General features: G+C 40.6%; 2 protein-coding genes across 11 annotated transcripts; one reads left to right on the forward strand and one right to left on the reverse strand.

Annotated features, from left to right (window-relative positions):
* Window positions 1-36434: 36434 nt before the first annotated feature.
* RIOK1 (RIO kinase 1) lies at window positions 36435-66410 on the reverse strand. The gene is made up of 17 exons (XM_019419813.2): window positions 66101-66410; window positions 62828-63041; window positions 60993-61083; window positions 59735-59804; window positions 58403-58445; window positions 55396-55488; window positions 54520-54632; window positions 54332-54412; window positions 51970-52056; window positions 51429-51566; window positions 50958-51061; window positions 50645-50751; window positions 48272-48337; window positions 45751-45870; window positions 44871-44924; window positions 43485-43637; window positions 36435-41928 (listed from the first exon to the last, which is right to left on the reverse strand). The coding sequence occupies exons 1-17, from the start codon at window positions 66169-66171 to the stop codon at window positions 41818-41820; spliced, it is 1716 nt and encodes a 571-aa protein (XP_019275358.2). The 5' UTR covers window positions 66172-66410; the 3' UTR covers window positions 36435-41817.
* A 34-nt stretch (window positions 66411-66444) lies between these two features.
* On the forward strand, window positions 66445-121439 carry CAGE1 (cancer antigen 1). Of its 10 annotated transcripts, none has more exons than XM_019419803.2 (15): window positions 66445-66695; window positions 68386-68603; window positions 71782-71869; window positions 74848-75371; window positions 78187-79242; window positions 82686-82835; window positions 84690-84800; window positions 87196-87276; window positions 87505-87612; window positions 101613-101648; window positions 102076-102180; window positions 102805-102875; window positions 117185-117253; window positions 119685-119724; window positions 120973-121439. In XM_019419803.2, exons 1-15 carry the CDS (start codon window positions 66683-66685, stop codon window positions 121066-121068), a joined length of 2766 nt encoding a protein of 921 aa, XP_019275348.2. In that variant the 5' UTR covers window positions 66445-66682; the 3' UTR covers window positions 121069-121439. The 10 variants fall into 10 exon arrangements, with proteins under 10 accessions (XP_019275348.2, XP_019275350.2, XP_019275351.2 ...); XM_019419805.2 differs by having other exon boundaries at window positions 121271-121439; XM_019419806.2 differs by having other exon boundaries at window positions 68449-68603.
* The last annotated feature ends 9424 nt before the right edge of the window (window positions 121440-130863 follow it).

The raw sequence follows: 130863 nt of genomic DNA on the forward strand, positions 1-130863 counted from the left end.
GAACTTCGGCCCCTCTTAGCCATCACCCCTGTTCCTAGCCCCTCCCCCTCTCTCCACCCCCACCCCAAACAACTGCTGATCTCCTTCTGTCCCTCCAAATTTGCTTGTCCATTCTGGACATTTCCTATAAGCTGAATCCTGCTTCTGTTCTTTTATAACCTGACAACATAACACTTTGTGTTGTGTCTTTAATTTTGAAATATTTAAATATGTGGTTGGTGCCCATTTTAATTTGAATTCCCCTAATTATCAGTAAGTCTCATTAGGTTTTCATATGTTTACTGGCCAATTGGAATTCTTCCTCTGGAAACTGCCAGTTTACATTCTTTTATCCATTTCTTAATAGGATTGCTTGTCTTTTCCTTCTTTGGTTGTAGGAGTTAGTTAAGAATTCTGTATATGAATCCCTTTTTGGCTCCATATGGTATGGATATTGCTGGAAGGCAATCCTCCCTGGATTTCTCAGTGTTCCTGGACTGTCCAGACCTTTCTGAGAAACAGATATTGACATGCTACCAAGACAGAGAATGCCCCCTTTCTCCCCAGACCCATTTTCTCCTCATTTTCTAAAGGTGATAAACCCAGAGCTGGTTGTTTACATTCCAAATGGTTGTAAAACCCCAGAAACCTTCCTCTCCTCTCCCAGAGTGGATTTGTTTACACTGGAGAACAAAGGGCTCCCCCTTCCACAACCAGGGCGATGTGCCAGCAGGATCCACTCATGCTCTGAGACCCGTAATTGTAGAGTTCTTCTCTGTGTTACAAGCCCCTGTACATGCAGGCTGCATCCAGGCCTCATCGCATTGCCTGTTGGGAGCTGGCTCAAAGACCAATATGGGAGCAAATAATCAGTCCATTCTCTGATCCAGAAACTCCACCTTTCTAGTCAGTATAAATAAATGTCTATAGATATAAAAACTTAACAGATATTTTCTCCTAGTCTTTTCCCTTTGTGTATGCTGTCTTTTTTTTTTCACTGTGGTAAAATATACATACATAAAATTGATCATTTTAGCCATTTTTTAGTATACAATTCAATGACATTAATATAGTCACAATGTTATGCAACCATCAACATTATCCATTTCCAGAAATTTTTCATCTTCCAAAACTGAAACTCTATATACATGAAACACTAACTTCCCATCCCTCTCCCCCCCAGTCCCAGTCCCTTTGCCTACTCTAGGAACCTCATGTAAGTGGAATCAGAGAGTATTTGTCTCTTTGTGACAGGCCTAGTGCACTGAGCATCACGTCTTCAAGGTTCATCCATGTTGTAGCCTGTGTCAGAATTTTCTTCCTGTGTTTTAATTGTAAAATACATATAACATAAAATTTAGCACCTTAGCCATTTTTAAATGCATGATTGACCAGAACTAAGTAGATTTGCACTGCTGTGCAACTGACACCAGCATCCGTTCCCAGAACTCTCTTCATCTTGCAAATATGAAACTCTGTTCCCATTGTTTAATGGTACTTAATCCCCACTCCCTCTGTCCTCCAGCTCATTCCTTTTTTAAAAAATATCTTTTTTTCTTAAGAGAGAGAGAGAGACAGTGCATAAGCAGGGGAGGAGCAGAAAGACAGAGAATCCCAAGCAGGCTCCTCACTGTCAGCACAGAGTCCATCACGGGGCTTGGTCCCACAAACTGGAAGATCATGACCTGAGCTGAAATCAAGAGTCAGACACTTAACTGACTGAACCACCAGGCACTTCTGGTCCGTGTTTTTTTATATTTCATGAAACACCATTTTAAAAGCATACCATGCTTAAAAAAATACGTGTGTGTGTGTGTGTGTGTGTGTGTGTGTGTGTGTGTGTGTGTACTATGCTTGCTATAATGGCCTGCCTGGTTCTGGCTCCCATTGCTCTGTAATTATAATGCTGAGGCTCTTTATCTCCAACTCAGGCTCTAGGCCAAACCTGCCCAAATCAGGGCAGAGAGCTTGTTGGCTGGTTCTACTCAAACCTTCTGCCCTGGGCCCTCCTGTCATCACTTCTCAGGCCCATCCCCAGTCTCAGGACTCTGCCCTCTTTTCGGACTCCTCTTGGCTGAGCCCTGTGTACTCTTTCCGGTACTTCTAATGAATGGAGTCTTGTGTCTGAACTCAGTTTCAGGGTCCAGGTCCTTGCTGTGTCCTCTGCCTGGACTGCCAGTACCTCCTCAGATCAGCTGATTGCCTGAATCCTGCTCACCTGCCACGACTTTCTCCAGCTGCTTGCTCTAGAGATCTTTCGTAAGCCCCTCCTCAGTTCAATGAGGTTTTAGACGACCATGGTTGGGGTCACTGCCTCCTCCCCAACACTGTTTAGACTACATCCAGAGGTGCCTACATTCCTCATGTAAACAAACTGATCATCACTCGTTCTACTTTTTTTTTTTTTAAGTAGTCTTCCTGCCCAGTGTGGAGTCCAATGTGGGGCTTGAACTCCCTATCTTGAGATCAAGACCTGAGCTGAGATCAAGAGTCGAATGCTTAACCAACTGAACCCCCCAGGTGCCCCATATTCTACCTTTTTTAACATCACCTACTACGTGCCAAACACTGCATGGATACAGACAGACAAGGCCCATATCCTCATGGTGCTTACAGAGAGAAGACCATAAATGGAGAAGAGACAATAAATAAACATGTGAACAAATGAAACAAGTGTAACATATACTAGGATTCTAAAGGTTATGAATAGGGTGTTATGCTAGAGAGTTAGGTGGCCATGAGGATGCTGCTTCGGTGGTTCGGGAAGGCCTCTTGGAGGAGGAGATAAGGGATCTCAGACATAAAGCAGGTGAAAGAGCCAGAGAAGGAGCGTGTGGACAGAGGCCCACTGTATCCACAGGTTTCAGAGACCATCAAAGGATCAACATGCTGCTGCCTGGGACTGCGCCCTGGCTGAGGAGCCCTCCCTCTCCAGCTGGGCCCCTCAGCTCAGCGACCAGCTCCGTTACCTCCAGGGTACTGACTGTGTGGTCACCTTGGACCTCTGGGAATCTCCCCACTGTGTGCCTTGGCCGATGTGCTATGGTCGTTCCCACTGCCAAGAAATTCATTCAATAAGATTTTTGACAAGCATTTATCAAGGAGCTAAAAGGGGGCCAGCCCTGCAGATGCAAAAGGGAATAATCAAAATAAATGAAGGCAGGGTCTTGAAGCAGTATTTGTATACCTCCACGTTCATAGCAACACCAATCACAAAAGCAAAATGGCAGAAGTAAACTAAATGTCCATCAGTGGACGAGTGGATAAACAAAATGTGCTATACACATACAAGGGCATGAAATATGATTCAGCCTTAGACAGAAGGAAATTCTGATACAGGCTACAACCTGGATGAGTCTTGGAGGACACAGTGTTAGCCAGTCACAAAAAGACAAATACTGTATGATTCCAGGTGTCTCTAGAGTCAACAAGTGTACAGAGACAGAAAGCTGAAGGGTGGGTGCCGGGGAGGCAGGAATGGGGAGTTAGTGTTTAATGGGGACAGAATTTCAATTTTGCAAAATGAAAAATGCTCCGGGGACGGACGGTGGTGATGGTTGCACAACAGTGTGAATGTACTTACTGCCAATGAACTGTGAGAACCTCATAAACTCTCCACAGGAAAGAATCCATTCAAACACCAGCACTAAGACACTTGACCAAACCATGACATGGCTTCTAACAGCCAAGGCCCTCAACTCTGGGCCAACCTAGCCCCCACCTTGAGCTCTCTGTCTGGAAAAACTCAACCTTGCCAAGCCAAGAGAATTCACCCTTTGTGTCTGCTAACACCTAATTAATAACTCCCTTTCTTAGAGTATGTACTAAAAAAAGGAGATTCAAATTGTAAGTCTATCCTCCTTTGAGATGTATGTTTCTGCTACAGCCCAGAAGTCTCTTTCTCCAGTCATTCCTTTTAAAAGTAATCATCAAAAAGGATAAGGCCTTGGGGCGCCTGGGTGGCTCAGTGGGTTAAGCATCAGGTACTGATCAGCTCAGGTACTGATCTCACGGTTCGGTTCATGAATTCAAGCCCGGAATCTGGCTCTCTACTGTCAGTGCGGAGTCCACTTCGGATCCTCTGTCCCCCTCTCTGCCCCTCCCCTACTTGTGCTCTCTCTTGCAAAAATAAATAAACATTAAAAAAAAAAAAAAAAAAAAAGGATACGGCCTCTGGTTCCCAGTCTCTAGAGGAGAGTAGAAAGATGCCTAACTTTGATACATGCAGTTAGAGGGCACAGCTGGCCTAACTGTAAGTTAGACCAACCCTCTTTTTTTTTTTTATTTTGTTTAATGTTTATTGATCTATTTTATTTATTTTTTGAGAGAGAACGAGAGACAGAGCACAAGTGGGGGGGGGGGGGCAGAGAGAGGGAGACACAGAATCTGAAGCAGGCTCCGCGTTCTGAGCTGTCAGCACAGTGTCTGACACGGGGCTCAAACTCACGGACTGGGAGGCCATGACCTGAGCCGAAGTTGGACGCTTAACCCACTGAGTCACCCAGGTGTCCCTAAACCAACCTTCTTAACAGCTTTTTGTAATGTTTCATTTCCCTGTCCCTGCTTGAGCCCTGCTGGCTTCTCTTCCCCACCCCCTCACTCTCCCTTATTTTTATTTTAATTCCAGTATAGTTAACATACAGTGTTCTACTAGTTGTATAATCAGGAGTACAATATAGTGGTCCAATGATTCCATATATTATTCAGTGCTTATCTAGGTAAGTGTACTCTTGACTCTCCCTTTATTTTTTTTTAAATGTTTATTTTTGAGAGTATGAGAGGGGTGAGAGGAAAGAGAGAGACAGAGATAGAGACAATCCCAAGCAGGCTCTGCGCTGTCAGCATAGAGCCGAAGGCCTACCACCCTCAATTGCGGACCCCCAACAAGAAGAGAAGGCAGCAGGAGGAAGAGAAGTTTCCTCCTCCTCCAGCAACAGCCCAGCTCATGGGATGTGGGCATACTCAGCCAATGAGAAGCCACTACACTTGGAACTCCTGGTTTACTCCTATGGGCCTTTAGTTTATAACAACTTCCAACTCCCCCACTCCAATAAAAGAGGGGTCCTCTCCGTTGTTGAAGGACTTGCTTATGGTTTTGCCATAGCTTGTTCTTATCAATTTTAATTTTCTTTGAATTAATTTTTCTTTTCAATTAATTTTAATTTCCAAATAAACTCGTTTTTCCTGGTAAAAAACTTACTATTTCATTTTGTTACTTTTTTGAAGTTTATTTATTTATTTTGAGAGATAGAAAGTGCAAGTTGTGGAGGGGCAGAAAGAGAGAAAGAATCCTAAGCAGGCTCCATGCAGTGAGCACAGAGCCCGATGTAGGGCTTGAACTCACAAACCTTGAGATCATGACCTGAGCAGAAACTGGACACCTAATCCAGTGAGCCACCAGGCAACCCTACTGTTTCATTTTGAAGGATAACAGAAGAAAGTCTGAGAACTAACACCATTGCCCAGGTGAGTTGGTAGTGGAAGGAAGAACAGTGAGAACCACCATGGCCAAACCCTAACAAGTAGCTGATGTGAGAGATCCAGAAGGAAGGTGGAGCCAAAAGAAATGCCCAGGTTGAGGGCAGGGCAGTGACAGTTCCAACAGGGAGATGAAATCCAAGAAAAGGAATATATCTCAGGGGAGCTGAGCAGTTCAAATTTAAACTGGTTGAGTTAGAGAAGCCAATGGGAAACGCATTAATTTATAATATAAGGCTAGTTAAATAAATTTGTTAAATAAGTTAAATATGATTTATTTCTTTATATTTTTTAAATGTTTATTTATTTTTGAGAGAGAGAGAGAGATCGCACACTAGCAGGGGAGGGGCAAAGAAAGAAGAAGACAGAGAATCTAAAGCAGTGCTATCAGCACAAAGCCCGACTCAGGGCTTGAACCCATGAACTATGAGATCATGACCCAAGCTGAAGTTGGACACAACCAACTGAGCTACCCAGGCACCCCTGTTTGTTTATTTTCTTAAGTTTATTTAAAGAGAGAGAGAATGAGCAGGAGAAGGGCAGAGAGAGGGAGAAAGAGAATCCCTATCAGGCTCCACACATTGTCAGCTCAGAGCCCAACTTGGGGCTCAAACTCACGAACCGTGAGATCATGACCTGAGCTGAAATCAAGAACCAGACGCTTAACAGACTGAGCCACCCAGGTGCCCGCTTCTTTATTTCTTAAACTGGAAGGGAGAAGTCCATGGTAGACTCAATAGGGTTAATGATTTGATAACTCCTGCCCCACCCCACTCCCTCTACTGAAACCAGATCCTTTGTAAATTGGGTTCATACTGTAGATTGAGACACCCCTCTCCAAAAGATAGAAACTACACAATAGAGGCCTAGCTATCTCAGTCAGTAGAGCATGCAACTTTTGATCTTGGGTTGTGAGTTCAAACCCTACACTAGGTGTAGAGATATCTTAAAAAGAAAAAAATCTGTAAAAAAAAAATTAAAGGGGCACCGGGGTTGCTCAGTCAGTTAAGCTCCCAACTCTTGATTTCGGCTCAGGTCATGATCTCACAGTGGTGAGATGGAGCCTCGTGTCACACTGTGAGCTAGGTGTGGAGCCTGCTCAAGATTCTGTCCTTCCTCTTCCCTCTGCTCTTCCCCCACTTTGTGTGTGTGTGTGTGTGTGTGTGTGTGTGTGCACAAGCATGCATGCTTTCTCTCTCTCTCTCAAAAAATAAAAATATATATAAAAATATTAAAAAAGAAGGGCATTTGGGTGGTTCAGTCAGTTAAGTATCCAACTTCAGCTCAGGTCATGATCTCACAGTTCATGGGTCCAGGCCCCATGTTGGGCTCTTTGCTGACAGCTCGAAGCCTGGAGCCTGCTTCTGATTCTGTCTCCTTCTCATTCTCTCTCTCTCTCTCTTCTCCTCTCCCGCTTGTGCATGCTCTCTCTCTCTCTCTCTCTCTCAAAAGTAAATAAATAAACTTTTTTTTTTTAAGGCAGATTCTGCTTGTGCAGGTGGGTGGGGCTTGAAGTTCTGCCCTCTAACAAGCTCCCTCCCTGGTGATGTGGATGCTGCTGGTCTAGGAAGCATTCTTGAGTAGCAAGAGGCTGGAACACAGTGCTGCGATGTTGAGAAGGCAGGAGGGGAAGAGAAAGGAAAGAGAAGGAAAACTACCTTCTCAGCCTCAGAAATCACCTGCGTAACCTCCATCCTGCAATGCATCTGAGTTTGAGAATGCCTCCAAGGGCACGTGGACAAGTGATGGGAAGAAGTCTCAGGACAGACAGATCTGGTTTGGGATCCCAGGCTCTGAAACCTATTAGCTATGTAACCTGTGGCAAATTACTTCTGTCTCTAAAATGCCTCAATCTGTAAGTGATGCAGTAATGGCTACTTCCCAGGATGGGAAGTGTACAAGGAAATAAGCGTCAAGCCCAGCTCCTGGCATGCGTTAGGGATTCTGCCAGAGCTAAACGTGTTTTTCTTTTGAAATCTAAGAGAAGCCTATTGTACGTAACCCTCATGGACTTGTTAATAGACTATGAACAAGGACAGGGAGATGGGGGACAGGGGACAGATTAGATGTTGGCTAAGCTGGTGAGCTCTGGAGCCAGGCTGTCTGGGTTCAAATTCAGAGCTCTGTCGTTTATTCACTGTGTAAAGTGCTCAGGCTTCAGAGCTAAGTGGAGATGGTAAGAATGCACATCCCTCACAGACTTCTAATGAGCATGAAATGTGTAATGCCCTTCCACTTAGAAAACCCTCAATACAAGATAGCAGTGGTTAAATTGTGTCAAATTAGCAAAAGTGATCTTTCATAAGGAAGTAGTCAAAGACGGACTTTGTGTCCCTTGGCCGAACACCATCTGCAAGGTTGAAGACTCCACTCAGCTGCCCTTTCCCTCTGTGCTTTCCAGGCAAGCTCCCTGCCCGACACGCCTTTCTTCCTCTACCTCTTCCTTTACCATTCATTTTCTATTCCCCTTCTGTTTGCCAACAAGCATAGTCATGGTTGCCAAATTAATTCATCCTGGGAAAAATTTAAAAGCTGGCACGCCCGAGCTTTCTTAGAATAGTCATTTTTCCATGAGCTCTTTGCCTGCAGGCCAGCAGGTTTGTTGAAACCCGCCCCGTCCTTCTCCCCTCTTCTCCCAGGAGTGTGGACCTGGGGTATTTTTCAAGCCCAGGTTTACTGACCCCCTGAGACTCTCTTAACAGAGTTTAGGATCAGGAGCAACTGGACAGTGTTTTGCTCCAGATAAGATCTGAAGGACGAGGGAAGCCACACCCACAGCATAGGCGCCTGTGTGCGTACACACACACACACACACACACACACACACACACACACACACATTCCCTCCAGAAAAACCTCTTTGTCAGGAGTTTCCTGAGGGACAAAAGATAGGAGCTCACTCTTCACTGCCATCCCTGTTTGTCCAGACCCTGGAGAGTCTCCCATCCAAATATGGAGAACAGACCTTGTTTACAAGGGTTACATCCTTAGGAGTCAAAGATCAGAGTTGCAGATCAATCCCACTCAGAGACTGAGGTCATTCTGTTATGGCCTGAATGAAACTTGTTTGTATTTTAAATTATAAAAGTCACTGTCCTATCAGTGGCTAAAATACTCTTTAATGGGAGGTAGACACATTATTTTTTTTTTTTTAACTGTATCTTTGCTTGTATATTTCCACTCCGAGAATGGCCAGCATCATGTCTTGCCTAAACTCTCGCCAGCCCCATCATCCCACAGTAACCCAGGTTCAAGTTCCTCCAGCATTTCCCTGTCAGCTCCCTGTTCCAAACCACTCCGTGTCTCCCTGTACCTGCAGCATAAAGCCCTGATCCCCAATCTGCCACGTGGACATATAAGATGTCCCACAATTGGTCCTCATCTGTCTTTCACTGTTCTCTCCCACACACCCTCCACTCCACCCAAACAGGTTGATTCACTGTTCTCCCAATAACCCAAGCACATTCCAGCCTTAGCTCAGACCAGACTTCTAACCTCTGTTGATAAAGCTCTTTGTTCCCTGATTCAACACATTTTCACAAAGTCCCCACTATGTGCCAAGAGGAGAGACTTCACAGTGACAAGGCTTGTGAGGGTGGCAGACAAGGAATCGGACCGTCCCTTGACAGTGTGAGAAGTGGTATGGGGGTGGAGAGCAGGGTTCTGGGGGAGAGCAAACCAGTATGGGGGCAGGGCAGTGCATGGGAAGGAGGGGAAGAATAGCATCAGCCATCCTTACTGAGTACTTTTTTTTTTTTAACTTTATTTTGAGAGAGAGAGAGAGAGAGAGAAAGCACAAATCAGGGTGGGGCAGAGAGAGGGAGAGAGGGAGAGAATCCCCTCCACACTGGCGGTGCCCAGACCAACAACTCAGGGCTTGAACCCACGTACGATGAGATCATGACCTGAGCCCAAGTTGGACATTCAACCAACTGAGCCACCCAAGCGTTCCCTTACTGAGTGCTTTCAATAACTGCTGGATAGCTATAGTTATCCCCATTCTGGAGAGGAGGAGGCTGAGAGCTTGAAAATGGCAGGGGTCTGGGTGCTGCTGGCCACCCTGCTGCATGTCACTGGGAGGCCCACCTCCACCGCCAGCGCCCCCATATCAGACAGACCTAAGGGACCACCCCTGGCAAACAGAAGCTCTTGCCTTCTGCATTTCACTTGGCGAGCAAGGGCACGGACCCTTGTTCTTTGCGGTGTTTTTAAACGTCGCGTGCATGTCGTATCTTGTCGTCCTAGCTGGCTGTGTCTCCGTGGGCAGGGCATGGTTTCACACACACTATTTTGCAGAGAGTAGGCAGCCCATAAATGCCTGCTGAATGAATAAGTGAATGAATGTACTCATAGCACCTGGTTATCAATCCGAATCATCTATCCTCAAAATTGCTCTACAAAAGAGAGAAAATTGTTCTTTCCTACTTCACAGGGAGTGCTGAATAGATCAGTTCACTCGTGTCCCTGATGAGACTTGAGATCTTCAGATGAAAAACACTAAATCCTGCTGGATGGAAAAAAAAGAAAAGCTTGTAAATTAAATAAAATATATTTCACTTCACAACTGGGGCCTCTATGAAGCATAACATCTCATTTAAACTCAAATTGAAACAAAGAGAGTGGAGAGCAGAGGGGAAAATTAAGTTTTCTTCTTTAATGTCCTTTCTCGTTTTTGCAGCATCTAGGAAGGTTTCTGGGCGCTGGGCTTGTGCTGCCAAAATGAGAAGAAAAGTACAAAGGGACGCTCTGCTCAGAATTGGCCTCGTCCTGAAGAGTGGGTGGCCCGCCTCCCCCAAGGCTGGGTCGCCAAAGCTCTGGAGGAGCTTCTCACTCAGCAATTATGGCTGCTGGAGCCACACCCAGGCCCCAAGCACCCTCCAGCTTTCGTCTCTGGGAGAAAACGCTGCTGAGCACTGAGGGAATCTGCAAGGAGATTAAAAATAATTGAGGGAGGTCTCCAGCTTTGTGCTCCTCGCCTTCCCCTCGGGGTGTGTGTCTTCCACTCCCAGGTGCCTCTGCTGGGTGGGAGGGGGCCTTCTGGGGAGGAACCATGTTCGGCTGACCACACCCTTCTTCAAGGCTGTCCTCCCCGTGTGGAGGACTCCTTGCCTTCATTTTCTTCTCTCTCTCTGATCCTTCTGGCCACTTTTGCTGTCTCCCCTGCCTTCTCCTACCCTGTGCTGTCTTACCTGCCTTCAAGGTTGAAAGAAAAATTGTCTTCCCTTGTCTACTCATGTAACAGAACCCTAGTTTGTCGTCCGGCTGCACAGGAAAGCCCATCGCTGAGGAAGAAGTTTATTTGAAAGGCCACCAAAGGAGGGGACAGGAGCAAGGGCCTCAAATCAGCCTCCAGAAAGGGAAAAGTTGGGGTTTTTTAAAGGCAGGTCGAAGAGGGTCTACATGAGACAGGAGCTAGTGACTCAAAATCAGATAAAGGAAGTTACCAAGTAAAGGAGGGTTAGTCTCATTTTGTTGGTCTCAAAGAAGAGGTGAGTGGTCCCAACTGGTTCCAGCCAGCTTCTTGATGAAACCTTGAGTTCCCGCAAAACAACTAAATTAATACTTGGCTATCGTGGGCATCTTCAAGCAAGAATATTATCTTACGGGAACATGGTGGCAGACGGCGTTCTGAGAAGAGGCAGAAGTGAGGAAAGAGCTCCAGCTTCCCTTATCTGCCCAGTCAACTCCTTGGTTACTGGTTTCACTCACACTCTGTCTGGGCAACTCGCTTATTCATACAGTCAAGTACCACCCCACACCCAGTAGGAACATCCATTTATACACTCGCCCTCCCAAAGTACCAACTCATTGTGCCCCCAAAGTATCTCATTCTGTCTCCCCAAACCTGGTCATCTCCTGATTTCCATCTTGATGGAAACAGTCGGGCCACTGTCTAGCCTGCTACTCCGGGACGAAGAAACCCAGGAATCACTGAGACACCCCACCCCCACTCCTTTCCCTCTAGCCACATGGCTGTTATGTACTGCCATGTCTAATCTGTTCCATCTCAACTGCCACTGCCTTGGTGCAGGTGCCACTTTCTGTCTCCAGAATGGCTACTCTGTCTCCAGTTTCTCCTTCAGTCCAACTTCCATTTGTGGCCAAGGGGATATTTCTAAAATGACAATCTGATTATGTTCTCACCCTACCTAAATCCCTTCAGTGGGATTGTGCTGCCTAAAGCAATAGTTTCTTAGAGATTTTGAAAGATCGAGATTGAGAGGACCCAAGAAAGGCTGAGTCAGGATCTCTAGGGACTCATAGGCAGTTAGCCTGGCATGGACCTGATACTGAAAATCACTTGCCTAAAGAATAAACTTCAAATTCCTTCAAAAGACCTTGGCCCCAATACTCATCCATTCTTCAGCCATCTTGATTTCATTTCCCCAAAGATACACCCATTCTCTGCCCTGCTATTCTGCTACCCAGATGCCCTCCCCAACACAAGGCTTTCTTATGCCCTGGACAAAATCAATCGCATCCTCCTTTGGGCCTCCTCTGGACCTTGTAGTCAAGAAAACCCCTACTATATTACTTGTCATGTTTTACCTATACTGCATTTTTTAAAACATGTCTCTCCCTCCAGTTAGACTACAGACTAACCCCTTGAGGAAAGTCTTAACTAGTTTTGCACCCCTCAGCTCTTAGCACAGGGCTGGAACATCACTGGTTCTCAATAAATGTGTAAGAAAGGCATGACTAAGTGAAGATAAATATAGAAGATACCTTCTTTCCACATATGGAATTTTAGAGAAATGGAATGATATGAAGAGCTACAAAAAAATTTTGCAGTTATGTAGCTTTTAAACCTTCTGAGACTCCAGAATCTTTCCATTTTTCTGCCTTGAGGTTTAAAATCTCCACATGATCAAGGGCACCTGGTTGGCTCAGTTGGTTAAACGTCTGACTCTTGGTTTTGGCTCAGGTCATGATCTCACGGTTCGTGAGTTCGAGCCTCACCCAAATCGGGCTCTGCGTTGACAACGCGGAACCTGCTTGGGATCCTCTCTCTTCCTCTCTCTCTGCCCCTTCCCTGCTTGCTTGCTATCTCTCCAAATAAATAAGAAAACTTTAAGAAATAAAATAAAATCTCCACATGATCACTACAAGTTTCTTTTTCCCAGGATCCTCAACTAAAACCACCAAGCAGTGATGCACTAAGGTGAGAGTGCCATCAGCTCAGGTGCAGACATAAGGGATGGCTTTGTCTGTGAAGATTCCAAAGACAGTAATGAACCAATCAACATTCCTTCTGCTTTTATGGTCACCATGTGCTGGCAATTCTAAGCAGTGTGAGTCTGGAGAATCCTATGCCCTTCATTTTCTTCTGGCCTCTCTGACTGCTTCTTGCCTGTCTCCTCTACCTTCTCTCTATCCTTCCAGTCCTACCCGCCAAGTAATCTTGTGGTTCTTCTTCCTTTCACCGTCATAAGTGAAGAGATATATGATGTTTAAAGCTTTCTCAATTAAAAAGAGAGAGAGAGGGGCGCCTGGGTGGCTCAGTCGGTTGAGCGTCCGACTTTGGCTCAGGTCACGATCTCGCCGTTCGTGAGTTCGAGCCCCGCATCGGGCTCTGGGCTGATGGCTCAGAGCCTGGAGCCTGCTTCCGATTCTGTGTCTCCCTCTCTCTCTGCCCCTCCCCCGTTCATGCTCTGTCTCTCTCTGTCCCAAAAATAAATAAACGTTAAAAAAAAAAAATTTTAAATAAATAAATAAATAAATAAATAAATAAATAAAGAGAGAGAGAGAGAGAGGGGCGCCTGGGTGGCTCAGTCGGTTTAAGCGGCCGACTTCGGCTCACGTCATGATCTCGCAGTCCGTGAGTTCAAGCCCCGCGTCGGGCTCTGTGCTGACAGCTCAGAGCCTGGAGCCTGTTTCAGATTCTGTGTCTCCCTCTCTCTGACCCTCCCCAGTTCATGCTCTGTCTCTCCCTGTCTCAAAAATAAATAAACGTTAAAAAAAATTTTTTTTTTAAAGAGAAAGAGAGAGAGAGCAGAAAAAGCTTTTGACTGATGATTCAGTTCATCAATGATTGCCTTCCTTGGCCTGCTTGAAAAGATTCTTAAGAGGTCATGAAGATAAAAGAACTAGGCATTCATGTAAATATAATATTTTTAATTTTCTTTTCTTAGGTGCTCACACCAATGAAATAAAAAATTTCTGGGCCATTTCTGCAGTGTTTGTATATCCTTAACTAAACAATTCTTTTAGAATTTGCGACATAGTTCTGGGTAAAGATATGTGATGAGCACACACACACACACGTGCATCTAATTTCGTTCCCCTGAAATGTTAAAACCACAGAGAACAAAACCTGCACAGGGACAGGGAGAATGAGACAGGAGACAAAATAAAATTTTGGAAGCTGGAAATGGACCTGTGGTAAATGACTTTAGCTAACTTGAAAAGCTGAACACTGAGAAAATGGGGAAAACTGAGAACAACTTGATTTAACCCCAGAATCCTTAAAACACTCAGGAAATGGCAGCACCATTTCTGAGGTATCTCAGAAACCAGGGGTAAAGGAGATGTGACTCCCATCCTAGGGAGGATGAGGTGAAAGCTGTTTATGAAGCAGTTAATTAAATCCATAGATTCCCTCCCGCATTCCACGACTGCCTCTCCCCCACCGCAGTGTGAGGTGGGAGATCTGTTCTCAGGGGAAGGCAAAGAGAGGTTCTCTGATCTGGGAGACACCAGGTACAGTTAGGGGTGAGGAGACTCTCCTGAAAGGGGAAGATGACATGAATGTTTACACACTGAGGAATAAGGCAGTTAAAGCCTCTACCTGTGCTAGGCTGGTTAACCAGGCTCTTGCCTCCCAGCAGGATGCTGGACTATCTATCCTCTGTGTGTGTGTGTGTGTGTGTGTGTGTGTGTGTGTGTGTGTGTGTGTATGTGTGTGAGCACCAAGGCCACAAAACTGGGTCAAGACAGAATTTTTTTGTAAACTGTATTGCAGAGATATGGAAGAAAGTATATTCATAAAAGAAGAATGGGATAATATGAAAAAGCTGCATTGAGAGGATTTTTAAAAAGATATTGGAAATTAAGACTTTTCAAAAATGCAAATTCAAGATAAAACTGGAAATCTCCCAGAGAAAAAAGACAAAAAGATGACAAATAAAACACAGAATTGGAGATCCAAGGCAGAAGAGAGGTGAGGGGAACCTCATGAGACAATGAAGAGAGACCCCAGAATGACAGGTGTGCACCTGCACAGGGGTAACCGGCCCAGGGAGCTTTTGTGAAGATGAAGTTGATAGGATGTTTGATGGAAAGGAACATTTTGGGAAGGGATCTGGACAATTAGCAGAGAGTTTGGGATTGAATTAGTCATAGCCACACAGAAAAGGAGGCAATTTTTTTTTTTTTTTTTTTAAGGAAGAAGGGCACCTGGGTGGCTCCGTCGGTTAATGTCCGACTTCAGCTCAGGTTGTGATCTCGCAGTTTGTGGGCTCCAGCCCCACATTAGGCTCTGTGCTGACAGTTCAGAGCCTGGGGCCTGCTTTGGATTCTGTGTCTCCCTCTCACTCTGCCCCTCCCCCACTCATGCTCTGCCTGTCTCTGTCTCAAAAATAAACATTAAAAAATTAAAAAAAAAAAAAAGAAGATAGTTGTTAATATTGGGGAGGAAGATTTTTCCTATACCTTTTTAGATTCTTTTGGTTGGTCAAAGAATTACATTGGCATGAGATTAACCAGAGAAAATCAAATGTAATTACACATATATGGTGAATCCATATAAACACTACAGATTCCAAAGACAGGCAAAATGAGGTATATGTCATCCTGAACTAAGGAGAGGGGGCAGGAGTCTGGGATGAAAGAGTAAATGATAAGCAAATGTTTGCAGGGCCACTCAGAAACACTGGAACATAAGGAGGAGTTTTAACAAACAGACTTTGCTAAGTTCCTTCCTTGTCTACTACACCTATTTTATGTTATACTGTAGATATCTATGGTGATACTTCCCTTTCTGGAGCAGGTCCTCTATCTAAATTCTTCTAGACAGGGGAAAGGTCAAGGTTTTTCCTGAGCCTTCTGTTTCTTCAAAATACTGAGGCTAAAAGAATCTGCATGCCAAGAAGACACATTTGAGGGTGGCAAATTTTGCTCCTCTACATTAATTTGGGGAAGAACTCATAGCTATAATGGTTCAGGATCTGCTCTGAACAGCAGAAGTCCCACTGGCATAAATACTGAAACTGATGTGAAATACAACTAACTGACCTGGAGACAGGGGAGAACAAAGGAAGTGTAAGTGTGTGGGCTGGGGCTAAGGGAGGATTAGACCTAATTCTCGTCTTTCATAGAAGAAAAATAACTAATGCCATAGTCTGGAAATGAAGCAATGGTAATACAATCTTGCTAATTGGAGATATAGAGGCAAATACGAAAGAACCAACTAAGAAACAACTAAAATAACATAGCTGACACCAAAGGAGGAATAATTGGGGAGGGGGGAAGCATGGGGAAAGTGGTCTAAGACTATTTTCTGTGTAACTTGGTGACTTGACTTTTCAAAATAAATAATACATACACTTGACAATAAGGAAAACAATGAAATATGGGGATCTATTTGCAAGAGCAAAAAATGTTTACTCTAAACTGAAGCAACTTATTAATATAAAGTTTAGAATTTTTTAAGTAAAGAAAGAATCCACTGGCTAACACCAAAGTGAGTCAAATTTCTCACCTTAAGCAGGTGGAATTATTCAATTTCTGTAAGCAATTCATGACACATTTTTGAAAGAATGGTAATAATGACATGAACTATCTGTAGGAAATGCAAGTTGTGCACACAGAAAGCATACTTTCTACCAGTGCTTTTTACAGAACTAAAAGACATCTTTGTAAAGGCCAATTTTCATATTTCAGTATATACATAAAATATGATAGCTTTTAGAAGGTTTCAACCTTGGGGGCACCTGGGTGGCTTAGTCACTTGAGCATTCTACTTCAGCTCAGGTCATGATCTCACGGTTTGTGAGTTTGAGCCCCACATCAGCTCGCTGCTGTCAGCACAGAGCCTGCTTTGGATCCTCTGTCCCCCTCTCTCTGCCCCTCTTCCACTTGTGCTCTCCCAAAAATAGAAAATAAATTTAATAAATAAAGAAGTTTCCAACCTTGAAAGAAAACTTCTCCCAGTCGAGGTAAAAACTGATTTCAGGCTTTCAGAGTTAGAAGGGCCAGACCATTTGAACCATGAGTCTCCCAGTCAGGATTTGGGAATCTTATGTCTTTGACCAAACTTTCTTTGAAGAACCTCAGAGCAAGCATGGTATACCAGTCATGCTCCAGAGCAGATGAAACTAAAGCTTTTCTTTTTTCCCTTTGGATACAGGTATTCTCAAGACTTACATGTTTTTTTTTTGTTTGTTTGTTTTAAATTTTTTTTTAACATTTATTTATTTTTGAGACAGGGAGAGACAGAGCATGAACAGGGGAGGGTCAGAGAGAGGGAGACACAGAATCTGAAACAGGCTCCTGGCTCTGAGCTGTCAGCACAGAGCCCGACGCGGGGCTCGAACTCACGGACCGTGAGATCGTGACCTGAGCTGAAGTCGGCCGCTTAACCGACTGAGCCACCCAGGCGCCCCAAGACTTACATGTTAAACTGGGTTTTGGATTGATGGTCTTCCCTCCTCACACCCTACATTCATTGCCTTTAGTTCAGAGATGTCCAGTCTACCCCCACCAGCCATATTGTTACCACCTGTCTTTTCTGAGCGCAGCCCGTCACTCTCTGAATGGCCTCTTCCTTTCCCGTCCCCATGCTGCTCCCCACCCCCACACCCTGCAGACACGCACCTAGCATCTGGGACTATTTCTCAGACAAGTTGCTCATGGAACAAGATTGAGAAACTCTTTAAGATGATCTCCTTCTTTCTCCCTTAAACCTGAGACTTCTTCCAGAACCGTAAGAATACAGTGCCAGTTCTGGGCTTTGTCTGCTTCCTCATATCCAGACCTGATAACTTTCTAATTCCTTAAGACTTAAAGCTCTCTCCACAAATTCGTAAGGGCTACTTGAAAGTCTCTGAACATCAGCATTCCATGTATGAGCCCAAGGGCCAAGCGCTCTTGTGTTTTCAGGGAGGTTTCATCATTTGGGAAGAAGATCTATGTTCCCTGCATGCCTATGTAAGTGATACATTCTTAAGGAATACCCAAGAGATACAGGGGAAAAAAATAACCAAAGAACTCCATTTCTTTACAATAGAAAATGTTTGAAGAAAGGATGGCCACAGCGTGGGGAAAGCGACCATGCCTGTTTCTTGAGGAGTTTGCACTTTGGAAATGAGACTAGAGATAACATGGAAGGCAGAGGGGAGAGATAGAGGTTGCTCTTAGTCCAAACACACTGGAGTCCTGGAAATGCATTCCTTCCTGGCTGTGGGAGTGAAGATGAGGGTAAGATGGCTGTCCTCTGAGTCAGCTCACAGGGGCTTGGCTGGCTTCCACTGTGTTCTAGAGTGGATTAATTGTGGACTCTGCTAAACCAAGGCAGCTCCAAGCATTCGAGGGGGGTAGGGTGAGGTAAAATCCCCTACTTGACTGCATTGACCAGCTTGGAGGTTTCTTAGCAATGCTGAGTTCAATGTGTTCCTAAAGGCAACCCAAAGCTTTTCCTTCCCCAAGTGACTAAGGTACACACTGACCAACATGTCACGTGATAAGAACACAGAAACGGTTTTATCCAGGAACTGAATACTAACTGAACAACGACATTCTCCATCCTAGAATCCTGCTGGGCTGAACTGGGTCATCTGCAAATTTTGAAGTATCCCACCAAGGCTTGCTCACCTCCTCAAGCCCGATGTAGGCACTGATTCCACAGCCACCTCTCCAGGTGGCTGCCAGCTCAGGACAGGAACACCTTCGGAGTGCAGAGAAGTACATTCCTCCCCGCATAAATGGGTGCAGAGCGGATAACACAGTGTAGGACGGCAGAAGAGCTGACAGTTGTTTTTAGCATTGCTCATCCATCAAAAACTCTCTTGAAACCTCACACTCAGTTCCTACCTTTCCTCTTCTTCCTGTCCCAAATGACTAACAATAGGAAGTGAGGCAAAACTTTTAGTGTAGGAATAAATGGGATTTTATTTTTAATGGAATATAAAATGGTTATAATCCCTGTAAACTTTTAAAGTCATCCCATCAGGAGGAAATGGTAAATTATATTACCCTCACTTTAAAATAATATGTCAAATAATTCCCAACCCTAATAGCTACCTGTCTTAGTCTGTTTGGACTGCTCTAACAGAATACCATAGACAGGGTGTGGTTTATAGGCAATAGACGTTTCTCACTGTTCTGGAGGCTGGGAAGTCCAAGATCTAGGTGCCAGCAGATTCAATGTCTGTCCATGGACCGCCATGTTCTCACATGGTGGAAGGGGGCAGGAAGCTCTCTTTTGTAAGGGGACTAATCCCACACATGAGGGCTCTGTGACCTAATCACCTCCCAAAGCCTCCACCTTGTAATATCATCACAATGGGAGTTTGATATTGACATATGAATTTGGGGGGGACACAAACGTTCAGTCTATGGAACGTTCTTAGAAGAGTCTTACAAGGATTGATTAATTAACTGAGATACTATTAGTTTCTTCCTCTCAGTAGTCCAAAAGAACAGAAACATTTCCTTCAGCAAACCACTGGCATAGCTTTCTATGAAGACTGAATAAGAAGGGACCACTATCCTAACATGGTACTGATATTTGGGATAATCATTTTGTGATAATCTTTTATTGTTTTGCCATAGTGAAAAAAATAATATATTAGAGTTGTTCATGATTTTAGACTTCATACCACTGTACTGTCTGTGTGATAATCCATCTGTGTGTATTCTTGTACCTCTTTCTTCATTTTTTTTTCTTTTTTTTAAGTTTATTTATTTTGAGAGAGAGCACAGAGAAAGGCAGAGAAAGAGGGAAAGAGAGAGAATCCCAAGCCGGCTCTGTGCTGTCAGTGCAGGCCTGACACGGGGCTTGATCTCACAAACCATGAGATCATGACCTGAGCCAAAACCAAGACTTAGACGCCTAACCAACAGAGCCACCCAGGAACCCCATCTCTTCGTTCACTTTCATGAGCGTCATATTGCATCATATGTGTAAGCCACTTTCCCCATCTATTGCAGGAAGACACGAAGCTGCTTCTAGTTTAGGGTCATTACAAGCAATGGGTCAGGAACATTCTTATATATGGCTCCAGGAGCACAAGTTTCTCTAGGGCAATGCTCTTTGGTAGAACTTTCTGCAATGATGGAAATGTTCTACATCTGCGTTGGCCAATTCAGTGGCCACCAGCCACATGTGGCTATTGGACACTGAAGTATGACCAGTGCCACTGAAGAACTTAATTTTTATTTATTTCATTTTACTTAATTTAAACTTAAATAGTCACCTGCAGCCTAGAGGCAACTATTGGACGGCACAAGTCTAAGAGATATACACAGTAGTGGCATTTCATAGTGGTTCAGACCCTTAGCATGTCTGCACATCATTTCCAGAGCTTCCTTGTGGGGAAATAGGTTCAAGAATTCCTTATACTTTTATAAAAAGTTTAGACATTAAGTAGGAAAAAAAGCTTAGGGCGGAAAGCCGCCACCACAGGGCAAAAGCGCCCAAGGTTAGCTAGCGAGCCATTATAATGGGATCACAAGTAACTTGTTATATCACCTGCAGGAAATTACTTTCCATCTGGCACCAATATACTATTGTCCTTTGATCACAAACTCCACCTGCCCCCCCCCTCCCCCCCCCCCCCAGACCCTTTGCTTCTTACACACAAGTTAATGATTACTATCTGATTGTTTTCTTCACGTTCACCACATGTGTAAGATACTGAGCGCTCAATAAATACAGAGACGAAACCCCCTGTTCGGGCCTCTTGGTCTCCTCCCGGACATTAGTCTCCCTTGTATTCAATTCTGCATCTGCTCTCTTGGACAAGAGAGAACTCCAGACTCATAGTCTGCAACACTTCCTAACTGGTTTCCATGCCATGACCTCTCTGCTTCCCAATCTATTCTGTGCCACGCTGCACTGAAACACCACTTCCGTTAGCTGGTTGCTCCAGCACTGTCACGGTCTGCCTGTGGGATGGGTGCAGGGTATACAACCCTCTGGTACTCAGGTCCATTGTTTCTGGAGTTCCTGAGACTTCAGTGAGGTGATGCATATGATGTCTTTGAGCAGCATACACAGTAAGTGCTCACTAAGTGGTCGCCAACATTACTCTAATGGTTTTAACTGATTAAGTCAACATTTCTCCACTCAGAGAAGGCCTCTTCCAACATGGTTCCATCTTACTTCATGTGACCTCACTAGGCACACACTGTTGACTGCCTACCCAATGCCATTTCCTCTTTCCCCTTGAGAAAACCCCAAGTGCATCCCAGTAATACATCTTCCTCTGGGTGGTGGCCGTGTGCTTCAGGGGAAGTGGCCCATCCCTAATCCCAAGGGGAGAACCACAATTAGTCCTAGCCATCCTGGACCAGTCATTTGCAGTGCAATGCAATTTGCATGAAAATCTGCAAGGAGACCTCTGATAGATGTATTCTTAGCTGATAAAAAGAATAACGGGGAGGGGTGTCCTTTTTTTCTACCTCTGGATATTGTCATGAGAATGCGATTGCTCTGGTGATGGCAGGATAGAGTACCATAAAGAACCGGGTCCTGGATGAAGACCTTGGACTGCCAAGTTATCCAGCCAGGATGGGCCTGCCTCTAAACATGGGTGTAAGATAATGCACTAGCCCTGTTCAGGGCTTGTTTTCAGCAGGTACACACCTGTTGTCATATTCGTTGTCAGCATATTGAAATACGTCTGTGCTGCTTTGTTAATAGCATTGTCCCGAGCCTCCTGAGTGTCTCAGTACCACCCCAGCCCCTCATTCCTCCCCTAGAATTTGCTAGGCTTTCCCTTATCCCCGCACAATGGGTAAATACTGGCCATAGCAGAGGCCTCCAGGACCCTACTCCATCACCACAGCCAGGGGCCATTCTTGTTGTAGTATTAAAATCCATGCTGAAACTGGTATAACGTTAAAAAATCAATTTTGTCTTTACTGTTTACACCACATGGGGCAGGGATTACTGTTACTTGCAACCCAAAGCATGCTAATGGACTCTTTCCTGCCAATCAGAGCAAGCCTTTCTAGGATGGCTCTTTGCCACGTAGCTCAGCTTTTCACCTTCCTACCCCCAAACTAACCCATCCCTTGATCTATTTCCAAGCCATACCCAACCACTCCAATCCGTACAGTTTGCTCCTCACTCCATATGCCTATAGCATATTGCCTATACCACACAATGTGGCTCTTAAAAAGGCTTGCATTATTTCCCAATTGTTCCGTGTAGGAGTGCACATGCACGTGTGTGTTTTATTCCATAAGGAAACAGTAACATTAAGGGCAGGAGCTGAAGTATAACCCTTGTCTATCCCCCAGTAGCATAACATCTGTAAGCTTACAATGATATTTAAATTAGAAAAGAAAGACTCCATGAATAATATGGCTACTGTTGATTTTCATTGGCTATTTATTCACAGGGGCCTTATTTTTATTTTATATTTTTGGTGGGGGAATGGGCGTTTGGAAAATAAATCTAAGGTATGCAAGTCAAAATGGACTCTGAGCTCTCAAACCTCCCTTGTGACCTCAGGGCACATTTCATGTGGTCAAAGCCTCTCTAAGAATGCAATATGAAAGATCTATAAACCAGAGCCCAAGGAAGCCTCCGGATAGCATTTCATTCTGTTGTTCTACTTAAACAAAACAAAACAAAACAAAACAAAACCCAACACCACAAAGCAGACTCGCAGGTGGCTAAGAGGCTTGTCAGGGAGCTGGGGAACCAACTTTGGAGCAGCCTGGCTGTTCCCCTGGGTCGGCGGTCAAGCCGTTGCAACTTTGCCCTCAGAACTAGAGCAGAGTGCTGGCAATCACATCTACAGCTTTCTGCTTTCCCCTGGACTTCTTGGAACTGTGACCGAGAGCATCTAAAATCCCTTCAAGAACGGGCACCTGGGTGGCTCAGTCGGTTAAGCATCCGACTTCAGGTTGTGATCTCCCAGTTTGAGGGTTTGAGACCCACATCAGTCTCTCTGCTGTCAGCTTGGACCCTGCTTGGGAGCCTCTGTCCCCTTCTCTCTGCCCCTCCCCCACTTGCTTGTGTGCTCTCTAACAATAAACATAAAAAAAAAGATTAAAATGGGGAGTGGGGGAGAGGGGAAAATGGGTGATGATCATTGAGGGCACTTGTTGGGATGAGCACTGGGTGTTGTATGTAAGCCAATTTGACAATAAATTATATTCATTTAATTTATATTTATTTATATAAAAATATAAAAAATAAACCATACTCTAACCTAGGGAAAAAAAAGATTAAAATAAAATAAAATCCCTTCAAGAACAGGCCATGAGAAAGTGGACCTCGTTTCCACATCCAGGGCATAGATTCTGTGAGAGCCCTCCCCTAAGCTGGGGACAACAACCACGGCCAGGAGGAGCCTTGAGGCTCCTTCAAGTGCCTGGATCTCTGAACCTTCCTCGCCAGCTTCAAGGAGATGACCTGATTGATGGAGGGGAGCAGGAACACCAAGCGTGGCTGGAGAGGCCAGACTGCCAAAGCCAAGACTGCCTGATCCTCACCCACCCCCACCCACTTAGGGGGCAAGCCAAGCTGTGTGGGGCTGGCCTCTGTGTGCAGTCTGAATGCCCATAAGCACTGGCTGGGAGACCAGATGGATCCCGCACCACCAGTTCACAGGCACCGGGAATCGCCCTCCTCACTGGCCCTTGTTGTCTGCAAACACGTGGGTTTCCACTGTGCATGGGCGGTGCCTGGGCTGCCTCCATGTGACCGTGGCACACGCCTGGGCAGCGCCCACGCCCGTCCTCCGACGGCAGTATCCAAAGCACCCCTAGTTCATCTGATTCTCCACTCCGCCCCCCCCCCCCCCCCCCGCCCCATCTCAAAACACATGGTTCTGGAAAACAGACTCCTGCACTCACTGGGCTGCTGATACCGGCTGGCATGTCACCAATCATGAGGGCCCAGGGGAGGTGGCTGGACCAGAGAGAGTCCACCAGGGCTGGGCCAGGACTCCCTTGGGCTTGAAGATTAGAAGCTGCTGAAATCTCAAACCCGAAATACAGCCATTCAGAGATCTTTTCTGCACTTGCCTTCTTGTCGGGGCTTGTTCTTTCTTTGTTACAAAAATGTTCTCCCTTTGTTAAGATGGTTGAAGGATTTTTTTCCCTTTTTTCTCCAGGACTGCCTTGTCTGCAGCAAGCTGGTCTAGTCAGAGAGCTAGATTTCCACCTTTGTGACACCTTTAGGAACTTGGATTCACTCTGAAGAGCTGTCCCCAGAGAATCTGATCTTCATTGCCCACCCCCTGACTCCAGAGGCAGGTGCATTTAAGCCCACAGTGGCCTATCCCAGGGACTCAGATCCACTCCCCAAGGTCTAAAGGATCTCTGACAGCTGCTGGGATGGTGAATCCAGCTAATGCTCAGGACTGCTCACTGCCTTTTTGGTGAGGACACTTTCTGCCCTGGCAGGCACAGGCTAAAAGCAGCGAACATAATGTGTACTCATTCGTAAACTGGAGAAGAAGCAGTGAAACTAGTTCAGGGTGGAAGGTGAAATCTTAACCAAAAGCGAGCTTTCCAACAAAAGGGAGAGCTACTGGCTTTCTTCCCTTCCACTGAGCTGAGCAATTACATGTGCCAGAAAACAGCCATGACCTAAAGCAAACAGCCAAAAAGCAAAACCAAAAGACAGCCGAAAGAACCCAACCCATGTCTCTACCGGAGAATCCTAATTAAAACCTGGCCTGCCTGCCCAGAGGAACTCTGGGGTCCCGAAGTGGAGTGACATCCATTGCTCAGTGATTCACAGCCTCAGCCCCACAGCCCACCCTATGGGATGAGCACGCATTCCTTCACCTAACTGGGAAGGCCAGCTTCTCCGAGTCAGGTGCTAGGTGTGGGTGCAAGCTCCCTGAAACAGCTCCACCTTGATCCGGGAGCAGCACACTGAGATCCCATGCCCCACATAGGGAGAGGCTTCCCAACAGGATGAGCAGGTCCTGAGAGCTAACCGACTCCTCCCGCTGTTTTAAGTGAGGGCAGGGCCGGCCCCAGGTAAAACTGTGAAGTCAGTAAGTTTGACTTTTGGACTTCTCCACCCTCCCCGTTCTGCAAACTCCTCACTTCCCACCACACCCCTTTGGGCATTCCACTGCCCTCTACCTCATTCAGGTCTGCTCAACAGAAATTAGCCTTTTACAATTTGGGGTGAATATGTCTCGAAATAAAATGCCTCATCTGCTCTTAAAAACTTATTTCCAGGGGCGCCTGGGTGGCTCAGTCGGTTAAGCGTTCGACTTCAGCTCAGGTCATGATCTTGTGGTTTGTGGGTTTGAGCCCCACGTTGGGCTCTGAGCTGGCTTTGGATTCTGTATCTCCCTCTCTCTCTGCCCCTCCCCTGCTCATGTTCTGTCTCTCTCTGTCTCAAAAATAAGACATTAAAAAAAAAAATTTTTTTTTTAAATTTATTCCCAGAAGCAGGTTGGTTGGTCAGTGATCCCCCCGTATGTCAAAGGCTGTGCCATGGACTCCGTGACCCCTTGCTCTGGAGTTCTTGGTTTTGAAGTTCTAAATTATCCTGTTTATAAAATAAAACATTCATTTTGGAAGAGGGTGACAGAGCAGTAATGTGGCGCTGTAAGTAAACTTGCATTCGAATTTCCTAGAATTCTGAGGGGAAACCGGCATTGATTACTTCCTACTTGTCAAGCATTGAACTTTCACTGACATTTGATTTCCATACCATCCTCATTTCAAATGAAGGAACAAGTTCAGAAAGTTCAGTTTGCCCATGTTGATCCCGCTAGTGAACACTGGAGGTGGAATTAGAACCAGTCAGAATTTGTCTGACTTGTAAGTCCTGTACTTAGGGATAGAAGAGACCTTAGCAACCTCCTGGTCTAGCCTCCTCATTATGGAGCTGAGGAGAAAAGGGCTTATGTCAAATGGCTTCCCCAAGTTCACTGATCCTCTGCCCAACAGCTCAGGAAATTCAACAGGCAACAAGTGTGTGTGTATATATATCTGCCCATAGGTTTTTGGTATAATAACTTCTCCCTTCCTCCGAATGGCTTTGCTCTTTTTATTGACAGTATTGCAATATGCTGCTTACTGAAACCATTTAAAAATTCTTCGTAGATGGGGTATAAATAAAATAAGAAGGAATATCAGATCCTGGACAAGAGTTCTTTAAATGTGGGACCTTTTCAGTTACAGCATGTGGCCATCTACCAACACCTGCATAAGTGTTGACAATACCATACATGAAGTGGCTATCCTACACACACTGCGGCAGTCTTTTATAACTTCATGTATGCTTCCCTAGTATAGTTCACATTTTCTAAGAAAAATCCTTACCCTCCATCCTTCATTTTAAATGGAATGGCACCTTTTAGAAACCAAAGGAGAAAAGTGACCAATACTTATTTTTTTTTAATAAACATTTATTTTGAACTACGTGACTTACTACATTAATCCTCACTGCAGTATAATGGATACTATTATCTTACAATTTTCAAGCAAAGATCCTGCCACACTGTCCTCACCAGCAACAGACTTTAAAACACAATTATGATGGAGGCATCTGGGTGGCTCAGTCAGTTAAGCATCTGACTTTGGCTCAGGTCATGATCTCATGGTTGGTGAGTTTGAGCCCTGCATCAGGCTCTGCATTGACAGTGCAGAGCCTGCTTTGGATCCTGTCTCCCTCTCTGCCCCTCTCCAGCTCACACACACACTGTCCCTCAGAAATAAACTTTTAAAAAAGTTAAAAAACAAAAACAAAAACAATTATGATGGTCCACAAGGGAACCTCAGATTAAACATGGGCATGACTGCCTGGAATATTAATATTACTTGGTGGTCATTTAAAACTTTCCAAAAAGTTTTTAGCAGGAATTTATTATTAATTAGAACACAACATTCACATGGATTTTTTTTTTTTTTTTAAAGCTAAAACAAGAGATTTGAAAGAAATGTCATGCCTGGCAATAGAGTGGAATGCAGTGTGGGGCCATGCTTTTCTGTCCCAGTGAGTACCTTCAGTAGAAAAGTTTGAGGAGTAAACTAACAAGCTAACAAAATACTGTTAGAAAAAATAAGTATTGGGGCACCTGGGTGGCTCAGTCAGTTAAGCATCCAACTCTTGATTTCGGCTCAGGTCATGATCTCATGGTTTGTGGGATCGAGCCCCGCATCAGGCTCTGCGCCTGCAGAGTACAGAGCCTGCTTGGGATTCTCTCTCTCTCCCTCTCTCTCTGCTTATCTCCAGCACGTGCACACACACACTCTCTCAAAAATAAACGTTAAAAAAAAAGAAAGAAAGAAACAAGTATTTAATGCCTCCTCATACTAATTTATTCTTAAGAAGCCCCATTTTTCTCTCTTGTATATATTATCTATTATCTATATTTAAGCCAAATGGAATGGCAATTTTACCTTCAGAAGTAATAAATATTCCTGAATATGAAATTTTAAAAACGTATTCATATACAAAATTTAGAATTTTCTACCCCACAAAAAATAGGTGCAATTAATTTTAATATATTTTCTTAATACTTATATGTTTAATATATTTATTAAATTATTAAAATATATTTAATATATTTTCCAATATAATGTAGTCCCCCTACCCCTTATCTAGGGGAATATGTTCCAAGACCCCTACTGGATGCCTGAAGCCACAGATACTACCAAACCCTGTATATATAATTTTTTCCTGCACATACACACATAGGATAGTTTAATTTATAAATTAGACACAGTAAGATTGACAAAAACTAATAATGTAGAATAATGATAACATACTGTAACATAAGTTATGTGAATGTGGTCTCTCTCAAAATATCTTACTGTACTGTACTCACCCTTCTTGGGATATTTGATGATAAAATGTCATGTGAGGAGATGAAGCAAGGTGAATGATGTAGGCACTGTGACCTAGTGCTAGGCTGCTGTTGACCTTCTGAGGATACATCAGAAAGAGGATCATCTGCTTCTGGACCACGGTTGACCACAGGTAACTGGAACCACCGGTAAGAGGGAGCTACCGCATGCAAAATATTATCATTGCAACATGGAATCAATATTAAAAAGTGACTAAGTTACTTGACATTCTTTTTTTCATATTAAGTTTTCAGAATCCAGTGTGTATTTTGCACTTTAACGATCCAGCCCAGACACATGGCAAGGGCTCAGCAGTCATACGTGGCCTGTGGTTACCACCTGATGGCAGCTCTAGAATTCTGAGACCTCATCACTCAAACACTTTCACTTTCTAGAAGAAATTGAGGCCTAGAAAGAGAAAGTGAGTCTCAGCAAGTTAACAGCATGTCAGAGTCCCAATCTAAGGCTCTTCAAATGTCTGTTTCTGTGTGGCTGTTACTCTTTTCTTGAAGTATGTGTGCTGTTTTCAAGTAAAACAGCTCCTGATTAAATGAGCTACAACTTCTGGAAAAATGTTATTGAGTTATTTCTCCAGGAGTTCTTTAAGAGGATTAATTCAAAGATCTGCCACCAAACATGCATCTGCCAACAGGATCCGTTCATTTAATCCTTTTCTAAGGGGAACGTAGAGATGAACTTGACCAGTGTAGCAGAGTCTAAAAGTTCTGGCAATCAGCAGCCTAAATGGCCATTGATACAGCTTGTAGGACATGTTGATAATCAGAACTCAAGAGCACACCTCCCTCTAGAGGAGCAAACATTATTACAAGGACAATGAACACAAAATTAAAATGGCACACAGTAAGAAAAAGTTGCCTTGAGATTATGATTCATATAAAAAGCAAATCTGCCTTGTATGGTAACTGGCACCTTAAACGCATTTATTGTATCTTGAATAAACAAACTCTTTTAAGAGATGTAATTCTAGCCTGGTCCCTTGGTCTTTTTAAAATCACTGATGTGCTACACTTTTTAAAAATAATGGAATTGTAAAGAAGAAAATTTAGGACTACCTGGTCTGACTCCCTCAATCCACAGATGAAAAATCTCCCCCCAGAGAAAAGTGGCTTACCCACTCCTCCAGCCAAGAGAGAGAGATTGGGCTAGTGGCTCCTTTAGCCCCTCAAGCAAAGTCTGACAGTGTTTACATGCTGGGGGAGCAGGAGACAAGCTCCCAACATTACTGCCAATGTTGGTACCATTTAATGAAAAACCAGGTTAGGCAAGACCAAATATGTAGTCAACAATCATGCCAATCTCCTGGGGATGGGGTATTCTTTTATGCCCTGTTGAGGGAACTGATCAGGATGGTGCCTCACTGTGGTAGTTTCTGAGCTTCTCAAGTGAGCAGAGGTCTTGTTTAAATTCAGAACCATCCTCTATTTATTTATTTAATTAATTTATTTAGGTTCCATGCCCAACGGGGCTTGAACCCATGACCCTGTAATCAAGACCTGCAGGGCACACCTGGGTGGCTCAGTTGGTTGAGCATCCGACTTTTGGCTCAGGTCATGATCTCGCAGTTTGTGGGTTTGAGCCCCGCGTCGGGCTCTATGCTGACAGCTCAGAGCCTGGAGCCTGCTTCAGATTGTGTGTGTGTGTCTCTCTCTCTCTGTCCCTCTCCTGCTCATGCTCTGTCTCTCTCTGTCTCAAAAATAAACATTTTTTTAAAAATTAAAAAAAAAAAAAAAAAAAAAAGACCTGAGCTGAGATCAAGAACTAGATGTTTAAGAGGAGGGGCCCAGATGGCGGAGCAGCATGGAAGTTTTCTGTTTCTCTCATCCCTGAAATGTAGTTAGATCAACACCAAACCATCTTGCACACCTAGAAAACTGATCTGAGGATTAACACAACAATCTGCACAACCTGAACCACAGAACTTGGCAGGTAGGTGGCGCAGAGAGGTGAACTGGGGGAGAGAGAAGCCATGGAGGGTAGGGAGCTATTTTTGCTTGCAGAGAAAGGACAGACACAGAGGGGAGAGTACAGAAAAAGCACTCCCCCCCAAAGCAGCTGGAGAGAGAGAGAAAGAATGGAAACACCCATAAGGGACTGAACAAGAAAAGGAGAAAGGAAAGGGTTTAAATACCATTAGGACTCTATAAACAGGGCAGCACAGAGTCTGAAACTCTGCAGCTCAATACCTGGCGGAGTCCTAGTGGGAAGGGTGAATCCCCAGGAGCAGACAGTGAGGTCTGAGGGGTCCTCAGGCCACACAGGGAGAGGCAATTCCCCTGCTGAGAGGACATTTAGTAGAGGCTGTGCAGCCTTCCCATAGGCAAAGGTTCCAGTGGGCCCCGGAAAAGTGCCATGTTTGCTGGTGTTGGTACAAGGACGTTAAGGGGGAAGATTGACGCCCGATGTGTGTTGTGATTTACCATAATCCCTGCAATGCTGCTGTTACAAGATCCCTCGAACTTCTTCTGGGGTGGGCTGGCACCCAGCCACAGTCTCTGGGCATCTGTAGCAGCACAGTTGCACGAACATTCCTCAGGGAAGGCCGGCACCCGGCCGTTGCTCAACGAGACCCTCCCCCAGAGGGTCAGAGTAGGTCAAAGCTGCAGGGCCCTCAGAAGTGAAGGGTTTAGAAACACAGACCCATCTGAGATAGTACTCAAGAGGGAGGTGCCACCTGGCAGGCTGATAAGTTGGTCACAGACAGTGTAGAAGTGGGAAGTGGATGGAAGCTAGAGACAAAGGAGAGGTACTTGATTGCCGGTCAGGGAGAGTACAGAGTTCTGATACTAGAGACTAGGTAGCCAGGTGATGACATTTTCACCCCTCTTGCGCATGCACCTACAAGTGTACATGCGTCACAGCAATTCAACCCAGTAAACTAAGCAGCAACATCTAGCAGAGAATGGAGCCATTATATCAAGCTCTGTCCAGCTGTGCCAACTGTGCTCTAGAGGAACACAAGTCTCTCCGCCTGCTTAGTTTATGAACTATAAAGTACTTCATAGTTTGACTTCTAGGGGAAACTGGATGTCATTTCAATTGTATTTCATTCTGTTCACTGGTCCATCTATTCAATTTTTTGTCTTTTTCTTTTCGTTTCTTATTTGTGAATACATAAAGAGAAACATTTTTATTTTCCATTTTTTTAAAACGTTTATTTACTTTTGAGAGAGAGAGAGAGAGACAGACAGACAGAGCACGAGCGGGGAAGGGGCAGAGAAAGAGGGAGACACAGAATCCAAAACAGGCTACAGGCTCCGAGCTGTCAGCACAGAGCCCGGCACGGGGCTTGAACTCACAAACTGTGAGATCATGACCTGAGCCGAAGCCAGACACTCAACCAACTAAGCCACCCAGGTGCCCCTATTTTCCATTTTATAAAAAGATTTTTATTTAATTTTTTATACTAAATTTATTTTTTTGTAAAATTTTTAATTCTATTTTGCTTTCATCATTTCATTTTATTCTATTTTATTGTATTTTTTTAAATTTCAAACGTTTTCCTACTTTTTCTTTTCTTTCCCTTTTTTCTCTATTCTACCAAGTTTATTTCAACAACCAGACCAAAACACACAGGCGGTAGCATCCTTTGCTTGATTGTTTTGTGTCATTTTTAATTTTTATTTTATTTTATTAATTTTCTTCCTCCAAAATGATAAAACGAAGGAATTCACCCCAAAAGAAAGAACAGGAAGAAATGATAACCGGGGACTAAATCAACACAGATACAAGCAAGATGTCTGAACAAGAATTTAGAATCACGATATTAAGAATACTACCTGGGTTGAAAAAAGTACAGAATCCCTTCCTGCAGAGATAAAAGAAGTAAAATTGAGTCAGGATGAAATTAAAAATGCTATAACTGAGATGCAATCTTGAATGGCTGCCATGCTGCAAGGATGGATGAAGCAGAGCAGCGAATCAGCAATATAGAGGACAAACTTAAGATGAAGAGAGAGAAAAAGGGGTAGAAGGTTTATGTAAGCAAACCATAGCAGAAAACTTTCCTAATCTGGGGAAAGACACACACATCAAAATCCAGGAAGCACAGAGAACTCCCATTAGATTCAACAAAAACTGACCACTGACAAGGCATATCATAGTCAAATTCACAAAATACACAGACAAGTAAAGAATCATGAAAGCAGCAAGGGGAAAAAAAGTCCTTAACCTACAAGGGAAGACAGATCAGGTTTGCAGCAGACCTATCCACAGAAACTTGGCAGGCCAGAAAGGAGTGGCAGGATATATTCAATGTGCTGAATCAGAAAGATTTGCAGCCAAGAGTTCTTTACCCAGCAAGGCTGTCATTCAAAATAGAAGAAGAGATAAAGAGTTTCCCAAACAAAAACTAAAGGACTTCGTGACCACTAAACTAGCCCTGCAAAAAATTTTAAGGGGGACTCTCTGAGGGGAGAAAAGACAAAACAAAACAAAAAAGACCAAAAGCAATAAAGACTAGAAAGGACCAGAGAACACGACCAGAAACTCCAACACTACAGGCAACACAATGGCAGTAAATTCATCATCTTTCAGTATTCACTCTAAATGTCAATGGACTGAACATTCCAATCAAAAGACAAAGGGCAAAAGAATGAATAAGAAACAAGATCCATCTATATGCTGTTTATAAGAGACCCATTTTAGACCTAAAGACACCTTCAGATTGAAAGTAAGGGTATGGAGAACCATCTATCATGCTACTGGTCGAAAGAAAGCTGGAGTAGCCATACTTATATCACACAATCTAGATTTTAAAATAAAGACTATAACAAGAGCTGAAGAAGGGCATTATATCATAATTAAGGGGTCTATCCAGCAAGAAGACCTAACAATTGTAAACATTTATGCCCCCAATGTGAGAGTACCCAAATATATAAATCAATTAATCACAAATATAAAGAAACTCATTGACAACAATACCATAACAGTAAGGGACTTCAACACCCCACTTACAGCAATAGATCATCTAAGCAGAAAATCAACAAGAAAACAATGGCTTTCAATCACACATTGGACAGGATGGACTTAACCAATATATTCAGAACATTTCATCCTAAAGCAGCAGAATACACATTCTTCTCGAGTATACATGGAACATCCTCCAGAACAGAACACATACTGGGACACAGATCAGCCCTCGACAAGTACAAAAAGATTAAGATCATACCATGCACGTTTTCAGATGACGTTATGAAACTCGAAATCAACCACAAGAAAAAATTTGGAAAGACAACATATACTTGGAGACTAAAGAACATCCTAGCCAATGAATGGGCTAACCAAGAAGTTAAAGGGGAAATTAAAAAGTACATGGAAGTCAATGAAAATGTTAACACCACAGCCCAAAAACTCTGGGACACAGAAGGCAGTCATAAGAAGGAAGTATAGAGCAATCCAGGCCTTCATTAAGAAGGAAAAAAGGTCTCAGATATACAACCTAATCTCACACCTTAAAGAGCTGGGGAAAAAACCAGCAAATAAAACCCAAAACCAGCTGAAGATGGGAAATAATAAAGATTAGAGCAGAAATCAATGCTATCAAAATCAAAAAACCAGTAGAACAGATCAATGAAACCAGGAGCTGGTTCTTGGAGAGAATTAACAAAATTGATAAACCACTAGCCAGTTTGATCAAAAAGAAAAAGGAAGGGACCCAAATAAATAAAATGAAGAATGAAAGAGGAGAGATCACAACCAACACTGCAGAAATACAAACAATAATAAGAGAATAAAACGAGCAATTATATGCCAATAAGTTGGGCAAACTGGAAGAAATGGACAATTGCTAGAAACATATAAACTACCAAAACTGAAATAAGAAGAAACAGAAAATTTGAACAGACCCATAACCAGTAAAGAAATTTGTATTAGTAATCAAAAATCTCCCAAAAAAGAAAAGTCCAGGACTGGATGGCTTTCCAGGGGAATTCTACAAACATTTAAAGAACATTTAAAGAACATTCTTTTGAAGCTGTTCCAAAAAATAGAAATGGAGGGAAAACTGCCAAACCCATTCTATGAAGCCAGCATTATCTTGATTCCAAAACCAGACAAAGACCCCACTAAAAAGGAGAACTACAGACCAATTTCCCTGATGAACATGGATGCAAAAATCCCCAACAAGACACTAGCCAACCAATCCAACAATACATTAAAAGAATTATTCACCACGACCAAGTGGGATTCATACCTCGGATGCAGGGCTGGTTAAATATCCACAAAACAATCAATGTGATACATCACATCAATAAAAGAAAGGACAAGAACCACATGATCCTCTAAAAAGATGAAGAGAAAGCATGTGACAAAATACAGCATCCTTTCTTGATAAAAACTCTCAAGAAAGTAGGGATAGAAGGATCATACCTCAAGACCACAAAAGCCACGTATGAAAGACCCACCACTAATATCCTCAACGGGGAAAAACTGAGAGCTTTCCCCCTAAGGTCAGGAACGTGACAGGGATAGCCACTCTCACCACTGTTATTAAACACAGTATTGGAAGTCCTAGCCTCAGCAGTCAGACAACACAAGGGAATAATAGCCATCCAAATCAGCAAGAAGGAAGTCAAACTTTCACTCTTTGCAGATGACATGATATTCTATATGGAAAACCCAAAAGATTCCACCAAAAAACTGCTAGAATTGATCCATGAATTCAACAAATTCTCAGGATATAAAATCAATGCACAGAAATCTGTTGCATTTCTATACACTGATAATGAAACAACAGAAAGAGAAATCAAGGAATCAATCCCATTTACAATTGCACCAAAAACCATAAAATACCTAGGAATAAACCTAACCAAAGAAGTGAAAAATCTATATACTGAAAACTTTAGTAAGCTCATGAAAAAACTGAAGACACAAAAAAGTGGAAAAATATTCCATGCTCATGGATTGTAAGAATAAATATTGTTAAAATGTTGGTCCTACCCAAAGCAATCTACATATTCAATGCAATATATCAAAATATCACCAGCATTCCTCACAGAGCTAGAACAATCCCAAAATGTGTATGGAACCAGAAAAGACCCCAAATAGCCAAAGCAATCTTGAAAAAGAAAACCAAAGCTGGAGGCATCACAATCCCAGACTTCAAGATGTGTTACAAATACCACCAGGACAGTATGGTACTGGCACAAAAACAGATATTTAGAACAATGGAACAAAATAGAGAACCCAGAAATGGGCCCACAAATGTATGGCCAACTAATCTTCGACAAAGCAGGAAAGAATATCCAGTAGAATAAACACAGTGTCTTCAGCAAGTGGTGTTGGGACAACTGGACAGCGACATGCAGAAAAATGAACCGGGACCACTTTCTTGGAACTAGAGTGTATTATGTAAGCAAAATTAGAGAAAGACAAATATAACATGATTTCACTCGTATGTAGAATTCAAGATACAAAACAGATGAACATAAGGGAAGGGAAGCAAAAATAATATAAAAACAGGGAGGGGGACAAAACATCAGAGACTCAAATATAGACAACAAACAGAGGGTTGCTGGAGGGGTTGTGGGCAGGGGGGTTGGGCTATATGAGTAAGGGGCATTAAGGAAGACACTTGTTGGGATGAGCACTGGGTGTTATACATAGGGGATGAACCACTGGAATCTACTCCTGAAATCATTATTGTACTATATGCTAACTTGGATATAAACTAAAAAATTAAAAAAAAAAAAAGAGTTGGACACTTAAGTGACTAAGCCACCAAGGTACCCCTCAAGTCAGAACCATCTTTTAAAATAAATTTATCTTAAAAACTTTGTCTATTCAGTCTATATTTTAGAAAAGATGACAAAATGTGTAAACACAAATGTTGGTTTCAAAGATTCCCATTGTTACACATTGTGGTGATTGAAGAATTCATCAGTCAATCCAATTTTGGCTGAGCACTTTGGATAATGCTCAAATGGTGTCACATGGTCAAAGTCAAAATATCAATCTAGTTTAAAACTCATGAGTTCCAGGGACGCCTGGGTGGCTCTGTCGGCTAAGCGTCCAACTCGATTTCAGTTCAGGTCATGATCCCATGAACCGTGAGAATAAGCCTCAGCGTTGGCTCTGTGCTAACAGTGCAGGAACAGGCTTGGGATTCTCCCCCCCACCCGACACCCCCGCCACTCCCCTGCTCTCGTGCACACACGCTCCCTCTCAAATAAATACTAAAAACAAAAACCCATCAGTTCCATTGACTTGAGTGCCACAGGGGCAGTGCTATAGTCTACAGACAAAGCTCGGGTCAGCCACTTTAAAGTGGACACCGCTGGTCAGGGTAGGGCTAGAGAGGGTACAAAGAAGTCCACATCAACTTCTACTTTTCATTGTTATGAACATGAGGGGCGCATCCAATTGATGTAATACCCTCATTTTTGTTTAAGGAACACGACCTATCACTCACTTAAATATTTATGGAGCATTTACTATGTTTCAGACAGCATTCTAGGTGCTGGGATACAAAACTGAACAAAGGTAAAAATCCTTGCCCTTATGAAGCTTACATTCTAATCAGAGTTTCGGAAGTGAGCGAAGACACGTGATATACAGAAGTAAATTCAATATCTAAGTAAGTGAGTTAGAAGAGCTCTAGAAAAACAGTGCAAAGGTAATAAAGAATGTAGGGGCCTCAGGGAAGTGGGCAGACAGCCATGCCAAACAGTGGTTAGGACAGGGCACTCAGAAGGTGGCATCATATTTTAAAACAAGGATCAGGTTCGGCAGAACTAAAGCTTCCATCAGCCTTTGTTCTTTACACAGGTTCTCCAACTGCACCCTACTAGTGGCATCTGAATTTCAGACCCAAAAGTTCATTTCAAGTGACACCAAGCAAGTCCAGGACCAGTAGGCATCACGATTCTGCCTATACCGACTTTATTTGGCCCACATGGTTAAACCTTGATGCTCAGGCAAAAACAGTTACTTAAAAATAATAAGACAAGTATATAGACACTAAGTGACAAGCCCTGTTTTTAATACGCTTTAAATCATCTTAAAAAACACTTTTATGGAAACTTTTATACATAGAAATAGAATAACACAATGAATCCTATACACCCATTACTCTCAGCTTTAGCACTTACTAATGTTCTGATCTTGTCTTGTCTACTGCAGGGATGGGGATAAAGATGGAGTATTTTCAAGCAATCCCAGACATCCTATTTGTCTGACCCATAAAGTCTTCAGTCCACACAGAGAGCACAATTTTTAAAATGGAACAATACCACCCTCATATCCAGTAAAATTACAATTCCTTCCTATCATCATCGAATACCTACTCCATTTTAAATTTCTTCTGTTTGCCTAACAAACAAACAAAAAAAGCCCATCTTCTTACAATTGATTTGGTCTATTCAGGATCCAAACGACGTCCCCAGCATTGGCATGCCTGCCTCTTAGACTTCTTTCACTTTTTGCAACAGCTTTTCTTCCTTTTTCCCTGACAGATATTCTGACTCTGGATTTGGATGACTGATTCCTCCCAGCCTCAGTTAATCCAGCCCCTGTGTGCCGCTGACCACATCTGGAGACTACCTGGATTCAGGCTCAGTGGCTTCTGTAGGAGGCAAGATACTTCACAGGTGGCTGTGTTGCGCTTCTTCCTACTCCACAACAGGAGCGCCCACGTGTCTGGCTGTTCCACTTTCAGTGACTGATGAATGGGTCTAGGCACTGAAGGCCTGATCCACCCCTCACCAAGCTCTCCTCAGCGTCCTTCACAGGAACTCTGTGAGGTGGGCCCCACTACTATCTCCACAGAGGTCGCCGCATCTGTCTACTTCACGGCATCAGGTTCTGAGAACCTGAAGCCGCCAACACCACCGAGGCTTGGCCTGCACCTGAGCTCAAATAGATCCCTTCCCTTTCTAAGTCCTGAAACACTCCCACGGGGTCTTTCAGAACTCGTTGTCAGACACCAAGAGCCTTGTGTCCTCAGCATCTCCTCTGAGGGTTCCCTTTTACTTACTGCATTTAAACTCTGGCTCTCCTGGGGGCACTGCTCGACCTGCCACCCTTAGTTTCATGTCATCAGACACCGCTCACTTCCCCTCCAAGTGGCAAGCATCGATGCCATGCCCTCCCCGGCCCACTTCCCTTCTCTCCCTGAAGACTGAAGCAGGGCTCCTACGGACACTCTAAAACTAGGCCTGTCCTAACACAGATGGCCCTGCCATGCCCTAGCCTCAGTTCCCTGGCCTTCCGGCCTTCAATGCTTTTGTCTGCTACCCTCCCGTGGCCACTCCCACCCATGGCTGCACCGCAGATATGTCCAAGGGCAACTTTCCATTAGTATGACCTTAAACATACCTTTCTCTGGCCTCCTCTGTTTTTCCAACTTCTGTACGCTAGTAGCATCGTGACTCCAACAATTCTTTGGCCCCAAGGACCTACCACTTTTTCAATGACAAATCTAGAACCCCATGATGGTCACAAACAGTGGTTACACAGGTTAAAAATCTCATCCAAAGAGGATGAGGTTGATCAGACTTTAAACAAAACTACTACTAAACAAACAAACAAACAAAAACTATTAAGTAGCACTCATGAGACATGAAAGCGTCTCAGAGAGCTACAAGTAGCTCTGCTCACACACTAGATGACCCCCTTACCGTTCTTGGGGTTGGGGGGGAAATGAGGACAAAGATTGTGTGGCTGTGTGGTTACTCTAGCTGTAGGACAGCCACCTCCTCACACTCATGGCCTGCCAGCACTTAAAGCACAATGTGCAGTGACACAGAAGATGAAGGAAAGCTGAAAACCAAAGTCAAGAATTCCACCAATTCAAGTCTTGGTTCCTCAAATTCAAGTCCAGAGGTTTCCATAACACTATCAACTGGGACCAAGATGCATGGAGAACACAGGTGCAAGAAAAGCATCTTCTCCTTCGGAAACTAGCTTAGATGATTTGATACCCAGCATTCCAATTTGCCCTGGGGCATTTACAAAAGTCTTTATGTCCAAGGCAACACAAACCCAAAGGCTACAGAAGTTAAAAACTGCAACCGAAATGTAGGGACTGTGACAACTTAATCCGATTCAAAACACAGCATAAAGAGCTCTTGCTTAATGATTACCCATGGTTGAAAGCTGTGTCCATCTGATGTGCTCATAAAACATCTTCCTGGGAAACTATACTTTGAGGAGATGCTGATCAGTGCAACTCTTTCACCATGACAAAATAACCCCCAGAAATCAAGGTAGAACTCTGAACGGTCATGGTTTCCACTTACTGTGTGTATAAACAACTAAAAATTAGAAAACCTGTCAAGCTTTTGAAAACAAAAAGATTTTAATGTCCTCCTTTGGAGCCCATGACGTTTGAGATGTCCTTAAACCGAATTTTTTTTTTTTACCAGCTTTTAGAACTTTTCAACTCTTCATTTGCCAATCCAATAGACTAATGAGATCACAGCCACAAAACAGGATAGGCCCACTACCAAAAAACAGCAAGCTGCTCACACTGAATTCAACAGAACATTCTTGAAAAGGAGAGACCATCTCAAACAACCCTTTGTACCAAACCAAAACGTTTTCCAACCTCTTGAGTCCATCTTCATCAAGGAGAGAGAAAACTGAAGGAAACCTGATGCCAGCACAGAAACCTGGGTTTTCTACTTGTCAGACTGAGACAAATAGTGCCACCATAGTTCCTGTCTTTTTGCTGCAAGGCCGTGCTCAAATGCTGGAGCATCTGGGCCTGTGCAAGTTCTGGTCCCAAACTGCTTCATCACAGGAAGGATGACACCTAGAGCAGCCCTGGAGATAGCTGTGATTTTGTGCTTCAAAGAAATTATCCAAATTTCTCACAGTTAACTTTTAGAAAGAACGTACATTATTTGAAAGGATTAAGTATCAACAAAATATGACAGGAAATCAGATACATGTACAATTGACAAAATTATGTACCAGCCTTTGAGTCAAAGACCCAAACCTCATCCCTCTGGATGGAAAGTAACTGTACAACCAATAATCCATGGGCACTTAAAACCTGTCAGGCACTCAAAATTCAATTGCAACTGAAGTCAGCAAATAGCTCTAGAAGTCTGCCTAAGAAGAGACTCCTTCTAAGCCTTCTGGTGAGAAAGACAGGAATGGGGACATACAGTTTCAGACAAGTTTGCCAGGAATATTACCAGTGGCCCACAAATCCAAACAGGGAAACAGCCTATCAGCAAGACAGTTATTAGAAAAATGTTCCTCAAATTAGAATCTACCCCCTCCCCTTTGTTTAAAGTAGGTTCCACGCCCAGCGTGGGGCCCAAATTGGGGCTTGAACTCACGACCCTCACGCTTAACCAAGCTACCCAGACACCCCCTAGAATCTCCCTATAGTCCCAAATTTTGGTATTTTACAAGCCACTTCTTCCCGGAAGCAATGCAAATGAGAAGGAATTGTCCCTGTATCTTGCTGACACTACTTCTGCCCAAGAGAAATTGATTCCAAACTTCATAATTACATTAGATTCACCAAAAGATAGCACTGAGAAACTTGGCCTCTTCAAATACACCCTGTCAGAGACTAAGACCAAACAAATACAACATAGGGAAGATCCTGAAGATAAAACCCTCAAAGGTGTATAGAATTGTTAAGTCTGTTTCTGCTTTCCCTTTGGTTAATTGTAGAATATTTTAGAGGGGCTGTTGTATTTCACTGAATTACATTTTGCATTTTGAACTTTTTGAAGTCAGGGAGAAGATTGTATGAACATAATAAATGTGATCTAATATTTTAAAAGCTTAGTTGACCACACCCACTAGCCCACCAACCTTCAAACAAGCAGGTGCAAGCTTCAGTTTAAGGTAAACTAAGCTTATTTGTAGCAACTGTTTCTGAAGCAAGGGCTAAAACAGACATTTCTAACATAAAGTATATGGTAAAAAGTTAAAAATTAATTTCTTTTGACCTTTGTGCTTTGTTGCAATGTAAGCTTTTATCTCATCTCTTACCCCCAAAACCTGCTCCAGCCACATTCCTTCCCAACACAGGAAGTGGCAACTCCAACAGTCTCTCAGTTGCTTGGGTCACAAATCCTGAAGTCATCCCTCAGTGTCTGTCACACGCCTGATACATACTCCCCTCAGCACATCAGGGTTGCTCCACTTTGTGTTACACCCAGAATCCCACTGCTCTCTCCAAGTCCACTGCTACCATCCTAGACCAAGTCACCACCATCGCTCACGTGGGCTACCACCGTAAGCACCCACTGGTCTCCCACCCTTGCTTCCTACTCAGGACTCCACACAGGCTAGAGAGATCAAGATCCTCCCAAAACCCAAGTCAGATCATATCCTTCCTCTGCTCAAAACCTTCTAATAGCCTGGCACCATCGGATCTCCTCTTTCTCAGTTATGGGAGTCTCTTGTTTCTAGAACTTTCTGGCACACTTCTGTCTCAAGGCCTTCCCACCTGTTGTGCCTGGAATACCCTTCTCTCCGAATATGCACACGACTCACATTCTTCAAGTATTTGCTCAAATGTAGCTGCTTAGTGTGGACTGTTTGACAATGGCAGCCTCCTTCCTCCCCAGTTCTCTCTTTACTGCATCCTTTCTCTCCACAGAATTCACCACCTACTCAGATACTGTTTTTTATTTACTTGTTTAACGTTTTCCTTTCAAAATGTAAACTACCTGAAGGTAGTAATTTTTTGGTTTTGTTTACTTCTGTATCCCTAGCACCTGAGCCACTCAAATATTTGATGAGTGAATGAACAGGCCAAACAGCGGAGTGTGAAACAGCTTACGAACTGGGATGTCTGAACTCAAGAGTATCAGAGATGATGCATAAGTGCATCACAAATGAACATCAATGCATACCTCACGGTCGTAACAGTTGCAGTGAATGATTATGTCAACAGCCATGTGAATTCTCTTCGAAGGGAAACTTCCTTCTACAGAAACCGTGGCCCTGTGATCAAATGATTTCAGATGGGTCTCTGGCATGTACAAACAAAGCAAATACAATCTGCCAAGTCTGTCCAAAGTGCCTTTACACTTAAAGACGATGAATGCTCATTACATTATAACATTTATGATGCCTCAAAAAACACACTGCAGGAGAAAAAAATACATATAAAAATAAAATTGTACAAAGTTCTTCATATAGTTGCTTAAATAAATCCTCTGTCAATACCACACAGAGGCAGTGACTGGGTCTAGATAAGAGAGCTTAGAGCTTTTTACATAATTAGATGAGAACACGTAACTCCGTCTTCACGACACTGCCGTGATAACCTCAGTTAAAATCAGTAGCACGTCTTCAAGACGCAGCTCATAGCTCACAGCGTGGGTGAGAAAAGTGACAGATGGTAAATTACTCTTATGTTGTGGCATTCTGATTCTATTTGCCCTTTTTCATCCTGGCGGTCTTCTCCTTTCTTTTTTTCACATGTTTTGGAATTTTGTTTTTTCTTTTCTCTCTCTGGGCTTCCTTGACCATCTTTTTTCTTTCCTGTCAAAAAACAAAAATAAACTAAAAGAACCTGCAGACTTCATTTGTTCAGGGTATTAACTTTACTATTACAACTAAGTAAAAAAATATATGTCAAAAGATAAAAGTGAATATAGCTAGATGAAAATGATTATGATTTAGTAGTGAAATTTCATTCGAAATTTGTCTTTGGAGTTTCTTAACATAAATTTGTGGAGCACTTGGGTGGCTCAGTTGGTTAAGTGTCTGACTCTTGATTTTGGCTCAGGTCATGATCTCCGGGTTCCTGGGTTTGAACCCCACATCAGGCTCTGCTCTGACAGCATAGCACCTGCTTGGGATTCTCTCCTTCCCTCTCTCTCTGCCTCTCCCTGACTCACACTCACTCTCTCTCTCAAAAATAAATAAACATTAAAAAAAAAAAACGGGGTGCCTGGGAGGCTCAGGCGGTTAAGCGTCCGACTTTGGCTCAGGTCATGATTTCACAGTTCGTGAGGTCAAGTCCTGCATCAGGCTCTGTGCTGACAGCTCAGAGTCTGGAGCCTGCTTCAAATTCTGTGTCTCCTTCTCTCTCTGTTCCTCTCCTGCTTACACTCTGTCTCTCTCTCAAAAACAAAGACTAAAAAAAAAAAATAAAAACAAAAAACAAAAAACAACCCTGAAGACTGCCAGGTGCACCTAGATTAGTCAGTCGGTTAAGTGACTCTTAATTTCTGCTTAGGTCATGATCTCAGGATCCTGAGATCTATGCCCAGCATGGAGCCTGCTTAAGATTCCCTCCCTCCCTCTCTGTCTCTTCCCCCCACCCTCAGCTCCTCCCCCACACCCTGTCTCTAAAAGAAAAGAAAAGAAAAGAAGAAAAGAGAAAAGAAAAGAAAAGAAAAGAAAAGAAAAGAAAAGAAAAAAGAAAAAAGAAAGAAATTTGAAGACTGCCAAACAGAAATATCTGGGAGGATTATTAAATGTTTGCAACTAATTTTCTTCACAAGTTTCATACTCTAAGAGAAATAAAGGTTGGAAACAGACTAAGCATTTCTAGTAGATTGAAAGAGAAAATTCTGTGCACGTGAGCTCGGTATGTCTCTCAGAAGTCTTAGGACCCACATGTTGTAAAGTTTAAAGGATCAAGCTAAGAATAAAGAGTAACATTTACACAGCAGTCATGTATCATTCAGTCAGTAGTGTCTCTTGTCCATGGCTAGGAGTGGAGTAAGTCTTTTAGATCCTGGCAACACTTGACGGGGCTGCAAATCCCCTGTAAAATGGCGTTTCAGTATTTCATCATGGGACAACTCCAACATCATTTGTATTTCAAGTGAATTACAATCATTTCTGATCAATGAATTCAGTGCGTCCTTCTCTCTAGGCAGTGCCCAGGGACCTCTTAATAGCAGTCCAATCCCTAAACAGTGTGACTTCCAAAGGCAAAGTTCACACTTAGAAACTAGATCTACAACTGGAAGTACTTACTGATCAATACTATTTTCTGCCATCATAATCTAGATACGTGAGCAAAGAGAAATGAGGCTGGCTTTGCTGCCACATTGAAGAACAAGGGAATCTGAGTTCTCACTAACCTTTTTATCAACTTCAGGGTCAGCAGCGGGTTTCCTGGAGCAGGCCTGGTCTCCCTGCTCTTCAGAGTCTGTGTCAGAACACTCAGAGCTTCCAGCATCATCTGAATCAGAACAAGCCTTTTCCTTAACCTGATCTTCCAGAAGTGCAGGAACCTTGAAAATATTACAAAACCATGTCATTCGAAACCACTTAGTTATCTATTGTTAAATGTGTTAAAGCCACAGTTCAGATTTTTTAGCCTTGCAGATATACACTGAAAAACAACATCCTGTACTGAAGCATCGAAAACAACAGAACATCAGGGCAGAAGCTAGAAAACAGCCCATCTCGTAAGGCTCAAGAACATACCCAAATGAAGGAACTGGGGCTTTCCTGGGTGACTCAGATCAAAGACAGAACTGAGCTGGAATATCGAAAGATGTGAAATGTAGATGGAAGTAAGAATTAAAAGATTTATTTGGATAATCTCACAGCTGTTTTCCTATGAATACGATTTCAAGCAACAATTTATTGTTAATCAAAAGGGAAAACAATATTTAAACAAGAGAGGTTTTCTTTTCTGACATTTAGAAGTTTTAGCAGAAAGCATTTTTAAAGAACAAGAGGTTTTCTTTTTATAATAAAAAGTAAACTTTAAAAGGGAACTGTACAAAAAGGTTTCCTAGCCAGTTTTAACAAAATGTTCCTGGCCTGGAATTCATGGCACAACAGCCCTGTAACACTTGCTATATGTAACACACAGTGAGTATGTGAGTTTTCCTAATTTGATTCTTCCAAAAACAAACACACATCAAATTTTCAAAAAGCAAACTATGATCCTTCACATTTAAGCCTTTAGTTAAGAACATTAAAATAACAAGAACTGCCTTTATTTACTACTGCGTAATTAGAATTAATCTGCACCATCCTGAAATGTAAAACAAAATAAAACAAGACTTTTCCAAGAAAAAACCCCTAAGGAATCCAGCGGTATAAGACTGCTAGACTCATGAGGAGATTGCTCTTCAACAGGTTATAAAGCAGTAGGAGACCAGATTCCATTGTGTTTTGTTTTTTTTTTTAAAGCTGACTGTAAAAACATTAAGAAATACATGGCTATCATCAATAATTTCACAAATGAAGACCAGGATATAAAAAATATCACTGCCTCAGCAACAACAATAGAACAATTCGGAGGCAGAATGAGAAATAAACCGTAAATTCCCAAATTTCAGTCTTAGGATTAAAAGAATGAACACAAAAAGGGCATTTCTGAAAATTCCCATGAACTTGGAAAGGATCTATACTAATATAATACCACTGTTAATTTAATTCTAGTATACATCAAGTTTTACACCCTCCAAAGGAGTATTCACGTAAGTAAACAGCAACACATGTTCTCATACCTTCTGAACTCCTGACAAATCTTTCTTCATTCCCGTAACAGTTTGGTACAGAATCTTATAACCAAAGAGACAAAAAAGAAGAGTCAACATAAACCTACGCTGTGAAGAACACACCCTGTAATATTATGGAAGAACGCTGGGAGCTGACCGGTACCTTCTGTGATTATTAAAAGGAGCCTAAAATTTATCTCCTCTTAACACACAGTTTATTCTTGGTGGGAATTATTCTTGCCCACCAAACATAAGAGACATGAGCAAACTCTGGCCCACAACCTGCCCACAACCTACCCACAGCTTGATGGTTTTTACAGATGAAACTCTGCCACCAACCTGATGACACAAAACTCTAACTCTGAATCTCAATTAAATGAAATGTATTCTGCTCCCCCAAATAACTCCATTCTTCTCTCATTAATAGGAATTGTGATTAGTAGGAATTGATTATTATTAAAGAGCGTTTAATTTCATCAATAAATACTTGGGGAAATTTTTTCTTTGTTATATAATGACCTACATAATAGCCTCCAATTTGCTTCCTGGCCTGCAAAGTCAAAAATATTTACTATCTGGCTTTTTCACAGAAAAAAAAGTGTTCCAGACCTTGAAACACATATGTTAACAGACCCACTATAATAATGATTTATAGCCTAGACTTAAACAGATATCTTCAATTTTCTGCAACTATCGTCTATTGGACTCAAATGTGTCATTTTTTCACAAATGCCAGTGAACATCCTTTACATCCAATACACAGAAAGGACCTGTTAATGCAAAGGGAATTAGTCATCTCACTAGATTAGAAGCCAACAGTCAAGAGGTAGGTATGTGACAGTAGCTTCCTCTGTAAATTTGCTTGCTACATACAAATCAAGCTACTCACATTGTCTTGTTGGGCATTCATGGCCATATCCTCTTCCTTCAATTTCATCATTATATCCACATCCCTCTCGTAATTTTTTACTTCGTTTAAGGTTCTAGGAATGTATGCTCGCTTAAACACCTAACACACACAGAGAAAAGTAAAACCAAAAGTGTTATTCACATGCTTCTCTCATTCACTGAGCATCCCACACCCGTCATGTCACAGAATCTATCGTCATCTACAACACTGATTTTCAGCCAGGTTCTCCGCACACACTGGTGTTTACATCTGCTGTGTGGTGTGCAAAAAGGAATTTGTTACTAACGATAAAATATGAAATGATTTGAAGTTACCCTTAAAATAACACCTCTCTCCCTTCATTTGCATTCTCAAAAGCTTTTCTGAGTGGGAAAGGAAGGAATGGAGTTGCATTAGCAAGTGCTGCCCCTGGTTATGCCTTACAAAGGAACATGTTCTTACATGGAAATATTGTCTGTCCTGTGCTATGGTGAAAAGGGTTCAGAATTGGTGATAAATATAGGGTGCCTTATAGTCATCCATCACACTAATAGCTGTGAGAACATGGATCACACTCACAAAAAATCCACTGATCTTCAAGGCTAAAACAATTTTCTTTTTTACCAGAAATATTTAAAATCTACAATGTTACTGAAATCAACATATAAATCATTTTAAAATTCACAGTCATGAACTGAAACAGGATTTTCCTTCTTGAGTCAGATGTTTCAATAACTTCTTTAAAAATGTGCTCTATCTCAAGTATTATACTCTCTGATTTCAAACTACACTACAAAGCTATTATAATCAAGAGAGTATAGCACTAGCACAAAAACAGACACATAGATCAAGGAAACAGAATAAATAAGCCAGAAATAAACCCATGCATATAAGGTCAATGAATTTACAACAAAGGAGGTAAGAACACACAATGGGGAAAGGACAGTCTCTTCAACAAATGGTGGTGGGAAAACTGGAAGCCACATGCAAAAGAATGAAACTGGACCACTTTCTTACACCATTCACAAAAATAAACTCACAATAGAGCCAAGACCTAAATGTAGGACCCAAAACTATAAAACTCCTAAAAGAAAATAAAGGCAGTAAAGTTAAACAACAGTGTTGGCAATATTTTTTGGATCTGTCTCCTCAGACAAGGGCAGCAAAAGCAAAAATATGCAAATGGGACTGCATCAAACTTAAAAAGCTTTTTCACAGCAAACAAAGCCATCAACAAAACGAAAAGGCAGTCTACCGAATGGGAGAAAATATTTACAAATGATACATCTAATAAAGGGTTAATATCTAAAATATGTAAGGAACTCCTACAACTCACCACCAACAAAAAAACAATCTGATTTTAAAAATGGGCAGAGGACCTGAACAGAGATTTTTCCAAAGACACACAGATGGCCAACTTACCCATGAAAAGATGCTCAGGATCACTTATCATCAGGGAGATACAAATCTAAACCATAATGAGATATCACCTCACACCAGTCAGAATGGCTGGTATCAAAAATAAATCAGTGTTGGCAAGGGTATAGATAAAAGAGAACCCCCATGCACTGCTGGTGGGAATGCAAACTGGTGCAGCCACTATGGAAAACTATATGGAGGTTCCTCAAAAAATTAAAAACAGACCTACCATAAAATTCAGCAATTCTTCTGAGTATATAACCAAAGAAAATAAAAATACTAATTCAAAGAGATAGATGTACCCTATGTTCACTGAAGTATTATTTACAAAAGCCAAGATAAGGGAGTAACTTAAGTGTCCATCAACAAAGAAAATGGAGTGTATGTATGTATGTGGATACACATACACACACAATAAAATAAAATTATTAGTAAAAAAAAAAAAAAAAGAATGAAATCTTGTCATTTGTGATAACATGGACAGACCTCAAGAGTATTACATTAAGTGAAATAAAAGAGACAGACAAATACTATAAGACTTCACCTATATGTGGATTCTAAAAAAAACAAAACAGAAACTGACTCATAATATAGAGAACAAGGTGGTGGTTGCCAGGTGGGGAGAGGATGAGGGGCAGAGCAAAATACGTGAAGGGGATTAAGAGGTACAAACTTCCAGTTTTAAAATAAGTCACATATAAAATACAGCATAGGGAATACGGTCAATAATATTGTAATAACTATGTATGGTGACAGATGGGAACTAGACTTATTGTGGTGACCATTTAGTAATGTATATAAATGTTGAATCACTGTGCTGTACACCTGAAAGTAATATAATACTGCATGTCAATTATTCTTCAAGTAAATAGAGTTCTCTATCTAGAAAAATTGTCTCATAGGCTGCTGAGTGGAATGATGTAGTGAAATGTATTTATATAATCTGGCTCAGTTAAATTATGCACAAGGAAAACAGTCATTTGAAAACTGCTTCTCTCTTAAAATCAAGTTTGTGACCTAGCATGCCCTTAAAACAAATAAAAAACAAAACACAAACAAAACTCAGTGTTTCCTAAGCCTGTGAGTAGATAATAAATCTTACCTCTTCATCCACATGATCTTGGCTGGACCTTTCTTCCTTGGTCCTTTGAGATGCTATTTCCATGGCCTTGGAAAGAAATCAGAAGTTACTTTCCTTTATATTCAACCTATAGAAGATGCATCCATTTCTCAATTTTAGTATAAACCTGCTCTAATTTTTACCAGTATCACCTCTACACTTCTGAAAGAAAAGACTCAGTGACCTCTCGTGATACAGGTTAGCTCTCTCAGTCAGACCTCACCAAAAAGGCTGCGGGAAGCTCACAAGTAACAGAATAAATCAAACTCACCTAGCCTCAGGGGATCCCCACCCCTTTCCTTAAGAGTAAAACTACTTTTCCTAATTTTTAAATGATTAGCAAAAACAGTTACTAACAGAAAACTGAGACCCAAAGAATGAAAGACCTATTTTTTAATTCTTGAATAGTCAATGAAAGAAATGAAAGAGGAAAGGTGGATTGTCCTTTTGAGTATGTGTCTCTAATGCTGTGGAAGCATCAACCACCAAAGAAAGCTCTTTGAACAAACGATGACTGACACTAAGGTGACAGATTTTACAAGAGTCTTCTGGCTTGTAAAATTGGATTCGTTCTCTACTTAGAATATACAGGAAAGAGGAAAAAATTGTGGTACTAGGTTTTTTTGTTTTACATTCAGACACTAAAATTAGTGCTTAAGAGTTTAGAAATAAAAATGATACCATTTATCCAATTAATATATGCAATTGCTTAGTATGCACCAGTACTGACTGAGGGACAGGCAATACAAGAAGAGAACTCCTGTCCCTTAACAGTTCATGGTCTAGTAAAGGGTGACAACACTAAAAAGAACTTAATAACAGAATGCAGTACAACTACTTCTATTACAGGCTCACATAATATGGGAAATACACCCGTGGAAACAATGATTTTTGCCTGATTCCTCCTGGAGAAAGCTTTTTGAACTGAGCTCTAACATTCACTAGGCAGAGCAAAATGTGCAAAGGTAGAAATGGGAAGGCATTCCAAGGAAAGGGGAGAATACAAAAAGGGTATGATAAAACCTGGAAAACTGTTTCGGGGCATATATGCCATGTATTCAGTATTCTAATATTTAGAGGCAACGAAAGTAAAAAGAGATACACTGAAATCAAAAGGGTGTGACCAAGAGAGGGAAAAGGCAGCCCTAAGAATGGGAGAAAGTATCTATAAATCACAGATCTGATAAGGGGTTACTATTCAGAATATATAAAGAACTCCTGTAACTCAACAACAAAAAACAATCCAATTTAAAAATGGGCAAAAAAGTGGATGACATTTCCCCAAAGAAGATCTATAAATGGCCAACAAGCATGTGAAAAAACAGATGCTCAACATCACTAATCATCAGGGAAATGCAAATTAACAACTATAAGACACCACCTCACGCTCACCAGGATAGCTGTTCCAAAAACAGGAAAACACCAACAGGAAAACAAAACCAGAAAATGGCGAGGATGTGAGTATGTGGAGAAACTGGAATGCTTGCACAGTGTTGGGTGGCAATGTAAAATGGTATAGCCACTAAGGAAAACAGTGTTAAAATTAAAAGCAGAATTACCATATAATGCAGCAATTCCACTTTTGGGTATGTGCCCAAAAGAAATAAAAGCAGGGTCTTGAAGAGGTATTTGTGCACCCGTGTTCATAGCAGCATTTTTCACAACAGCTGAAAGGTAGAAGCAACTCAAGTGTCCATCCACACACGAATAGATAAACAAAATGTGCTGCATGCCACGAATGAATCTTGAGGACATTACGCTAAGGGGATCAAGTCAGCCAGAAACAGAAACAAACAGCTTGATTCCACTTATGTGAGGTACCTAGAGTAGGCAACATCACAGACAGAAAGTAGGATGGGCTGTGGGAGGGAAGAAAGAGGAGTTAATGTTTAATGGGCACAGAGTTTCTATTTTGCACAAGGAGAAAAGTTCTGAGATGGACGGTGGTGGTGGCGGCACATCATTGTGCATGCACTTAAGTGACATGTACACTTAAAAATGGTTACAATGGCAAGTTTTATGCTATGTACGTTTTACCACACTTTCAAAAATTCTAGGATTCAGAAAGACCTCTGAGAAACAAGGGAAACACCAAAAGCGAACAGGTCTCTTACTAAACATTCATGAACTCTGGCAGTCTATGTAACCCTGCCCAATGCTTCATGTCAAGAAACCTGGCTTTCTCATTGGCCTTTTACTGTACTTTTGATTCCCTATCTGTGAAATCAGAAGGAAAAGGTCTCAGGAAGCTGTCAAAATGAACATATGCTAAGCAATCTGAGTCCCTAGAAGCGCCATGTAAGTGCAAATTACTATTGCCATTTTCTGCCCTTTCCCTTCCTCGCCCCATCTCACCTTTGAGAGATAAGCATCTATGTTCTCATGTGTAATGGATGGATCTGTGACAAATTCAAAGAGTTCCCGCACAGTCATCACGGCAACGCTGTGCTTCAAAAAGAAATCTGTTGGAAGGAAAATATAATGATAGCTTTATGAGGGAAAAGGTTTATTCCAACTACTTTACAGAGAAACAAAGAGATGAATAAAAATACACAATCTCCTAGCAAATGGTAATCGCTGTATCAAATGATTTAGGGCCATATCAACAGCTTAACAGTGCAAAACCACTATACAAACAAGCTGGCTGGAAACTCCAGTTCCCACTCACCGTTGATATTGGCACAGTCTTTTCTCAAGAACTCCAAGGCATGTGGGTGGTCATGCTCCACGGACTGGGAAACATCAATGATGTACACACCTCCGCTATGGTACCTGTGGGCCAGACACACAGGGACTTGGATGCTACTACTTTCCTGCATTCCTTGCTTAAAAAATTCTACTTTAAAAGCAAGGGAAATAACCCATAAGATGAACAAGGTGGGTAAGGATAAGAGGCCGCTTGACTAACAAGAGATGAAAACCCAGAAAATTTCCAAAGTCCTAGAAGCCTGTTAATGATCAGATGGTCAATTCTGTGACTGTGGTCACCAGAGGCAGAGAACACATCCTATACTATGACCGCATGGAAGCCAACTTTAAAACTTTAAAATTTAAAAATGACTTCTTACATTGGGATTTTATTTTTTTAAAGGACATGAAACACCACGCAGGTGGCTCCTAAAGGACAAAATGCACTCACAGCATGTTAAATTCACTGAGATCCGCGTGGACGAGTCTGGCATCTTGATACATCCTTCTCACGAGTTGGATGACCTGCAGATACAACTCCCGAGCCTTGGATTCTGAGAGCTGGACGTTTTTCAACAGTGGCGCTGGCCTTGAATAAAAATCAAATGAACTAAGATAAAATGCCCCAGAACAAGTTTTCCTGCTTTAGACTACATTGCTACATGCACTTCTTTTTGACAACTCATCGCTGAACAATTTGGCTCATGACAGATGTACCATTTCAATAAGCTGTCAAGAAACAAGTGCTCTTGCAGCCTACTATACAAAACATTTCTCAGAAACAGGGTGAACTTTGTTATTCTGAAGCATTTGGGGACTTAAAAAAGGTAGAATAAATTAACTCTATGCACTCATACAGTAAAAAAAAATCCTACGAAATACTTCAAGATAAAAGGAGCTATTTAAATGGGAAATATTTATACACTGTATACTTCAAAGCACTTAAAAATACCATTCTGAGCATGTAATTATTAGGCCTTCTACGTACTCACATGTCATCTTTACCAATGAAACCCATGACAAGAACATGACTTCTTAGCAGGATAGGTTCTGGGCATGGGATCTGTGCGGTGTTTAGCCTGTGATATTCAAACAGGTAAAAGGACGAGTGAGAAGGTGACACAGCATCTAAAGCAAATTATAATGGCTACAGAAGATTAGTATCACTGTTAGGAGGCAGCGCCAGCATGTTTCAACTGTATTATTGTTTGTCATAAACTCTAGGGCCCCAGTGATTTTTAGGTGACACCATGATGTACGACCAAGAATGACACGACACTGGCAATTCAACTACTCACAGTCTCTAACACTCGGTCCCATTCCAGAGATGTTAACCTGTCAAATGTACATCTCAGAATTGATGAGATACAGCAGGTATGTCTTTTCAGCTGACTACCTAAACAATGATTAATAAAAACAGTTGGACTCAGGGTGCCTGGCTGGCTCAGTTGGTACAGCATGCGATTCTCGATCTCAGGGTCATGAGTTTGAGCCCCATGTTGGGCACAGAGTCTACTTACAAAATAAAACAAAACAAAACAAAACAAAACAAAACAAAACAAAACACGGTTGAACTCATACCTAACATCTAGCTAGCTAACTGAACACAGGAAGATTTCAGAAGGACTTTCAAAATAAGGATTTAATACTAAAGTATCCAATGTATGTTACCTCTGTATGGCACATACAAAGTTAAAAGTTATTTGAAAGAGAAAAAAATACTTCAAATTTTTTGAAAACCTTCATCTCAGCTAAGCAAGTTGCCTTCACTTGATATAAAAGGATCAGTACAAAGAATAATACATAAACATGTCCAAAACTGGAAAGAAAGAGGAGGGGTGCCTGGGTGGCTCGGTTGGATAAGCATCCGACTTCAACTCAGGTCATGACCTCGTGGTTTGTGAGTTTGAGCCCCGTGTCGGGCTCTGTACTGATAGCTCAGAGCCTGGAGCCTGCTTCAGATTCTGTCTCTCCCTCTTTCTCTGTCCCTCCCTTGTTTAGGCTCTCTCTGTCTCTCTCTCAAAAATAAATAAACATTAAAAATTGTTTTAAAAACAACTGGATAGAAATAAGAAAAAGAAACTATAATAGAGTTTAGGACCTAGCAAAACTGTCTAAACTCCAATACCTATGACAAAATAACCCATCAGTCTCAGCACCAGATTGTGTTACTTCCCTGTTTAAAATCTTGCAACAGCCACTCTGGAAAATAGTATGGAGCTTCCTCAAAAAAGTAAAAATAGAACTACCCTACGACCCAGCAATTGCACTACTAGGTATTTATCCAAAGGATTAAAAAAAAAATGATTTGAAGGGGTACACGTACTCCAATGTTTACAGCAGCACTATCAACAATAGCCAAATTATGCAAAGAGCCCAAATGTCCATGAACAGATGAATGGATAAAGATATGATATATATAAAATGGAATACTACTCAGTGATGAAAAAGAATGAAATCTTGCCATTTGCAACAACGTGGATGGAACTAGAGTGTATTATGCTAAGCGAAATAAATCAGGCAGAGGAAGACAAATATATGATTTCATTCACATGTGAAATTTTAGAAACACAACAGATAAATATAGGGGAAGGGAAGGAAAAATAAGATAAAAACAGACAGATAAACCATAAGATTCTTAAATACAGAGAACAAACTGAGGGTTGCCGGAGGGCACTGGGTGGGTGGACGGAGCCAAATGGGCAATGGGTATTAAGGGGGGCACTTGGGGTGAGCACTGGGTGTCACATGTAAGTGATGAATCACTGATTCTACTCCTGAAACTAATACTACGTTATACGTTAACTAACTTGAATTTACATAAATAAATTAGGGGTGCTTGGGTGGCTCAGTCGGTTAAGCAACTGACTTCAGCTCACATCATGATCTCATGGTTTGTGAATTCAAGCCCCACATTGGGCTCTCTGCTGTCAGCATAGAGCCTGCTTCAGATCAATCCTCTGTCTCCCTGTCTCTCTGCCTCTCCCCACTTGCGCTCTCTCTCAAAAATAAACATTAAAAAAATAAATAAATAAATAAAATAAAGTCCTGCAACAGCCCCCTATCATCCTCCGTATAAATTCTAAATGCTTTCACATGGTTACCAAGGTGCTTCAAACGACTCACCCTTGCTGAATAAATGTAAATTTTTCTATAATGGATTCTCAAAACAGAGAAGATAAGGTAGTTTCTATTTGCCCAGAAATTGGTTTCTTTTGCATACCTCAGATCTAACACAACTGAACAGCACTATGAGTCCCCACCTTTACACAGAACCACACTGGGATTTGTCAGCAAGAAGGAGCTGGGGCCAGTATGCCTGGCACAGCACAGACACCCGCCCTCGAGAGTCACCTGATTAAGTTCCTCATTTCTTTTTCTGCCCAAGTTTTCACCATCTTTCTGGGGTTTCCTTTACAATAGCCATGACGAAATCTTGAACAAGAAAAACACTTGTTATTGTAATCGTTCTATTATTCTAGTTTTTATTTTTTTAGGATATAGAAATCAGGCCACTGGAAAAAGAATCTGAGCTCACTCACCTGAACTCCCCGCTTACATACTTATCCCGATCTTTGAACACCAAAATAGAAGTTTTGTAAATTTTGATTGCTCTGCTGTCTCCATTTGCTGTGCTAGCATGGTACACATTAGCCTATTTTGCATCAAAAACAAAATAAGTTTGTATAAAATAACAAAAGTATTTTAATTTTCAACTGTTTGATTCTATCCTCAAAAGTCAAAAAAACAAAGTCAAGTGAACTGAAGTAGCATGTAGAAGAAACATCATCTTTTGAATACATCAATTAAAATATGAAACATCATACCAAAAGGTACAGTAAGTAGATTTACATATAAGATCCAATTTATAATTAAGCATGAAGCAGTTTCAAACATCTTTGCATCTCAAGTATGTGAAAAATATTTCAAGACATTCTTACATCTCATGATTTATAAACTGAATTTTACTGAGGGCTGCTTCCCATAGAATGAGTTGCTAATTTACAAATGCCATGTCTGTCTGTCTCCATATCCACGTACAAAGAAAAACTGAGAAAGAGATTTGCTTATCCACAGAAACTAGACTATAAGCCCCTCCTCCCATAGTAACTATGTGGCAAGGACTGGGGCCTGCAGTAATCTGACCACCTATGCCTACCCTGGGCACTACCTGGACTCAGTGATCCAGTACAGCAACGATAGTGAAAAGGCCGATTTATGTGCACAACTTCCTACGTAGCCATAAATATTAATAAAGCTGTTTTTACAAACACTAATTAAACCATCCTGACTTGTGCATGCTTTTTTTTTCTTTTCTTTTAAAGGCACCATTTATTTACTACGTGCCTTAGTTTCATTTGGTATCTGAAATAAGAAAACTAACATGAAAACATTCAGGCATCCAAAGAAAAGCTCACTTCTTTTCCCGTGCTAATGCAGCCATTTATCTCTGATATGATTCCTCTAGTCAACATCTTGAATAGTATCATTCGTGTTCTAGGATCCAACACCTAAAAAAATGCAAAAAATAGAAAGTTCAGAAAGATAGTATCAAGTATTTCTCATTGAAGCACCTGACCATTAATAAACTGAAGAGCTTAAATACTATGCTATTCTGGCTGACTGACAGTCTCAATTGTGGTGTTTTTATTTATTCTGATTTTTAGTAAATAAAATACGACACGAAGGCCAAAGGAACAAGAGACAAACCAACAAGTTCGTTCAGACACAGAAGTCAAAGTCTACCAAGTTCAACAGAAGCAGAAATGGACTCTAGATTGATATTAGCTAATAGAATATATAATGCAAGCTGCATAGCAGTTTCACATTTTCTAGTCACACTAAAAGCAGCAAAAAGTAGCAGGTAAAATTAATTTTGATATACTTTATTTAATGCAATCTATCTAAAACACTATCAATTTCAACATGTAATCAATATAAAAAGTTATCAGTAAGAGATTTAACATTTTTTTTTTAAACCAAGTCTTCAAAATCTGGTTTATGTTTATAGCACATGTCAATCCAGACTAGCTACGTTTCAAGTGTTCAGTGGTCACTGTACTGGATTTGCAACTTTAAACTGGGGTCAGCACCCTACAGCACAGAAGTCAAATCCAGGCCACGGCTTTTTTTTCTGCAGCCTGCAAGCTAGGAATGGTCTTTACATTTTAAAAGTTGCTTAAAAAAAAAAAAAATTGTGAGCCACAGTGCTTGAAATATTTATTATTTAACTCCTTATTTATTATTAAAAAAAAAATTTTAATGTTTACTTTTGAGAGAGAGTTAGAGCGTGAGCAGGGGAGGGGCAGAGAGGGAGGGAGACACAGAATCTGAAGCAGGCTCCAGGCTCTAAGCTGTCAGCACAGAGCCCGATGGGGGACCCATGGACCATGAGATCATGACCTGAGTAGAAGTCGGACACATAACCAACTGAGCCACCCAGGCACCCCATTTATTTTTTATTTGAGAGAGAGAGAGCAAGAACACGCGCACACACGAGTGGGTGGTTGGGGAGGGATGGGACAAGGGAGGTGAGGGAGAGAGAGAATCTCAAGCAGGATCTGCACTGAGTATGGAGCATGACCAATGTGGGCATAACCTGAGCTGAAATCAAGAGTTGGATGCTCAACCAAGCCACCCAGGCGCCCCTATTATTTAACCCTTTAAAGAAAGAGTCTGTGCACCTCTGCTATAGATGAGTAAATCAGGGAAAGGGTCTCTTTCAAAGTTAGAGCAATCAATCTTGAGTAAAAAGGATCCCAAAGTCCTCTTTAACAGAAAGCAAGGAATTTAAAGCCTGGTCTCATCCATGCCTGAACTCAACCAGCCAGATATTTACATGCAATTTCAAGGGACACTCACAGCAGCCCCTCCAGCTCCACAGAGAGAGACAGTGTGAAGTGGCCAAATCTAACTATACTTTAGGGTCTATCCTTCAGTGATGCAGCCACAGTCATACCAGAAACCTAGGGTTAATAAAAACAAAACAACCCTGGAAAGACTACAGGACAAAAAGCCAAACTGCAACTATGGCAACTAGAGAGGAATGAAAGGGAATTGGGCTAACGGGCCCTAACTGACATTCCCACTTCACTGCACAGGTCAGCAGAGGGAAGCGGCGCACTGAGAATCCAGGCACACACCTGTGTGGCTGCAAAACTGGGAGGAAGCCAAGGCAGGGGTGTAGGAGGAGCAACGTATCAAAATGGCTTAAAAACAAAATAGGGAAGAGAAACAGGAGAATGGAATAAACTTTACAAATACATATTTAAAAAGACAGCTTAAGACCAAGATATACATTGTTAATTCAAAATTAATTTTGAAAAAGGGGGAAAAAAGGATTTCTTGCCTTTGTTATTTTAGGGTGTTTGAAAATTATGGCTGCCTCACTTCTCTCAGCTGGACTATACGCTTTGTTTCCAACCACACACACACAAAATAAATGAGAGGACAAGGAAGACACAGATCTCAGACCCACTCCTGCCCAACTACAGGTGGAATTCTTCAACTGCACAAATGGTTCTGGAGCTCAGGTTGGGTGTTACTCTGCTGGGGACTGAGGTGGCTAGTAGCAGGGGGTTCACATCTTGTATCAAGGATCTGGGGATCACAGGGGCTACTATTCCAAAATGTTTGTGCCTCTGTGTAGGGGTGAGAAGGGTGGTAGATAGCAGTAACAATGTTCTGACCCTTTTTACCACCTTCACGTCAAAAATCGGAGCCAATGCTAACTTCCAATTCACAACTCTCTACATATGGGAAAATTAGGAAAAATTTCCCCCATTCTTGAACAGAAAGAATAAAACCAGCATAATGTCTAAACCAAGTAAGGGATTTCTAGTGAAAATCTGAAGGCATTGCCCTATCCCTTCACTTTGTGACAGGTACCTTCTAATAAAGCTCACAAAATTCCTGCACATCTTAAGACAAAAGATTTCTGGACTTCCAGTAAATTCTGCATCCTCATAGAAGATGAAAACACCGCATGGTGGCCACAGAGGGGGGCATGACTCTAAGTTATCTATTATCAATAAAACAAAATGTAGACTTTTTTTTTTTTAACGTTTATTTATTTTTGAGACAGAGAGAGAGCATGAACGGGGGAGAGTCAGAGAGAGAGGGAGACACAGAATCTGAAACAGGCTCCAGGCTCTGAGCGGTCAGCACAGAGCCTGACGCAGGGCTCGAACTCACAGACCACAAGATCATGACCTGAGCCGAAGTCGGACGCTTAACCGACTGAGCCACCCAGGCGCCCCTCAAAATGTAGACTTCTAAACTCAAAACTAGAAGGAGTAATTTTAGGTAACATTAGCATTAAGCAAGAAGAATGAATGCAAACTATAATCCCAAGAGAAAAGAAGTGCTAATTTAAAATGAGAACTTAAAATGCTAACTTAAAATGAAAGCATATTTAAATTGTACCTGTTCCACAGTTGCTCTGTCTGCCTTATCTTTGATGCGATACCTAACCAAAACCAAAAAAGAATGTGACATTCAAAATTCAGAAGCCAAAATAAAAAGTTCGAAATGTATCTCATCCCATAAAATTCCTAAGTAGGTACTTTCTTTAATAACCCATTTCATAATCTCATTGTAGTTTCATTGCTCAGTGTTGCTTCCTTTGTGTCCCCTTAATCATTAGTTCAGTTCCCTAGAGCAAAAGGAGCACATCTGCAGTAAGAAAAAATCATTCTATCCATATTTCAGAAGGATTAGATAAAGAGAGCAGCCGGGGTAAGGTGAACCATGCTGCAAAAAAGGAAACATCGGGTCTGTTAATATTGTCTTTCAATCTTTAATGATTCTATTAATCTAATGTGAGATTTAAAGTCATTTATATCACCTTCTCTTTAGAGTCCCTTTCTACAAAGACACGGGTTTTTGTCATCTAAAGACAGTTCTTGAGTTCTGCATTAAAATGCAGAGTCTGACTGGCTTCAGCTCAGACACTGATTCTATTAGCACACTAACCTCAACTCAAAGATTCAAACACAAAGATTCAGACACTTCTATGAAATAACAGATGACTATGGCAGTTCTCAAAAGGCTGGTATCTCTTGGGGATAGCAATAAACCAGAAGAAAAGTGATTTTTAGTCAGAAGAAAGTTGGTTTTTAAGTTCGGTTCTAACACTGCTAGTTGTATAAACTTAATGTCATTTTCTACAATATGTCAATGCCCTAGTATTTTTAGCATATAGAAGTTAGCTTGCACTTAAACAACTGGTTTTGAGAAGAATAAATAGAAATTATTCTTATTAGATCACTATTTAATTTTAAATCTTCCCTTACATTTTTTAAAATATTTCATGGAGGGGTGCCTCGGTGGCTCAGTTGGTCGTGAGTTCAAGCTCCACACTGGGCGTGGAGCCTACTTAAAAAAATTTAAAAATAATAAAATAAAAATTTAAAAACATTTCATGGAAGGGAAAAATTTTTAATAAGTTTTTAAAAGGAAGCATTTTTACATTTTAACACTTCAGTTTAAACTGGAATCTACATTTTAGTTTACCATTACCCTCCCAAGAGCACATTGTGAATTTCACAAGATTATAGTTTGACTACACATTTAAAACTCACTTAATATTCTCAACTTACTAAGGAAAGGACACCCTCATTTAAGCTAAAAAGAAAAAGAAAATAACTGGTTTAATCATATAAAGAAATATCCTTTCCAAAAGAATTATAACCAAGATGCTCATTTGTCTAGAATTAGTCCCTATCCGCCATGTTTTATAGTTAAAATATTACTTACATATCTGCTTCCTTTTGTCTAGACTTTTCGGTGACTTTATTTATGACAGAATCAGTAACATTTAGCTTATCTAAAAATTAAAAAATCCACAATGTAAACAACCGTTAAGACAAAAAGACAACATTTTGAATAGAATACTTTTTCCCTCTTCCTCCTCTATTTTCCAAATATTTTGTTACATATAGAATATCTTTTATTGATGAAAAACTATTAATGTTTTTAGATGTTGAGCATGAAGTTGTGTCTCCTTAGTGACAAGTGTTGTCACTGTCATCAACACAGCTCTAATTTGAGCCACAGAAACCCAGATCGAGGAATCTCCCCAAAATCCTTTACCTGCATATGCTGAATTTCAGACACTTGTTAATACTTTATACGGCTAATTTGGGAATATAAACTGCCCGAATTCCAAGTTTAACTCTAAAAACTACAGTTTCATTTCAAGTTATAGGTCAGTGATAGGATATGAGAGACACTGTGCTAGGTTTATAATGAATCAACTTCCATAAGACAAAGATGATCCTGCATTTTTTAAGAGGTGGTGGTTCAAATCAACATTCTGATTCCTTGCATTCAACAGCTCACTAAATGATTAATGCGTACATAAAAAGTGTCTAGTAAAACAAAACGTATTTATATTCAATATTCTAGTACAGTTGATACTTGAACAACATGTGTTTGAATTATGCAGATCTACTTATATGTGGATTTTTCACAGTAGTGTACTGTACATGTATTTATGACTTAACATTTTCATTTTCTTTTATCTAGTTTCTTTTATCGTAAGAACTTAGTATATAACATACATAACATATAAAATGTGTTTATCAACTGTCTATGTGATCAGCGAGGCTTTTGGTCAACAGTGGGCTACTGGTAGTTAAGTTTTGAGGGAGTCAGAAGTTACACGTGGATTTTCAACTGCATGGAGTCAGCATCCCAACCCCCAAGTTCAACGGTCAACATATTTTCAACGTTCTAGTCTGAGACAATGCTACTTTAATACAAAACAGACGAAAACTTGAACAGATATGTGTAAATTTTTTTACAGCAGAGGAGCAAACAGAGCTAAAAAAGCAGAAGCTGAAGTCTCTTCCTAAAGCCAGGTCTTTAAATACTGAGTTTTTATCTTCTCTAAACATTATTATTATTCAGCCAGTAACACTGAACACACTCATTTCTTGAGCTAACAAAATTTATGACACTTCATGGCTTCTGAATAACTTCCTCGTAGCCCAAATATATTTTATGAACTCACCTAGATTAATTTTATTCTCAAATTTCCGTAAGACCTTGTCTGCTGGAGTAGATATTTTGGCCAAATTGTAGGTGGAAGTCTGCTGATTTGCCTAGAAGAAATAAGTTCCAGAGTTGAAGGCACTAGTTATAAATACAGACCTAAGGTTAGTTATTACATGTCTTTCTCCTTAGCTAACAGTTAACTATCAGAGCATCAATACTTGAAGGAGTACCCTAAGAAAAGGTTAAGAATCAATCATATTTGCTCAAGAAATTTTTTAAAAAGACATTTGAAATAGGACAAAGTTACTGGCTAAAATGAAGAGTCTGTATAATCTGTATTTTTTAACCTCCCTACAATGTATTCCTCATTATTATAAATAACAAATTGTAATTAAATGCATTTTTTAATTCAACTGTTAATAGATTTAGAATTTGACAATGTTCATTTACCTCCAAAACGTATAATGAATGGCTAAGGCCAACATTAAACTCGTTCTAAGAATTTCATTTTGGGCCTATTGTCTCAAGAAAGGGAAAGGTCAGGCATGAGGCTTACCACTTACACTGGCGCTATACACAAACTAAAATAATAACAAAAAGAAAGAACCCTTATTCAAAGGGAGTATAGTACAGATAAAAAGGGCTCATAACAATGACTGATTTACTCCACGTATCTCAGCTTACAAGTGTGAGGCTGACTGCATAGACCTATGCTGTCTGTATAGACCTATTTAAAGTTTTCTACCAGATATAACTTTAAAAACATTTCTAAGTACAGATTCACAGTAGAAAACACAGGTAAAATTTTAATCATCTACAATCCCAGCACCCAAAGATAATAGTTAACATTTAAGCATATACACTTGCCTTTTATTCTATCTTTATTAAAAGAGAATAAACTCTGTATTAAAATAGCTCAACGTCTCACCAAAACAGACAAGTGTGAAATTCATCTGGTTGTTTTTAAAATGCACTCATTCTTATCCACAATATAGCAATCTTAATATTCAAAGAAATACTGTTGGTTTTTTCCCCCTCCATCTCTTTCAGAAATCTTTATGCTTTAGTAAGATGTACCATGTTAATCCTAAGGCTCTGCAAAATCCTGAAACAGAGTACTTCCAGTTGAGAAGCAGGCTCTACAGTCTGATAACTTGTGCCCGGTACACAGTAGGTGATGGCAGATTCATGTCATTAATATAGTTTTTCACTGCAATGTATTTTACGGCTGCATAATATCCCATTGTGTGAAATCAGTCCCACAACAAATTTAGTCAAGCTTGTTTCCAGTGTTTCTCTATAAACAATGCTGGAGAATCATTCTCATAACACCATTCTTGGCACAATCTTAAAAGAATTGCTGAATCAAAGCATTTATTTTATGTTTTAAAAGCTTTTATCACATACCAGTTTATCCTCTAAATAAGTACTTATTTACTCAATCAGCAATTATAGATTTTGCATCTTGGTCAGTTTCATAAGTGAAAAAACAGCATTTCTACATATTTAATCTGCATTTTTTAATTATTAAGGAAGCTGAACTTTCTCTCCATGTTTCCTAACCATTTGTAGTGAACTGCCTATTTGCATCTTTTCCCATGCAGACTTTAAAGCTCCTAATCTTACCATAATTTAAATAGTTTTTAAAATGTACTGACTATGAAAAGAACCTACATCCAGGAAATTATCAGAAATACAAAAAGGATGAAGAACAAAACCCGTTAAAGGTTGGGGCTACAGGGCAACATAACCTGAGGGAAATCTTCCAATTCAAGTCAAGAACAACAAAAAGTCCTTTGAAAAAAGAAGACATAAATAACATAAAGATGTATACAATCATTTGTAAAATACCTGTGGGTTACTCCTTGCATTTGAGATACAACCTTTGGTGAGTTTTCCAACTCCATCATCCCAATCCCAGTCGTCATCATCATACTCCTCCTCCTCTTCCTCCTCCTCCTCCTTCTCTTCCATATCACCTCCACCCATCTTCTCAGGCACATTCTTCTGCAGATCTTCAAACAGAATATCTTCCTCTCTGATGGTCCTCAGGTCAATGTTTTCACTAGAAATAACAATGTGCAGCATGTTTCCACATAACTCTAATTGGATTTATACATGCAGCTATTTGTGATATAACAGACTAAATTTATACCAATAAATCTAAAAGTTTTCCTCTCAACGTTATCTCCCAATAAACTCAAACTTAATACCAGGTTCTGTTTTTCAAAGTGGCATTCCCATTGTTTGCTTATTCTCCAGGTCCTACTAAAGAAGAGGTACATCAGATGTTAAACCACTTCGGCCTTAATGAAGTCAGGATTTACATTGTCATTTTCTCTGCTGAATGAATGCACTCTGACCAGTACACCAGACCCAATTCCAGGAAAACCATTCACAGATATGTCTTAAGAGTCAGCTGGGGGAAAGCTTTCTGACAAAATTTGGGACTAAGCCTAAAGCAGCCTTACCTTGAACTCAATACCACTCCAACAAAAGAAGCTATATCAAGATTTGTGCTACATAAAGAACTTCAAATCACCCCTATTCATAAAGGGAAGGAATGGTGAACATAAGCACCACAAATGAGTGGTGTAATTCAGAGCAGTCTGGGTGTAATTCAGTAAGAGAAGTGGTGATTGTCAAACCCAGAGATCAGGCCCAGAGTAAATGGAGCACAACCAATAGGGTGTTTTTCTGCCATGTGAAAATTCAGAGCCAGTGCTACCAGATCTTAGTTTTTCAAGAGAAGCCAGAAGTGTGGACTTTTAAATCTCCCACTTAACTGGTACATTTAATTTTAACCAAACACTGTGCATACCAAACAAAATATGTCTGCAGGTCAGATTCAACAGAGGTCCCACCAGTTTTGACCACTCATGTAGAGAACAAACACAGGAACCACATAGAACCCTGATAATGTGAACTACCAGCTTAAAAATGGTCAGACAAGAGTTCAGTAAATTCAGGTGATCAATCCTGATTATTAATTAGCCACAGCTCAAAGGGTTCCAAATCTCCATGGACATGGGTGGGAAGAGAATAATCATCAAACACCTGCTATTTACTACGATTTTGTAAACAAAATCCTTAATTTGATCCTTTAATTGCCAACAATCTACAATGGCACATTAAAGTTATACCTCATTTGTTTGTTGTTTTTTTTTTAATTTTTTTTTAATGTTTCTTTATTTTTGAGACAGAGAGACAGAGCATGAACAGGGGAGGGTCAGAGAGAGAGGAAGACACAGAATCTGAAACAGGCTCCGGGCTCCGAGCTGTCAGCACAGAGCCCGACGTGGGGCTCGAACTCACAGACTGCAAGATCATGACCTGAGCTGAAGTCGGACGCTCAACCGACTGAGCCACCCAGGCGCCCCAAAGTTATACTTCATTTGTACCAGAACTTCTCAACCTTGGCTGGACAATTCTTTGTGGTGGGAGGTCGTTTTCTGCCTTGTAGGATTTTAGCAGCATCTTTGGCTTCTACCTACCCAATACATTATGCTCTCCCCCACCTCCCAGTGGAGTGGACCCTGGAGTGTGGCAGGGTCACAAAGTCCACTGGCTTATCTTCACAATATCCAGTGATGGATGGTAAACCAGTGTATACCCATTACTGCCAACTATTTACCAGCCACACTGGGCTGTTTCTTCTTCCTACTTCTTCCCTAAAGACTTTTATATGGTTATCTGGAAACATAAACCTGGAATGCATCTGAAATAAAATCTTCTTGTTTCTCTAAATCTTATGTAACCTTTCAGTATTAGATTATCATCATTTGGTCAGGAAAGTCTCCCATCTTCTTCACTCCTTTTTCCTTTGTACTACTTACCCAATTCTAATACAAATAATTTGTCCAATTATTTAATGTTTCTCCTCCTATCATGTAAGCTCTGTGTCAATCAGGGTGGTGTTTACAATGTATCCCTACCCACTAACACTAGACCTGGCACACAGAAAATGATCAACATATTTTTACTGGAAAAAAAAAAATCCCCAAATGACTACTAAAATCTACATGCAATGAATCTTTACTGTGAATATAAAGTAAAAAATGTTTTCTTGGAATTCCAAAGGAACTCTTATGTTTCATGTAGGAGTTATCCTGAAATCCTTTTGCCTCACATCCCACAGCCAATCTACCACCAAACCTTGTCACTTCTACCTCCAAAACATATCCCGTGACCCTATCTCTAGCTCCCCTCATGTTTGAACTGAATTACTTTATCACTTTTGAACTGCTTCCACTCATGCCCTCTACAACCATCCTCTCCATAACAGAGTAATTCCTTTAAATCATAAATCAGATTGTCATTCCCCTAGTAAAATCCCTCCTTTGGGGGATGGCTTTCTGTTAAGACCTAGAATATCCCAACTGCTTATCATCCCTTATAAGGCTCTATATGATCTGGCCCCTTCTCACTTCTACATTATTACCTAGCCATCTTCTCAACTACCTGTGCTGTGCTCTAGGTACACTGGCCTCTAGCCCTTTCTTTCACAGCCAAGAGTGATGCCAACGTTGGGCCTGTGCATTGTTGTCTCCTCTTCCTGAACTGCTGTTCCCTCTGCTCCTCCTGAGGTTAGTTCCAGATGTGGACTTAACTCATCCCTGACACTGTCATTACTTAATCTACCAACTGATTTTAATTATTTGCATAGAGTATATTATCTGTGGGGGGTTTTTGTTTATATCTCTATGTACTTAATTGTCTGCCCTCCTTCCCAAATAGAAGGTAAAATTCAAAGACTGCAGGGACTTAATCTTGTTCACCACCATCTCCCGCGCCGAGGACAAAACCTGGCCCACGACAGGTGCTCAAATATTTTTTGAACGCCAAATGCAGTTAAAGACTAAAAATCTACGTTTCCCAACCACTGTCTCCAACTCTGCCTCTCAGCGAGGCTAGCCAATCTGGAACTCCCTTCACAAGTGGCTTTCGTGAACTCCGGCGCAAAGTGGGTTAAAAGACCCGGCTGGCATGGAGAAAGAAGCAAAGGGCTGTGGAGAGACTACTCCGAATGAAATACCTGTCTCCCTCAAAAAGCCCGAGGCTGCCCGCGGCGGCGGAGACAGCAGAATCCTTACGGAGTCTGTGTGCCCAAAGGGGCTCGCCCACCTGTCCGAGGAATCCGCGTCGTCGAACTGCCCGGGAACCACCCGACTCATCAGCAGCCGCCGGTAGTCCATGACGGAAGCGCGCAGAGCCTCGGCGCCTCTGGAGGCCGTCCGCCCCGCGCTGGGACGGAAGCCGCACAGAGACAGCGCTACACGCAGCCCATCCAACCCCCTCTGGGCAGATGCCCGCCTATCAACCTGTTCAGAAGCTCCAACGCCAAAAGCGAACGCCACGTGCTAAGAGAGATAAGGACCTACAACCAGGACAGTTAGGACCGCCCTGACCGGAACTCCCGCCCGACCGGAAGTCTCAATCCTGCCGGAAGTCCCGCCCTTCCCCCGGCCGCGCCCCTGGGGCGTGGGGCGTGGCGCAGGGCGTGGGAGCCCGCCTGGCGTCGTAGCGAGCCGAGACTGGCTAGAGCGGTGGGCGGGCGTCACACAGGGCCGTTCCAGCGCGCCCGTGTGCCAACTCCGAGTTTTTCAAAGCCTTCAGTGGATGAGGTCGTGAGGCGTTTTTCTTCCTCCCGCGAAACCCTGTGCGGAAGGTGGAAGCGCTAAATCCTTACAGCGGATCCAAGAAGCTATGGACCCTGAAAGTGAGCACACTTTTTAGACTTGAAAAGTTTGGTGCATTGTTTTGAGGGAAAATGAGAGGAGTGATTTTTAAAATGTTTGTCATACAACTGAGAGAATTTTACAACTAGAATGTTGGTGGTAACTCCAAATGACGACCCTTTTAGCGCCCATCTTAAAACAGCTTTATAATGTTCCTGGAATATCTACCCAAACATCTGAATAAATACTTTAAAAATGTTGGCAAAGACCTGGTAAGGACAGGATGAGAGATGGAAAAAGTAAACCTAACTTTAAAGTAAGTTGACAGATTGCGCCATGTGAACAAATTTATAAAAGTGTAAATGGAAGTTCTAGGTTCACCAAGAAAGAAATTGAAGAAATAAGGGCCTTGAGTTTTTTTGCGTTTGGAAAACGAAGATTTTTCAGATTCCTTTCACCACAGCCTAGGCAGCATTTATGTGTTCGGAAGGTGGAAAAGGTGAGCATAAAGTTAGGCCTTTCACTAAGCCCGACTAGCCTGCTTGTCTTACTGGCTGGCTTTTTATACTTCAGACGATGGCATGGCTTTGGGAAAACAAATCAAGCCTCAATAAATTGTTCATTAATTCGATAATTCAATAAAAGAATCCGAGCAAATAGGTAGCAACTGTAAATTGAGAAGTTTTAATAGAAATAAAATCTTTGGACTGCAGGATTCATTCGATCAGTGTTTACTCTGCGAACAACATTGCTGTTTGCTGCGGTGATTACTGGAAAATCATGAATGGACTCTTCTGGAGGCATTTATAATCTGTAAATACTAACACCCTTGAAAGGGTGGTAAAAGCTAAAACGGTAAAACAAATAGGTGCTGAATTGTAGAGATTTCCCATGTTGCAGGAATTTTTTAGATAGATGAATGGGTATATAGGAAGGCTTTAGGAGAGAGAAGCATTTGCCAGGTCAGACTGAAATAGTAAGGAGTAGGATCTGACTAGAGCAGGCGAGTATTGGATAGGTAATGTGAGTCCAGGCTATGGGAGTCCTAGAAAGTCCAGCAGAAGAACTTGGACTCCAGGTGATTGGACATCCTGTCCACTGCCATCCCCGACCTGAGGAAGTCATGAGAGTATGGGCCTGTGTGATGGCGCGAGTAGTAGAAAGAAAGCATGGGTTACGAAAAACATTTTTAAAAGAGAAATGGACAGACTTGGTAATTGGATGGCTCATAATGATGAGCTAGAAGGATACCAAAGGCATCTCCAAGTTTTCAAACCCAGTGGCCTGAGAGAATGGGTGTGGCATAGGAAAGTGGGGGACACGGATTTACATTGTTGGATTTGACTTGATAATGAGATAATAGAAAGTACCAAGTAAATAGAAAAACAGTATTTTGTGGAACCTAATAGTTCTCTGATAATATTTTGTAAATATCTTTTGATTAAGTAACTGAGAGGTCCCTTCACTTTCTGAGTCCCAAGTCTTCTAGGGAATTATTGGATAGTAGCCACACATATCGACTTGTTTTTGTCCAAATCAGTATTTGCACTATACAAAGTGACCATGGTATACTCAGACTAAAAAATTTCTTTTTCTAATAACTTGACCAATGACATTTTAAAATTTAGGACACTGAACTTTGCTGCTTTCTTAATGTGAGAAGGCATGGGGGACAAAGCTCTCTGTTCGCATATACTAATAAACATTAAAATTATGTTTTTTTTTTAAAAGAAGACTTTCATCATTCACCAGTTAGGAACAAGGATTATCAAAAAGTTTGGTCATCACCTTCAGATCCTGTGCATTTTGAAGTGGATGCTTCTCATGAAAAATTAGAAAGCAACTTGGAAGCGGATGCCAGGAATGTCAGCAGTCTTTGTCAAGACTTAACTCGCTCAGATTCTCCCTTCTATATGGACACCAGCAGTACCAATTCAGACTTGCCTCAGGTGTGCATTACTTGTAAGTTCTAGGAGGTATAGATGTATTCGGCTTTCACGTTGTCTTCCTCTGAAAATGTCCTCAAAAATACGAAAAACAGTAAAAGAATCTCCAGTGGAGGCTCAAAGGAGGGGAATACACGGTCTAGTTTTCCCAAAGGTAGAACGTTACAAATAGAGCATTAAACCTGATCCTTTCTAGCCTCCACACAAAGTCCTAAGCATGCAGCCAGGGGGACATGGCCACAACAACTCGGTCACAGAGGCAGGAAAAGAGCCCAACGGGCCAGACATCTGGTCTTGAGCATGTTCTAATATGTCAGCATGCAAATGATTTAGATGTCATTCATCATGGTATTGACAGAGCCCTGCATGTAAATGACTTTATCTTAATGACAATTACAAGTGTCCTTTCTCATAAACTAAAAAAAAATTATACTGTCCCAAATTGTGATGAATGTTTGACAATTACTAGCAGGAGTGTAGGGAAATAATAGGAGTGAATTAGTTTGTGCCATATGTAATTGTCTTTTTATAGTTTGAAAATGGACAAATATTGACAATTTCATGTGGGCTAACCCATAAATTGGCATAAACTATCTAAAGGGCTATTTAGTGGGGTGCCTGGGTGGCTCAGTTGGTTAAGCGTCTGACTTGATTTCAGCTCAGGTCATGATCTCCTGGTTTGTGTGATCGCAGAGACTGCTTGGGATTCTCTCTCTCCCTCTCTCTGTGCCCCTTCCCTGCAGACATGTGCATGCACAGGCGCTCTCTGTCTCTGTCTCTCTCTCTCTCTCTCTCTCTCTCTCAAAATAGATAAAAACAAAACAAACTGAAGAAACACATCTTTAAAAAAAATAAAGGGCTATTTAGTGAGAGGAAATTGCATTTTATTTTTAATTCTATCTCAAGGAAGTATGCAAATGAGCTATGTGCAGGATTACCTATAATAAATAAACATCAGGGGTGCCTGACTGGTTCAGTTTGAAGAGCATGTGACTCTTGATCTCTGGGTTGTAAGTTCAAGCACCACACTGGGTGTAGAGATTATAAATAAACAAGTAAACTTTCATGAAAGGTATTATTTAAACACTAGAAGCAACCAAATTTTTACCGATAGGAACCTAGTTAGATGTTTGCACAGATGTACAGTAGATATGTAAACCTTAAATATGATAATACAGATACACAGTTGACCCCTGAATAATGCAACACTTAGGAGTACTGACTCCCCTCATAGTTGAAAAGCTTCATATGACTTGTGACTCCCCCAAAAGTTAACTAATTGCCTACTACGACTAGAAGCCTTACCAATAACAAACAGTCAATTAACACATATTTTGTGTATTATCTTTATTATATACTGGAAAGAAATGTGATTTAGAAAATCATTAGGAGAATAAAATACATTTATAGTACTATACTGTATTTATAAGAAAATCTGTGTAAGTGGACCCGGGAAGTTCAAACCCATGTTGTTGAGGGGTCAACTGTATATTTGGTGACATAGAAAAATGATCACATTGCTTCTCACTGGGTAGTGGGCTTTTGAGTGTTTTTTACTTTCTCTCTTTTTTAAAATGTTGAAGATTATTTTCATAATGATAACTTTTATCATATTTTCATTTATTTTTTTAAGTTTATTTACTTTGAGAGTGCATGTGTGTGCATGTGCATGCAAGTGGGGGAGGGGAGAGAGAGAGAGAATCCCTAGCAGGCTCAGCACTGATGCAGGCTCCAACTCACAAACTGCCAGATCATGACCTAAGCCAAAGTTAGAGGCTTAACCAACTGAACCACCCAGGTGGCCCCTTTCATATTTTCATTTTAAAAGAAAATTTCATCATAGTATTACAGTGTTAATCAAAGTCTAACATATTATATATATCAAATTGTAAAGAATGAATCTCCTAAATTATGTAAGAGGTTCTCTGTCTTGGAACTCACGGAGTATTTTATTCTTTATAAAGAATTTATAAACCAAAGGAACAACAAGCATATTTTAAAGACAGTATTATCATAGAAGGCTAGAGTTAGAGGTAGTCTCTGAAATTCAACGAGTACTGGAGTTCCAAGAAGTTTATGTAAATATAACATCAATACATGTGAATAGTACTATTTTTTTAAAGGATATTCTTCTTGGGGCGCCAGGTGGCTTCTTGGGGCACCTGGGTTGAGCGTCCGACTCAGCTCAGGTCATGATCTCACAGTCTGTGAGTTCAAGCCCTGCGTCGGGTTCTGTGTTGACAGCTCGGAGCCTGGAGCCTGCTTCGGATTCTGTGTCTCCCTCTCTCTCTGCCCCTTCCCCGCTCATGCTCTGTCTCTCTCTGTCTCAAAAATAAGTAAAAACATTAAAAAATAAATAAATAAATAAATAAATAAATAAATAAATAAATGATATTCTTCTTGATATGTTTAAAATCTAATTAGCAGGAATGGTCTAAATTAGCAAGAAGTCTAAAAAACAAATTTTTATAAAATATAACTCAGTTTTTATCATACTTATTAGGTACCTTCAATAAGTGGAACAATGTTATAAAAAGCATGATTGAATAGAAGCTTGTAACCAGCTGATTTTAGTAGGAGATACAAATTTTTTAGAGCATCATTTGTCTTACATGCCTGGTACACTGTTCATAATGAAACCAATGTTTTCCTCAAACATTTAAAACATTACTTAATAAAACCTTTCCCTTAGATAACATTGAGATAACTTTGAGAATAAGTCTTACATGAATTTTTATAGATTTTTATCTATTGGAAATCAGATTTCACCTCATTACTGGAACCCACTCTGTATCTTCACTGTTAAAAGACTTGAATGACAACTACCCTAATAGATCTTTAGACCAGATTTAACAGACTCCAAAGGATTATCAGAGATTTATACATTATTATATACTCATGTTTGTAGTACCACGATTTGACTTACAAAAAAAACTAAAATATTAAAATAGCAAGATACTTGCTTAACGTCATTTAATATCGTGACTCCCTTAGCATGGTTTTACTTTTTAGTAAAGGAGCTCAGATATACAGTAGGGAAGGATACTGGAAAGTACATTCTACCCATGCAACAAAAAATACTAAGAGAAAAGTTACATAGCAATGTACATACACATTTAGAAGAAGCTTCTGATGTTTGTTTAAAGTATTAACACTAATGCCTTTTTTATTATTAATACAGAATGAAATAAAGAATGTAAAAAGGGAAGATGAGTCTAAACTCACACTTGCTGAAGAAATTTATAGCACACTAGATGACTGGTTAGGTGGTGAGTATCTCTTTGTTGGCAATACACAGAGAAACAAGATTTGTGTGTGTACGTGTCCTGTGATAACAGCAATAATAGTAATAGCCATGTGCTAATATACACTTTATATGCATGATCACACTCCACAAACAATCCTATGAAATAGGTTTTTTTTTTTCTTTTTGAATAAGGGTTGTTTTTATCTACCCAGATGAGAAGCATGAGGCCCAGAGAGTAACATGAGAAGTACAAACCATTAGCAACACATTTGACTATCTTAAAATAAAAAATAATTTCTATATGACCAAATTATAACCAACAAAATTAAAAAAAAAAAACAAGACACAGACTAAAAATACATGCAATGTATACATTGACGAGATTAGTATCCAAAATAAAGAACTCCAATAAGAAAAAGACCCCTAGAGCTTGATAGACAAACAGGTCAAGTGTACGTATTAGCTTGCTGGAGCTGCCATAACAAAACTCCACAGATCGGGTGACTTCAACTACGGAAATTTATTTTCTCACAGTTCTGGAGTCTGGAAGTCCAAGATCAAGGTGTCAGAAGAGTTGGTTTATCCTGAGGCCTCCCAGATGTCCTTTCTTCCTTATAAGAACACCAGTCATATTGTATTAGGGCCCCACTTTTATGACCCCATTTAACCTTAATTACCTCTTTATAGGTCCTATCTCCAAGTACAGTCACACTGTAAGATGCTGGGGGTTAAGCCTTCAGCATGTGATTTTTGGGGAGATTCAGTTGAGGCCATAACAGTGTCTAACAGGCAGATCACAGAAAAGGAAACCTGCAAGACTATTCAAAAGACCACAAAATACCATTTAATGCATACCAGTTTAATATGCGTTGGAGGGACATAGTAGAGCAAATAAACTTCTATGCTCTTGTTGGAAGTATAAATTGGTACAGCTACTTTGGAGGGTAATTTTGCAATGTCTAGTGAAGTTGAAGGTAACATTTTCTATAATCCAGTGATTCTACTTTGAGGTATGTATATTCAGAACCTAGACAAAAATTCTTAGTGTACAAGGAAACATGTATAAGGATGTTTACTGAAGGTTGTTTTTAACAGCAAAATTAGAAACATATCTAACAAAAAGGGATTAAAGTGTAATCCTTCAGTAAAATGAACCAAATCACAGATATTTACATGGCTAAGTCTGAAAAGCAAAATTTTAAGTGAAATAAAGACTTTTGTATGGATATAAATATATACATATGTTTTATGTCTAGTGTATATGTTACAAATGTAATTTGAGTCTATTTACATACAATTTTAAAGCATGGAAAATAGTACTGTACTGTATATCACCCAGGGTGCTGCATGACATTTTGAAATATTTAGGAAGCTGTGACACTGGACATCTGTTGGACTCCACAAACTACCAGCTTGAGATAGTTTACTATTTCAGTGTAAAACCATACTATAACCCTTTCTATAAAGTATTACTTGCAAAGCTGGGTCTTTGAAGGTTGCTGTGATAAAAAGCAAGTATTGTACAAAAATCAATGTAGAATAGAAAGTGATGGTTGGCATTGTCCTATCTGATTCCAAGATTTGAGACATGTGATACCCAGTAGTGCATCCAAGTAGTAAGTTCAATTGTATGAGAATAAAATAAAGCATTATATTTTTCTTTCAGTTTGTGTGTAATTTTCGAACATCTAAGTTGTTGAGACAAATACTGAAGTTGAGCTTCACTACTTAATAAATGGAACTGTTAGGTATTTCTTTCCAATTCTTGGAAGTTGATATATATTATTTAAGGTACATAATTGAGTAATGAAAGCAGAAAAATATGGGTGGAAAGAATAAATACATACCAGCTTTCGTAGTTATCTCTCAAGAGGGGGAAAGGAGGGAATTTAGATAGAAGGAGGCATCATTAATTAGTTTTGTAACGTTTTATTGCCTATTTGCTTCTGATTTTTATCTTTTTAATTTTTAAAATGTTTACTTATTTTGAGGGAGGGGGAGAAAGAGTGAGGGAATGCTGAGCATGAGTGGGGGAGGGGCAGAGAGAGAGAGGGAGAGAGAGAATCCCAAGCAGGCTCCACAATGTCAGCCCAGAGCTCAACTTGGGGCTCAAACCCTAAGATAATGACCTGAGCCCAAACTAAGAGCTGGACGTTTAACCAACTGAACCACCCAGGCATCTCTACTTCTGATTTTTAAAAATTTCTTGGGGCACCTGGGTGGCTCAGTCGGTTAAGCATCCGACTTCAGCTCAGGTCATGATCTCGCAGTTTGAGAGTTCAAGCCCTTCATTGGGCTCTGTGCCGACAGCTCGGAGTCTGGAGCCTGCTTCGGATTCTGTGTCTCCTCCTCTGTCTTCCCTACTCATGCTCTGTCTCTCTCTGTCTCTCAATAATAAATAAACGTTAAAAAAATTTTTTTAAATGTCTTAAGTCTGGATAACTTGTCATGTTGACAAACACAGCATTTAGAAATAGTGTTCTAGAATCCCAGGTGCACTGCCTACCCAACCTGTGACATTAGGCAAGTAAGTGACTTAACATCTCTTATGTCTCAGTTTCGTTATCTGTAAAACAGGGATAATAACAGTGCCTGGCTCAGGGGATTGCTGTGAGATTAACCAAGTTTATGTGTGTTTGTAATTATACTGTTCATTGTGCTTTTGTATTCTTTGGACACATAATCAAAACATTTTAAAATTACAGTACAACAAAAGAATTTTGAAGATATCTTGGAATTTGTTGTAATGGCATTTGACCAGAATGATGTACAAACTTTTTTGGTAGCAGTCATTTGAGAACTTCTGGTCTCCATGTAAAAAGTAGTTTATTTTGTTTGCTAGCACAAAGCCATGCTGAAATACACTCAATAAAAAAATGTTGTCATAAATATAATTTTAAAAAGACTCCCAACAGTTTATTTCATAAATGTAAATATAACTGTTAGCATATAAATGTATGGACAGCTAATTCTTATTTCCATCTTTCTCTTTCTAATGAGATTTCAACATTGGAAATGACTCACAGAATGTACTACCTCAACTAGTTGACCCCAGCATTTCTTCCTTCAGACAATTTGAACCCATTTGCAAATTTCATCACACAGAAGCATTTAGTAATGAAATGATAACATTTCAAAATCTGAAAGAAGGCTTACCTTATACAGTACAACCTGAAATGCAAAATCATGTGTATTATTGTGCAAAAGGCACTAATATAAAGGAAGATTCATTTAAGGAAGAAAATTCACTGGGAACTAGCACTTCTACAAATGAAGAGCAATTTGCTCATAAATGTGTCATACAACCTTCTAGAAGTCCACCTGTAGTCCACAGCAGTGGAGAGACAGTGAAATTCATGGAAATGTCACTGGCTAAAAGTGCTGCCACAGAATCTGCCCTCAAACCTAGTCAACCTCAGAGCTTCTGGTATGAGGAAAATGTACCCAGTGATGTTGACAAACCGTTTTACAAAGAGAACGGCTTTAACCAGCTTGATCTGAAAGCTAATTATGCAACAGAGAAGGTAAATTTTGGGGTGGTCAATATAGCTTGTGGAGTATTAAAATATGTACTTTCAAAAAAAACCCCAAAACTATGTATATAATTTTAGACTTTTCCAAGTACCACTAAATCTAATAATCAGCAAGAGGGACATTGCTTCTCTGGGGAAAATACCTTCTGAGATCTTAATCAATTTAGAAACAGATTTTTGTATTAAAATCATGTCCATACATGGAGATTAGCCCTACTGAATGGTCATGTCTTTGAGGACCAAAGCTCTGTCTTACTCATCCTTTTATGTGTCTTAGCATCTACATGGTGCCTTGGCTTTTATATTTGTGAATCAAATTGGCTGGAACTCAAGAGTTTACAGTAAGGAAAAGGTTGAGAAGAGGAAGAAGGATGGAGGTATTAAGTTATTTGACAGGAAAATCTTAAAATTTTTCTATCATGAGGGGTTTCAGTTAACAAGTATAAAATGTTAGTTTTTCTACCAAAGTGAAAATACTAATTTGTCTTTTGACTTATTGATTCTGGGCATACATGTAGTATCCTAAGAACACTGAAGATGCCACTAGTATAAATTCTATGTGCTCTCTGAAAATTTTTTAAAAGTAATAGTTTTAAGACTTGGTATGGGCAAATATAATCCAAGAATAGTAAAAATAATACCTTTTTATTTTAAGTCTGATGAGAAAAGCTATGACTATTTTTCATTTCCAAGTATGAGCAGTTTTTTTGTTCATTTATTTGGAAGCACTATTTAAAAGAGAACTTTATTTCCCTGTATTGATTCTGGAAAATGGCATTTAAAAAATCTGCTTAATTAGCATTTCTCAAGATTGCTCCTTCCTATTTCCACTGCATTTAGTCATTTATTCAGTCAATAAATACTTTCTGGAACCTATTCTGTGCTAGGCTCTATGCTATGTGTTGATTATATAATGGTTTTAAAGAATGTGGATTTTGTCCTCATGAAAGTAACACCTTAGTAGAGGAGACTCACATTAAAGAATCAAACAAATAAATGTAAACTTTCAACTATGATAAGGCTCTGAGTGGTTACATATAAAGTGTATGTAAAGTGTAGATAACGTGCTGTAGTATTACATATAAACTGTAAGCTGCAAGGATGGTAAGAGCTGTGAATAAAATGACAGGAGTCTTACTGTCCTAGTCAGTGAGTTTGGGGGAGGCTTCTGGAAGTAGTGGTCATTGAGCTGAGCTCTGAAGGATAAGTTATGAGTTAAGAAACTGTGGGTGGGAGAGCATTCCATGCAGAAGTAACATGTGGAAAACCCTGTGGCTTCAGGGAACATGGCACCCACTAGGACCTGACAGAAGCCTGGATTGAAGGAGGCATGTAGTAGATGAGGACGAAAGGTAGCCTTAGGCAGCAAGACCAGATAGTAGAACCTGTAGGCCTCTGTAGGGATAGTTGTTTTTATCCCAGAATGATAGTAAACCATTAAAAGAGAGGTCCAGTGACACCTGAGTGGCTCAGTCAGTTAAGCTTCCGACTTCAGCTCAGGTCATTATCTGGCAGGTTCATGACTTCGAACCCTGCATAGGGCTCAGTGCTGACAGCTCAGAACCTAGAGCCTGCTTCAAATTCTGTTGTCTCCCTCTCTCTCTGCCCCTTCCAGGCTCGCTCGCTCTCTCTCTCTCTCTCTCTCAAAAATGAATAAACATTAAAAAAAAAATACAGGGGTCCAATATCTCTAAGTTCTAGGAAGTTATACAGCCCATCCTTGCAAATATCTTTTACAGGATTTTTAATGTCATATTCATTTCAGTATTTTCTTACTACAACTTATTGTCCTTTGAAAAAGGACTCCTAAATTGGTCTCCTAATTGAAAATTAGGAGATTGGTCTTTCCAATTGAAAAATTGGTCTCCTAAAACCTGTGTTGTGGGCAGAAAGTCAATGGCAAAACATGTTCGTCTGACATTCTTACATTCACAGGAGTCATAGCAATGAGATAATGGTTTAGCAGGCAATAAAAGTAGTTTTCATTCAGGGGAGCCTGGGTGGCTTAGTCGGTTAAGCACCCAGCTCTTGATTTCAGCTCAGGTCATGATCTCACGGTTGTGGGATCGAGCCCTGCATTGAGCTCTGCACTGAGCCTCATGCCTGCTTAGGATTTTCTCTTTCCCTCTCTGCTCCCCCTCCCCCATGTGTCTGTTCCCTCTCTCAAAAATAAATAACAGCATTTTTTATTTTTTATTTTTTAATGTTTATTTTTGAGAGAGACAAAGTGTGAGTAGGCAAGGAGCAGACAGAGAAAGGGAGATACAGAATCCAAAGCAGACTCTAGGCTCTGAACTGTCAGCACAGAGCCCAATGTGGGGCTTGAACTCACAAACTGTGAGATCATGACCTGAGCTGAAGCCAGACATTTAACCGACTGAGCCACCCAGGCACCCCAAATAAATAAATAAACATTAAAAGAAAGGTAGTCTTCATTCAGAAGAGGCCTCACAGACTGTAGGGTAATTGATAAATTTGTTTTAATTCATTTGAAGTCAAAGAAAGTACATGTGTTCAGAAAATTTCGCACCATAGAAAGTGGTCAGAGTATCAAAGCTGAGTTTTTCTTTTGTAAAAGTAAATATGATACCTATCATATCATCACTCTTTGTGCTCTGCTATCGGTGTTATATATATTCTTAGCAGTTAATACCTAAGTATGTTTGTTAAATAGGTATTATTGGAAGTGGATATTATCATTGTTAGAGCTGAGAAAACCAAACTAGGGACCTAGGACTTAAGGCTAGCTCTGATTTCAAAACTTATGATCTTTATACTCTTTTTCACTTATTTTATTTACTATAAGATTTCAGTGTCTTCGAAAGGAATCCAGAGTTTCGGGGATATTCCTGAGATGCCAGTCAGTCACCAAAAGGAAGTCACAGTGGAGGACATGGACAGACCAGGGACTGTCTCATATTGGTCTCCTGCAGTCATTTCTTGGAGTAGTGGAGCATCTCAGGAGGACAGCAAGGCACCTGACATGGAGCAGAGTTTGGAGAGCTTACAACCTCTGGAAGAGGACATGGCTTTAAATGAAGTCTTACGGAAATTAAAACATACTAACAAAAGGCAGCAAACTCTGATCCAAGACCTGCAGTGTAGTAACAAGTATTTAGAGAAGAAGGTCGAAGAGCTCCAGAGGCAGACTACCAAGCAGCAGGTGTTCGTTGACATAAATAAGCTAAAGGAAAAGGTGGAAGAACTAATTGAAGACAAATACAGAGTGATGCTAGAGAAGAATGATACAGAGAAGACACTGCAGAACTTGCAGGAGGTTTTGGCTAACACCCAAAAACATCTCCAGGAATCTAGGAATGAAAAGGAAACCTTACAGCTCGAGCTTAAGAAGGTCAAGGGCAATTATGTTCACCTACAGGAAAGGTACATGACTGAAATGCAACAGAAAGATAAAACTGTAAGTCAGTGCATGGAGATGAACAGAACCTTAAGTGAGAAAGAAGAAGAGGTAGAGAGGCTGAAGCAGCTCAAGGGAGAATTGAAAAAGGCCACCACTTCTGCTTTGGACTTGTTGAAAAGGGAAAAGAAGACCCGAGAGCACGAGTTCCTGTCTTTACGGGAGGAATTTCAGAAACATGAAAAGAAGAACCTGGAAGAACGACAGAAACTGAAATCAAGACTGGAGAAACTGCTCACTCAAGTTAATAATTTACAGTTCATATCTGAGAACGAGAAGGGGAAGAATGCCAAACTGAAGCAGCAGGTCAGCTCAGTAAAACAAGAAAATGTGAGGCTACAGCAGCAGATTGCAGGGAGCAAGGAGCAAAATTATGCCCCTCGGTTTGAGACGGCTCATTTAAAGGAGGACTCTGGGGAGGCAGTGGAGGCAGATATCACAAAGGTATGGTCACAAATTCAGAATCTCTAACGCAGAATTTCAGGAGTTTCTAACAGTTTGCTCATGCATATTTAGATGCAGCACTTTGTCAGTAGAAAGAATTATTAACAACGACAAAAAAAGGGAGAGTTGGAAAAGGTACCACAGATTTGGAGAAGCTTCTCTGGTTCTTGGGTACTCACATTAAAGACAGCTACTTCTTGGATACTCACCTAAAGAGGCTATTTCTGGCCTCTTGTGACTATTTTGGTAGAGATGAAAATTAACATGGGAATTTTCTGGGTACCTATGACCAATCATCTGAAGTATCCTTTGAGAAAGGGTTTTCTACGTGGGGATCTCTATGTTTTCATGTCACTTCTGCCTATTCAATGATAAAACTAAATAACACAATTACGTATTTGGTTTACAAAGTAAAACAAAACTATATTATATCACATATTAATTTTATGAAAGTATACACTTTTTGATTGAGGTGTAATTGACCGATAACATCAGTTTCCAGTTTACAACATAATTCGTTATTTGTACATGTTGCAAAGAGATCACCACAATAAATCTAGTTAACATCTGTTAAAAATAACATGAAAGCCTCATAACAGTACATTTCAAGAGGCTGTAATTTTGTATTCTATGCAGTTCAAATGACTTGGTAGACAAGAACCTGGAAGCATGTCCTGGAAGTGATCATTTTCATAAGCCAGAGCACATCTATTTCAGTTTTGAAGGCTTGTCTTGAGATGTTTATAGTATAGGGGCACCTGCATGGTTTAGTTGGTTAAACATCCAACTCTTGATTTTGGCTCAGGTAGGATCTCACGGTTGGCAAGATAAAGCCCCAAGTTGGGCTCTACACTGACAGCACGGAACCTGCTTGGGATTCTCTCTCTCTCTGCCCCTCCCATGTGCATTCTCTCTCTCTCAAAATTAATAAACTTAAAAATATTATTTATAGTACAGCCTTATTAATTCTGACTATTTAGAAAGAAGGCTAATCTGGGGGCACCTGGGTGGTTCAGTTGGTTAAGCGTCTGACTTCAGCTCAGGTCATGATCTCACAGTTCGTGGGTTTGAGCCCTGCATCGGGTTCTGCGCTGACTGCTTGGAGCCTGGAGCCTGCTTTGGATTCTCTGTCTCCCTCTGCCCCTCCCCTGCTTCTGTTCTCTCTCTGTCAAAAATAAACATTAAAAACTTTTTTAGAAGAAGGCTAATTTTTTTAATGATTCTTAGGAAAATATTGTCTTATACTTAAAAAATTCTCTCTGTGATCTTTTCTCCAGAAAGAAGTTAGGATTTTCTATGCCAGTGGTTCTCAAGCTTTAGCATTCATCAGCATTAGGTGTGAAAATGCAGATTGCTGGGGCCCACCTCAGCATTTCTGATTCAGTAGGTGTGCAGGGAGGAGGGTGGTGCTAAGAATGTGCATTTCTAAGAAGATCCCAAGTCTCACCCTTGCTGCTGGTCCCAGGGTCACACTTTGAAAACCACTAACCTAAGCAGAGATGACCTTAAGTTTAGCTGCTAACCAAATCATGACAAATTTTGAATTGGTAAACTCTGAATAAGTTAGTACAACTGTACAGAGGTTTATCACAGTACATATTTTTTTTCTTGAATTTTCTTTAAAAAAAAAAAAGTAGTGGTGCCTGGGTGGCTCATTCGGTTAAGGGTCTGACTTTGGCTCAGGTCATGATCTTGCAGTTTGTGAGTTCCAGCCCCACATTGAGCTCGCTGCTGTCAGCCTGTTAGCCCAGAGATCGTCTGCCCCTCCTCTGCTCATGCTCTCCCCCAAATAAATATTTTTTTAAAAAAAGGAAAGTTCTTTGTTTTATCTTGACTAATCAATTTCTTTAATATCCCTAAGTCATCCTTACTCTGCTTTTAGTTTTGCTTTTCATGAACTCTAGGTCTGTTTTCTCAAAAGTGTGGTCTGGGAATGTCCATGAGATCAAAAGTATTTTCATAGTAATAGGAAGATGTTATGCCCTTGCCAGTCTCATTTTTTTCACAAGTGCTCCCAGTGGCATTTTCTAGAAACTGTTGATCATTGCTTTTATGGCTGCTCCATGTGTGAAGCAGATGTAAGAATCATGCTGTCTTCTATGAAGTCAGCATTATAGATACTTACAAAAATGTAAAAGATGCCACTCTTTCCACTAATTTTTTCCTTTGGAAAATGTGGTAATTTCATATTAAAATTGTTATTTATGTTGACACAAAGGATTTATTGTTATTTGAATAGATTAGTAAAAATTTTTATTTTTTTTTTTTAATGTTTATTTTTGAGAAGGAGAGAGAGAGAGAGAGAGAGAGAGAGAACATGCACACAGAGAGTGGGGAAGGGGCAGAGAGGGGAGACACAGAATCCAAAGCAGGCTCCGGGCTCTGAGCTGTCAGCCTAGAGCCTGACATGGGGCTCAAACTCATGAACTGTGAGATCATGACTTGAGCCAAAGTCGGATGCTCAACCAACTGAACCACCCAGGTGACCCAGTAAACATAATTTTTAAATGTTCTCAGTCATAATTTCTTTTTTTTTAAAGTTTATTATTTTAAGAGAAAGCATGTGCATACACACGCACCAGTGGGGGAGAGGCAGAGAGAGAAAGGAGAGGGAAAGAATCCCAAAAAGGCTCTGTACTGTCAGTGTGGAGTCCAACATGGGGCTCGATCCCACCAACCTGAGCCAAAGTCTGGAATGGGACGCTTAATCAACTGAGCCACCCAGGCACCCCCTCAGTCATAATTTCTAATACAAAAAATATTGATAGATATACCCCATATAAACAAAAAGGCTTTTGGGATTCTTATTAATTTTTGAGTCCAGAAAGGGGTCCTGAGAATCAGAAGTTTGAGAACCACAGCTCATAATTTTGTTTTTTTTAAGTATTAACATTTATCTCCAATTTCGTTTTTTTTTTTTTTTAATGGTTATTTATTTTTGAGACAGAGAGAGACAGAGCATGAACGGGGAGGGGCAGAGAGAGAGGGAGACACAGAACTGGAAGCAGGCTCCAGGCTCTGAGCCATCAGCCCAGAGCCCAATGTGGGGCTCGAACTCACGGAGCATGAGATCGTGACCTGAGCCGAAGTCGGAGGCTCAACCGACTGAGCCACCCAGGCGCCCCCAATTTCGTTTGTTTTTAATTTTAGAAAGAGAGCATGAGCAAGTGGGGAAGAGGGACTGAGGGAAAGAAAGACTCTTAACCGGACACAGGGCTCGATCCCACAACCCTGGGATTATGACCTGAGCCGAAATTAAGGGTCAGACACTCAACCAGCTGAGCCACTCAGGTGTCCCACTATCTCTTCAAATTTAAATTTGAGTGCCACGTTGTTAGTGCTGCTCAAAGTTTTAAAGAGTGGTATTTAATTCAGAATTTTACTTAAAGAGCAATCCAGACTCTCTGTCTTTATTGTAACACCTCTGAATTGTGTACACATAGGATGCAAAGATGATACATTCTAATTTGTTCCTGAATTGCTCACCTTGTGAAAAAGAAAGCCTGAATCCCCCAGATGTGAAAAGAACCTCTCAGCTGGTCTCCAAACTTCACAGTCTTCTGGCTCTGGTCATAGGACTTCTCACATGTCAGGTAATTTAAAAAATTCATATTTTTTATTGGGGAAGGAAGAAATATAGAAGTTGGACTAAACCAAAGAAGCAATATAAGGCGTTGGAGTTAAGTCATGGGAGAAAAAAATGGAAGACAAAATTCATACCTCCTCCTGCTTCTTTTTATCTTTCTTTAACACCTAATTCCCACAAGTAAAATAATATAATCAGATACAAGATAAAGGCACCAGAGAAAACCTTTTATTCTGTACTTCTTACATGTCATGGAAACTCTATCAGAGTGATAGTCTTGTTCTCTGGCTCAGTTGGTTCCTCGTGATTAGTGAGTGTTCCCATCATGGAGCTGTTTGCCCAATCTAAAATTTAGCTTTTGGGCAGGGGGAGAGCAGTGGGGAGTTGTATACATTAGTGGAATGAAGAATGAAATTAGTGTAGGCGAGTTTAAATTCTGACTTCACCACTTTCTGGCTCTGTGACTTGGCCCAAGTGACTTTGCCTTTCTCAGCCTCAGTTTCTGCATTGTAAGTAGGGGAAATGATACTTGCCCCTGCCCTTGGGAGGTTACAAGCACTACATTTAATGAGAGATGACAGTACAGAGCATGACATTTGATAGCTTCTCAAATGAGCTAGCTGTCTTTCTTCCTCTTCATTATTGTCCATTTCTTTGATCTTGGGTGTAGTCATCAGAGCCCAAATTGGGGGGCATGGTCTATGATGTTCCTGATCCAACACAACCCTTATTTCTATTGTGTTTTAGCTAAAGTTTGTTGAATGCTAGCATTTATTTAATGCTAGACACTGAGCTGAGCATTTTATGCAGAGATCACAAAGTGGCAGCATGCAGACTATATCCACCTAACGTTTTGTTTTTATATATGTGACTCTGAATGTGGCACAGACTCTCCTTAGCTGCAAACTTTTCCAGCCTACTTTGTTCCTTCAAACATTTGCTTACTTAACTGTAAGCCTCATTGGAGGCTGCTTCTCCACCACACCTCCCCATGAGGAGTGTGTCCTCATCCCTCTTGTTGGTGGATGTCATCCCACACCAAATATTATCTGTTTGCTTATTCTGTGTCTCCCACCCCCACCAGAGTGGAAGGCTTCAACATCAGAAACGTGGTATGTTGTATGCCCCGTATCTAATTCTGATGAAGCCCTTAATCAGCACTCAACAAATATTTGTTGACTTTCCAACCTGTCCTTGGAGGCATTTAAATTTACTGTCCCTGCCTTTCATGGGTTATCTCATCCATTCCTTATGTCAGTCTTTATATTCTCAGGCTTAAAAAAAAATGGAAACAAAACATGGAAAAACAAACTGGGACTTAGAACTGTAAGGTGTCTTGTCCAAAGTCTCACATAGGGTTAAGCGACAGAACTCAGATACAAACTCAGGCAGTCTGACTCATGCACACAGTTTTGGCCCTGAGGTTATACATACAAATACCTTCATTCTAGGCACCTAGAGCTTCAGTATTGTTGGGGATGTCTGATTACTCTGCTGTTAGATATAGCAATTTGGCTGAAATTTGGATTTGTAAACTGACCGGGCTAGGCTAACAGGAGATGTTCACCTTATTATAGGTGAGTATTAACTTCCCAGAGATTATACCAATCTGTCCCAATAGCCACTTACATACAAGTGTGAATCTATAAGAATTCTTTCTTATAACCCTTTATTAGGTGTCTTATGGATGAGTAATTGAGTTCAATATTATTTTATCTCTTTTGGTTTGGTCAGGTATTATGGAATTTTGTGTGTGTGTGTGTGTGTGTGTGTGTGTGTGTGTGTGTGTGTGTGTTTTCTGTCCTTCTTTTAGCTTTAATGAAAACTTTTTAATATAGCTTCTCAAACTATTACCCTTTAGGACATTACTACTACTGATGCTGAATATTTCAAAGATTGTGAGAAAATCAGTGATATAATGCTACAAAAACTGAAGCACTTCCATCTTAAAAAGAAAAATTTAGATAAAGAGGTACTGTATTCTTTATTCTAAAACCTGTATCATTTTTGGTGAAAATAATAGTCAAAGAGAAAGGTAACATAAAACTCTCCAAATTTTGATTTTTTTAAAAGAATCATTTTGGAGGACCAGATTAGTTTTACTATGGCCCTAACTAAGGAGATACATTGTTCAACATTTGGCTTGTTTTATAACTTAAGTTTGTATTACAAAATATTATTCATCTACCAAAAAAAGGTATGATTATTTTTTCCACTTTTGCATGGCACTACTGATTCTTTTTTTTTTTTTTAATGTTTATTTTGAGACAGAGAGAGAATGAGCACAAGCCAGGGAGGGGCAGAGAGAGGGAGAGAGACAGAATCCGAAGCAGGTTCCAGGCTCTGAGCTGTCAGCACAGAGCCCTATGTGAGGCTCAGACTCACAAACCACGCGATTGTGACCTGAGCCGAAGTCAGATACTTAACCGACTGGGCCACTCAGGCATCCCAGCACTACAGATTCCTGAAGAACAGTGTATTTTGATATCCCGATAGTGGTTTCAAACTTTATCACTTGGAATAGTGGATACATTGAAAACCAGTCATTTTATTTTTCAAGTGGCACAAGCATAAGGGAAGAGATTCCTAGAATTTCTTCAATTATTCTTTTCTTGGTATAGTGGTACAGAGATGGAGGGACAGATTAAGAGAGTAAGTGAAATGGGGAGGGTAATACCAGGATGTTAACTTCTGCCAGTTTTCATATGAGAAGAAAACAGAAGTGACAAGTTTATCAGCTAACGGAATAAAAATATACTCAAGTATGGGATCTTGGATTGTAGTAACAAACTCAGTCCTATATTATCAGGAAATTACTTCTCTGAACTGGTGTGGGTAGAAATTTATGCAGGTATTCTGGGGAGTCTCTTTGTCTTCTAGTTAACCTGTAGAGAAAAGGATCAAGGAATAACAGATATGCAGAGAAACAGATACATCCTCCATTTTTTAAGCTACCCTTCAAAAATAGGCCCCATTGATGGGGCACTGAGGCGGCTCCATTGGGTAAGCGTCTGACTTCAGCTCAGGTCATGATCTCACGGTTTGTGAGCTCAAACCCCGTGTCGGGCTCTGTGCTGACAGCTCAGAGCCTACAGCCTGCTTCAGATTCTGTGTCTCCCTCTCTCTCTGCCCCTTCCCCACTTGTGCTCTGTCTCTCTCCATCTCTCAAAAATAAATAAATAAATAAATGTAAAAAAAAAAATTAAAAAAAAATAGGCCCCATTGAGGGTTGGAGCAGGATGTTATAAAAATACAATATCAGATGTTTGTGTTCTTTTGGTAAATTTACCAAAATATTGGCAGATGAAATGATGTGGTGTCTGTGATTTGACTTAGTGAAGGGGAGGATTGGAGTGGGGAAGACATGGTTGGGGATATAAATGATACAAGATTGGCTGCTAACCGTCAATGGTCGAAGTTGGGTGATAATTAAATGAAGGTTCGTTCAAGTTTTTTCTCTATCTATATTGGAAATTGCTCATAATAATAATTCTGTGCTTCATAGTTTACCTCACTGATTTTTAAAGAAGTTTGAATTTTGAAGATTAAGATTTATTGTTATTATACTGAAGGAACAAATTAAAAAATAAGAAATGATTATAAATTACACCTAGGAAAAATTGGTAGTTTCTTTTTTTCCTCTAAAGAATTCTGATAGCCTGGTTGTAAAAACAACTGAATATTGGCATAAGCTCCCAGAGATTCCCAAGCCCACCCTCAGGTTCATTGATTGGTAGGACCCGTGGGACTCTGCACAGAGTCATACTCGAGGCTCTGTTTCACAGTGAGGGGATACAGAGCAAAGTCAGCGCCTGGAAAAGGTGCTCGGGGCAAAGTCTAGAGGAAAACAGATTCAAGCTGCCAAGAGTTCCTTCTCAGTGGAGTCACGCAAAATGCACTTCATTTTCCCAGCAATGAGCTGTGGCAATATATGTGAAGTTTTTACCAGGGAGCTCATTAGAGACCCAGCACGCAGGATTTTTATTGGGGGCTGCTCACATAAGCACCTCTGACTAGCACATACTAAAATTCCAGACCGTCCAGAAGGAAAGAGGTGTTCAGTAAACACTATATCTTTGTACAGATAGATGAGGCACAATGAGCTGTTCATATTACAGAACGATGGAAATCCTCCTGCAATCCAAGTTTCCAGTCCCCAAGGGAGCAATCTGACTAGCAGGCCTTTCTAAGGAGAGCAGTCTCAGATCTGCTGTGTGATCGCTTTTCTGTACATGAGCTGTGAAAACAGTAGATCTTTGGAGACCAGGGATTAGATGGTGCATGATTTGATGATTTTATTATAAATGTTATAGAATGTAGTCTTATTTTGTCTTCTTTTCTGAAATGTAAAATGCTTTTCTTCTTAGCTACTGAAACATAAAGACAGAATCACAGCTTTTAGAGAGTTGATTACTAATGAAAAAGCATTTCAAGATCGAGTTACTGAGGTGAGTGTAATATTTACTGTGCACTGTCCTTAACATACAAAAATACAATTTCAGATATTTATGTTCTTCTGGGAAATGTGTTGAAATCCTCCCAGCTGTATGTTCTATACGTCTATGATTCTAGCCATTGAAGATCTCTTTGATTGTTAAACTTATAAAGTATTTATTGTCAAATTTTCCAAGGAATGTGGAAGTGTTGGAAGTGAGCACAAATGTATGTAATCTCAGGTTACAGGCTTTGATTCAGATGAAACCAAGAATGTTGGAGATGTACCTATCTTACTGGGAGCCAAACGGAATAAGTACCACAGTTTGAATGAAGAGCTTGATTGCTTGGTAAGAAAGATCTTTTGTTGGTTTGCTATCCTTTTTATCCATAGCACCATTTTATGGACAAGTTTAAGAAACTATCAACCTTCGGGGCGCCTGAGTGTCTTTGTTGGTTAAGTGTCCAACATCAGCTCAGGTCATGATCTCACCGTTCATGAGTTCAAGCTCTGCATAGGGCTCTGTGCTAACAGCTCCGAGCCTGGAGCCTGCTTCGGATTCTGTGTCTCCCTCTCTCTCTGCCCCTCCCCCACTCATGCTCTGTCTGTCTCTCTCAAAAATAAATAAACATTAAAACAAATTTTTTAATTAAATAAATAAAGGATTCTTTGAATCAAACTTAAAAAAAAACTATCAACCTTCAAAAACTTTGTTCATTAAAATGGTCTTACACTGGCACTGTGGCAGTATTATTTGACCACAAGAGTATAGAATTGAAGTTTGTACTTTCAGGTTTTGAAATTTTACATATTGTTCTACCTGATATTGTTTAAAGTAATCAGATTTATTTTTTCAAAATGCAGAAATAAAAAAACATGTGCTATTTTTCACAGCGATTGAAGCACATTTATATTTTTGCACATTATTTATTTTAGTAATCTCTACACCCAACATGGGGCTTGAACTCACAGTCCTGAGATCAAGGGCTACATGCTTTTCTGACTGAGTCAGCCAGACACCCCACTACCATCATTTTTATATCAGTATATCAATAGCTGTTTATAACAACTATGATTTAGGAGTACTTTGGGAAATAGTTCTTATAGTTTACTTTAGATGCCATCTAAAGATGAAGGCATTACCACAGAAAAGAAATAGTAATTATGTGACTTAAGGGAGGTGTTAGCTAATGTGGTGGCGATAATCATTTTGCAATATAGAAGTGTATCAAACCAACATGTTGTATACCTTAAACTTACACAATATTATATGTCAGTTATATCTCAATAAAGCTAGAAAAAAATAAAGATAAAACATGAAAAATATGTTATAAGAAAGTGAAAATGTGAGGTGCCTGGGTGGCTCAGTCAGTTAAGTGTCCAACTCTTGATTTCCGCTCAGGTCATGATCTCACAATTTGTGAGCTCAAGGCCCGAGTCAGGCTTTGCACTGACAGCATGGAGCCTGCTTGGGACTCTCTCTCTCCCTCTGTCTCTCTGCCTCTCCCCTGGTCACACTCACTCTCTCTCTCAAAAATAAATACATAAACTTAAAAAAAAAAAAAAAGTGAAAATGTGATCTTGGTATCTAGATAGTTACAGAATTACAATCAATTAGATTTTACTATAATGAAAAGGTGATTAATTAATGTAATTTGTTTTTTAATAGTGATTAATTAGAGAAGTCTATAATATTTCTAAATTATTAAAAATTGGCATTCTGCACTAAATTCATAGCATAACCATTCATCTTTAAGAGAGAAGAAAAAGTCCAATGGGCTCAAAAGTTTCTTGTAATTCATTAACTTTTTAATTTAATAAGTAATTATTGACTTCCCAGAAAAGGCTAAAAGTTGTAGTCACTCTGGAGACAGAGAGCTAAATCAAACATGGTGTCCACTTCTTTTTGTTTTAATTTAGTGTTTGTTTATTTTTGAGAGAGAGAGAGCATAAGCAAAGGAGGGAGGGCAGAGAGAGGAAGACACAGAATCTGAAGCAGGTTCTAGACCCTGAGCTGTCAGCACAAAGCCCAATGCAGGGCTCGAACTTACAAACCATGAGATTGTGACCTGAGCCGAAGTTGGACACTTAACTGACTGAGCCACCCAGGCAACCCCCTGATGTCCACTTCTAACATAAATAACTATTCATAAGGGGTAATGGAGAATTTTTTTAAGTTTATTTATTTTGAGAGAGAGCACAGAGAGGCAGAGAGAGAGGGGGAGAGAAAGAATCCCAAGCAGGCTCCACACTGACAGGGCAGAGCCCAACATGGGGCTCAAACTCATGAACCATGAGATCATGACCTGAGCTGAAATCAAGAGTTGGGCGCTTCACCGACTGAGCCACCAAGGCGCCCCAAAGGAGAAATTTCTTAAAAAGTGATACAGTGACTAGCATCTGTCAGAGGCCATGTTTGTTGAATGAGGAGTTCAGAGGAGGACCAGATGCTGTCCAGGTGGGGGAGTCATGGAACACCTCGTGAAGGAGAATGGCTGGTTATGTCCGACCATAGAGGGATGAGAGCAGACCCTCAGTAAGTTCATTAGTAGTTTCTCTGCTTCAGCATAGAAGATACTGCGAGTGAACTTCATGTCCCCAGCAGTGGGAAGCTGGGAAGGACAAAGCGCACACAACTGGAAGCATGTCAGATACACGATGTCATTTTTTTTTTTAACGTTTATTTATTTTTGAGACAGAGAGAGACAGAGCATGAATGGGGGAGGGTCAGAGAGAGAGGGAGACACAGAATCTGAAACAGGCTCCAGGTTCTGAGTTATCAGCACAGAGCCCGACACGGGGCTCGAACTCACGGACTACGAGATCATGACCTGAGCCAAAGTTGGACGCTTAACCGACTGAGCCACCCAGGCGCCCCACGATGTCATTTTTAAAGTGTGCTGTGGCCTACTTGTGCAAACCATGTCTCAGACCAAATAATTGATGAGGAAGGGACAACTCTTCACTGGAAAAGTGAGCTATTAAAAGCGGAAGAGAAGAGGCATCTTTTCCTAGCAATTCTAATGGCTGCTAAAACCCTACATTCAAGACTGAGGTGGGGTGCCTGGGTGGCTCAGTTGGTTGAGCGTCCAACTTCAGCTCAGGTCATGATCTTGCAGTTCATGGGTTCAAGCCCCGCATCGGGCTCTGTGGTGACAGCTCAGAGCCTGGAGTCTGCTTCCAATTCTGTGTCTCCCTCTCTTTCTGCCTCTCCCCTGCTTATGCTGTCTCTCTTTCTCCCTCAAAAATAAATAAACATGAAAAAAATTTTTTAAAAGACTGAGGGGGAACTTTCAGTGAATGGGTCAGACTGACAACCACCTGAGCCTGCTGATTAATGTCAACCTCACTAAAGGGGAGACACACATGCCTGTGCCCCCTGACGTGCCACAGGAAGGACACACACACAGCAGCATCTATGAAGCCTTTTCAGCAAAACAGCTGGGTCCGAAGGCAGCTTTCTAGACCTAACTACCTTGACAGTAGATAAAGAGATGAATTAAATGACACCATGGTAATAAATGCAGAATGTGAAAAACTCTCATCAGTCAACAATGGACACAAGGAAAGGAAGGAAGCGAAGGAATAACGATTATAGACTAAAGGAGTTTGGAGACAAGAAACTAATCAACCAAATGCAGTGAGTGTGTGACACCCATGTATACAGGTCCTGATTTGAACAAACCCACTATAAAAAGGTATTTGTGAGGGGCTCCCGGTGACAGCTCAGAGCCTGGAGCCTACTTCAGATTCTATGCCTCCCCCTGTCTCTACCCCTCCCCTGCTCACACTCTGTCTCTCTCTGTCTCTCAATAATAAATAAATGTTAAAATTTTTTTTTAAATAAAAAAGTATTTGTGAGATAGTAGCAGAAAAATCAACACAGTCTAGGTATAATATTAGAAGTTATTGTTAATTTTACTAAATGAAATAGTGATATCACTGTGTTTTTAAAGCCCTGATCTGTTAGTGATACATATTGAAAAGTATGTGTGAATGAATTAATAGGATGTCTAGGTTTGCTTTAAAATACCCTAGGAATAGACACTTGGGTAGCTCAGTTGTTTAAGAGTCTGATTTTGGCTCAGGTCATGATCTCACGGTTTGTGAGTTTGAGCCCCACGTCAGGGTCTGCACTGGTGGTGCACAGCCTGCTTGGGATTCTCTTTCTCCCCCTCTCTCTCCACCCCTCCCCAACTTGTGTGCACATGTTATCTCTTTCTCAAAAATAAATAATAAACTTTAAAAATAAACTAGGGGGGCCTGGGTGGCTCAGTTGGTTGGGAGTCCAACTTCGGCTCAGGTCATGATCTTGGCCGTAAGTTCTAGTCCCAGGTCTGGTTCTGTGCTGAGAGCTCAGAACCTGGGGCCTGTTTCAGATTCTGTGTCTCCCTCCCTCTCTTTGCACCTGCCCCACTGGCGCTCTCAAAAATAAATAAACATTAAAAAAAAATTTTTAAATATTCCAGGGAAATGAAAAGGCGGCCAAGTTGGGGTGGTGGGAGGTTGAAAACGGATGAAAAAACAATGGAAAATGTTGATAAGTTGTTGAAGTTAAGTGCTGGGAACATGGAGGTTCATTTATACTAGTCTCTCTACTTTTGTATGTGTTTGGAATTTTCCCAAATAAAGAGTTTTAGTTGTGTTCTTTGTTTTTGAAGTGCAGAAGTATGCTCCAAAAGGCTCATTTCTCATTCTCTAAGGAACTCTAGGCCAGCAAGACTTGGTCTGCTGGAGCTAAATTTGAGGCTCATACCTCCTCTCCTCCTTTGTCTTGTGCTTCTCTTGTGGCCCTTCTGACCCCTTGCTTTTGGTTCTTCTTCACAATTCTGATCCTCTTGTTGCTCGTTTCACCTCCTGACCTCTTCCATCTTGAGACAGCGTCCTTGACCCCAGCTTTGCCTACTGACTGGCTCTAGCACTGTGGTTGTTTAACTGTCAAGTGCAAAATGTATCCTGATCCTAGAAGCCCTTGATAAGGTACACCAAAGGTGGGGATTTAGTCAGAGGGAACAGACAGGCGTCTAGTTAACAGTGCTGAAGTTCAGGGGTGCCTGGGTGGTCCCAGTTGGTGAAGTTTCCTATCTGACTCTTGATTTTGGCTCAGGTCATGAGTTCAAGTTCATGAGATCAAACCCTGAATCAGGCTCTGCGCTGACTGTGCAGAGCCTGCTTGGGATTCTCTGTCTTCCTCTCTCTCTCTGTCCCTCCCTCCCTCAAAATAAATAAATAAACATTTTAAAAAAACAGTGATGGGGCACCTGAGTGGCTCAGTCGGTTGAGAGCCCGACTTCAGCTCAGGTCATGATCTCATGGTTCGTGGGTTCGAGCCCCGCATGGGGCTCTGTGCTGACAGCTCAGAGCCTGGAGCCTGCTTCTGATTCTGTATGTCTCTCTCTCTCTCTGCCCCTCCCCTACTCGTGCTCTGTCTCTCTCTCTCTCAAAAATAAATAAATATTAAAAAAACAGTGATGAATTTTAGGGTTCAAGTTAGGCTAGTTGTAATGATTCTTCAGGGTCCTCCTAGATCCCATCTTCAGTAAAATAGGAATTTTTTTTTTTAAGTTTATTTATTTTTAAGGAGGGGGAGGGGCAGAGGGCAAGGGAGAGAGAATCCCGAGCCTACTCCATGCTGTCAGCACAGAGCCGAAGGCAGGGCTTGATCTCACAAACCATGAAATCACGACCTGAGCCAAAATCAAGAGTCAGACACTTAACTGACTGAGCCATTTTAGTGCCCCCAAAATCTTTTTATAAAAATAAAATACTTTTACACCAGTATTATAGAAGATATCCTTTTTTTTTAAGTTTACTTATTTATTTTGAGAGAAAGTGTGAGCAGAGAGAGAGAATCCCAAGCAGGCTCTGTGCTCTCAGCACAACAGAGGGCTTAATCCCATCAACTGTGAGATTATGACTTGAGCCGAAATCAAGAGTTGAATGCTTAACTGAGCCACCCAGGTGCCCCTAGAAGATATCCTGTAACCATAATTATATAATAGTTGAAGACTAAAAACTGAAATACTATTCTAAAACATCCCACTTTACTGTAACACTCACTGTATTAGATGAGACGTTAATTTATTCTTTTGGTAGTCTTAAAAGTTAGAAGTTTATTTCTTCTCAAGGAAATGCTCAGAAAGTAGCAAATTCGCTTCATTTTCATATTCATCTCCTATAGTCCTAAAAATAAGGAAACAAATATTATATAAGGCATAAAACTACTACTCTAGGAAAACTTTTCTAAGTAAGCCAAAAGAAAACCATCACAACCCAATGTCGTATGGTTCCTCTGAACTATTAAATATACCCACCAGTTCCTGGATTTGGATACAGTATTTCCTTGAGTAAACCTTACAGTTTGTGGGCCTCTCTGCCACTGAACCACCAACCTCCTGAGGAAGATTCTGGGCTCACTGGAACTCAGGTCACACAGATGGGAGGGCTATCCAGTTGGGCGGAACACTTGCTCCTCAGTTTCCACAGGAAGATATCGACCTTACCATCTGTTTCTTTGCCCTCTCCAGCACCCAGGGTATTCATGGGATACTCTGCTCCCTTTCCTCATCTTTCTGGTTTTGATTTTCCTAAATCCTATTGTGAAGCCAGTGCAAGAAGCAATACTTGCACGACAGATCCTGGTTGCAGGATATAACATCAGTCTATTTGTTGACCAACCTAGAACTTAACTCTTCCATCTCTGAAAAATTATCTGTGCAGCCCTGTCATTCCTCCCAGAGCAATCCACAGTAGAAAATGCATTTCACTTCTTGGTCAAATACACATATACCCCACACACAGAAGAAACACTGGGTTTTTATTGTTCTGTTCTATTCCATTTTTGTGCATGTTGGTCATAAATTCATTTCACTGCTTAATGAGTCACAACCTGGATCATGATTATTAGCAGAAAGCTGCTGCTTGAAACATGTTGTCTTGGCCCTCCAAAAGGATTGCTTTTACCAGGTTGTGTTTCGTGTTATGCCCTTAGCAATCCTAGGAAACCTCTTTCTCTATTTGTTACAGAGAGATTGTTGTTTCACTTAGTGCCATGTGGATGAGAACTTCCTTTGAGGCCTCAGGCCTACTAGGAAAAACTCTTTAGAAACAGGTGTGTTTTCATCACACGAATAATGCAAATCATGTAACTGGCCAGATGTCAGTTTTGCTTTAGCTGCCAGGAAGTTCAGTATCAAATGCATGGCTCTGTAGTGCAGGTTTTAACTGTCTTCATGTATGCATCTTGTTCTTCACTTGTTCTGTACGTTCTGGTTTAATTGCATTTAACTTATATTTTACTATATGTATTCAATCTCAAAACCATGTAAAGAATTGGGAAATCAATCAATCAGCCAGCCTTCAGATGTCCCAGTCTCCTAGGCCATTCATAATAATGACAGATATATTTACGATCATGGTTAAACGTTATTTCTACCTTGACACACTTTCTCTGTAAGTTGACAGCAGCAGAGCATAAGACAATCCCATTTGAGGAAAAAGTGTTAGTGTAAGCAAAAAAAAAAAAATTTTTTTTTCTTAGGAAACCTGGAATTTTGAACTATGTAGAACCAAATAGCTTGACTGTATTACCAGGCCACTTGTACCTCTCATCATAGAAGGCCTCAGTGATCCTCGCAGAGGTGTGTGGGAGGCACAGCAATGGCCACCCAACACGGCAACAGAGATTTTGTGTCGCTTAATGAAATAAAAAATCTAGGCACTTACAGCAAAAGGGACTTGGTAGCTATGATTAAATCAAGGAAACTTCTGTGGAGATAGATGATTAAATCAAGGTCCTTGGGATGTGGAGGTGGATTATCCTGGATTATCAGGATGGGCCCAATCTAATCTCATGCATCTAGCCATGTCTGAGAGAGCTACAGCCTTGAAGAATGTTAGAGATGCAACGTGCTGGCTTTGAGGATGAGAGAAGGAGACCACAAGCCAAGTGACGTGGGCAGCATTTAGAAGCTGGAAAATCTCCCCTAAAGCCTTCAGAAAGGAACACAGCCCTGCTGACACTTTGACCTTAGCCAAATGAGATCCCTGCCAGACTTCTAACCTACAGAAATGAAAGATAATAAATTTCTGTTGTTTTAAGCCACTTAGGTTTGTGGCTATTTGTTACAGCAGTAATAAAAAGCTAATACAAGAGGTATTGGCCTTATTTTTTTGGGGGGGTGGATTTCAGTGCCTCATAATATATTAGGGCAAGTTAATATATTATTAACTTGGAACTATGTCCATAAATCTAGAACACAGGGGGACTGTAAAGGGGACCCAACCCAGGAAATCTTCCTCCAGAGGACTTTATAACTGAGCAGTAACACCTGGTCCGAGGGAACCTCATCCAGCACCACCAGCCAGCTGGCTTCTTCACCTCTCAGTACCTGTATCCACACAGCATGGAAAGCAGCTTTCCGGGAGAACTTCGTCCTCTACTCTGACCAAGTGTATAGGGCCTGTGAATAGGGCCAGACACAGGTACTCTTCCTCTGCCTAGCTCAGCCCTACCCTGGGAGCCTGCCTCTTTGAGATCATTGGCAAGGCCCCTCGCCACTGCTGGAGGTCTGCATTTGCACCACGTGCTCCAGCACACGTGGGCAGACCCCACAGGAAGGGAGGTGCTGGGGAGATGAGAGAGCATGCCCCTGCACTTGCTGTCAGCCCTCGAGCACCCTCCAGATACTTCTTATCTCCACTTATGCAAGGGCTCTGATGCGATCTTAAAAAGTATTTATTTTAAATATTTCACACCAATATAATATAATAAATAAATATAATATATAAATAAATAGCCCTGTATGTACCACCCAGGTAAAGAAATGAAACGTGAATATAGTTGAAGCCCCCTGTGGCTGTCTCCAGTTGCATTTTCATCCCCTCCACCCAGTGGTAACCATTATCCTGAATTTAATGTTTACCTTGACCATGCAGGTCTGTATTTCCTGCATATATATGTATCTTTAAACAATGTGCAGTATTGTTTTGCATATCTTTTATTATTTTACATATCTTTTTTATTGTACATCCTTTTCTAAGTTTTTTGGCCTCAATCCTATAACTGTAAGGTTCTTTTTTTTGTGTGATAGATGTAGCTGCATTTACCCATTTTCACTCCTATGTAGTATTTTAACATATGAATAAATCATAGCTCACACTAGAACGTTTCAGATATACCGAGTCTTTGTCCACAAACCTTTGCAGAGTTGAAATCACAATGTCTATATACTGTTGAATTTTAATTGATATATCACACATTTTTATGTGCTACTATACTATCCTTATAGATTGTATATAGATTATATATAATTCTCAATGGCTGCATAATATTCCATAGAGTGAAAATACAATAATCTTTTAGCGATTCCCCTTATTGGATGATTGAGTTCTTTCTGGTTTTATGGAGAGGCTTTTCATTTGTGATTATTTCCTTAGAATAAATTATTGAAGTGGCATTACTGCTTTTAAAGCTATAAATATGCATGTGAATCTTTATGTACATAATCAAATGAATTTCAAAAGACTAACTTTACCTTACAGATATCAGTGTGTTAATGGTGCTATTTCATCAAATATTACCACTTGAAATGTTTCTAACAATTGACCTTTTAGTTTATACTTGTAGTAAGATGAAACATTTTTTAACATACTGTTTTTACAATTGTGTGTGGGGGACAGTCTCACCTGCAGATTTTAATATATACAGAGTTTAACAACTCTCTTTTAACAGAGATTTTAACATATGCATTATATTTTAAAGAATAATAATTGTGATAGAATAAATAACATCCTGTTATATGCAGATTCCAAACTGCTTTCCAAGACAAAGTTTTAAATGTTATTGTATATATTCCTAGGCCTGATAACCATCTAAAGATTTTTTTGCTTTTTCTTCAATTTCACGTGTCCCCAAATCTGATTTCTCTTCTACCTTCACCTAGTTATGGAGACTGACCAAGGAGGGTGGGAGGCATGGGGAGCAGGGGGAGGAGTTTCCCCGTGAGGGCTGAGATCCTCACTGGGCGCAACAAAGGATGCCAAAATCAAAGGACTAAACAAGGCCAAAAACCATGCAGGAATGTCATGGGAAAGACCCAGAAGGGAAGCCACAAGAATCATCGACCAGATAGGAGGATGGGGTGGAGGTGTGGTGGCACCAGGTACAGTACCTATGGATCCAGAAATCTGGGGCCAGATAGAATAGAGCCAAGTGAAGCCTCTTCTCTGTGAACCATGTGGTGAATGGGAGCTCTATCATCGGTTTGACAGTGGTCTAGATCTCCTGCTATTTTAAGCCAAGTGCATAGATAGTCACTTTACTACTCTTCAGTTTCTCATACTTCATCCAAATCTACTTTCTTTTAGTGGAGACTTCAAGTGGGTTCAGGTTAGCATTCAGCTCAGAAGTGCTACAGTGTCTCTGAGACATCAAGGAAAAGACACATTAAAGGACACCTTTCATTAATATTATTCAAATATCACATTCAAGGTTATCTCATGGTATCTTCCTTTACAAAAGAAAAATGTTACCACCACTCCATCCTTTATTATTTAAATATTACTTTACATATACTTTTTGGTATGCTTTCATGAAAATGTTTTAGACTTTTTCAATGATTCAATTCTGTCTTCTAAAATTTTTCTTTTTCTTTTTTTTTTTTAGCTTATTTGAGAGAGAGAGAGAGAGAGAGAGAGAGAGAGAGAGAGAGAGAGAGAGAATGTGCATTCAGGGGAGGGGCAGAGAGAGAGAGAGAGGGAGAGAGAGAATCTTGAGCAGGCTCCGCACTCTTAGCACAGAGCCCAGTGTAGGACTCCATCTCATGAATTGTGAGATCATGACCTGAGCTGAAATCAAGAGTTGGATGCTTAACCAACTGAGCCATTCAGGTGCCCCTAAAATATTTCTATTTTGAAATTTCTTTTAAACTCTAAAATTTGAGCTTTTAATGAAAAGACAAGCAATGGACTGGGAGAAATTTACAAATCACAGGGATATTTTTAATGTTTATTTTTGAGTGAGAGAGAGAGTGTGGGGGAGGAGCAGAGAAAGAGGGAGACAGGGGATCCAAAGCAGGCTCCATGTAAAGCCTGTTGTAGGCCTTGAACTCATGAACCATGAGATTATGGCCTGAACTTAAGTCAGATGCATAACCAACTGAGCTACCCAGGTGCCCAACAAATCAAAGATTTGATAGAGGACTTGTATCTAGAATATGTAAAGCACCAGGGTGCCCAAGTGGCTCAGTTGGTTAAGCGTCCAACTTGGGCTCGGGTCATGATCTAATGTTGGTGGGTTCGAGCCCCGCATCAGGCTGCATGCTGACAGTGTGGAACCTGCTTGGGATTCTCTTTCTTCCCTTCTCTCTCTGCGCCTCCCCCACTCATGCTTTCTCTCTCTCAAATAAATTAACTTAAAAAAGAAAACTTAAAAACATATGTAAGGCACCCTCAAACTCTATAAGAAGAAAATAACCCAATTTATTTAAAAAAAAATTTTTTTGGGGGTGCCTGGGTGGCTCAGTCGGTTGAGCGGCCGACTTCGGCTCGGGTCATGATCTCACGGTCCGTGAGTTCGAGCCCCGCGTCGGGCTCTGTGCTGACAGCTCAGAGCCTGGAGCCTGTTTCGGATTCTGTATCTCCCTCTCTGTGCCGCTCCCCCGTTCATGCTCTGTCTCTCTCTGTCTCAAAAATAAATAAACGTTACACAGAATCCGAAACAGGCTCCAGGCTCTGAGCTGTCAGCACAGAGCCAGACGCGGGGCTCGAACTCACGGACCGTGAGATCATGACCCGAGCCAAAGTCGGCCGCTCAACCGACTGAGCCACCCAGGCGCCCCGAAAATAACCCAACTTAAAAAGTGGGCAAAAAGGTTTTAATAGACGCTTCACTAAAAGGATACATGGATAGCAAATAAATATGTGAAAAGATACTCATCATTGAGATGCACATTAAAACCACAATGAATACCACTACATAACCCATTATAGTGTCTGTTAAAAAGACTGATCACACTGAGGATTGATGAGTACGTGGAACAACTGCAAGTCTCATATGCGGCTGATGGGAATGTAAAAGGTACAGCCACTTTGGAAAACATTTTGGCAGTTTATTAAAAAGCTAAACATACACCTGCCATTGGTCTACTCTTAGGTATTTACCCAAGGAAATGAAAGCATATGTTTCTACAAAGATTTGGATGTGAAAGTTTCTAGCAGCTTTATTTATAATCAAAAACTGACAGCAACTCAAATGTCTAGCAACAGATGAATGGATAAAAAAAATTGTGGTATGTCCACACGATGGAATACTACTCAGCAAGGAAAAAGGGATGAACTACTGATATACATGCAACCTAGATGAAGCTCAAAATTGTGTGGAGTGAGAAGAGCCAGACAAGAGTAAATACTGTTCGCTTCTATTCTATAAAACTCTAGAAAATACAGACCAGTCAATAGTGACAGAAAGCAGATGGGTATTTGCCAGGGCTCACATAGAGTGTGGGAGTCAGGGAAGACAGGCAGACAAGAAAGAGGAATTACCAAAAGGCAAGAGGAGGGGCAGTGATGGATATGTTCATTATATTGATTGTGGTGATGGCTTCATGGTTGTATATATATGTGAAAACAGCAAACTGTACTCTTTAAATATGTGCAGTTTAGGGCCACCCAGCTGGCTTGGTCAGTTAAGCGTCTAACTCGATCTTGGCTCAGGTCATGATCTCATGTTTCATGGGATCAGGTGCCATGTCAGGCTCCATGCTGATAGGATGGTGCCTGCTTGGGATTCTCTTTCCTTCTGTCTGCCCCTACTCCAATCATACATGCACATGCTTTCTCTCTCTCTCTCTCTCTCTCTCTCTCAAAATGGGTAAATAAAAATAAATAATAAATGTTTAATAAAATATATTTAATAAATTGAATAAAATTGTTTAATAAAAATATGTGTTGTCATATGTCAATAATACTCTTTTTTTTAATTTTTTTAACATTTATTTATTTTTGAGAGGTAGAGAGAGAGAACAAGTACGGGAGGGGCAGAGAGAGAGGGAGACACAGAACTTGAAGCAGGCTCCAGGCTCTGAGTTGTGAGCACAGAGTCCCACGTGGGGCTTGAACTCACAGATGGTGAGATCATGACCTGAGCCAAAGTCAGACCCTTAACCAACTGAGCCACCCAGTCGCCCCTCAATAATACTCTTAAAGCAGTTAAACTTTACACACACTTCAGCAGAAACTTAAAATTTTGATTCCTTTTCACTGTAATCCAAAAAACTGCTTTATGAGAGCTATTCCTTCACCTCTAAAACAAATATTCTTTAAGGAATATTCTGCTCTTATTTCTTTAATCTGAGGTTAACAAATTTAAAAAATTCAGTCAGCAGATTTAAAAGAGTTATTACTTTGATCTTGAAAGCCATTAAAGAAATCCAAAACGTGCCATGAAGTCTATAAATGAAAAACAGAAGTGAGAAAGAATTCCATATTGCTTTAGTTAGAGGTCACGAGATACCTGAAGCTCCAGGTGAGGAGTGCAGGGAAGTAATAGAATGGGAAAAGCCAAGCCCTATGCTAATAGTTGATCAATACGGATTTTAGTCTTCCCCACTTCTAGACCTTTCAAAAACTTTTAGATTCTCTTCCCCTTGATTCCATCTGTTAAACTGAGATCATAATATCTGTACTCCCTACCTTAAATAATGTATGTAGTCAGAAGAATAGGACCATTAATTTGGTATTGTCCCCATTTATTTACATAAGAGAGAATAAGAGAGTGGCTATTCCCGCAGCAAATTTGTTTTGCTGTTGCTTCTCCTATGGGATTTCACTACAGACATGTAAGTATATCTAAAACATTAGAAGGTTGATGGCCATTTTGGGGGCACCTGGGTGGCTCAGTCGGTTAAGTGTCCAACTGCGGCTCAGGTCATGATCTCAGGGTCTGTGAGTTCAAGCTCCACATCAGGCTCTAGGCCGACAGCCCAGGGCCTGGAGCCTGCTTTGGATTCTGTGTCTCCTCTCTCTGCCTCTCCCCCACTTGTGCTTTCTCTCTTTCTCTGTCTCTCTCTCTAAAAATAAACATTAAATTTTTGGTAGTTTTTTGTGTGTAAAACATTAGACCTTAGGTCAGAACATGACATACATTGAGCTGAGCCTTTTTAAAAACTTGGTGTCATTTATGCAAGTTGAGACTATGTATCAAACCTGAAAATGCATCATCAGGGACATCAGTGCTTTACTTCAGATGGGAGCAAATATATCAATGCACTGGTTATAAATGGAAAGAGGATAATGAAGATTTTGGGCAGACGTTCGTTTTCACTAACAAATGTTCAATTATTTGCAAAGGTCTTTCATAATGTTAAATTGGAGGAAGTTATAATTGTGAGTATAAAATTATAAAATTATTTCTGTTCCTCTGTTATAAATGCAATCTAACTAGGATTAGTGTCTATTAATTCACTTGTGATACAACTTGGTTTAAGAGAATCTTGGAATAAGGGCACCTGGGTGGCTCAGTGGATTAAGTGTCCAACTCTTGGCTCAGGTCACGATCCTACAGTTGTGAGTTCAAGCCCCACGGTTCAGCGCTGACAGTGCTGAGCCTACTTGGGATTCTCTCTCTCTCTCCCTCTTTCTCTGCCCCTCCCCCACTAGTGCTATCTCTCTCAGAAACAAATAAATACACTTAAAAAAAAAAGAGAGAATCTTGAAATAAAGTATAGGCTACTGTTCTCATTAGTTCTCAGCAACCATGTGTGGTTTTCATGGCAGTTTCCAGGTTAGTATTTTTACTGATGTTTCTCCATAGATCACAAAATTAGGAAATCTTCTAGAGTCAAAAGAAGACCATTGCAACAGACTCATTGAAGAAAATGACAAATATCAAAGATACGTAGGCAACTTAATAAATAAGGTACAAATGTTCTTATAGAAATATTTGTCTTTAAAAACTATGCCAAATATTAAAATAATAGAATTTTAGTGCTACAAAGGATCTGAAGAATGATGGAACACATTTATATTGATTCTTTTCACTTCATAATGACATTATAAAATGCTCCCATCAGCCTTTTAGCTGACATCTAACAAAGAACATTCTGTGTATCTATCCCCTGCTGTTGGCAATTTTAGGTCTTAGTATTACGACTTCATTTTGAGGGTAATTGTAGATCTTTTCAACTTAACATTCTAGTTTACCTTCTGAAAACTGCATTAACTTTAACCAAACAGGCTCTAACCCTTAGCTGATACATCTACCACTTGTGTGGAAGACAACTGGATTATAGTTGACTCACTACAGTTGTCCATTTTCTGACACTTCACTCTTCCTGCATGATGAATAGGTGCTTTATGATTCTATTTCTATTCATATTCCTGATTTCAAACTGTAAGGAAGATGTTTTGCCTACTGTAAAGCTATTGATGAAATTCACATAATTGAACTTCAACTGAAGAGATTTTTATAAAAGCAAATATAAACAAAAATAAAAATTCTAGAATTTATCATAGAATAATTTTTTGGCTTATTTTTTTCAAGGTTACATCATATGAAGAAATTATCGAATGTGCTGACCAAAGGCTTGAGATATCCCGCTCCCATATTGTACAGTAAGTTGAAAAAAGCTTAGTTTTTAATTTTGTAAACATTTACCGGTATTTTATTTTGCTCTCTGGCTTACCAAGTTTATTTTTTTAGGCTCCTAGAAAGAGGAAAAATGTGAAGTTTTTATAAATTAAGGCCATTCTTCAATCAAATAGTCTGCTCAATGTCTGACTACTTGAATAACCAGATTTTCATCTTCTTTTCTCAGAGCTCCCTTTGATTTCAGGGAGGGGGGTGGTGACAAACTTAGTGAGAAACATCCAAAAATTTCAGGAGCTATTCCATGGTGTTCAGGTAAAATAACCTTGCAATGCTTAGATTTTATTCACAAAAAGTTTTGAATGCACACCAAATGAAACATATATAAATATATATATATATATATATATATATATATATATATATATATATATCAAGTACCAACTAAACTCTCTCATGAGAATGAGATTCAGCTTGAGGCGTCTGGGTGGCTCAGTCAGTTGAGCGTCCTACCCTTGATTTTGGCTCGTGTCATGATCCCAGGGTCATAGGATGGAGCCCCACATCAGGCTCCACTCTGAGCACAGAGTCTGCTTAAGATTCTCTCTCTCCACCTCTGGCACTCTCTTTCTCTCTCTCTAAAAAAAATAAAAATAAAAATAAAAATAAAAAATAAGGTGCACCTGGGTGGCTCAGTCAGTTAAGCGTCTGACTTTGGCTCAGGTCATGATCTCACAGTCTGTGAGTTCAAGCCTCACATCAGGCTCTGTGCTGACAGCTCAGAGCCTGGAGCCTGTTCAAATTCTGTGTCTGTCTCTCTGCCTGTCCCCTGCTCACTCATGTGCGCTGTCTCTCTCTCTCAAAAGTAAATAAACATTTATAAATAAATAAATAAAATTCTGCAATTTTTTTCACTTATTATCTTCATTTCTCATATGCTGTTTCTTCATCCTTCCCCCAATTTCATTTATACTGTGCTGGCTATCACTAAGCTTAAGCAAAAGGTCTTACATAGAAGGAACATAGAAGGCACATTCTTACATAGAAGGCACACCCCACATGTGAACTTTCTATAGGGCTAACTCACCACAAGATAACTAACAAAGGCAGTTCGGGTATTTGTACCTTGGGAAGTTTGTTTTTGTTTCTTATTATTGTATCTAAGCAGAATGAATGTTAAAACAATTTTCCCATTTTTCAGACTGACATTGACAAATTTTAAATTTGAAAGAGGAAAGGAGTGTTAATTATACACTGAAGACAAGTAAAATAAGACTCCTCCTTAGCTTGTAACCAAGAAAACTCAGCCAATGTTCAAACATCATGGGCTCATGAAATATAGAAATAACAAATAACCTAATATTTCTAAACCAATATCAAACCATCACTCTGGCCACATTTCTTTGCCGCAGTCATTTTTAAAATTCAAATTTTTTTGAACTTACATTTCAGAAAAGTGACTGATCCACTTTGTGGCCAAGAAGAGATTTGAGGGGCACCTGGGTGGCTCAGTCAGTTAAGCATCTGATTCTTGATCTCAGCTTAGGTCATGATCTCACAGTTGATGAGTTCAAGCCCCACACTCTTCACTGACAATGTGAAGCCTGCTTGGGATTCTCTGTCTCTCCCCTCTGCCTCTGCCCCTACCCCGCTTGCTCTCTCTCAAAATAAATAAACTTAAAAAAATTTTTTTTAAGAGAAGAGATTTGGGGTGCCTGGGTGGCTCAGTCAGTTGAGCATCCGACCTCGGCTCAGGTCATGATCTCACGGTCTGTGAGTTCAAGCCCCGCGTCACGCTCTGTGCTGACAGCTCAGAGCCTGGAGCCTGCATAGGATTCTGTGTCTCCTTCTCTCTCTGCCCCTCCCCCATTCATGCTCTGTCTCTCTCTGTCTCAGAAATAAATAAACATTTAAAAAAATAAATAAATAAAAAATAAAAAGAAGAGATTTGACATCTGGGTTCTATAAATTTTACTAAAATGGTTGTCAACTGTGGATGCTCATTAAAATTCCCTTGAATGCTTTTTAAAAATATCACAGTGCTCAGACTCTACTCCCAGATGCAGTAAACTAAAATAACAAGTGGGTTCTGGGCATCAGTGTATTTCAAAAGCTGTCCAGGTGATTCTAATGTCTGGACAGTTCAAGAACCACTGCCAGATATCATGTGAGTTGATTTGCTTTAAGTGATAAGAATCATCATTTTTTAAATCAAATATAGTCTCTTACATTCATGAAAGCAGTTTTTTTAAATTATCATGAATTAGCTTTGATCTTTAAAAATATTTTTTGATGCTTTTATTTATTTTTGAGACAGAGAGAAAGCACAAGCTGGGGAGGGACAGAGAGAGAGGGAGACAGGAACCGAAGCAGGCTCTGCACTGACAACAGATATTCTGGTGAACTCATGTGAGATCATGACCTGAGCAGAAGTTGGATGCTTAACTGACTGAGCCACCCAGATGCCCTAGTTTTGATCTTTTTAAAAGGTGTATGCTACATCAAAAATTATCAAATACATCATTAGAGCAATGTTTCTTTAAGGTGGTGCTATTCTGTTAAAATTTAGCAGTGTTTGAAGTATCTTTAAATATTTTCACTGGATATACTGTAAGTTTTCAATTTACATGCCTTGAATTTTAGAAACAGCTGCTTGCTTATAAAAGCCGTTAATGACACTTGATTTTTCTAAAAGACTAAATAAAAGAAGGAACTTGGTGAGATCCATTTTGCGCATGCAGCCAGAGTAATCTTTCTGAAATATAAATCAATCTGATCATGCCTCTTAAAACACTTTTAGTGATTTCTTCCACCACTTTTAGATAAAAGAAAAATCCTTAACATGACCTAAAATTTTCTTCACAATGTGGTTTTTGCCTGCCTCTCCAGTCTCATCTCCACACTCCCTGCATTGCCTTCAGCCACACTGGAGACGTTATAGCTTCTCGAATGCATCACATTCCCTTTGGCCTCATAACTTTAGCATAGGCTGTTCCACCTGGAACGCTAAGGCTACCTGCACCTCAGTTATCTCCTACTGTTCTTAAAATCTCTACCCAAGTGCCCTTTCCTCAGAGGTATATTCACTGTCTTCCCAGTCTGAGTAAGGCAGCTTTTCCGTAATGCTACAGAGATTCAAGTAACCAAGCATCTGTCTCCCGAACACTGCTCTCCCTGTAATACCTGTGGCCAGATCAGTTTCAGGTATAAAAGTACCGCTCCATATATTCCTGGTTCAGGGACAGTTTTCTATGGAATTTTAGACTTGTTCTCTGTACCCTCCTCCCCATCACATCTATGACAACATCTTGGTGAGAGGTAGATCCTCTCACAAAAATATCCCAGTTCAGAGTGCCTGGGTGGCTCAGTTGGTTGTTAGGCTCAGGTCATGATCTCATGTTTCATGGGTTCGAGCCCCACGTCAGGCTCTGTGCTGACAGCTCAGAACCTGGAGCCTGCTTTGGATTCTGTCTCTCCCTCTCTCTCTGCCCCTCCCCCCCCCCAAATAAATAAACATAAGCAAAAATTTTTTAAATATCCTGGTTTAACATACAGATGGCCAACAGTTACATGAAAAGATGCTCATGTCACTAATCATCATACAAATCAGAACCACAAGGAGAAATCACCTCACACCTGTTAGAATGGCTATTAACAAGACTAGAAATAACAAGTATTGGCTAAGGTGTGAAAGAAAGGCAACTCTCATGCACTATTGGTGGGAATGTAAACTGGTGCAGCCACTGTGGAAAGCAGTACGGAGGTTCCTCAAAAAATTAAAGATACCACTACCATATGATCCAGCAATTCTACTTCTAGGTATTTATCTGAAGAAAATGAAAATCACTGCAGCATTATTTACAATAGTCAAGGTATGGAAACAACTGAAGTATCCATTGATGGCTGAAAAGAAAAAGAAAATGTGATGTACGTATGCAATGGAATATTATTCAGCCATAAAAAAGAAGAAATTCTACCATTTGTGACAACATGGATGGACCTTGAAATGCTAAATGAAATAAGTCAGAGAAAGACAAATACCATATGATCTCACTTCTATGTGGAATCTAAAAACTAAAACAAAACAAGCTCATAGATACAGAGAACAGATTAGTGGTTGTCACAGGTAGGGGGTTGGGGGGGCGGTGAAATGGGTAAAGGGGGTCAAAAGGTACAAACTTCCAGTTATAAAATAAGTCATGGGGGTGTCATGTACAGCATGGTGACTGTAGTTAATAATACCATGTTGCATATTTGGAAGTTGCCAAGAGGGTAAATCTTAAAATTTCTCATCACAAGAAAAAAATTTTGTAACTCTATATGGTAACAGATGGCAGCTAGACTTATTGTGGTGATCATTTCACAATATATACAAATATTAAAGCATTATGCTGAACATCTGAAACTAAAATGAAGTTTTATGTCAATTATATCTCTCTAAAAATTATTTTAAAAGCCACAAATTAGATAGCACTATTTCAAAGTGCATTAAACCCTTGAAGAGCCTCCCCTCACCCTTAATATAAATGCAAACTCTCCACTACAGCTGCTAAAACCCTGAATTTTTTTACCTCATGCTCTTTCTCCCACCTCATCTTGGTCTCTCCTTACCTATTCCTTGTAGTTGCTAGAACTTGGCAAGACATGTCTGTCTCAGGGCATTCACACTTGCTCTTTCTTCTGCCTAGAATGTTTTCCCCTGACCTGACATTTTGCCCTTCTCAACCTATAGTCTCTGTTCAAATGTCACCTCCTCCGAGACCTTCTATGACCACACTATCTAATGTGACCCTTCTTCCAGTCCCTCTGTATCACAGAAATACATACATACATAATACATGCTCAATGAACAGGATAGACAGTAGACTGGTCACTGAATAAGAAAGAATAAGTGAGTTAGAAGAGAAAAAAACGCATACACTGTATTACACAAACACATATGAAATAAAGGTCAAGTGAAACTGCTCAGAGGAATAAGATCCAAACTACCTGGAATTTCAGAAAAAGAGAATGGAATGGTGGAGAATAAACTATGGAGGATTTTTCAGAACAGGATAATGTAAAGAAACCAAGACCTAGAAATGTTGTTGTAAAATTAAAGAACACTAGATAGGAAGAGGGGATCTTAAAACCAGGCTTAAGAGAAATGACCTTATCTGCAAATGCAAACCAGCTTGACTGACCTCTGTCCTGTGGATAGCAACAACAAAAGCCAGAAGAGAGTGGAATACTGTCTGTGAAGTGCTGATAAGAGTCACTGCCAACCTAGAATGTTTTATCCACTTGAACTCTTGAAGAAATGCAGATAAGATACAAAAACTTCAGACAAAAACATAGATCATTTCTTGACAATAAGACTTTATTGCTAGAAACTTCAAAATGAAATGAAAACAGAGAAATGACAGCAGGTGCAGCAGAGATTAATTAAGGAGATATTATAATAAAAACTTTATACCAATGATTTTGAAAAATTAGATGAAATGGAGAGTTTATAGAAAAAATATTAAAAGCAAACAAGGACAGCCTGAGAAGCATAAATGATAAATTAATTTCATCATAAACATAGATACAAAACTTCTCAACAAAAATAAACAAACTGAATCCAGCAATGAAAAGAACAACAATGCTTCCTGAGCAAATTGAATTTATTACAGCAATGAAACATTAAAAACTCTATTAATAAAATCCACCACATTAACTGATTAAAGGAGAAAATAGCATTTAAATAGGCTCAGAAATTCTACAGCAGTATACATTAAAAATATTTTTGTACAGCTCATGACAAAAATACAAATAAGGGAATCTTGTACTTTTTTTTTAAGTTTATTTTTATTTATTTTGAGGGAGACAGAGACAGCATGAGTGGGGGAGGGTCAGAGAGAGAGAAGACAGAGAATCCCAAGCAGGCTTTGTGCTGCCAGTGCAGAGCCCGACACGGGGCTCAAACTCACAAAACCACAAGATCATGACCTGAGCCAAAACCAACAGCTGGCCGCTCAATCGACTGAGCCACCCAGGCACCCCAGGAATCTTCTACTTTTTGATTAAGGGTATGTTCCCATCCCATGCCCTCCCAAAACCCAAAGCCAATATAATAATCAGTTGAAACACTGTAAGTATTTCTTTCATCTGAATATCAGGAACAAGATAAATAAACCCATTGTTGTTGACAATTCTATGTAGTAATATGCTGGCAGTCCCCACCAGCGTCCTAAGAAGAGAGAAAGAAATTGAAATTGTGAATATTAGTATAAAAGTAACAAAATTGTCATTATTTTCCAATGATATACTTGCCTACCCAGAAAGCCCAAAATAATCTACAGATGAATTATTGATATTTACAAATGACTTTAGCAAAATTGACAATCATGAAAAACTTCTAAAGTCAATTTAATTTCTTTACACTGTAAATAAACTAAATAAAATTTTAAAGTCTATATATAATAGCAAACAAAATTTCCCTACAAAAAATGTGCATGAACTTTTGAAAGAAATTTTTGTCTTTATTGGAAGATTAAAGAATACATAAGTAAGTGGAGTGCAATAAAATATTCATGGAGTAATGAGTAGAAAGCTTTAATAATTAAAAAAAAAAAAAAACCAGGGCACCTGGTGGTACAGTCCATTAAGTGTCCAACTCTTGACTTTGGTTTGAGTTCAAGCCCTGCATCGGGCTCTGTGCTGATAGCACAGATCCCCTCCCTCTCTCTCTGCCCCTCCCCCGCTCATGCTGTGTGTGTGTCTCTCTCTCAAAAATAAATAAATATTAAAAAAAGTTTAAAAAGATAAATAAAATTCATATGGAAATTCAAAGGGCCACAGAATGGTCAAAAGAACTTTGAGAAAGAAGGACAAAATTGGGGGAAAACCTGATTTTAAGACTTTCTGTGAAGCTACAATAATCAAAACAGTGTGGCATTGATGTTAAAATAGGAAAAAAGATCAATGGAACAGAATATGGAATCTAGATACAAACCCACACATATATGGGTGACTGATGTCTCATAAAGGTGCAGACGTGATGAAGTAGAGAAAAGATTGTTTTGACACATATGGTGCTGAAATACTTGGATATTCATTTGTTTAAAAAGAAAAACTTTGGGGCGCTTAGGTGGCTCAATGGGTTAAACGTCCTGCTTCAACTCAGGTCATGATCTCATAGTTTGTGGGTTTGAGCCCCATGTCGGGCTCTGTGCTGACAGCTCAGAGCCTGGAGCCTGCTTCCGATTCTGTGTCTTTCTCTGTCTTTGCCCCTCTCTGTCTCTTTCTCTCTCTCAAAAATAAATTTAAAAAAACTTAAGAAAAAACAGAAAAACTTTAATTTATACCTTGTACTACAGCCAGAAAAAATTCAAAATGCATATTAGATCTAAATTTAAGAGCTAAAACTATAAAACTTCTAGAAGAAATATAGAAGAAAATGCCTCTAACCTTAGGTTAGGCAATGATTTAGAAAAGACACTAAATCCATTAAAGAAAATTTGAGGGGCACCTAGGTGGCTCAGTCGGTTAAGCGTCCGACTTTAGCTCAGGTCATGATCTCGTGGCTTGTGAGTTTGAGCCCCACATCGGGCTCTGTGCTGACAGCTCAGAGCCTGGAGTCTGCTTCCAATTCTGTGTCTCCCTATCTCTCTGCCCCTCCCTCACTCATGCTCTGTCTGTCTGTCTCTCTCAAGAATAAATAAACATTAAAAAAAATTTTTTTAATAAAATTTGATAATTGGATTTCCTCAAAATTAAAAATTTCTTAGGAAAAAAAAAATCCTAAAACTTATGTAGAATCACAAAAGACCCTGAATAGCCTAAAGCAAATGTTGAGAAAGAAAAACAAAGCAGGAGACATCACACTTTCTGATTTCAAGCTATATTTATAAAGTGATAGTAACCAAAACAACATGGTACTGGAATAAAAACAGACACATAGACCAATGGAACAGGACCAAGGGCCCAGAAATAAACTCACACATTTACAGTCAACTAATATTTGATAAAGGAGCCAAGAATATTTAATGGAGAAAAGACAGTCTCTTCAATAAATGGTGCTTAGAAATTGGATATTCACATGTAAAAGAATAAACTAGAACACTCCTTTCCACCATTCAAAAAAAGAACTTGAAATGGATTAAAGACATAAATGAAAGACTGAGAACCATGAAACTCCTAAGAAAAAAGATAGCTTAAAAAGCTCCTGGACAGGGACGCCTGGGTGGCTCAGTCGGTTAAGCGTCCAATTTCGGCTCAGGTCATGATCTCACAGTTTGTGAGTTGGAGCCCCACATCAGGCTCACTGCTGTCAGCACGGAGCCCACTTTGGATCCTCTGTCTCCCTCTCTCTCTCTGTCCCTCCCCCTCTTGCACTCTTTCAAAAATAAATAAAATTAAAAAAAATTAAAAACAAAAAGCTCCTTGACATGAGTCTTGATTTTTTTGGATGTGACACCTAAAGCACAGGCAACAAAATAAAAAAAATAAAGAAGTGGGACTACAGCACACTAAAAACTCCGCATGATAAAAGAAATAACAAAATGAAAAGGCAACCTGCAAAATGGTAGAAATATTTGTAAATCATATACCTTATAAGGGGTTAAAATCTAAAATATGTAGAGAACTCATACAACTTAATAACAGGAAAACAAACAATCCAAGTTTAAAATGAGCAAAGGACCTGAATAGGCATTTTTCCAAAGAAGATATTCAAATGGCCAACAGGTACAGGAAAGCATGCTCAACATTACTAATCATCAGGGAAAAGCAAAATCAAAACCACAATGAGATATGCCTTCATACCTGTTACAATGGCTATCATCAAAAAGACAAGAGATAACAGGTGTTAGCAAGGAGATAGAGAAAAGGAACACTTATGCACTGTTGGTGGGAATATAAATTGGTGCATCCACTATAGAAAACAGTGTAGAGGTTCCTCAAAATATTAAAAATAGAACTACCACATGATCTACAAATTCCATGTCCTGGTGTTTATCCAAAGAAAATGAAAACACTCAAAAAGATATATGTATCTTTATGTTTATTGCAGCATTATTTACAATAGTTAAGGTATGGAAGCAATCTAAGTGTCCATAGATGAATGAATGGATAAAGAAAATGTGTTATGTACACACACATGCACACACACACACACACACACACACACACAGAAGAATACTATTCAGTAATAAACAAGAAGAAAATCCTGCCATTTGCAACAACATGGGTGAAACTTGAGGGCATTATGCTAAGTGAAATAAGTCAGAAAAAGACAAATACTATGTGATATCACTTATATGTGAAATCTGAAAAACAAAATAAAAGAAAACCCAAACCCATAGAAAAAGAGATCAGATTTGTAATTAACAGTGGTGGGGGATGTGAGGAGGCATGAGAATTAGGTGGAGGTAGTCAAAAGGTACAAATTTCCAGTTATAAGATATGTAAGTACTTGGGATGAAATGTAAAACATGATGACTATAGTTGAACATTGCTGTATGGTATATTTTAAAGTCCCTAAGAGTAAATTATAATATTTTCATCACAGGAAAAAAACTTTTACTCTTTTTTAAAAGTTTATTTAATCTGAAAGAGAGAAACAGCATACATGCCAGAGAATGGGAGAGGGGCAGAGGGAGAGAGAGAGAAAATCTTAAGTAGGCTCCACACCCAGCACAGAGCCCAAGATGGGGCTTGACGCAGGGCTCTATCTCACAACCATGAGATCAGGACTTGAGCCCAGATCAGGAGTCAGACACTTTACCAACTGTGCCACCCAGTTGCCCCTATTTTCTCTTTATTTTTCATGTATTGATATGAGATGATGGATGTTGACTAAACTTATTGTGGTTGTGGGGAAATAGGTTCTACTTACATAAATGGGTTAGAAAAAAGTTTAGGGTGGAAAGCCACCACCACGGGGCAAAAGCACTCGAGATTAGGTAGTGAGATATTGTAATGGGATCATGAGTACTTTCCATTCTGACACCAATATACTATTGTACTTTGATCACAAACTCCACTTGCCCTCAAGATCCTTTGCTTACACACAAGTTAATGATTACTATCTGATTGTTTTCTTCCATTCACCATGTGTGTAAGATCTTGTTTTCTTCACATTCGCCACATGGGTAATATCTTGTTTTCTCCACGTTCACCATGTGGGTAATATCTTGTGAACTCAAATACGGAGACGAAACCCCTGTTTGGGGCTCTTGTCTCCTCCCAGACATTAGCCTCTCACATATTCAATTCTGCATCCACTGTCTTGCTGGACAAGAGAGAACTCCAGGCTCATAGTCTGCAACATGTGGTAATCATTTCACAGTATGTATAAATCAAGTCATTATGCTGTACACCTTAAACTTACATAGTGCTATGTATGTGTCATTGTGTCTCAATGAAACAAAAAAAAAATTAAGCTTCTGCTCTTCAGGAGACAGATAGAGGAATGAAAAGACAAGCCACAGTCTGAAAGAACACATTTGCAAGTCATATCTGATAGAGAACTTTTATCCAGAATATATAACAAATCTCAAAACTCAGTAGTAAGAAAACAACCCAATTAAAATGGCAAATATTTGAACAGATACTTCACCAAGAAGATATATGGATGATGAAGAAGCACATGGAAAGATACTCAGCATCATTAAAAGACAAAACCACAATGAATAACTCTACACAACTACTGGAAGTTTTCAAAGACTGACTCTACAAAGTATTGGCAAGGATGTGGAGCAGCTGACCAGCTCAGACCATCCCGGTGGGAATGGAATATGACACAAGCCACTTTAGAAGCAGTCTGGCAGCTTCTTCCAAAGTTACACAGACACTACTGTATGATTCAGCACTCCTATGTGTTGATCCAAATGAGGAGGAGATGCCAATATTAAATAGGCCCCCTGTTTACAAACAACTTGAGTTTATCATGCTTCATTATTAGAGAAAATGCCATGGAATAAGTCTTTGTATTTCTAGACTTGTGTACACACAAAGATGACTGTGCATGCCAGCTTTATTTGTAATAGCCCAGAGCTGAAAACAACCCATATGTCCCTCAAATGGTAAAATGATAAATTGTAGAATAGCCACACAGTAGAATACTACTCAGTGATTAAAAAAAAAGAGAAAATGAATGGACTCTTGGTACATGGCAACAACATGGATCAATGTCAAAATAATTGGACTGAATGTAAGATTCCATTATATAAAATTCTAGGTGATGGAAAGTAATCCATAGTGAGAGAAAGCAGGTCAGTGGTTGTCTGGGGACTTGGGGGCAAGGAGGAATGGGAGTGAGGGATTACACAAGTACATGAGCAAAATTTTGAAGATGATGGATATGTTCACTATGTTCATTGTGATTATTGTTCTCTGGGTGAATATATATGTCAAACATCAAACTGCATGTTAAATTTGTGCAGTTCATTATATGTCAGTTATACATTAATAAAGATGTTTAAAAAACAAAGAACAAACGCCAGTGCTAACACAGACTTTACAATGGGTAAGTCTGACTTCCACTCCCAGGCAGGGACATCATGCCATCTGTTGGCTTGGTCCAGTTAGCACTTTCATTCTGCTGGATGGTGCTGCTCTGCTTGCTTGGCTTTCTGCATGAGCTGCCAGTGTCCTTCAAGGGAAGATATCACTTCCCCCATGGAAACCAATGACTCCACCTACCTGGCCTTAGGTTGTGACTTTTTGTCCTCAGCTCTATGCACAGGAGCACTGTGTATAAGTACGTTACATTGGTGCTTGCAGCACGCTTAGAAGAACTTTTCACTCTCTCTTTTTTTACTTTTTTTTTAAATCCTAAAAAAAAATTGTTTTTAATGTTTATTTTTGAGACAGAGAGACAGAGCATGAGCATGAGCATGAGCAGGGGAGGGGCAGAGAGAGAGGGAGACACAGAATCCGAAGTAGGTTCCAGGTGTCAGCAGAGAGCTGAATGCAGGGCTCAAACCCACAAACCGTGAGATCATGACCTGAGCTGAAGTCAGACGCTTAACCTACTCAGCCCCTTTAGTCTCTCTCCTTGAGTATCCTTTTCCTCCACGACTTGGGCTGTTGTTTGTGAGCTCTAGAAAGACAAAGATTTATTCCATGGCATTTTCTCTAATAATGAAGCATGACAGACTCAAGCTGTTTGTAAACAGAGGACCTATTTAATATTTTCATCCCCTCCTGGATGGACAACATCTCCCCTTTAATCTTTGAAAACAAAAGCCTGATATCTCTGGACAATAATGCAGAGGTTTCAGAATGACACCCCATGAGGCATATCCCAAGGCAGATGTGTTTTGTTTGGTCCATCTAATGTTTAAAGTATTTTTGAAATATTGCTAATATTTAAAAAGGAAGATTTCCTGTAAAGATTTAGATTTCCATCTCTTCTTTAAAATTAAGATCTAACATCATTAGTGCAACATTCCCACATGGCAACATCAGGCAACATCAGCCAAGTAGCAACTTTGTCCTTTAGGCAGGGAATGGGTATGATTCCCTCCCAATCAGATGGGGGCCCCCAAATGTGGGGCGACCAGACTGAGTGGAAGCCAGTGGCCTGGGCAATGAAAGAATTCACATGAGGCAGAACAAAGGAGATAGAAGTTTATTGAATACACCGAAGGGAGCAGTGGGCAGGACAGCAGAGGAGAGACTGTCTGCCACAAGGCAGTGGGTGGGGACTGTATTTAAAGAGGGAAGGTGAGGTGGTATGGTGACCAATGGAATTTTCCCTTTTTTGGAACTGTGCCTGGCTGTAAGTAACCCATTGGTCAGCTAGGGCTTATGGATATTTTGAGGTAGGCTGCCTGATGGGCCGGGTCTGTATTCAGCCAGGAGGTTGGGGTCACTGTGGGCCCTTTTGCCTTGATCAAGTTTTCATGGCTCAAGTCTGTTACTTAAAAGTGACCTCTACAATAGGGGCAAATGCTCTCTGGTTTGTCCAAATCCCCACTTAGCTGGCTTTACTCAGTTCACATACTTGCTTGACTCTTCCATAGGCATTTGAGGTAATGACTTCTGCAAGCGAATTTCCTATCCTCCACAGATCTGTTTACTCTCCATAGTAGTCTGAAAAACAGCTTCCCAAAGACATCCAAATCCCATTTTCTGGAACTTGTGAATGTGCCCTCGTATGGCAAAAGAGGCTTTGCAGGTGTGATTAAATGAAGGATCTTGAGATGGTGAGATTACCCTGCATTATTCGGGTGAGCCCTAAATGCAGTCCCAATTGTTGTTACAAGAGGGAGGCAGAGAGAGTGAAGTTTGATGACAGAAGATGGCAATGTGATCAAGCAGCAGGAAGAGTAAAGGCCATGTGCCGAGGAACCTGGAGCCAAGGAATTAGGACAGAGGCCAGAGAGAGGGAAAAGGCAAGGCAAAGAAGGCTCTTTCTGAGCCCCTGGAGGGAGCACATCCTTGCTGACACTCTGACTTTAGCCCAGTGTATCTGATTTCAGACTTCTGACCTCCTGAACCGTGGGAGAATAAAGGTGTGTTTTTCAAGCCTCCAGCTTTGTAGTCATTTGCTGCAGCAGCCACAGGAAACTAATAAACTGTCCCTGGATGGGAAAGGGAGTTTGGGAAGAGACTACTTTAATTGAATTTGCCCTCCTAAAGGCAAGAAGGGAACCTGCTTGTACCTCTCTTGCTAAAAGCCATAAAAGTAGAACACAAGTAAATCTCTAACAGGCCACCTGTGTGCTGTGATCCTTCCTACGACACTATTACACATTTCCCCCATGTTAAAGCAGTTCACAGCTCAAGGGTTGTGCTTTTAAAAATATTTTTCTTTTGAATGTTTGTTTATTTTTGAGAGAGAGAGCACAAGAAGGGGAAGGTCAGAGAGACAGCGGGGCAGAAGATCTGAAGAGGGCTCTGCACTGACAGCAGTGAGCCCGATGCAGGGCTTAAACCCACAAACTACAAGATCATGACCCGAGCCAAAGTCAGACGCTCAATCTCTCAATCGACTGAACCATCCAGGCGCCCCCAGGGGCTGTGTTTTTAACGTGTTATTCCCAGGATCATGTTGAGTTTCCTCGAGCAAAGGGATCAGTTCTCTCACTGTCTGTGTAAATGAATAGAACGTCTGTCACTTTATAGGTTTACTACTATCTACTTTCCTTCTTCACTACTGGAACCTATAAAGGAAGAAATTAATTAAATAATTTGAGTTGCTAGGAAAGAATCCCAAATTCTCATACGGTGAGGTGGATGGATGATATACAGGAAGCTAGATCACCACTTACACTTATCGTCTCAAATCCCCCAGTGAGTCCAACAAAATATTAGTTTAGAAAAGTCAGTTTTAGTCATAAAATCCAATTGTTTCTTCCTTCAGTTTAGAAAAGAGAAATAAACATCTGGAAGATTTAATTAGGAGGCCCAGAAAGAAAGCAAGAAAATCAAGGTAAGTTTTCTCTTTGTTTCTAAATAATAATGTCTTTAACTTTAAAACATAAGTCTAATGAATAATACATTTAAAAAACTTTTTTTTTTCCTTTTCTTAATTTAAGATACACTATATGCAAGTGCTTGGTATTTTGCCTGGCATAAAATAGTTGGTAGATAAATGTTTTTTGTAGAACTTGAATTGGAAAGCCAGAATACCTGCCCTCATGGAACTTACAATCACCTCTAAGGAAGATTATATAAAGATATGAGCTAATATTTTGTCTACACCAAAACAGCTTACATATATATCTTATGACCAGATTTTCTTACACTAATATTAAATCTTATAATACATACATTATTTCTGTAATTTTGTTGCTACAAGGTATATGCACAAGCCCTATGGGGTTGATTAAGACCATAGCAGGATATTAAAATGGGATTCCTCACGGCCTAGTCCCTGAGGTGCTAAAAAAACAGTTATCAGTTCTCAAAGTGAGAGTGAGTTTCCCCATGTGCAGAGTTTCTGAAGGAAATTGCAAAGAACTGCTTTCAGGACTCCTATCTCTTGACCAGATCCAATGTATAAAAACTGTGGAGAGTGGGGAAGACTGGAAAAGAAATTTCTTTGAATCCATCATATCGTGAGCTCCCATTGCCCCCGAGTAATTCTACCTCTTTTGCTTAAAGCCTGGTGTGGGGGTTTCCAGAAGATCAACTTGAGAGCTTTGATATGTATGCCCTAAAAGTTGGGAAACAACGCCAGTGACACACCATGCCTGAGATAACTAAAGCAAGCTGTGGCAGATCCAAAGAGGGGCTGTGATGGGGTGGCCTGTTCTCTCTGAGCTCGTCAGCAGGACAAAAGATGTGTGTGATAGTTTCTTAAGAACCAGACAGGAGAGAGTTGAGTTATCTTGGGCTCTGCCCAAAGCTGCCTGGAAGGCTACCAGCACCAAGAGGCCAGAAGGGAATGCCAGATTTTTAGAGGCTGATGGAGTATCAGGTGACCACCAGAAGGGAGATGCATTGGCCTTGGTCAAGGAAACTGCAGGACAGAGGTCCCTAGCAGTGGCAAGCTCCACAGACGCAGTCAGCTTAGCCACTACAAGCCCAGAGACTGAAGTCACCATACCAAGTAAAAATGTCCCAGCACCTTACTTCTCCTCCCTCCTCCTGCAAATGGGGGAGATGGTGAGTGAAGAGGGAGCAGAAATTGACCCCCAATGGCAGGTGGTGCTCCCAACTACATGCCTTAGCTTGGCAAGGGGGAGGAGAAGTCCTACTTTTGAATGAAGATTAAAGGATTAATATGCAAGACCGGACATTCTGCTTACTGAATTGAGATTGTGTTCGTGCCCCACAGTGAGGACTGACCTCACCTTAGAGTTAGCCAACGACATCACTGGGCCTGCTGCATATTTAGCCAATGGCAAAGGAAAAGCTTTCTTGAGTGAAGAAAGTCTAAAGCAGAAATGGGAAGCAGATATTAAAGTTGAGTTTTGACTATGTCATGAGTCACGAATGTTCAGCATACCATTTGCAATACAACTATGTTTTGAGAATTAAAACCCCTTAGCAGATTATCCTACTATTTGCAAAGTGATAGGTTAACTATGATTTTTTCCCCCTAATATGAAAGAATACAATCTGATGCCTGGCATATTACAGATGCCCTATAGTTGCTAATTTAAACTGAATATGAATCTTCTCTGAATTGCTGTCAGAAACTGTGGAATGTTTTTCCCATCCTTATTTTAAAATAAGAAAATTTGCATATAAATTTACAGATTTCACTAGTACAGCTAGTTGTTTATTTAGCCTATTTTCACAGTTGGTTTGAGGCCCATTTGTGTAAACTTCGAATGGCCTTTGAAGTCAGGGGGTGAGCTGAAGTAGAAGAGCCCTTTCCGGCTGGTCAAGGCTGTTTCTTAGAAAACTGGAGACTTACAGGAGCCTTCAGCCACCACCGTCCTTGAAGCTTCCCCTCAGCACGGGGAACACACTTTAGACTACCTCTGCACTGCCTCAGAATTGTGGTGCTCCTGTCACTGACTGTCTTCAGTAGTGGAAAGAGTGGGAAATTCGGAGATAAAAGCGAGCACGTTAATAGTTTCAGATGTCTTTTTTTTTTTTTTTTTTTTTTGCTTCTAGTTCTCTATCATTTTCAAGAGCCAGAATCTTATCCTAAAGAAGTCCATGAGAATGTTAAAACACAAGACTGTGGCTCAATATTTTTATTTAATTGCAATGAGACTGATCCATATATTACACACTGAAAAGCTTTCTCTGAATCTTTTAGGTGCTCATAGTTCTATCCTAAATGGCAATTTCTCCTTGAAAGTGAAGGCAAGAACATATTAAATAATGGCATACTTGTTCACTAGGGTCTCTATTTTAGCCCGCCACTTTTTTTTTTTTTTAACGTTATTCTCTGTCTCCTACAGACCAAGAAGATTAGAATATCATCCAAAGTCCTTGACCGTGGTAGGTCATACTGATGATCACTATAAAGAATATTCTGTTTCCATGTAATTTGACCGTAGCACAAGATTAAATAGGAGTTCCTAAAGTTACATTTTAGTAATGTTCAGTGTCGCTTTCCTTTCTGTCCTCAGATGAGGCCTCTTTGACCTCTGATCATCATACATCCTGTAACTGGGAACCTTCCTTCTGAAATTTTCCTTGTATTCATCCTCTTCACTGCATCCCTACAGCCACTGCCACATGTCAGGCCCTCATCATTTCTCATCTGGCCTATGACAGTCATCTCCTACTTGTTTCTGCCTCCAGCTTGGCACCCCTTCCTTCCATCCTCCACAGAGTAGACAGAGAGTCATCTTTCAGAAGCAAAAAGGATGATGCCCCTTCCCTACATAAAACCCCTCAGTGGTTCCCACTTGCATTCTGGATCAAATCGAGCTCCCTAGCGCAGCATGTAAGGTCCTCTATGATCTGGCCCTCACCCTCCTATCCAGCTTTCTCATTCACTGCTTCCTCTTTGTCATCATACACCAAACCACATCTAACCACTTGCCATTTTCCAAACATGCTGTTATTTTTATGCCTTCCTGGTATGGCCCATGCATCTTCCCCTGCCAGGAATGTTCTCTCTCAATTCCTTTTCTCCTCTTACTTCAGTTCCCACCTCACAGACTTACAGACCAGTTCAAGCTCCATCTCCTGTATAAAGCCTCTCCTGCCCTGTCTCCCACATGCAACTGACTGGCTTCCTACCACGTGCCCACACTGTCCCCTTTGATAAAACAGCACCTGCAACATTTCATTACTGTTCTCTACTTGCACATCCCTTAACTTGACTAGAACCCTTTTAGTGCAGGGATTGTCTCATATTCATTTTGGTATCCCCCAGCACCTATCCCCTAATAGGTACTAAATAGGAGGGGGTGTTAGGCAGACTCAGGACCCAGGACCAATGCTACCCATGGTGGAGTAATTCCTAATATAAGATGTAGCCACTGGTGCCCTTGTCCTACCCCAAGCCAAGGGTATGTATTCATGAAAACCTGTGGCCTATTTGTGATATAGCTTTGTGGAAGAGGGGTACAGTCAAGGGCATGTCTGTATATGCTCCACTGAGACCCAGCTGTTCTAATAGTGGAATTATGAGAATACCTTAATACTACCTACCAGTTCTTAGTTATACTGTGCTGGTAAGTCATTTTATGAAATATTTACATTCTTGTTTCTATTCCTTTTTCTTCATTCTGCCAGCTGGCAACCAAACCAAGGAAGATGAAACTCAACCACCCTTGTTCCTTGCCATGTTCCTTAATGAGAAAAAGGTTGAAACAAAAAATTATTTATTAAAATATAGTAGTGGTGTTATCTGTGAAGTTTATCCATCTACAGGCTGTACTACTTTTCCATATGTATATAAGAATTAGCTGTTTATGCAGTAAGAATTGTATATATAATTAAGAATGCCATATGTAATCAAGAATCAGCTGTCCTGTCACTGAATGCCTGTGTTTCCTAAAAACTTGATACATTTTTTTCCTTTCATTTTTAGATGCCAGATATTTTAGAAGGAAATAGAAATTATTTAAATTAAATAGGATTGAAGATTAAACATTAATCATTTTCGTCAACCAGTCCAGGAGCACAGTCATTACTAAGTATAGTAACCAGATCAATCATACAAATGATACATTAAAATCTGTATAAATGATGAAATTATACATCCTAAAAATTGTGATTACTTTTCTTCTAATTTATTCCTGTGAATGACAAAACATATTTACTTTTTTTTTTTTTTTTTTTTTTTTATTTATTTTTGGGACAGAGAGAGACAGAGCATGAACGGGGGAGGGTCAGAGAGAGAGGGAGACACAGAACCGGAAACAGGCTCCAGGCTCTGAGCCATCAGCCCAGAGCCTGACGCGGGGCTCGAACTCACGGAGCGCGAGATCATGACCTGGCTGAAGTCGGACGCTTAACCGAATGCGCCACCCAGGCGCCCCAAAACATATTTACTTTAACATAAACAGAGGAACAAGTGGCTTCTTTTGCAAATGTCTATTTTCATTCACACAATATCACTTCCATATTATCAAGCCTTTAAGGACACATAAAACAGTAATGTATCTCATTCCAACTTTTTGTTTCTGCCTGTAGGACATCGTTTTTCTCTTCCGGCAGGCAAGCTCTTCCTACTACCAACCAAATTTTAAGACACTAATTCTGAAATCCTTTGGAATTAAAACACAGATGAAAGGGGAGGACTGGTCCTTTGAGACCTAACTCATAATTTCTACTTTAACATAGTTTTGAGGAATTAGTTCTGAATTTAAACAAAGGAACCAGAGACAGCTGATTTTGTGAGATAAAACAGAAAAACAAATGTGCCTACATGCATATTATCCTCTTGCTAAATCCCAGAACCAGGATGGAGATGTAGCTGTTGAATCAACTATTGGAAGGGAGAAATTATTTTAGCTTGCTGAAATTAGTTTTGCACTGAAATTACTCAGGTAAGTACAAGAGAAGAATATATGGAGAATATATATCTGCACTTGAAGGAAGCGCTGAATAAATAAAAGCTATTATTATTGTTGTTATTTTTGCTGAGGAATTCTGTAAGACAGATCTTATGTGAATTTTGAAACAGAAATTTTAACTTCTCAAATTCAAAAAGTTGCAATACCATTTAAGACAAATGATGAGAAATGCACAGAAAAATGCAGCTGTGACAGTGTTGTGTTTCAGAAAATTAAGCATTGAAAGTTTTGGAAATGATTCCAGTTTTAAAAAGAGATATTGTTTCCCTGGAGGATCCCCTCCAGGGAAAATCAAAAACATGACAGGAGAAAGACAAATATTAACATAAAGATGGCTAATGCAGTTCTGCAATCTGTACACTATTGTGATGAAACTTTTGGAAAGGAGGGATTAACATAGGCTGTCTGCAAACAGGAGCGTGTGCCTAAGCACCACATTTGCCATGTATGTTATTAGACATTTATGATATTTTACCTGCAGGTTGTCTCAAAATGAATGTGCCTCCTCTGGTGCATGACTGAAGGATGCTGAGTCTAAGCCTGTACTTCTTTCAAAAAACATTTAGTGACTTTCAATAAACTGTGTGACAGCCTCTATGTTAGATGCCAAGGACACAAAGAAAAATCAGGCAAGGAAGGACTACATAATCCATAGAAGATAGATACACTGTTGTAGAGTGGGGTGCAGGTGTAACTGTCCAGGGTACGCTAGAAGCATAGATGAAATGACCCAGGACTATGTCAGGGAAATTCAGTACACCTGAGCCAGATCTGTCCCTGACTGGACAGTCCCCAGACAGATAGAAGGGGAAAACAACAGCACAGTCAAAGCACAGAGGCATGATAGGCTCTATTACATCCCATGAACCACAAGTCATGTCTAAAACCCACATTCTTCATATGGCAGGAGGCGAAGATGGTCATGAATAGCATTGTATGCCTGGCCAAAAAATCTGAACTTTATCCTTATGAAATCTCAAGCTCCAAAAGCTTTAAAGTAGAGGAATGATGTGGTCATATATGCATTTTGAAAGATCACCTTAAAAGTGATGTAAAGGGTAGGTTGATGGTGGGTGATGCTATAATCAGAAGTACCTGTTAGGGGCACCTGGGTGGCTCAGTCAGTTGAGCGTCCGACTTCGGCTCAGGTCATGATCTCACAGTTCATGGTTTGAACCCCACGTTGGGCTCTTTGCTGACAGCTCAGAGCCTGGAGCCTGCTTCCAATTCTGTGTCGCCCTCTCTCTGCCCGCCCCCCGCCCCCAGCCCCCGTCATGCACACTTGCTCACTCTCTCTCTCTCTCAAAAATAAATAAACGTTTTAAAAATAATAAAATAATAAAAGATTGTGACACTTGCCTATAGAAATAAAACGCTGGGTATGAGCAAGTAGCATATGTAATTCCGGAAGCTCCACTCTGAAATATTTACAAAGGACTCTAGGAGTCAGTATGAATTCATAATTGTACCTCTGGGGTACTTTGTGAAACTGAACATAGATCCTCCCGTATTTAGCAAGGCCAACCTTGCATGAAGAACAATTAGAACATAGTTTTTAAGAAATTCCAGTGAGCACGATATGGTGAAAAATTCAATGGCACTAATGTACACTTGAGGGTCCTTCTAATAAATGGGGCCAAGGTCAACAAAGATGTTCTGAGAAGAGAATTTCTGTGATTTCACAGCACAACCACTCTACTGATGAATTCCACTTCCATTTGGACTAGAGGATTTGAACATCCCTATCAGAGACCTTTGGTACTCGGACAATAGGGTCTAGGAAGAAGTCAGTTCCCTCTCTCCCATGTCTCTCCTTTACTCTGATGCTACTACCACACAACACTCTGACACCAGATGTGTGGTGTTTTTCCACACACCAAGCATCTGACAGCAATTCTCTGTGACATCCGCTGGGTGTCCTACAATTTAAATCAATTCTGACACTCCCCACCTGGAGGTAGCATCAGACTCCACAGGGTAAGGGCTCAGTCCCACAAGACTGCCCTCACTCCACGGCAGATGCCTATCACTAGTCCAGGTGATGACCAGCTATAAATCAGAGGTTCCGACAAACCCCTCCTCAGGTTTGATTAATTTGCTAGAGCACCTCACAGAACTTAGGGAAACACTTACCTTTAACAGTTTATAAAAGGATACAGATGAAAAACCAGACTAAGAGTTACACAGGATGAGGTCTTGGGAGGATCCTGAGTGCTCTGTCCCCATGGAGTTGGGGTGTGTTCCCTTCCTGGTATTTGGAGGTATTCGTCAACTGAGAAATTCATTGAATCCTATCCTTTTGGGATTTTTATGGAGGTGTCCTCATGTAGCCGTGACTTATCATTAAATCCATGTCCAATCCTTTTCCTCTTTCTGGAAAATAGACAGTAGAGCTGAAAATTCCAACCTCCTAATCATGGTCTGGTCTTTCTAGTGACCAGCCCCCAGCCAGGAGCCATCCAGAGCTCACAGAGTTGCCTCGTTAGAACAAAAGATGCCCCTAATGCTGTTCTCACTTAGGAATTGACAAAAGTTTTAGGTGCTCTATGACAGGAACTGGGGCAGAGACCAGTGTATATATTTTCTTCTATCTCACAAATAGGTATAAAAACTACAGTACATAAATACATGAGGAATTACTACAACTAATACATCTTTTTAATATATTCTTCCCTTTATTGAGGGATGATCTACATACTGTAAAAGACACCTATTTTAAGTGTAGAACTCAGTGATTTTACAAAGTAAATGTATAGTCATGCAATAATCCCCACAATCTAGTTTTAGAATATTTCCATCTCACACACCCCAAATCTCCTCTAGCCTACTGGCAGCCAATCACTGCTTTCACCCCCAATTTCTTCAGGATTCTGGTCAGTCTTGTTCTTGGGAAACATACAAGAGAAGGGTTAGTACGACAAACTGTGATCAGCTGCTGTGTCTGAACATGAGGCATTAAGGCTGCTACTTGGTTACTTTCTTGGTATTTCACTGTCATCTGCCATGACCCATCTAGTTCTTGTAGGGGCCAGCTGGCAAATTAAATTGGAATTTGATGGAGACCACCACCCTATGAGAGTGGCACACACTTCTACTATTCCCTTGGGATGTGGGTGTGCTTTTAATTTACTATCTCCATTGGGAAGGAGAGTAGTAGTGGCAGCTTGAGAAGCTTCCACTGAGCCCTTCACACTCTTAATACTCTTGATAGCTCCCCAAGGAACCAATGTAACCAACCACCAAGTATGTCCATTCCATCTGTACTTTCAGGGACCATATATGGTGGGTCTGATAACCTGAAGGATCCACTGTTGGCTGGACCCAGGATGAGACTCCATTTATTACCTGGCTCCTTTATACTCCTACTCTAAAAGGGGGCCATGTTGGCATGTTAGATCCTGGATATAACATCAGTTCAGACCTTGTGTCCAAGAATCCTCCAAAGGCCTGGTGTTCCCCTTTCCTCAATGCATGATTACTGTGAGTAAATGTCCGTCCTTTGAAGAAGGATGGGGGATTCACAACTGAATGGCAACTATTGTGGGGTTTCAGGACTCCCCATCATAGTACCCTGGCTTCTCTGCAGTTACTGGGTTCTGGAATTGAGAACCAGCTCAGGCGCAGCTGAGGAGGGGACCATGACTTTTTCCTGGGTGACTGCCCTCAACACCCTCCCGATCTTTCTTGATTTCTTTAATTGTATAAATTAACACTAAGTTGAGTGCCCACGTATCTTATTAACCATTGCCGTGGCTCTCTCCAGGTTACTCCTCCTGCTCGTTCTCCAGTCCTCTCCCTATCAGACTTTGCAGCTCATGGTGACGGTGATAACTGAGCCCACCCTGTTGGATGGTTAAGGGGTGCCATCTGGTCTTTGTTCTCATCCACTCATCCTCATTGCTATCAGCCCAGTTCTGTAACAGCATCCTTTACCCTCAGCCTGGGCTACAGAGGACAACCCACCACTGGCCTCACTGAGGCTGGAACCCTTCTTGCCTCTGCATTCCTCATTGCTTTGGTAGATGGAGTGTCCTCCAGGCCCTCTCCCAGAATGTGAGCTGGTGAGTCTTCCAGCCTTACATAGTAGATCCATTCCAACAGGCTTACGTTTAGGAGCCAGGCAGAGGAGGAGGGGCCGGTGAGGTGGAAAGAGAACTAGGAGAGTAAGGTTGTCACTGAGTCTAGAGAAACAAGTGTGAAAGAAGCGGGGAACGGGGCTCAGATGAGGACTTTGGGGTTTAGCAAGATGGAGATGTTTTACTGTTGAAAAGAAAAAGCCCAGTTGGAATAGGTGGAGAAGAAAGTTGAAAGGTGAGCTAGTGAAGTTTTACTGTGTCAGAAAGCAGGGAAATGAGGCTGTTGCTGAAGGGGAACAGGGGCCACGGGGAGTTTTGTTTTTTTTTAATTTTTTTTTTAACGTTTTTATTTATTTTTGAGACAGAGAGAGACAGAGCATGGACGGGGGAGGGGCAGAGAGAGAGGGAGACACAGAATCGGAAGCAGGCTCCAGGCTCTGAGCCATCAGCCCAGAGCCCGACGCGGGGCTTGAACTCACAGACTGTGAGATCGTGACCTGAGCCAAAGTCGGACACTTAACCGACTGAGCCACCCAGGCGCCCCGAGTTTTGTTTTTTAACTTGGGCGATATTACCGTATGTTTGTATGTTCATGGGAGCAATGGATTGGAGAAGTAGAAATGTATTATGAGGTAGAAAAGAGAGGGCTATCTTTGAAATACACGTTTTTGAGCAGGGGATAGGATGCGCACCACAAATGGTAGATGCCCTTGGTGGGCCTATAAATATTTTTGTTGTAACAGAAAGGAGGGCAGAGCCTAGGTGTACAGAAGGACATAAGTGGAGGGTTTTGTGGACAATGATCAGGTGATTGTGCTTTTGTCTGTCCATTCTTTTCAAGGCAATATGAGCTGGGGAGGTCTGTGAATTGTGCAGAAAGAGAACCAGATGGGAAGAGCAGCCGGGAGAGAATGTAGGACCTCCTCCTAAGTTAGGAGAGCTTAGAGAGCCATGACTTCTTTGTGTGTGTGTGTGTGTGTGTGTGTGTGTGTGTGTGGTGTGTATTTTAAATGTTTATTTTTGAGAGAGAGCATGAGCAGGGGAAGGGCAGAGAGAGGGGCAGACACAGAATCTGAAGCAGGCTTCAGGCTCTGGCTGTCAGCACAGAGCCCGATGTGGGGCTCAAACCCACAAACTGTGAGATCATGACCTGAGCCGAAGTCAGACGCTTAACTAACTGAGCCACCCAGGTGCCCCAGAGCCACAACTCCTACGAAAGCTTTCCTTATTTTCTGTTTCTTTTTCCTGTCATGTCCCCTTTTCATAAGGAATTTCTTTCAGAGGTAAAGTATAGCACAAAAAGCCCAATTCTTTTCTTTAGCCCTTGCTAGGTGACGTCTTTGCTTGCATGTAATGAACACACCATTTTTTTTGCTTGATGTTTTTTCATTTCCTATTAAGCCTACAATTAAACTTCAGTTGCAAATTTGTGGAGAACAGATGTCAATGGTAACAATATAACAAATTCAACAAATATTTTCTGTGTTATCACAGAGTGTACTCTTCTGTAACCGTGACGCCTAGGCACACTGATCCCTGGCCTCAAGATGTTTAAAGACAAGACACATAATAAACTATATATTGTGTTGAAGGTAGTAAGCACTGTGAGTGAAGAATAGAAGGAAATAGGCAGTGGGGGAGAGGGGGAGGGAAGGCTGGAGGGTTGCGATTTTAAATTAGGAGATGAAGGTAAGCCCTCAAGGTAACAGCTGAGCAAGAGTTTAAGGGACATGAGGAAGTTCCTCAGCGATGTGGTAACCTGGAGAAATAATAACACAGAACAAAAACTGGTGCTTAATGAGCCCATTTGCCAAAGAGGCTGAAGGAACACTTAAGTAATCAGAGGAAGAGAAGGCTCTGCTTTTGCAAATTCTAAGGGAATACAATGACCAAAGGAGAAATTCAACTGTGGATCTGCCTGAGCTGTAGGAAGAGAATAACCAGGATGTGGTATATTCCTGGAAAATGAGTATCTTCAGACAGATAGGTGCAGAGGTGAGAGAAAAAGAGAACGTGGGGAAATATTTGGAAAGACCTAAATAAATTAGTAGATACTTTCTTTCTTTCTTTGTTTTTTTTTTTAAATTAAGATTTTTAAATTAATCTCAGTACCCAATATGGGGCTCAAACTCACCATCCCAAGATCAAGAGTCACACATGCTCTACTGACTGACCCAGCCAGGTGCCCTTAAATTAGGAGATAGATTCTTAATTCCATAAATCAAGGATTGGAACCAGCTAAGGGGGAGAGCTCTGGGTGGGCACTATGGGAAATCTGCTTATTATTGGGAGAATGTAGATCATAACACAGGATTTGTAAGCACCAAGATCAGGGTAAGTATTTTACTTCCCTGATCCACAGGCAACTACTTTTTATTTTTGATGTTTATTTATTTATTTTGAGAGATCTAGAGAACTCGCAGGGGAGGGGCAGAGAGAGGGAGACAGAGAATTCCAAGCAGGCTCCGCACCCTCAGCTTGGAGTCCAAGGCGGGGCTGGAACTCACAAACTGTGAGACTATAACCTGAACGGAAACCAAGAGTTGGATGCTCAACTCAGGCACCCCAACTACTTTTTATTTTAATACCAACTGGGCAGTCACATAGGTTTCTTTGTTTTCTGTTTGTATGTTTTTATTTTTCCTAAATTCTGCATATAAGTCACTTCCAGGATAGGCACACTTTGTCTCTGATGAGTATTAGGTAGCTGGCTGCCTGAAGTTCAAGTCACAAATAAAATCAATTAGTAATCATTTAATACCTGGTGTGGCAGTCCTAGTTTAAGACTGAACTAGATTATCCTCACCGGTTCAGGCTACTGTCTAAACACGTCTGAGAACTGGAGACAGACCTACTAGGAATCTCGTTTGAGTTGTAATGAGAATCCTCCCCATGGGAAATCAGTCCTCTGAAGGGAAATGAGAGTCAGTGAGACATCCTTGGTCCAGTGAGGAGACAAGAGGTGATTTTGAGTACTGAACATAATGCCTATACTTTGTTACACGGCTCACATTGGATTCATTCTGGTACAAGGAGAGAGCAGCAAGTTAAATAGGATTGTTTGTCAGAAACCTGTCACACATCAGTAACTCAGAAAAGGCCTGATTTGAAACTCAGGGAACAGAAGCTGCCTCACGGTTGGGAAGGAGAGTCTTCCCGCACCAGTAGAGTACTCTCAAGGTTCAGCCACCAAGTGTTGACAGTGGCCTTGGTGGCGTTGGCAGAGTGGCAGCTTTGGCAACCGAGCACAGAAATGGAGGCAGCAGCAGAGTGGGAGAATGCCCTCTCAGGAAGTGCCTCACTTCTGCCAGGTGCCTTAGCCATGTTAAAAAAACAAAATTGAACCAAGTAAATGTGAAGATCTAACTGGCTCTTTTAAGCGACTCGTGAATTGGGCAGCATTTCACCTAGCAAGTAGAGGGCAGCTCCAAGGAGTCGTACAAAAGGGAAGGTTTTTATAGGAAGGAGGGTGGGGCCAGAAGTTATTAGCAAAAGAAAAGAAAGGGTTGTTTCAGGCCTGGTCACCTGCCCTTAGGGGGAAGAACAGGGTGTCTTATTAGGTTGATTACCTTACCTTCTTTTGGGAGACAGAAAAGGGCCCATGTGACTAGATGCCTCATTGATGCTGATCAGAAAATTCGTGACTGACTGGTTATGACTCTATTTCTGGGGGAAGTTGACACCGCAATTAAGTAGCATATCAAGTCCAGATTTGGGGTTTTGGCCTAAATGATGCCATTTTGGGCCTGTGATTTTCTTTCTAACAGCAGTGGCGGCAGTGGCACTGGTGGCCTGGTGGAGTGGAGTGGGGCTGAGCTGCTTGAGCTCAGCACAGTCAGGCTGTGATTTTAGTAGACAGAATTAATGGCAACAGCAGCCACAAACTGCTTTTACAGGGGCCCCAGGGCAAAGAGGCCTTGAGCAGAGCCAATGCAGGAGCAGAACAGCAGATGGTCCTAGGCCATGGAGCAGGAATCTGGACTCAGCCTGCCAGGTTCAAATCTTGCATCTGCCCTTGACCAGCCTTTAAGCTCTGGGTAAATTACTAACCCTTCTGTGTCTCAGTTTTCTTCTCAGTGAATAATATCCAGCTCATAGGGATTTTTAGAGATTACTGAGATTATAATGAAAGCACAGCTCTAGGAAATAGTGATGGAAATAATAAGCAGGCAATAAAGGTTAACTTGTTTCATCATCTATAGGACATCTCACACGGATTCAATCCAGTAATACTTCATATTCACATTGTTTAATTGCATGAAATACCAGATTATTGGTAACAACCCAACTAGATGAGGAAACTGAAGCACACTGAACAGCCATTGCTGCCTCTATTTTATATTTACCAAATGTTTACCATATGCCAGGCACTGTTGTAGGTGATTTATAATTCTGGAATGTCAAGTAAGAATTTAAGAACTGTCAAAAAAAAAAAAGAATTTAAGAACTGTCACTATTTAACCATAGATGAGGTTGTGGGCAGATAGGGGGCAAGATCTTTCAGTGTATATTTTAATGCTTTTTGGGTT

This window comes from Panthera pardus, unplaced genomic scaffold (assembly GCF_024362965.1).
Source record: "Panthera pardus isolate Hobbes unplaced genomic scaffold, ASM2436296v1 HiC_scaffold_17, whole genome shotgun sequence".
In the NCBI taxonomy this organism is placed as follows: domain Eukaryota; kingdom Metazoa; phylum Chordata; class Mammalia; order Carnivora; family Felidae; genus Panthera; species Panthera pardus.

What these genes read in the sequence shown, in the direction of transcription:
- RIOK1 (XM_019419813.2), bottom strand. Translation starts at nt 66,171, where the DNA reads ATGGACTACCGGCGGCTGCTGATGAGTCGGGTGGTTCCCGGGCAGTTC. An exon ending in GAAATGAGGAACTTAATCAG is followed by an intron (nt 52,057 to 54,331) that starts GTGACTCTCGAG and finishes TGAATATCACAG; the next exon opens with GCTAAACACCGCACAGATCC. An exon ending in ACCCTGAAGTTGATAAAAAG is followed by an intron (nt 41,929 to 43,484) that starts GTTAGTGAGAAC and finishes GTTTTTTGACAG; the next exon opens with GAAAGAAAAAAGATGGTCAA.
- CAGE1 (XM_019419803.2), top strand. An exon ending in TAGGACTTCTCACATGTCAG is followed by an intron (nt 82,836 to 84,689) that starts GTAATTTAAAAA and finishes ATTACCCTTTAG; the next exon opens with GACATTACTACTACTGATGC. An exon ending in TCCCGCTCCCATATTGTACA is followed by an intron (nt 102,876 to 117,184) that starts GTAAGTTGAAAA and finishes TTCTTCCTTCAG; the next exon opens with TTTAGAAAAGAGAAATAAAC.